Source organism: Oncorhynchus keta, chromosome 8 (assembly GCF_023373465.1).
Source record: "Oncorhynchus keta strain PuntledgeMale-10-30-2019 chromosome 8, Oket_V2, whole genome shotgun sequence".
Lineage (NCBI taxonomy): Eukaryota > Metazoa > Chordata > Actinopteri > Salmoniformes > Salmonidae > Oncorhynchus > Oncorhynchus keta.
In genome coordinates this window covers 20,366,798-20,489,855 of record NC_068428.1, presented here as the reverse complement: position 1 = coordinate 20,489,855, position 123,058 = coordinate 20,366,798, and the positions used below count along the sequence as shown (strand labels likewise).

Below are 123,058 nucleotides of genomic sequence, written 5' to 3'. Positions count from 1 at the left end.
ACGTTAGCTAGTTAAGTTGCTCACATAATAACGGAAATGTATCATTTGCCACATTCATACCTTAGCAACTTGTTCTCGAACAATTGTAATATGTTAGGTAGTAGCCATCAAAGTTGTTGTTGGTTTTGAATTTAACCGCCCTCCCTTGAGCATGCGCAGACGGATCAACGTCTTCAAACTGTCTGGTTTGTGTGGATACAAATGTTATACTGCGACCTCCTGGACGTCAATAAATCTTCATCCACTTTTACAACAAAAGCTGTATAAGCGTGGTTTGACTCCACTTGTTATTTTAGCCCTACGTATATGAAGGTAAAATAATGTAATAAGTGTATAAGCATGTAAAGTATGATTTGCACCAGTGGCGGTCAATGCCATTTAGGATGAGGGAGGACTGTCATTCATATTTCATTCACCCAGTTCAATGTAATAGGTTTAGGCTACAACATGATACTAACATTTTCCCTATACCCATAATGAGGTTGCTACAACCTAGCCTATGAATGAAAGTTTACAACGTAGGTGCACACAGGTCGAGAGACATGTTCGAGAGACATGTTTCAGGTGACAGACAGTGACGTTTGTTTATCTATGTTTGTTCACATTACAAGTCCACTTTACTTAATGCATATCCGAGGCTGACAGGTGCCAATTTCTCTGGAGAGTTCTGTGAACATCAACAGTCATGAACATGTCATTCTGAACAGCACCATCTTCCGAATTGATAACTTTGACATAATATGAAATCTGATGGGCCCCTTAACCTCCATAAAGTCAGTCAAACATGTTGCAACAATGTTTTGAAGCGATTATTGACAAAAGGGAATATTAATCATGAATTTAGAGAACGTTGTTCCATGTACAATAGATTGAGGAGTGTTCATTAGAAAAGTGGTGTTGGATTTCATGTGGATGATTGTCATGGATAATGATAGATGTTAGACATCCTAGAGAATCGTTATTATTGAAATGTAGTCCACTCCAGCTCAGTTAAACATTCCCATTTACAAAATACGTCTGAACAACTCCAACAACACTCACTGTTCTTGTTAATGACTATTGTCTCACATGAATCAGGACAGCCCTGATCAACAGTCACAAAGTGCTTTACAGATGCTCAGCCTAAAACCCCAAAGAGCAAGCAATGCAGAAGCACGGTGACTACCTGGGTGAGCTTGATTAGCATGGGTCCGGGACAAAGTAGCAGGGGTCCACAGCTGCAGTCGGAACTCCAGGAGGGGATACACAGAGAGAATGGGGATTAGTGAAGGCATGCCTACAATCACACAGGGCCCATATTCACAAAGCATCCAAGAGTAGGAGTGCTGATCTTGGGTCAGGTCCCATCAGTCCATATCATTTGATTCATTATGATCTAAAAGGCTAAACTGATCCTAGACAGGGCCATCATGGAAGAAGCCTACCCAACAGAAGCAGAGTTGTGTTTGTGTGGCAGATCTGAGAGGCACAACATTATTTGAATGAGAATTCAGTCCACTTGACAATTCAGCAGAATTCTGGATTCTTCATGCTTTATACAACTTAAGACATATAGCATTACAGTACAAAAAGATGAAAACATAATCATAATTAATACAGATAGGTGTTGTCAAGTAATAATGTTACTGCAGATGGCTTGCTCTGTCCATGCTTTTCCTAGAAAAAAGTCAATCTGATATTATAGCATGGTCCTGCTTTGGTCCTCCATGGTCCTCCTCGCTGGTCTGCAGATGCATGGTCATGATGTTGTGGCTGTAATATTTAATAGACATAATTTTATTTTACTAGGCAAGTCAGTTAAGAACAAATTCTTATTTTCAATGACGGCCTAGGAACAGTGGGTTAACTGCCTGTTCAGGGGCAGAACGGCAGATTTGTACCTTGTCAGCTCGGGGATTTGAACTTGCAACCTTTCGGTTACTAGTCCAAAGCTCTAACCACTAGGCTACCCTGCCACCCCATTACACCAGAACAACTAGCTAGCTATATCAGATATACATTTTCATGAAAAGCAGCTCATAGCAAGCCAATAAAATGTATATTATTGCATTGTTTCGGCATTGATATCTAGTTATCTAACTAAGATAAAAGGTGAAATCTCAGATTTGATCTCTGTAACAGTTTGCTGTCATCTCATCTGGGTACTGCAACAACCCAATTGAAGCACCTGCACATCTAATCTTTTCCCCATCCCCTCTTGATTCTACAGGGAGCTAGCCTATTCTCCCTAAAACATCACTAGCAAGCTAGTCATTTTACCCCTCACTACATTCATAAATTACCTCGACTAACCTGTACCCCAGTACATTGACTTGATACCGGTACCCCCTGTATATAACCTCGTTATTGTTGTTGTATTGGGTGCCTTTTTACATTAGTTTATTTAGTAAATATTTTCTTAACTCTATTTCTTGAACGGTTAAGGGCTTGTAAGTAAACATTTCACAGTAAGGTCTACACCTATTGTATTCGGCGCATGTGACAAATATAATTTTATTTTGGTTTGAGTTAACGTTAGCCAATTTGAACAGAGATCTCAGCTTGCTAACTAGCAAAGCCAACCAACTACACACCAAATATTAGGGATGACCCCATTTAGTCGACTGGTAGATTGTTTGGTTGATAGGCTGTTGGTCGAGTGAGAATTTTTTGTCAATCAGTTGCTCGGGTGGTTGTTGTCTTTGATGATCATTTTGGCCTTCGGGTGCTGTAGGTGTCCTGGAGGGCAGGTAGTTTGCTCCCGGTGATGCCTTGAGCAGACCGCACCACCCCCTGGAGAGCTCTGTGGTTAAGGGCAGTGCAGTTGCCGTACCAGGCGGTGATACAGCCCGACTGGATGCTCTCAACTGTGCATCTCTAAAAGTTTGTGAGGGTTTTTGGGGCCAAGACAAATTTCTTCCACCAAAACTCATGGACCAGGCAAGGAGGTCATTAATCAGAGAGGCAACAAAGAGACCAAAGATAACCCTGAAGGAGCTGCAAAGCTCCACAGCGGAGATTGGAGTATCTGTCCATATGACCACTTTAAGCCGTACACAACACAGAGCAGGGCTTCATAGAAGAGTGGCCAGAAAAAGCCTTTGCTTAACCTAAGGATCTTCCAGTGAAACTGGAGGGCGCAATTCAAATAAATAATCATAAATATTATGGATTTTAAACATTTAGTTACAGTGCCTTGCGAAAGTATTCAGCCCCCTTGAACTTTGCGACCTTTTGCCACATTTCAGGCTTCAAACATAAAGATGTAAAACTGTATTTTTTTTGTGAAGAATCAACAACAAGTGGGACACAATCATGAAGTGGAACGACATTTATTGGATTTTTCAAACTTTTTTAACAAATCAAAAACTGAAAAATTGGGCGTGCAAAATTATTCAGTCCCTGGAAGGAGTATCAGACCACTGCAAATCTACCAAGACCTGGCCGTCCCTCTAAACTTTCAGCTCATACAAGGAGAAGACTGATCAGAGATGCAGCCAAGAGGCCCATGATCACTCTGGATGAACTGCAGAGATCTACAGCTGAGGTGGGAGACTCTGTCCATAGGACAACAATCAGTCGTATATTGCACAAATCTGGCCTTTATGGAAGAGTGGTAAGAAGAAAGCCATTTCTTAAAGATATCCATAAAAAGTGTTTTTTAAAGTTTGCCACAAGCCACCTGGGAGACACACCAAACATGTGGAAGAAGGTGCTCTGATCAGATGAAACCAAAATTGAACTTTTTGGCAACAATGCAAAACGTTATGTTTGGCGTAAAAGCAACACAGTTCATCACCCTGAACACACCATCCCCACTGTCAAACATGGTGGTGGCAGCATCACGGTTTGGGCCTGCTTTTCTTCAGCAGGGACAGGGAAGATGGTTAAAATTGATGGGAAGATGGAGCCAAATACAGGACCATTCTGGAAGAAAACCTGATGGAGTCTGCAAAAGACCTGAGACTGGGATGGAGATTTGTCTTCCAACAAGACAATGATCCAAAACATAAAGCAAAATCTACAATGAAATGGTTCAAAAATAAACATATCCAGGTGTTAGAATGGCCAAGTCAAAGTCCAGACCTGAATCCAATCGAGAATCTGTGGAAAGAACTGAAAACTGCTGTTCACAAATGCTCTCCATCCAACCTCACTCAGCTCGAGCTGTTTTGCAAGGAGGAATGGGAAAAAATGTCAGTCTCTCGATGTGCAAAACTGATAGAGACATACCCCAAGCGACTTACAGCTGTAATCGCAGCAAAAGGTGGCGCTACAAAGTATTAACTTAAGGGGGCTGAATAATTTTGCACGCCCAATTTTTCAGTTTTTGATTTGTTCAAAAAGTTTGAAATATCCAATAAATGTCGTTCCACTTCATGATTGTGTCCCACTTGTTGATTCTTCACACAAAAATACAGTTTTATATCTTTATGTTTGAAGCCTGAAATGTGGCAAAAGGTCGCAAAGTTCAAGGGGGGCGAATACTTTCGCAAGGCACTGTACATATAAGTGTCTTATATCGGCTGAAAGCTTAACTTCGTATTAATCTAAATGCACTGTCTGATTTACAGTAGCTATTACAGCACAAACATGCTATGCGATTGTTTGAGGACGGCGCCCCACATCAAAATATTTTTCCACTGGCACAGGTTTCATACATTCACATATAACGATTAAATATTCACTTACTTTTTGAAAATCATCCTCTGATTTGTCTTCCAAAGGGTCCCAACTATAACACGTTCTGTCGTTTTGTTCGGTAAAATCTTTCTTCATATCCCAAAAAGTCTGTTTAGTTGGTGCCATCGACTTGAGTAATCCACTCGTTCAACTTGCAGAGAAAGAATCCAAACATCTACCCCTAAACTTTGTTTCAACAAGTCAAAATAGGTTTCTATTTACTCCTCAGATACCCCAAAATGTAATAAAACTATAATATTTATTTAGGAAAGAAGTACGTTCAATATGAAACGGATTTTAGCAGGTGCGTAATGTCTATATGGCGCGTGCAAACATGAATTTTCAAGACAGTGTCCTTTTACTAAAACTATTATTTCTTATTCCTTTTTGAAGTTACAAGCCTGAAACCTTGAACATAGACTGCTGACACCCTGTGGAAGCCACATGAATTGCATCCAGGGAGCTAATTTTCAATATGACTTTTCTCTTGCATTTCTAAGAGGATGGTCTCTCAAAACACCCAATTTCCAGTTGGTTTTTCTTTGGATTTTCTCTTACCATATCTATTGTGTTATATTGTGTTATATTATTATATGCATATTCTGGCTTCAGGCCTGAGCTACAGGCAGTTTACTTTGGGCACGTCATTCAGGCAGGAAGTGGAGAAAAAAGGGGCCTAGCCCTAAGAAGATTTCTTAAAGAAAACAATAAGCAAACACGTTTGGTGTTCACCAAAAGGCGTGTGGGAGACTCCCCAAACATATGGAAGAAGGTACACTGGTCAGATGAGACTAAAATGTTGCTTTTTGTCCATCAAAGAAAATGTCTGGTGCAAACCCAACACCTCTCCATCACCCCGAGAACACCATCCTTACAGTGAAGCATGGTGCTGGCAGCATCATGCTGTGGGGATGTTTTTCCATTGGCAGGCACAGGGAAACTGGTCAGAATAGAAGGAATGATGGATGGTGCTAAATACAGGGAAATTATTGTGGGAAATTTGAATTTATGTATTGTTTTTAATTCTTCATACAGTGGTTGGCAGGATAATATTTATGAATAATTTAAAACAAACTTCATTAATTTTGTTAATAGGTAGGTACACTACCGTTCAAACGTTTGGGGTCACTTAGAAATGTCCTTGTTTTTGAAAGAAAAGCAAACATTTTTACCATTAAAATAACATCAAATGTATCAGAAATACAGTGTAGACATTGTTACTTTTGTAAATGACTATTGTAGCTGGAAATTGCTGATTTAAAAAAAAATGGAATATCTACATAGGCGTACAGAGGCCCATTATCAGCAACCATCACTCCTGTGTTGCAATGGCACGTTGTGTTTGCTAATCCAAGTTTATCATTTTAAAAGGCCAATTGATCATTAGAAAACCATTTTGCAATTATGTTAGCACAGCTGAAAACTGTTGTCCTGATTTAAAGAAGCAATAAATCAAGTTGAGTATCTGGAGCATCAGCATTTGTGGGTTCGATTACAGGCTCAAAATGGCCAGAAACAAACATCTTTCTTCTGAAACTTGTCAGTCTATTCTTGTTCTGGGAAATGAAGGCTATTCCATGTGAGAAATTGCCAAGAAACCGAAGATCTTTTACAATACTGTGTACTACTCCCTTCACAGAACAGCTCAAACTGTCTCTAATCAGAATAGAAAGAGTGTGAGGCCCCGGTGTACAACTGAGCAAGAGGACAAGTACATTAGAGTGTCTCATTTGAGAAACAGACGCCTCACAAGTCCGCAACTGGCAGCTTCGTTAAATAGTACTCGCAAAACACCAGTCTCAACGTGAAGAGGCGACTCCGGAATGCTCACCTTCGAGGTAGAGTTCCTCTGTCCAGTGTCTGTCTTCTTTTGCCATCTTAATCTTTTATTTTTATTGCCCAGTCTGAGATATATATTTTTCTTTGCAACTCTGCGTAGAAGGCCAGCATCCCGGAGTCACCTCTTCACTGTTGACTTTGAGACTGGTGTTTGTGGGTACTATTTAATGAAACTGCCAGTTGAGGTGTCTGTTTGTCAAACTCGACACTCTTGCTCAGTTGTGCACCGGGGCCTCCCACTCTTTCTATTCTGGTTAGAGCCAGTTTTCACTGTTCTGTGAAGGGAGTAGTACACAGCGTTATACGAGATCTTCAGTTTCACACAATCTTTGACAGCCATGAGCTCACATTTATGAATGTTAAGACATGGACCAGCTGCTTTGGGAAAGTAAATCACAAATCACTTCGCATTGAAGCAGTGTGTCCCATGTCGGAATCACTGATGTAAAAAGAAAAGAAGGCTTTTACGTAATTTCCTGTGTTGATGTAACGTGATACGGAAGTGACGTTACCAACATTTTCAAATCGTCTGGCGCCTTCATTGAGCTAGCTGTAACAGAACGGGCGCTTTCAAAAGTAAGTTTCTCTGTTTTTATTATTGAGTACAATATACGGGAAGAAAGCTTTGTTTTATTGCTGCATTAATCATATATGTCAGAATATTACCCATTCAGTGTTTTATTCTGTGGGTGTGGAGGTGTACATTTGAGTTGAATAGCTACGTCTTTCCCTGCTGATAGTTCTGGAGCTGGGATACTCTTCTCACGCCACTTCGATACAGCTACGGCCGGAAAGGATTTTCATAGCAGTTTAGGAGAGCATTTTCGTTAACCCTTTTACAAACCTTAATCTATTTCTCGTAACTTTCTACGTTAATTATCCTAATCTGTTACGAAAGTTACTTCCGGTCGTAACTGTATTGAAGTGGCGTTAATGTATATGTTGGAGTTCATAGCCAGTCACTAGCCAGCTGTTGGCTTGTTGTGTAATTTGGATATTTATTGCTAAATGTTACCATTTCGTTGCAACACAGTTTGATGGCATCGAAAATTCCTAGATGCGGACAGAGTAAGTGTAAGTTATTTCCCCTTCAGTTTCTACATTCACACAACTCGCCTCCACCGCAAGCCTCCGGGATAGCAGTGTTTTCGGTGTTTGTCTTGTCATTCAACAAAAAATGCAACTAGTAAGCATCTTGGCTCATAGCCTGGAAACCCGATATTAAATTCTAGGTCGGGCAGAAAGCCTTTGGCTCAGGACAATTCCCCTCACAAACCTCCACAAGCCAGAATGTTGACTTAAATTATATTTTAACTTTACCTGTTGTCCGTGCAGTTTGTCCATTTGCAGATAGGAATGTGAGGCATATCCACATGAAAGTATAATTACATTTTGTTCAATGCTCTGGTAGTGCATTCAGATTTCCATAACCTGCAGTCGGCGCAATGAACATAAATGTTGTGCACTGTTTACACGGTTAAGTTGAATTTAATTATACTTTCATGTGGATAGGTCTCCCGTTCCTACTTTCAAAAGTACCAATCGCAAGTACTGGTAAATTTAAAATGTAATTTTAGGCAACATTCTGGCTTGTACATGTCTTGAGAAAGAAACTTTCCTGATCAAAATGCTCATTTATTGCTCACGTTGAATACAATGAAATTCAACATCTGTCTCCGGGCTACTTGTCTAATCTTAATTTTGCATTTTGTTCTTTACCTATATAAGGTGTGCAACCTGCTGGCAGTGCTGCAGAAATGAAGAGGGCGGCCAATAAATACGTTTTCAAAGAGACTGCTGTACCGTCAGACTTCAATTTCTTTCCAAAAACTGCTATTTTCAAGCCTCTCAATGAGAATGTACCAAGGTGACTAACTTTCAATTTACAATGGGAAGATAGCCTTTGTTATGTATGGGCAAGATGTTAAGACTATCTACATTCTCTTTTCTTTCCAGAAAGAATGTTGTAGCCAAAGTGCATAAAGGGTAAGATACCCCTTTTTTTATAATTTGGGAGAAATACATTTGACAATTACATTCTCATAGCATTGTCTTTGTTTTAATAGACCTCCCACCAGATATGGGCAGCAGTCAGAACTCAAGAGCCATAATCAACTTTTACTGGAAGCCAATGAAGAACTGCAGAAAAGCCTTACAGAAACACAGGCAAGTTCGTTAAAGGGATGATTCACTATGTTCCAAATGTCGGCTATTATGTGAACAAAATGCACTAGGGTTTTTCAATGGGCTATTGAATGGAAGGTCTTAGGAAGGCGAATAGTCAATGTTCTCTGTTTGGTCCAGTGCTATATTGTGCACTCTTTCACTGTTGTCAGTTTATAAAGTACAAGTGTTTAATTTTGCAGCAAAAAGTTGCCCAGTTGGAACAACGATGCAGTGACCTCCAAGGAACCAATGCAGATGTCCAGAAACAACTGAAGGACTGCCATGTGCTACTAGTTGCTGGAAATATTGATCCAGGTAATCATTAGATGACAGGAATTGGTTCCCCGTTACAGGTTCAGAGTGTTTTTTTTTGACAGTTTGTTGAGCTTTCTAAAGATTGCTTTAACCTTTCTTCTGACTTTATTTCTCAGTTTTGGGAGAGAAAATTGGAAAAACTGCACAGCAAAATGAGGATCAACAAAGAGAGGTGGTGGTAAGGTCTTTTTTTGTCGGCCATATGGTTGAACTCCAGTCTGATTATTTAGACTCAAATGTTACTCAGGTCCTTGTTTGCAGGAATCTGGCTTTGTAATTGTGTTTAGTGATTTCTTTCAAATGGATCTCTCCCAACAATGCAGAATGTATCCCAAGATCTGTTACGTGAACTGCAGACATTTGGTGACATGGCAACAGAACAAAGTGCACAACTAACAGTAAGTTCCATATGTTTGATTGACATGAAAGCAGAATTGCCAGTATGCCAGTCTGTCTAGAGCTTGTTTGCAATTAATTTCCAGGAAGTTCAAAAGACCATGAAGGCTCTCACCGATTCTCGGGAGCATCTGGTGCAGGAGAGGGAGAATTTCTCCTTGGAAGTTGAAGAAATGGATAAGGCTCTTGAGGAAGCAGAGCAGCTCTTGTTGGAGTAGATATTGTGTGTGTGTGTGTCTTTGATTTTAGTGTAAATGTAAGTATAAATATTTGTTTATTTCAACTAACTTTGATAAGTCATTTTGATCATTACTACCTGCAAAAGTTGTTTTCACTTAGTCATATTTTATTCATCTAGAAGACTGCACAATTTAAGTGATTGACCTGTCAGTGTTTTGCTTGACACAAATGCATCGATTTCTTTCTTGTATATTAAAATTTTAAATGTAGCCCATGGCAATTCGGGTCCGTTTCTCTTGTAAAGAGGGGGGTGGGGGGGGATTTCTTAGTCCACGTTTTTACACAACTTTTATTTTGAAATTGGTTAAACGAAAGCTGCCTACCGGAAGTTAGACGCAAGTCTGCACACACTGCTCGCAGATTGACTACACTAACCAAGAACACGTTTTTTTTTGTCGGGATAGACTGAAGTAAGAAACCATAGCTACATGCGTTCTTTTGTATCTTAAATACCTGTGTTGAATGACGGCATAACTCGCAGTTTACTGGCTTGAACTAGATTACCTTGCTAGCCTAGCTTGCCGTTGGGCATTTCTAGCTATGTGAAGTTAATTGTAAAAAAAATATCTGAATCTGTTGCACATAGGCTGCAATTTTTTGTTTATTAGTCACGTGCACAGGGTCGCACAAATAATTACAGTGTACAGTGAAATGTTATGTTCCCAACAGTGCAGGTAACAAAAGTTAGTGCTAATCTGCACATTTTCAACTAGCGATGATAAATGTCCATTGGGCGTGTACAATGTCCATAGGGGAGAAGTGAATGAACTAATATACATATTTACAGCTGTAACACTGTCTGAGTGATGGTCGCGGGGAGAACAGACCGTCGCTCGGGTGGCTGAGATCTTCTTGGCCTTCCTGCGACACTTGTTGTGATGTAGGTGTCCTGGATTGATGGCAGTGAGGACACAGTTAAGGTGCATTCGGCAGAGCGTACCACCCCTGCCCTGTAGAGTTGCCGCTGGTGGAGTGGCCGTAACGCAACCTAACAGCTGCGGTTTAACTCCCTACCTGGGATGTGTTATGTTAGGGAGGTTGGCGAGAACGCACTTCTGCTATCTTGGTTATTCATATGCGGTGCCATTCCGACAACATAAAACATGGATTCTGTCAAAGGACAATTGACTTTCAAATAAACGTATTCGTAAAGCTCAGGCATTTAAACAGGTGGAACCAAACAGGGACATTTTGAGCCTAAATTAGCTATAGCACTGATTGCGCAAGATTTAGCTAGCATAATGGTGAACACTTGAACAGGATTTTAACTTATCTATCAAACAACGATTAATTAAAAAAGCCTAACGGGGTGGACATTTGAGTGGGACATAGACTGACAGGTAGATACAACTGTGTTTTATAATAGTTTTCCCACCAAATAAATTATGACACTTCCTGAATGTGGTGTCATTGTAGGAAGGGGTTTTCTTAAATGGAGAATTACTACAAACTAAGAAGGTGCAAAGTGATATTTGGGACATACAGAATCTTATAATACAATTTTGATTGATAATGCTACCTATAAAATAGATGTTCAACATTTATTGGCTTCTATTTCTTTTGGCACTTGATAAATAGCTCCTGGGGAAAACCACCTACATCCTCTGAGACAGATGGGTTTAAAATTCCCCTTTTCAGGGTCCATATTTGGTGTTAAGGTGGACACCTGACCTTATTTAAAGCATTTTGTAATCCATATTTTACACCAAATAACTGATATTTCCTTGGGACAGAAAAGGCACTTCCTAGTAGGAATGATCCAGTTATCTAAGCCAGGGTAAAATTGTAGAGGCAAAGATGACTAGCTCGTTAACACTTTTCATCTGGTAGAGGGAATCTTTACTTTAATGAATTTAGCTTGTTAATTTTAAGTCAAGGCCACCATCCAAATGCAACTTTGCCTATATTGTGTGGCTTGCATTGCTATCTTAGTTTGCTTACTAGCTATCCACTTTCATGGGTGAAATGGCTATAGTGTATTGCATTTGCCAAATGTAGACTTGGCTAAGCTAGAAATGTCAGACATGCCAGTAAATCAATTGTGGATGAAACTTATGTGCCAATGTCTATTTTGTAAAATTATATGCTGGTTTTTGGCAGGAAACATGCTATGGAAATACCATATAATCACTTACCCAATTTATAGCCTATGCCAATGTCAAACTTTTTTCAGTTGTATGTGTTTTTCTCGTGTCTTCAATGGGGTTTCTCATTTGCCACTGCATTTGGAAAGTACTCATACAGCCTTATTCTAAAGTGGATAAAGTTAATGTTTTTCCTCATCAATCTATACCCCATAATGACAAAACAAAAACAGGTTTCTATTCTCTCATTTATTGCAAATAAAAAAACATGCCTTATTTCCGTAAGTATTCCGGCTCTTTGTGACGAGACTCAAAATTGAGCTCCAGTGCATCCTATTTCCGTTTATTGTCCTTGAGATGGTTCTACAACTTGATTGGAGTCCACCTGAGGGAAATTCAATTGATTGGACATGATTTTTAAAGGCACACACCTTTCTATATAAGCTCCCACAGTTGACAGTACATGTCAGAGCAAATCCAAACCATAAGGTCAAAGGAATTGTCCGTAGAGGGCTGAGATAGGATTGTGTCAAGGCACAGGTCTGGGGAAGGGGGACCTTCAATGCTGCAGAAATGGTTTGATACCAAGAACACAGTGGCCTCCATCATTCTTAAATGGAAGAAGTTTGGACCCAACAAGACTCTTCCTAGAGCTGGCCACACTGAGCAATTGGGGGAGAAGGGCCTTGGTCAGGGAAGTGACCAAGACCCAATGGTCACTGACAGAGTTCCTCTGTGGAGATGGGAGAACCTTCCAGAAGGACAACCATCTTTGCAGCACTCCACCAATCAGGCCTTCTATGGTAGAGTGGCCAGACTGAAGCCACTCCTCTGTAAAAGGCAAAATGGCCTGCTTGGAGTTTGCCAAAAGGCACCTAAACACTCAGATCATACAAAACTATGTTCTCTGGTCTGATGAAACCAAGTGGGAACTCTTTGGCATGAATGTCAAGTGTCACGTCTGGAAGAAACTTGGCACCATTCCTACGGTGAAGCATGGTGATGGCAGCATCATGCTGTGGGTATGTTTTTCAGCGGCAGGGACTGAGAGACTCGTCAGGATCAAGGGAAAGATGAATGGAGCAAAGTACAGAGATCCTTGAAGATAACCTGCTCAGGACCTCAGACTGGGGTGACGTTTCACCTTCCAACAGGACAATGACACAAAGACAAAGGACTGGCTTTGGTACAAGTTCCTGAATGGCCCAGCCAGAGCCTGGCTTGAACCCGATCGAACATCCCTGGAGAAACCTGAAAATAGCTGTACAGTGACGCTCCCCATCCAACCTTACAGAGCTTGAGAGGAGAAGAATATGAGAAACTTCCCAAATACAGTTGTTGCATGCTTGTAGCGTCATACCCAAGAAGACTTGAGGCTGTAATCGCTGCCAAAGGGGCTCCAACAAAGTACTGAGCAAAGGGTCTGAATATTTATTAAAATAATTCTATGTTTTTGGTGTGTGTGTGGGGGGGCAATTTAATACATTTTAGAATACGTCTGTAATGTAACAAAGTCAAGGGGTCTGAATAATGTCCAAATGCATTGTACCCCTTTGAACCTGCTCTTTTCACATTATCATAAAGCAGTGACATCCCTTTCTCTCTACAGCCATTTGTTTTTGACAGCTACATGTAGGGTCTGAAAGGGGAAGAAGTTTTAATGTCCATTCACCCGCAAACTTGGCTTGGAGTCATTATTCTTGTTCCCTGTTGGTTTCCTACATTCCCCATACATTGTCCCTTGCTTTCAATTCTTTTGCATTACAAAAATTTGAAGAGAGCGCTAATTTTCACGGCACCACCCAATGCCTCCAAAATGACCTTTCTTCACCCTAATGAGAGTGCGAGAAGGAAGGGTGAAACTTGATTTAATGTAATGCTGCCTCATCCTGCTTTCTGACAAACAACATGAATCACACAAGAATGGCTCTGGTGGTGTGGGTCAGCTCTGGTATGTCTAAGTTATATGTGGCTGTGCTAGTAGAAAACACAGCTTGGCCATTCTAATTGTGGGGCACTGTTAGTTGGTGGAAGTGTTTCTCTTATTAATCCAGTTCTCATGCCTACTTTACATCATATGAATGTGACGAACAGCTCCCTAGCTAAGAGTGTTTGCTGTTCTGTGTGGGAAATAAGGCCTAATGGTTGAGCGATTGGGTCAGAGAAAAAAAGTAATAAAGCATAATTATCACACAACACATATTTTTCTGAGCTCTTTCACAAATATGACTAGGGCTGGGAATTGCCAGAGGCCTCATGATACGCTATTACCACGATACTATGGTGTTTATACGATATCTATTGCAATTTGATGTTCCAAACATATTGCTCGCCATATATCAGCTGCAGAGAGACGAGAAAGAGCCATGAGAGAAATTAGTTTTAATCAGTCATAGATGTAAAGTGCTAAAAACTAGTTGGCTAACTGGAAGAACTAACTGGAGAACAAGCTATGAAGGAAAAATACTTGGTGCAGGTTCAGCCCACTAGTGCAAAAATAATATTCCGATATGTAACTGTATCAATGTTATCCCCATCACAAAATAATCTCCAGGTATAAGATGCTCTTCAATAACATTGAAACTGGGTTTCTATTTTGGGAAAAGTCTTTGTTATTCTAAACTCAGGTATGTATGAATACGAATCTAACTTTGTAAAGAACCAGTGAGAAGGAACACATGTTTTTGTTGATGCAGACATTGAGACATGAGCCTTGCTCTATGGCCTCTTTCCCCTTAGGGCCTAGGGTAGAGGAATGGTTCTAGTACAGCCATGTGGCTTCTCTTCGCTCCCCGCATCATTAAAAGAGAATCCCTGAGTCTGAGGCCCAGGAAGCCCCAGTCAGTCTGTTTGCCCATGCACAGACGCCTCAGGATTTACTATGGGAGTAAATTATACAGTCTCTCCTGGGGTTGCACACTATCCAGTTCCCGACACTGTTGCTGGATGACCCCATTTTTCACCCCCTCTAGATAAAGATGTTAGGATGAGAATGGCCAGCTTATTTCATCACAGACCAATAGTTGAGAAAACAGAATGGGGTAGGCCTAATTTTAGATCCTGCTCTCTGAACATAATTCTGAAAACTAGATATTTGGGCATGGGTAGGCTTACTTTTGTCTCCACTTCAGTCTCTGAAAGAGCTGGAAAGGAAACAACCAGCATCAGCTGAGAAACAAAACGAGTGGATTCTGCATGCAACTCAATGGAGGAAGTGGTTTAGTTTCTTAAATGGTCAACATTGAATTCTTATATACATCTAATGTGAAACGGTAGTGATAATGGTTAGAATGCTTTACATAAAGTGTTGTTTTTGCAGTTGAACTTAGGCTATATCGGCTTAAATATGTGACTTAAGAGGAATGCTGATCCCTTCTTTTCTTCTAGAGATGTTCCCTTATTTGCTCATGTCACTGAAATATGTATTGTACAGTATTTTTGTTATATAGCCTAGCCTTCCAACCAAGGTTGGAGAACGCGGTTCTCCACAGAGAATCCAAGAATACTCCACTGATTAGAACTCTACTTTGTCAATGTCATGTTTTTATCAGGGATTCAGGAAGCCAATGGACTGAGATCATATGCTGTCAGAATTGGAGGCCAGAGCCCGGAGATTAGGCTACATTCTGACATGGTCTGAGAATTCCCAGTAAGTACCTTTTAATAAGTTAGACACTCCCCCTTGCATGTTTCACATTAATACACACAAGCCAGTCATGACCTAATAGAGGTCCTAAGTTAGGCTGAACATGTTTTTCATTCAAAACGATAGACCTCTGGAATGGTCTCAGGTGATGGAATCCACACAGAATTGAGCAGTTTTCAACAATTCCCACATGGGGGTGCTCAAATGCTAACTAAACAAAATAGAGTGTGTGAGAAGCTATGATAGAAGGGAAAACACTGCTATGATTTCATATTTCTGGTTGGGGGGGAGAATAAATAATTTGCCAAGTTTTGCCAATATTTTTGGCAGTTGCATCCGCAACCAATGCATTTGTATTTTTCTTACTTGTTCTTTATGAACATCAAGTTAACTGAATCAACAAAATAAAAATGCGGACAGAAAAAACAGATGTGTTCAGCCCTGAGTATTTTATGGAGAAAGGGACTCAAAAAAAATCTATCTGCAAAAGGCATAAACTCAGAGATATACTCATGACTGGCTGTAGGGACTGTGAGGGACTTAAGTGAGAGGAGGGGAGCCCATCCTGGCTGGTGGATAGGATAGGGGGGGTTAAAGTTTTCCACACTCAGATACTGGAGGTGGTCCTCAGGGAACTGTGACCTGTTTACTGCCCCAGGCCTTAAAATGCTGCATCCAGGCCACTGAGGCCTGAGTGTCCAGGTGCTCTGAAGAAAATGTCACCCAAAGGATGAAGTATGTCAAAGGATAGTTAGTTTTTTTACATGTTGGAAGATGGATTGTGTCTTATTGTGGAATGTCAAACATTAAAATGCCTGTAGCATAATCAATAAATGCATGTTTCAATTATCAGAGGGAGAGTAAATCACCACCAGAGCCACTTATTTAGAAGATTTGTTAGACCAAAAGTTTTGTTTTGAATCTGCTTATCTATTTAATCTGTCAGTAGATGTTTTATGAATAACTAATATATCCCGGTGAAACTCTTATGGTTAAATTGAGCAGGTCAGGGCTTTGGAATGGCTCATCCTTATAAAAGACAACTGCAGCTTTGTTGACTGCTGTGTGGACTGTGACCTTGACTGTAAATTCCTGTTGAGTTTAGCATGCTTGGCCAGCTCCAGCTCAGAACACATATAGACTGTTACTGTTTCTCTGTCTGGACTATCTGAGTGCTGTCCTGTCCTATAGGAGGAGCATCTCGGAAGGGTCTCTTTCCAATCCCTGTTCCACCCCTGCCATCCTCGGACAACTGGGCTGGACACCTGCTGTTGGCCTCATTTGTTTTTTTTTACTGCTGCGTGAATATGCACCAGTGGCGATCTGGAGCTATCAGCATTCTCAGAAACCTAAGAATGTTCTCTTACTGTATGTGCTGAATGTGCTCTTACTGTAATTTGAAATATAAGAAAAGGCTCTGGTGGGTGCCTCTGTCATTTTCAGTAGCCCCCCCATTGAAGTTAGGTTTAACATCTTCCATCTAGTGGTGACATGGGTAAAACGGACTGGTTGGTTCCACTAAAGGCTTGACTACACTCTTACCATCTATAACGCATCATTGGCTCTTACATTTAGATGAGAGAGAGACGGGTGAATCCAATCCCTGCTCCCACTTGAATCCTACACATTGCCTTGTCTAATCTCCCTGTAGAGACGTCAAACTGAAACAGTGCTTGTATTAACCGCTTAGTCATTGCCAGCCCAATGCTGTTGAAGTAAAGGTCATAGAGTCATGTAGAGTTCAGTCTTTTGTGTAGTAGAACTGATTGGAATAACTACTGAAATATCCCTTGGTTATTGGAAATACCAAGAATGAGTAAGATTGCATGACTTCATCTGTCAGATGGGACTGCGATTGGAGTAGTTCAATTGTATATAGGCCTTAGTCAAGTCGTCCTGAAGTTCCCCTGTAAGTTCATGACCCTTCAACTTCAAACCAGTGGCTCTGGAGGCAAAGCCTACTCTTAGTGATACTTTGACCTCAGCAAAGTAGCTATTGACTGCATGACAAATACATGCAAAGTAAGTTGAACGGAAGTCTTAAGTCTGAGTCATTTCACCATTCTTTGTAGAGGCTCTTGGCCTGTGCTTAAATACGGGTTTGAAGTTAGTGGAACTGGATTGATACATTTTCTAACTGATCGTATTATATTCAACTGTCACTCTTTAGAGCTGTTTTCCTGTCCTAAATGTGGAAGAATTCCACAGTCCCTTTAACTGCTTTCACATCTACTTGTCTTTAACCTTTAGTTACAGTTTAATGAATCCCTCCATCAAATCTAGTCTGAAGTTTACGATATTCATTTCTAGACGCTATTCTCATTACTGAGAGAGAGAGAGCACCATCTTGTCACCTCACTAACCCATAAACCTGTCCTAGCTTGACGATCTCTATTAAACTTCCCTTAGCATTCACCTGGTACGATGGCATGTGTGTCATCAGCAGGCATGCCGGTGGATGGGATGGATCCTGGCATCTACCAGGCTGTACATCACACCAGCTCTATCACTGGGCTTTATGGAGCCCATAATTGAAGCCAGGCTGCTGATAGGGCTGCTTCTCTGAATCTCCGATTAGATCGGAGAAATCGATAGTGCGTGCTGTTCCTTCAAAAGCCACATGTTAAATATTACTGACTTAACCATTACACTCTGTTTTCAGCTATTTGACCGGGGCCCACAAGATAAAGCAGAGAGAACAACGCATGGCTCTGTCTTTCTCATTGCCCGGTTCTGCTATCTCAGTCTGCGGCGCAGCTGTCACTGTTTGCATATTTGATATACTGGGGATGCTGAAAAGGAACAGGTGTTGAGTATTAGTTCCATTATTTTATTTCCCCAAAAATGTGGACTGGAGTCAATAGAGTTGTCAGAGCACATTATTGTAATATATGGCAATCTGACGTTTAAATTGACCATTGCTGCAAACCATCACCCTCCCCTTTTCTCCAGGAAAAAAAGCAGGGGAAAAAAATAATGCAGTTCAGGTGGACTGACCTCAAAGAGAGATCAGAAAGATGCAACTTTCTTTGAACCATTTTTTAATGCTTTCAATACGTTTTACATTGATTCCCCGCATGAAATATTCTACCTAAAACTCCGGTAGCAGATATTCTGCTATTTACATTCTTTCAAAGTTTTTGCAAACATATTGGATATGCAGTAGGTTATTGTTCCAGTATGGAAAGAGCTCTAAAACTGATTTGTCATACTTTACTTGTAACATCTTAATAGGATCATTGACCTCAATGACCTGTGGTAACACACACACACACACACACACACACACACACACACACACACACACACACACACACACACACACACACACACACACACACACACACACACACACACACACACACACACACACACACACACACACACACACACACACACACACACACACACCAGCAAACTTTGAAAAGGTGCTCTGTGAGAGCCCATTAGTGAGGAAAGGTCAGGTCCCCATAGGAATCAGTGGAAGCCATGCTGAGTAATGGCATGCCTATGGAATATGTAACTCACTAAAGAGGCACTCTCAGCACCTTGCATCTGATTTCCAAGTGACTTCAGGATGCAGGGGTCTTACCTCTTTTTACAAACTTAAAATGAAATGTACTTAAGTTTAGAAGTGATTGTGTTTTGCCTCTATTTTCAGAGGAAGTTTATTTCCTGAAGGTTTCAACATTTCACGCTTATGGTTCTATATTTCTTTGTAGTCATATTTTGTAAACATTTTTTAATACTTTGTTTTTATTGAGGAACACAAAGAAAATACAAATAAAGTAAAGTACAAGAACAAAAAAGATCTGTAAGTTACAGCGCACACCATACATTCATCATATTAGTTACATTGACATAATCTTTGAATTAGACCTTTTTCAAGTACGAAACCCATTTTCCCAGTATTCCCGGCCTCTCTTCTCTTGAGTTCATAAAGCAAAGGTCATACGCTCACATGGTGTATTTCTTTTACAATATCTATCCATTGGGTCACGGTGGGAGGGTCTTTTTGTAGCCATTTCTTAGTCATTCTTTAAAAGTAACTTTCTCACCATTTTAGATAAGCATGTTCCGTTCAAAAAATGCAGAACTAAGAACAGATACAGCCCTTGGTTCACTCCAGACCTGACTGCCCTCGACCAGCACAAAAACATCCTGTGGCAGACTGCAATAGCATCGAATAGTCCCCGCGATATGCAACTGTTCAGGGAAGTCAGGAACCAATACACGCAGTCAGTCAGGAAAGCTAAGGCCAGCTTCTTCAGGCAGAAGTTTGCATCCTGTAGCTCCAACTCCAAAAAGTTCTGGGACACTGTGAAGTCCATGGAGAACAAGAGCACCTCCTCTGAGCTGCCCACTGCACTGAGGCTAGGTAACACGGTCACCACCGATAAATCCATGATTATCGAAAACTTCAATAAGCATTTCTCAACGGCTGGCCATGCCTTTCGCTTGGCTACTCCAACCTCGGCAAACAGCTCCGCCCCCCCCGCAGCTCCTCGCCCAAGCCTCTCCAGGTTCTCCTTTACCCAAATCCAGATAGCAGATGTTCTGAAAGAGCTGCAAAACCTGGACCCGTACAAATCAGCTGGGCTTGACAATCTGGACCCTCTATTTCTGAAACTATCCGCCGCCATTGTCGCAACCCCTATTACCAGCCTGTTCAACCTCTCTTTCATATCGTCTGAGATCCCCAAGGATTGGAAAGCTGCCGCAGTCATCCCCCTCTTCAAAGGGGGAGACACCCTGGACCCAAACTGTTACAGACCTATATCCATCCTGCCCTGCCTATCTAAGGTCTTCGAAAGCCAAGTCAACAAACAGGTCACTGACCATCTCGAATCCCATCGTACCTTCTCCGCTGTGCAATCTGGTTTCCGAGCCGGTCACGGGTGCACCTCAGCCACACTCAAGGTACTAAACGATATCATAACCGCCATCGATAAAAGACAGTACTGTGCAGCCGTCTTCATCGACCTTGCCAAGGCTTTCGACTCTGTCAATCACCATATTCTTATCGGCAGACTCAGTAGCCTCGGTTTTTCGGATGACTGCCTTGCCTGGTTCACCAATTACTTTGCAGACAGAGTTCAGTGTGTCAAATCGGAGGGCATGCTGTCCTGTCCTCTGGCAGTCTCTATGGGGGTGCCACAGGGTTCAATTCTCGGGCCGACTCTTTTCTCTGTATATATCAATGATGCCTCCTTCACTCACGCCGCCAAGCTTACCCTCGTAAAACTGACTATCCTACCGATCCTCGACTTCGGCGATGTCATCTACAAAATGGCTTCCAACACTCTACTCAGCAAACTGGATGCAGTTTATCACAGTGCCATCCGTTTTGTCACTAAAGCACCTTATACCACCCACCACTGCGACTTGTATGCTCTAGTCGGCTGGCCCTCGCTACATATTCGTCGCCAGACCCACTGGCTCCAGGTCATCTACAAGTCCATGCTAGGTAAAGCTCCGCCTTATCTCAGTTCACTGGTCACGATGGCAACACCCATCCGTAGCACACGCTCCAGCAGGTGTATCTCACTGATCATCCCTAAAGCCAACACCTCATTTGGCCGCCTTTCGTTCCAGTACCCTGCTGCCTGTGACTGGAACGAATTGCAAAAATCGCTGAAGTTGGAGACTTTTATCTCCTTCACCAACTTCAAACATCAGCTATCTGAGCAGCTAACCAATCGCTGCAGCTGTACATAGTCTATTGGTAAATAGCCCACCCATTTTCACCTACCTCATCCTCAAACTGTTTTTATTTATTTACTTTTCTGCTCTTTTACACACCAATATCTCTACCTGTACATGACCATCTGATCATTTATCACTCCAGTGTTAATCTGCAAAATTGTAATTATTCGCCTACCTCCTCATGCCTTTTGCACACATTGTATATAAACTCCCCTTTTTTTCTACTGTGTTATTGATTTGTTAATTGTTTACTCCATGTGTAACTCTGTGTTGTCTGTTCACACTGCTATGCTTTATCTTGGCCAGGTCGCAGTTGCAAATGAGAACTTGTTCTCAACTAGCCTACCTGGTTAAATAAAGGTGAAAAAAAAAAAAAAAACAGGCTGCCAGTAGGACAATCAAGAGGTACTTTTCTCTATTGTGTAAGTTATCAGGTATTTCACCCAAGTACAAAAAAATGAATGTTTGTTCTATGTCAAATCCCATTATTTTTCCAATGTTCGATCTTATTTCTCCCCAGTAAGTTTTGATTGTGGAGCAGGACCAGAAGATATGAGAGTGATCCACCCTTGATAGCCCACATTCTCTCCAAGAAGGGTGTAGTGAGCCAGTCTGTTTTGATTTCAGTTTAGGTGTTATGAAGAAACGTATAACATTCTTCCAACAGAATTCTCTCCATGACCTTGAGTTGGTGGAGCTTTGTTGAGTCTCTAATATGTTCAACCATGTTTCATCAGTTATTTCAATGTTAAGTTCCTCCTCCCATTGGTTTTTAATACAGTTTGTAGAATGTTTCTTTGGTGATTGAATACCCAAGTGAGATTTGAAGTAGTTTTTTTGTTACTCCCCAAGTTGTATGCGTTACTGAATACTTGGATTCATTTGAGGTGCTCGAGGGTCAGTCACTTTTATCTCCCCTAAGAAATAGTGTCAAACTTGTAGGTATCTGTAAAAATCTTGTTTATCCAAGCCATGTTTTTTTTAAACTTAGGTCCTGGAAGTTATCTAGGTTCCCATTCCTTATAATTGTACTGAATGATGTGATGCCTTTCTGCGTCCACTGTTTAAATCTGCTGTCCTGAGTTGCAGGACTGAGCTAGGTTCGTATGCGGGCCAACTCAGCAGTTGGACCGCTTTGTCTAAATTATTTTGCTTAACTACCCTAAATCATGTCTTAAGAGCGAAATTAATCCATTGATTTTGTCTATTGTATATTTCTATTACCATGTCCTTGTTACCCATACAGTCAGTTTTGGGAATCTCCATGTCTTTCCATTTGGATTCATATTGTGAATTGCACAAACACACCAGAGGTCTCAATTGGAGGTCACAAAATCATCTTTTAGGTTTGGTAAGGCCATACCCCCACAGTTGTTTGGTCATTGTAATGTTGTATATCTTGTTCTTGGTCTCTTACTGTTCCAGATAAACCTTGATATCCGTTTATCCCATTCCCTAAACTGTTTAGGCGGGATTTCTATGGGCAGTGATTGGAACAAATACAGTAACCTTGGCAGGATGTTCATTTTGATTGTTTCAATTCTACTACTAAGATCTAAGGGAAGTGAATTCCACCTGTCCAGGTCATCATATATTTTCTTGTTGATGTGATCGTAATACACGTCATAAAGTTTGGGTGTATCTTTTGGTAAATTTACTCCCAGATATTTAATGGATGAGGAGGTCCAGGTGAAGTTATACCTGCTATACTAGGGCTTGGGTCTTGTGTATGTAAAGCACATACCCTGAATGTATTCCAAATGTTTGTAAAACATCCATTGATCTAGGTACACTTGAGCCTGGGTCTTTAAGGAATAACAGAACGTCATCAGCATACATGCATATCTTGTGTTTACTGCCTCTTATTGTTATTCCCTTTAAGGTTGGGTCCTGTCTTATTGCCTGTCCTAATGGTTCGAGGTACAAGGAGATTTTATCGTTCGTGTCGAATGTCCATTTATCTTTATTCTAGCAGTCGGACATGAATACAGTGTTTTGATGCACTGTATCACTTCTTTGTTGAAACAAAATCTTTCCATAACTTGGAATAGGTAATCCCATCCCACTGAATCAAATGATTTTTCACTTCTTCTCTATAAATCTGGTAAATGACCTGTTTTACCTTTTGAATCTCTCGTAATATAAGAGGGTCTTTGTATTGACTATGAGATCGTTCTAAGTTTCTTAATGTTTCCTGTAATTTCAGTTTTTGGGCTTTAATCTTTTTCTTGAGAGATGTGGCTATGATCTTTCCTCTAATAACTGCCATAGCTGCATCCCACAATGTAGCAGGAGATACTTCACCGTTATCATTATTCTCCAGATAGATGTTAAATTCTGTCTTTATTAATTCCTTGAATGCTGGATCATTCAACATGCTTGTATTAAGTCTCCATATATCAAATCAAATGTATTTATATAGCCCTTCTTATATCTGCTGATATCTCAAAGTGCTGTACAGAAACACAGCCTAAAACCCCAAACAGCAAGCAATGCAAGTGTAGAAGCATGGTGGCTAGGAAAAACTCCCTAGAAAGGCCAAAATCTAGGAAGAAACCTAGAGAGGAACCAGACTATGAGGGGTGGCCAGTCCTCTTCAAATCAAATCAAATTTTATTTGTCACATACACATGGTTAGCAGATGTTAAATGCGAGTGTAGCGAAATGCTTGTGCTTCTAGTTCCGACAATGCAGTGATAACCAACAAGTAATCTAACTAACAATTCCAAAACTACTGTCTTATACACAGTGTAAGGGGATAAGGAATATGTACATAAGGATATATGAATGAGTGATGGTACAGAGCAGCATACAGTAGATGGTATCGAGTACAGTATATACATATGAGATGAGTGTGTAGACAAAGTAAACAAAGTGGCATAGTTAAAGTGGCTAGTGATACATGTGTTACATAAGGATGCAGTCGATGATGTAGAGTACAGTATATACATATGCATATGAGATGAATAATGTAGGGTAAGTAACATTATATAAGGTAGCATTGTTTAAAGTGGCTAGTGATATATTTACATAATTCCCATCAATTCCCATTATTAAAATGGCTGGAGTTGGGTCAGTGTCAATGACAGTGTGTTGGCAGCAGCCACTCACACTGTTAGTGGTGGCTGTTTAACAGTCTGATGGCCTTGAGATAGAAGCTGTTTTCAGTCTCTCGGTCCCAGCTTTGATGCACCTGTACTGACCTCGCCTTCTGGATGATAGCGGGGTGAACAGGCAGTGGTTCGGGTGGTTGATGTCCTTGATGATCTTTATGGCCTTCCTGTAACAACGGGTGGTGTAGGTGTCCTGGAGGGCAGGTAGTTTGCCCCGGTGATGCGTTGTGCAGTCCTCACTACCCTCTGGAGAGCCTTACGGTTGAGGCGGAGCAGTTGCCGTACCAGGCGGTGATACAGCCCGCCAGGATGCTCTCGATTGTGCATCTGTAGAAGTTTGTGAGTGCTTTTGGTGACAAGCCGAATTTCTTCAGCCTCCTGAGGTTGAATAGGCGCTGCTGCGCCTTCTTCACGCGCTGTCAGTGTGAGTGGACCAATTCAGTTTGTCTGTGATGTGTATGCCGAGGAACTTAAAACTAGCTACCCTCTCCACTACTGTTCCATCGATGTGGATAGGGGGTGTTCCCTCTGCTGTTTCCTGAAGTCCACAATCATCTCCTTAGTTTTGTTGACGTTGAGTGTGAGGTTATTTTCCTGACACCACACTCCGAGGGCCCTCACCTCCTCCCTGTAGGCCGTCTCGTCGTTGTTGGTAATCAAGCCTACCACTGTTGTGTCGTCCGCAAACTTGATGATTGAGTTGGAGCGTGCGTGGCCACGCAGTCGTGGGTGAACAGGGAGTACAGGAGAGGGCTCAGAACGCACCCTTGTGGGGCCCCGTGTTGAGGATCAGCGGGGAGGAGATGTTGTTGCCTACCCTCACCACCTGGGGGCGGCCCGTCAGGAAGTCCAGTACCCAGTTGCACAGGCGGGGTCGAGACCCAGGGTCTCGAGCTTGATGACGAGCTTGGAGGGTACTATGGTGTTGAATGCCGAGCTGTAGTCGATGAACAGCATTCTCACATAGGTATTCCTCTTGTCCAGGTGGGTTAGGGCAGTGTGCAGTGTGGTTGAGATTGCATCGTCTGTGGACCTATTTGGGCGGTAAGCAAATTGGAGTGGGTCTAGGGTGTCAGGTAGGGTGGAGGTGATATGGTCCTTGACTAGTCTCTCAAAGCACTTCATGATGACGGAAGTGAGTGCACGGGGGCGGTAGTCGTTTAGCTCAGTTACCTTAGCTTTCTTGGGAACAGGAACAATGGTGGCCCTCTTGAAGCATGTGGGAACAGCAGACTGGTATAGGGATTGATTGAATATGTCCGTAAACACACCGGCCAGCTGGTCTGCGCATGCTCTGAGGGCGCGGCTGGGGATGCCGTCTGGGCCTGCAGCCTTGCGAGGGTTAACACGTTTAAATGTCTTACTCACCTCGGCTGCAGTGAAGGAGAGACCGCATGTTTCCGTTGCAGGCCGTGTCAGTGGCACTGTATTGTCCTCAAAGCGGGCAAAAAAGTTATTTAGTCTGCCTGGGAGCAAGACATCCTGGTCCGTGACTGGGCTGGATTTCATCTTGTAGTCCGTGATTGACTGTAGACCCTGCCACATGCCTCTTGTGTCTGAGCCGTTGAATTGAGATTCCACTTTGTCTCTGTACTGACGCTTAGCTTCTGGCTGTGCCGGGTGGAGATTATAACAGAACATGGCCAAGATGTTCAAATGTTCATAAATGACCAGCATGGTCAAGTAATAATAATCACAGCGAGGGTGCAACAGGGCAGCACCTCAGGAGCAAATGTCAGTTGGCTTTTCATAGCCGATCATTCAGAGTATCTCTACCGCTCCTGCTGTCTCTAGAGAGTTTAAAACAGCAGGTCTGGGACAGGTAGCATGTCCGGTGAACAGGTCAGGGTTCCATAGCCGCAGGCAGAACAGTTGAAACTGGAGCAGCAGCACGGCCAGGTGGACTGGGGACAGCAAGGAGTCGTCATGCCAGGTAGTCATGAGGAATGGTCCTAGGGCTCAGGTCCTCAGAGACAAAGAGAGAATTCGAGGGAGAATACTTCAATTGACACAGGACACCGGATAAGACAGGAGAAACACTTCAGATATAACAGACTGACCTTAGCCCCTGACACATAAACTACTGCATTATAAATACTGGAGGCTGAGACAGGAGGGGTCAGGAGACACTGTGGCCCCATCCTATGATACCCCCGGACAGGGCCAAACAGGCCTATAACCCCACCCACTTTGCCAAAGCACAGCCCCCACACCAATAGAGGGACATCTTCAACCACCAATTTACCATCCTGAGACAAGGCCGAATGTAGCCCACAAAGATCTCCGCCACGGCACAACCCAAGGGGGGGGGGACAGGAAGACCATGTCAGTGACTCAACCCACTCAAGTGACACACCCCTCCTAGGGACGGCATGGAAGAGCACCAGTAAGCCTCAGCCCCTGTAATAGGGTTGGAGGCAGAGAATCCCAGTGGAGAGAGGGGAACCGGCCAGGCAGAGGCCTCAAGGGCGGTTCGTTGCTCCAGTGCCTTTCCATTCAACTTCACACTCCTGGGCCAGACTACACTCAATCATAAGACCTACTGAAGAGATGAGTCTTCAATATCGACTTAAAGGTCGAGACCGAGTCTGCGTCTCTCACATGGATAGGCAGACTATTCCATAAAAATTGAGCTCTGTAGGAGGAAGCCCTGCCTCCAGCTGTTTGCTTAGAAATTCTAGGGACAATTAGGAGGCCTGTGTCTTGTGACCGTAGCATACGTGTATGTATGTACGGCAGGACCAAATTGGAAAGATCGGTAGGAGCAAGCCCATGTAATGCTTTGTAGGTTAGCAGTAAAACCTTGAAAACAGCCCTTGCACTGAAGCCAGTGTAGGGAGGCTAGCACTGGAGTAATATGATCAAATGTTTGGGTTCTCGTCAGGATTCTAGCAGCCGTATTAGGCACTAACTAAAGTTTATTTGGTGCTTTTCCGGGTAGCTGGAAAGTAGAGAACTGCACTAGTCTAACCGAAAAAGTGACAAAAGCATGGATACATTTTTCTGCATCATTTTTGGGCAGAACATTTTTGATTTTTGCAATGTTATGTAGATGTAAAAAAGCTGTCCTTGAAACAGTCTTGATATGTTCGTCAAAAGAGAGATCAGGGTCCAGAGTAACGCCGAGGTCCTTCACAGTTTTATTTGAGATGATATAGTATTTATTGGTTTGCTATCAAGGTGTAGAGTTAGGTAAACTCCATTATGACCTGCTAAATTACCCGATCCTACAATCCTTAAGCTGTGTCTATCTGCATTGTACATGAAAAAGTAGTCTAACCTGGAGTATTCAGTGTGGCGGGATGAGTAAAAAGTAATAATATAATAATAACAATAATATATGCCATTTAGCGGACGCTTTTATCCAAAGCGACTTACAGTCATGTGTGCATACATTCTACGTATGGGTGGTCCCGGGAATCGAACCCACTACCCTGGCGTTACAAGCGCCATGCTCTACCAACTGAGCTACAGAAGGACCACACAAGTATATTCCTTATCGGTCTTATTGGTGTCACGCCATACATCGAGCAGTCCTAGATCCTGCAGTATCCTATTGATCTTTTTAGCAACTAGACTCATTTTCCTATTTTGATTTGTGTTGTCAAATTTTGAGTTTAAAATCGTGTTAAAATCTCCTCCACAGATAAGAGTGCCAGAGGTTTCTGTGGCAATTAAATCAAACACCTTCCTGTAGAAGACCATGTCACTCCCTGGGGATGTGTATACATTAAATAATGTAACTTCCTGTAGAAGACCATGTCACTCCCTGGGGGCACGTTTACATAAAATAATGTAACTTCCTTGTTATCCAGTTTATATTTAACAAGTATAAACCTACCCTCCTTTTCTTTAATTTCTACATAAACTCTAAATTAACTGAATTTGGGATCAAGATTGCAACTCCTCTTCTTCCCATTTTGTAAGAAGAAAAAAAAGTATTCCTATATCCAATTTTCTTGAGTTTCTCGTGTTCAGGTGTGGTTAAGTGCGTTTCCTGTCAGAATAGTATGTCACCTCTCTCCCGTTTCATCTTTGCTATTACCTTACTTCTCTTGATGTCACTCCCCAGTGTTTACATTGAGACTTATGACCTTACTTCTCTTGATGTCACTCCCCAGTCCGTTTACATTGAGACTTATGACCTTACTTCTCTTGATGTCACTCCCCAGTCCGTTTACATTGAGACTTGTGACCTTACTTCTCTTGATGTCACTCCCCAGTCCGTTTACATTGAGACTTATGACCTTATATTCCCGATGATGCATTGATATAAATAAAAACCCTGTGCACCATATCTGCCTGCTTTATCATGAACCTAAAATTTAACGAAAAATCAAGAACGATAATAAAGTAAACCAAAGTAGGGAAATACTTTGGTATTTGGACTCCCATGTCAGAGGACTGTCTCTTGCCTCTGGGGTTTGAGGGGATGAGCCTGTCCGCAGGATGGGCCCCTCGCTCAGATATGAAAATGCGTGACGTAGTCACAAACAAGACCTGTTGGAACCGAAAATAATAAGGGCGCCTATTCAATAAACTTGAGGTTGATCGGTCAGTAGGTTGAGTTCAAAAACCTGCCCTGAGGCTGAGAGCCCTCCATCCTCCTCCCCTTGCGGGAAGCATGTTTGCAACAGGTGTTTGGTGACAGGGTCAAGGATGCATTTTCTGATTACTGTCGCTGGTTTCTCTGCCAAAACAGTTGGGTCTATGTGGGTATATGGAGGACGCTAGAGAGCCTGCTGGCCCCAGCAGTTAAAGCATGGAGACATATGCCCAACGTCTGTTCTCACTCCCTGTGTGCCGGAGTCAAACGGCAGCATCACATGCAGACTTTCAAAATAGCAATTAGCTTGAGTATAGATCATCATGAGATGGCCTCAGTTTGGGGAAACTAATGATGAAGTTACATAGGCTTTTTCAAATAATTTCATTAACCTCTTGGTCCTACCTGGCACGCAGGCGTCCCATCTAGACATCTGGAAATGCAAATGCGCCACGCTAAATGCTAATAGTACTAGTTAAAACTCAAACGTTCATTAAAATACACATGCAGGGTATTGAATTAAAGCTACACTCGTTGTGAATCCAGGCAACAAGTCAGATTTTTAAAATGCTTTTCGGCGAAAGCATGAGAAGCTATTATCTGATAGCATGTAACACCCCAAAAGACCCGCAGGGGACGTAAACAAAATAATTAGCATAGTCGCCGCTACACAAACCGCACAAATAAAATATAAAACATTCATTACCTTTGACCATCTTCTTTGTTGGCACTCCTAGATGTCCCATAATCACTATTGGGTCTTTTTTTCGATTAAATCGGTCCATATATAGCCTAGATATCGATCTATGAAGACTGTGTGATAAACAGAAAAAAATAGCGTCTTGTAACGTCATTTTTTTAAATTAAAAAAGTTGACGATAAACTTTCACAAAACACTTCGAAATACTTTTGTAAAGCAACTTTAGGTATTATTAAACGTTAATAAGCGATCAAATTGATCACGAGGCGAAGTATATTCTTTAGCTGTCCGTCTGGAAAAAATGTCCGGGTAATTCTCAACCAAAATATCCGGTCGGAGACCGGAGGAAATGCGTTGCCTTGCGTCTGTTTGACCAAGAAACAAAGCCTAGGCAAATGACAAGACTCTAGACAACGTGTGGAAGCTGTAGGTATTGCAACCTCAGCCCCATTAAATGTGGTTCACCTTTATCAATGGGTTCAAGTCGCGCATGGATATATATTTCCATTTTCAGTGATCAGATTTTCCTGCGCTTTTCGATGAAACGCACGTTCTGTTATAGTCACAGCCGTGACTTAACCAGTTTTATAAACGTCTGAGTGTTTTCTATCCACACATACTAATCATATGCATATACTATATTCCTGGCATGAGTAGCAGGGCGCTGAAATGTTGCGCGATTTTTAACAGAATGTTCGAAAAAGTAGGGGGTAGGATTAACAGGTTAATAGATCATCTGGTAGTCCCAAAATGGCGGAACTCTCAATGAATATCCAACTATTTTTGGTTTTTAAGATATTTTCAGAAAATGTCTGTTCCCAGCAGTGGAATTTCAATGGAATTTCTGCACTATACCTGCGTTGTTTGACTGAACCCTCATTCGTTGGTTCTTTTTGGCATCCGGGCTGCCCCAGTAATACCTTGGAGACCAATTAGAATATGCCTAGTGATATAATTCAGAAACTGTGTTGATGGAAACATGGTCCTAATGATCATGTCAGAGACCCAACCAAAGCAGAGGCCTCTTCTGCTGTTGCTCTTATCGTGGCCAGACGGGGCCCTAACCTGTTTGCCCTCTCCATTGCTGATTCATAGCCTGAAACTTCTCTTTCATAACCAGGCTCCCATCATTCATCATGTCTGAGCTGAAACCTTTAAGAAAACGTCAGTGCTTTAGTCCTCTACGTTTTCTACTGAAAGGCGTCCAAGAGTCTGAACTCTTAATTCAATAAGAGATAAATTGAAAAAAATTGCAAATGTAAGCCGTATTCGCTGGCCAGAACCTAGGAGTGGGATTTTATTCCCCCTCGCTCTCTGTGCTGTAAATCTTCCCAGAGTTCCATGTTCTTGGCTCCAAACAATTAAGAAACTGTTCATTAGACTGACACAAACCAGAGAGAACCATGAGGGTGGGAAGTGGCTCTCTGTATGCAAGAGTCTTGGACAGGGCCCAAAGTCCCCCTGAGGGCCTGCTGATTTGGTCACCATACAGAAGGTGGGACTGGGATGGGAAGGCTTTGGGTTCAACTTAATCCATTTATTTTGTTTCAGTCAACAGAGACCTTTGTAAAGTCTGAGCCTATCCATATATTGAGTTAAAAGGCACAGCGACTGCCAAACAAATGATTTAGCTTGCGTTCCATCCCCTCAGAGGAATACTGGTTTTGATTGCAGTAGCCAATATTTTCATTCAACTGAAGTATTTAATTTAATTGTGGTTTGAAACTGTGTGTTTCATTTCACTACTGTGAGCTGACTGTTTGGTAGAGTTTGATTGATGGACAACCAGAAATGTTTATATATCAACCGATGGAATTCAAATATTTTTGGATGTGTTTTAGCGATTGATTAAAAAGCACATTCAGCAGACAGGTTCCAATAAAAGGCAACATTTTGGGGGGAAATGGTAGCCCGTAAGAGTAACAGTCAGAACTTCAAAGGTCTTCTCTCTTCTTTTAGTACTGCGTTAAACTGATGCTGATTTTGTTTTGGATTCCTGGTGGAATGGCAGCTCAGCCTCGCTCAGTAAAGTGGATGACATGACATTGCCCAGCTCCCGGCTTTGGGGTTATTTTTTTCGTTAAAGAGGGAGCTCTGGGTAAGCCACAGTCAAGACCTTGTGTCAGTGTTTACTAAATGGGATTCTCTGGAGCACTGGCAGCTCTTCAATCCCCATTAAATGCTCTGTCTGGACCCTGATTGTGTAGTGTAGTGTAGTGGAGGAGCTGCTTGCTTTCTCCCAGCCCTGAGCTCCAGAGATGGCCAGGTCGTTACTGGAAAAAAAGAATGTGTTCTCAATGTGGTACCCTGTTAAATGAAGGCAATATTAATCTCATTCCTCCTACTACTCCTCTTCCTCCTCCAGATATCAGAGTTTGGAGTGAACAGTAAAGGGAAATAGTAGTTTAATGGTAACCTTTTGGCCTTGACTTTAGATTGACTTTATTTCCTCTCTTTCTCTCGTCAGTCCACCCATGTCTACGTAAGTGATAACAGAGAAGAACGGCTGATTTCCTCATAGGTGAGGGTAAACGCTGACGGACTGTTCCCTGTTAGTGCCCTTGACGTGGGCTCCTTTAGGTTATCACACCCCGCCTTTGGCACTGCATCTGTTCTCATTAGACTGTTGTGGAACCTCGTAGCCATCTGCAGAGGTTCCTACAGCAGGCCAGGCCACCCTCTTTTTCTCTGTAGACCTGGCGTGCTACCAAGCGTTAGAACGGGAGACGGGCCTTTGTGATTTGTCTGCTTGTACCCAGGCCTGAGTTATGCCATCCCTCCTGTACCGTAAACACAGGGATTGGATGGACCCCTGGAGACCAACTGGATCACCTCTTCTTTTATTATCTCACAGCGAATCCACTGGTTGCCATTAGCTTGGAAATATGTGCTTCATCTCCAGGGTCAATCACATTCTTATTCATGGCAGTTGTGACTTTTTTATTGATCATCCGGTTGAAGACAATGATGGAGTAGGCCTATGTGTTTAAATAATTTTAGTTCAACTTTGTTTTTAGAGCTCACTTCTTAAAGTAATATGTTCCTATTTTACTCTGTCATTTTTGTTAATATAGAGCAGGTCATTTTGTTTGACAAGAAACTTCTCAAAGGTCACTGGTCAAAATCGCTGGTTAATCAATTCAAAACCCTTCTGGTTCATTATATCTGTTGTTTTGAGTGTGGAAACATGAGCTTCCTGTTATTTTTGGAGAAAAAAAATCTTAAGAATATTATAAAACGTCTCTCCCCATTTTTACTATGGTGGCTTCAAACAATGGGTGTTATTTTCATAACCATGCTTTGAATTTCATCCCCCAGGGTTGCCTCTTTCCCTCCCTCTCTCCGTCCAGAAACAGAACCAGCTTTGTTTTTGTAATGATCACTTAAATGACACTTCCAAAGCTCAAGGTCAGAGCGACTTCCCCTTTCGGTTTGATTTAAGTGGCACCTAGCCACGCTACTGTAGCTAATCAAAAGGATTTATGGAGTGCATCACTTTGGCCTGGAATAAGGGGTGTTTGTTGACACCCTCCTCCAGGTGTTTTGGATGTTTTTTTACTCACTATTATTGTAGCTGATGGAAGGCAGCTGGGGAGACCTTCCACTTGTTTGGTTTTAAAGGGTTTGGCAGAACGTGCAAACCTCTCCTCCCGCTTATCCGGAAAGTCTGTGTGTAAGCTTCCATAATTACATTGATCTTGAGAGGGTTTTACGACCTGCTGACGCAGTCTATCACATTTCAACATGGCTCTTGTTAATGGCCGCAGTGTTTTGCATATTCCAAGTTCACGTACAACCACGTGTGCTTCTCGGGTTTCCTGGTAATTGGGATTTTTCACATGATCCTGAAGTAGAGGACCAGAAGTAGGGAGGATGGGACATACAGGCAGACGAGGGGTGGGCCTCAGAGCATTGCCAAATGGTTCCTCTCCTTGATTGAGTCAGAGAGACTGTCAGGCCAGAGGCGTGGACTACGAAAACCAGATGTTGACTTCCACTCTACATCTCCATAACCATAAAAATGGATTGCAGTATAGTCCTAGTATTAGAAGCCTCGATAAAACGCTGTTTCGCAGCATTGTGTAGTGTGCTTTTGTGTTTTTTTTTTCTTTAAATGCAGGATGCCAGGAAGTCATTATTAGGCCCCCTTATCCAAGGAAATGTATCGTGCCCCTGAGTTTCCACCCAATCTCATCTTTTGGTCTGGTTTGAGTGAACACAACAGCCTGGGACAAAACCCTCCAAGCGCCCTAAATCTATCTTAGGCACTTATTTGGAATTTATGTGTGATTACTTACCATTAAGTGCCTAATAAGTGCCTTAGAAGGGTAACAGGAGGAGGATTTATGTCACAATAGAATGGCCGACAGGGGTACGACGTCTTAGGCCAACTTAAGATGGACGACCACAGTAAATGAAAGTGAGCAGTGAAGGATGGGTTGGATTGAGAACCTTTAGTCAAACACTGCCTCTGGCTGAGCTTCGCAGCCCCCTGAGTCCCTAGAGGCAGCAGGTCATTGTTGTGTTCAAATATCCTGACCTTTAGTAATGAGAAGGCAGGTTAGAGGACGACCTGGAAGCGCTTTGTCTGCATCTCCTGGGAACACAAACACCATCAGTATGCACAGGAACAGCTGCAGGGTGCTCCATGTCAATGAACACGTTGTGACACCTATTTGAATTTCACTGCAAAGAAATTTGGGAACCCTTTTATGGGAGCCTTGCTGTGTGAGAAAAACAGATAGCTAAGTGTATGTGTTGTGGGAGCGGATAACTGGTAAATCAGTCACTCAAATGTTTTATATTAAACTTGAATCGAACAGTACACATAAACCTAGGCCATGACCTAACATTGGCTTCCCAATAGTACATGTGTCATGGTTTGTTGATTGTTTCTGGACGTGGTGGAAAAAATGAACGCTGGGGCGGTTAAGCTGATAAGTCGTTTGCTTTTTGATGAGAGCTCCGGGTTTGGCAGAGATGTAGATTTGAATGCCCTTCCTTCAAAATTCCTGTTAAAATGATGTTATGTCACCTGATAATGATATAGGCTAGTAGGCATTGTGAGACAAGAATGGGTCCCAGACCCAATATTTGCTTGTCTGGTAACTCTATTCATCTCTTTATCTTTACAGATAATCCATAGGCAACTTTGCTAATAGCTGTTCCGCCCACTAAAGAATGAAGGTGTGTGTGTGTGTGTGTGTGTGTGTGTGTGTGTGTGTGTGTGTGTGTGTGTGTGTGTGTGTGTGTGTGTGTGTGTGTGTGTGTGTGTGTGTGTGTGTGTGTGTGTGTGTGTGTGTGTGTGTGTGTGTGTGTGTGTGTTGGTCTCAAGGTATTTTAGTAGTTCACAGATTCAATACTGGGGATTTAGTTTTAGGGCTGATTTTACTCCAAAGGGTGTCCGCTACTCCCCCTTTTCATCCTGCCATTATTTGATTTGTTTAGAGGATTACTCAGTCTACTTTGGCTTTGGTGTTGCCTCTCCCCACTGTGCTTTCATCACTGCAGATTTCCCATGTTGATAGCCCCATGTCATCCGATCCTATTTCTTCCTGTCCTAAAACCTAGTCCCATACGGTGTACAGTGTGAGTTTCAGAAGCAATTTACGTATCTAGCGTGAAATTGAACAGCTGAAATAAGGCGCAGAGCAGAGATGTTTCTTGGCAGCTCTCCAGGAAGGGCTGCGGTTGCTAATCTGCTTTCTGGGCTTTGCTTTTCCCCCTGTCTTTGGTTGTTAAGCACTTTAGGAAAATGCATCTTAAGTGCTCTTTCATGTGTTTTTGTTATACTTATTGAGTTTAGCTTGCATGTAAATTCGCAGCATAGCATGCTCAGAGCAAAAGTCAGCGAATTGAGGGGAGGAAGAGCAGTGCTTCTTGGCATAGATCCTGGGAGATGTTCTCGTAAGGCTGCCTGCCTGGGTTTTTGCTCAGTATAGTTGATCCTGTAGCAGAGGTTGCTTTGGCTTTTGGAGTTTTCTTGAAAGAAAAAACATTTTAACTTTGATCCAATACAATTGAGAGAGACGTCCATGTTGAATAGAATAAGACAGTAAGCCAGCAGGAATCCAAATGTCTATGACTCATTATTCAAATGTAAAACAAAAATGAGGAAAAAGATCTTTGAAAGCAAAAAGGGGATGAATTTTTCCTCAATGGTAGTCCGTGTTTTCCACAAAAGCTTTCAGGAGTTGATATAGGCCTACCTTTACTCAGTGGTGGAGGAGACCAAATACTGCGGCGTCTTCGAACTAAAAACAAGAAGAGTTTTGGAATCTATTCATGCCATTGGAAACTCCAATGTAAACCACGCTTATGATTTTGAAGTGAACAGTTTTCTCATGTCATTACTTGTTTTGAACCCCCAACCACCTTCATTCTCCTTCAGCAGACTGGGTGATTTGTTATTTTTCTATATTCTTCTGTCCTCCCGGGGTTTTGTTGCCAAGGCAATGGTTGACAAATGCGGCTCTGGGATTTGTGCGGGTATGTATCTGCAAAATGCCTGTGTTAAACACGACCAGAGGATCCGATCAGACCCTGAGGCGCGGGAATAAGGGAGACACACTGGTGTCTGAGGATGCCCTTCACTCAAAGGAAATGAGCCTGTGATAAAAGGTTGTTGCCCGAATTCCTCCCCATGTGTTGTCATCGCAAAAGTAAATACTCTGGGTGATGGTTTTGTGGTCTAAATCAACAGGCTTTCTTGCTCAGCTCAAGAGGATCATTTCCCCGAATTGAGCTCAAATGTAAAGAACACTCGTTTTTTCCGAAACATCCATTTACATCAAACTAAAATGACATCAAACTTCTCAGAAGGGGATTCGTACACAGGACTCAGTGATTCCATAGTTTTGAACTTGCCCAGTGAATTGGAGTGACTCCTTTGGAAATGAGTGCTGACTGTGACTCAAGCCAAGCCTCATTGAAGTAATTGGCTTGCACCATGCTGGGACTGTGCCGTTCAGTGACCAGGCAGGGGGAGATGGAAATAATTTGTGAGCAGGATGTATGTGAATTAATTGGGCCTGTGTTTAGGACTTCATCTAAATTAGTATGGAAGTGTTTTACCCTCAAAGATCTTACAGACACATTTTTGTACCAAAACAGCAGAGACCAACTTAGTTTTGCCGCAGGAAACAACTGATGCTATACTGGAATTGTAAAGAAAATTTAGCCGACATAGAGCATTGTCTCTCTTTACTAAATTGTTCAGCAAACTAGTGCATATGTTGGTACCTTGGCTTGTCTTCTTGTGATGTAATAAATAAAGCCAGATGTTTTCCTTGTCAAATGCTAATGATGTTCCTTTCCCCTCCTAATATAGACCACATGGTCTATGTTGTAAATAGTAACATGCATAGAACATGCAGGCTACATATCTGGGAGACAGAAAAAAGCATGGAATGTAGAAGTGGTTTCCATAAAAAGTCAGGTTGAACAACTTAAAGATGCACTTTGCAGAAATCGCTCCACTATTTCCTAATTGCTAAAATTCGAATTGTTCGCCTAATTTTAGTTTGTGACAAAACAAGCAAGTATAGTGTAGAGCAGGTATTCCTTGGGGGTACGCGCAATGCCGTCGGGGGCACACCAAATAAAAATGTGATTCACATTTTTTTAAACTTTTTTTTTATCTTCACATTTTATCTTCACATTTTCAAACAGGTGAGGTTTTTTTCTCACCTGAGTAGCCTCGTTTCACTGCCAAACATTTAACTTAACCATGTTCAGCGAAATAACAATACAATGTCAAATACAGGTAGCCTAGTCAAATAATTTACATCCAATCACATTAACCGTTAATCTCTCGCGGGAATTCCACTAACGGTTCGTATGTAGCCAAACGTAGCTGCTGATCAGTTTGGTATCTGTACTGATGGCGTAAAAGCCATGACAGGGAGACATAGTGGAGTGGTAACGAGCGTGCAAGCAGTTGCTCCCGACGCGACTTGGGTACACTGCAGCATCCACCGAGAGGCTCTTGCTGCCAAGGGAATGCCTGACAACTTGAAATACGTTTTTGACACTACAGTGAAAATGGTTAACTTTGTTAAAGCAAGGCCACTGAACTCTCTTGTATTTTCTGCTCTATGCAATGATAAGGGCAACGACCATGTAACGCTTTTACAACATACAGAAGTGCGCTGGTTATCAAAGGGCAAAGTATGGCACGTTTTTTTGTATTGAGAGACAAGACTGGTGTTTTAAGGGAACTATTTAATGAAGCTGCCAGTTGAGGACTTGTGAGGTGTCTGTTTCTCAAACTAGACACTCTAATATACTTGTCCTCTTACTCAGTTGTGCACCGGGGCCTCACACTCCTTTTTCTATTCTGTTTAGAGACTGTTTGCGCTGTTCTGTGAAGGGAGTAGTACACAGCTTTGTACGAGATCTTCAGTTTCTTGGCATTTTCGCGCATGGAATAGCCTTAATTTCAGAAGAAAGTTATTTGTTTCTGGCCATTTTGAGCCTATAATCGAACCCACAAATGCTGATGCTCCAGATACTCAACTAGTCTAAAGAAGGACAGTTGTATTGCTTCTTTAATCAGCACAATGGTTTTCAGCTGTGCTAACATAATTGCAAACAGGTTTTCTAATCATCAATTAGCCTTTTAAAATGATAAAACTTGGATTAGCTAACACAACGTGCCATTTGAACACAGGAGTGATGTTTGCTGATAATGGGCCTATCTAGATATTCCATCAAAAATCAGCTGTTTCCAGCTACAGTAGTCATTTACAACGTTAACAATGTCTACACTGTATTTCGGATCAATTTGATGTTGTTTTAATGGACAAAAAGTGCTTTTCTTTCAAAAACAAGGACATTTCTTAGTGACCTCAACATTTTTTGGGGTACACTCAACATTGTAACCAAGATGGCATAGCAGTTCAGACGTCTTTTGTCCTCGTCTTGTCGTGTCCTGTATATATATATATTTACAACTTTTTTCACATACATTTTATTTTTATTTTCCATCAACTCATCTTCAAAACACTCTCCTGCAACCCGCCACACCAATTTATATTTATAAAAAAGTATTATTTACCTCAAATCTGTAATCCTCCAAGAAGCTAGCCAGAAATTCCAAGAAGCTAGCCAGAAACTAGCCAGAAGCTAGCCAGGAGCTAGCCAGAAGCTAGCCCAGACGCTAATCCAGAAGCTAATCAGAAGCTAGTTTAGAAGCTAGTTAGCTTCTTTACTAGCAAATCGTTAGTATTCAGCTAACCACGGTTTGTGGTCATCAGCTATCCTTCAGCTCGAAAATCTATCGGCAGTTTTGTACGGCGCAGCGCGGCTCGGAACGGAACATACCGGACCAATTTTTCTCTCCATGTCCCTGGATTTCAACTGCTCTCTGGACATTCATACCCGGATCTCACAGCTAGCTAGCTGCTATCCGTGTGACTATCGGCTTTCGTCGATTCCTGAGCAAACATCAATCATTCCGGAGCTAGCCAGCTCCGTCAATCATTCCTGAGTTCCATCAATCACTCCGGGGCTGCAGTCACCTATCTGGACCCGTTTTACTGCCTACGCGAGCCCCACCGGGCCTTCACAACTGGACTGCCGACGTTATCTACCCGAAGGAGATCCGGCTGGCTCCTCCGTCGCGACGTTACCTGAACGCCCATCTGCGGCCTGCTAACCGTTAGCTGTCTTACCGGCTGCTATCTGAATAGACAATCGGACAATTTATTTATTTTTTATTATTATTATGTTTTCTTATTGGGCTTCTATAACTATATCTATTGTTTTTATTTTTGTTGTTGTTGTGTGATTTGGATTAATCCCCTCTACCACACGGAACCCCACTAATCTACTGACGGAACGCAAGAGGTGGCTAACAACAGACCTCCATCCTATGCTAGCTTGCTACCAATGGCCTGGCTAGCTGTCTAAATCGCCGTGACCCCCAACCAACCTCTCCACTCACTGGACCCTTTTGATCACTCAACTAAGCATGCCTCTCCTTAATGTCATTATGTCTTGTCCATTGCTGTTCTGGTTAGTGTTTATTTGCTTGTTTCATTGTAGAGCCTCTAGCCTCTAATCCACCCACACATGCAATGACATCTCCTGGTTTCAATGATGTTTTAGAGACAATATCTCTCTCTTCATCACTCAATACCTAGGTTTACCTCCACTGTATTCACATCCTACCATACCTTTGTCTGTACATTATACCTTGATGCTATTTTATCGCCCCCAGAAACCTCCTTTTACTCTCTGTTCCAGACGTTCTAGACGACCAATTCTTATTGCTTTCAGCCGCACCCTTATTCTACTCCTCCTATGTTCCTCTGGCGATGTAGAGGTGAATCCAGGCCCTGCAGTGCCTAGCTCCACTCCTATTCCCCAGGCGCTCTCTTTTGACGACTTCTGTAACCGTAATAGCCTTGGTTTCATGCATGTTAACATTAGAAGCCTCCTCCCTAAGTTTGTTCTATTCACTGCTTTAGCACACTCTGCCAACCCGGATGTTCTAGCTGTGTCTGAATCCTGGCTTAGGAAGACCACCAAAAACTCAGAAATCCAAACTACAACATTTTCAGACAAGATAGAACTGCCAAAGGGGGCGGTGTTGCAATTTACTGCAAAGATAGCCTGCAGAGTTCTGTCCTACTATCCAGGTCTGTACCCAAACAATTTGAACTTCTACTTTTAAAAATCCACCTCTCTAAAAACAAGTCTCTCACCGTTGCCGCCTGCTATAGACCACCCTCTGCCCCCAGCTGTGCTCTGGACACCATATGTGAACTGATTGCTCCCCATCTATCTTCAGAGCTCGTGCTGCTAGGCGACCTAAACTGGAACATGCTTAACACCCCAGCCATCCTACAATCTAAACTTGATGCCCTCAATCTCACACAAATGATCAATGAACCTACCAGGTACCTTCCCAAAGCCTTAAATACAAGCACCCTCATAGATATCATCCTAACCAACTTCCCCTCTAAATACACCTCTGCTGTCTTCAACCAAGATCTCAGCGATCACTGCCTCATTGCCTGCATCCGTAATGGGTCAGCGGTCAAACGACCTCCACTCATCACTGTAAAACGCTCCCTGAAACACTTCAGCGAGCAGGCCTTTCTAATCGACCTGGCCGGGGTATCCTGGAAGGATATTGATCTCATCCCGTCAGTAGAGGATGCCTGGATATTTTTTTAAATGTCTTCCTAACCATCTTAAATAAACATGCCCCATTCAAGAAATTTAGAACCAGGAATAGATATAGCCCTTGGTTCTCCCCAGACCTGACTGCCCTTAACCAACACAAAAACATCCTATGGCGTTCTGCATTAGCATCGAACAGCCCCCGTGATATGCAGCTGTTCAGGGAAGCTAGAAACCATTATACACAGGCAGTTAGAAAAGCCAAGGCTAGCATTTTCAAGCAGAAATTTGCTTCCTGCAACACTAACTCAAAAAAGTTCTGGGACACTGTAAAGTCCATGGAGAATAAGAACACCTCCTCCCAGCTGCCCACTGCACTGTCACCACTGATAAATCCACCATAATTTAGAATTTCAATAAGCATTTTTCTACAGTTGGCCATGCTTTCCACCTGGCTACTCCTACCCCGGTCAACAGCACTGCATCCCCAACAGCAACTCGCCCAAGCCTTCCCCATTTCTCCTTCTCCCAAATCCATTCAGCTGATGTTCTGAAAGAGCTGCAAAATCTGGACCCCTACAAATCAGCCGGGCTAGACAATCTGGACCCTTTCTTTCTAAAATGATCTGCCGAAATTGTTGCCACCCCTATTACTAGCCTGTTCAACCTCTCTTTCGTGTCGTCTGAGATTCCCAAAGATTGGAAAGCAGCTGTGGTCATCCCCCTCTTCAAAGGGGGACACACTCTTGACCCAAACTGCTACAGACCTATATCTATCCTACCATGCCTTTCTAAGGTCTTCGAAAGCCAAGTCAACAAACAGATTACCGACCATTTCGAATCTCACCATACCTTCTCTGCTATGCAATCTGGTTTCAGAGCTGGTCATGGGTGCACCTCAGCCATGTTCAAGGTCCTCAACGATATCTTAACCGCCATCGATAAGAAACATTACTGTGCAGCCGTATTCATTGATCTGTCCAAGGCTTTCGACTCTGTCAATCACCACATCCTCATCGGCAGACTCGACAGCCTTGGTTTCTCAAATGATTGCCTCGCCTGGTTCACCAACTACTTCTCTGATAGAGTTCAGTGTGTCAAATCGGAGGGTCTGCTGTCCGGACCTCTGGCAGTCTCTATGGGGGTGCCACAGTGTTCAATTCTTGGACAGACTCTCTTCTCTGTATACATCAATGAGGTCGCTCTTGCTGCTGGTGAGTCTCTGATCCACCTCTACGCAGATGACACCATTCTGTATACTTCCGGCCCTTCTTTGGACACTGTGTTAACAACCCTCCAGGCAAGCTTCAATGCCATAGAACTCTCCTTCCGTGGCCTCCAATTGCTCTTAAATACAAGTAAAACTAAATGCATGCTCTTCAACCGATCGCTACCTGCACCTACCCGCCTGTCCAACATCACTACTCTGGACGGCTCTGACTTAGAATACGTGGACAACTACAAATATTTGGTGTCTGGCTAAACTGTACACTCTCCTTCCAGACCCATATCAAACATCTCCAATCCAAAGTTAAATGTAGAATTGGCTTCCTATTTCGCAACAAAGCATCCTTCACTCATGCTGCCAAACATACCCTTGTAAAACTGACCATCCTACCAATCCTCGACTTTGGCGATGTCATTTACAAAATAGCCTCCAATACCCTACTCAACAAATTGGATGCAGTCTATCACAGTGCAATCCGTTTTGTCACCAAAGCCCCATATACTACCCACCATTGCGACCTGTACGCTCTCGTTGGCTGGCCCTCGCTTCATACTCGTCGCCAAACCCACTGGCTCCATGTCATCTACAAGACCCTGCTAGGTAAAGTCCCCCCTTTTCTCAGCTCGCTGGTCACCATAGCATCTCCCACCTGTAGCACACGCTCCAGCAGGTATATCTCTCTAGTCACCCCCAAAACCAATTCTTTCTTTGGCCGCCTCTCCTTCCAGTTCTCTGCTGCCAATGACTGGAACGAACTACAAACATCTCTGAAACTGGAAACACTTATCTCCCTCACTAGCTTCAAGCACCAACTGTCAGAGCAGCTCACAGATTACTGCACCTGTACATATCCCACCTATAACTTAGCCCAATCAACTACCTCTCTCCCAACTGTATTTAATTAATTTATTTATTTTGCTCCTTTGCACCCCATTATTTTTATTTCTACTTTGCACATTCTTCCACTGCAAAACTACCATTCCAGTGTTTTACTTGCTATATTGTATTTACTTTGCCACCATGGCCTTTTTTGCCTTTACCTCCCTTCTCACCTCATTTGCTCACATTGTATATAGACTTGTTTATACTGTATTATTGACTCTATGTTTGTTTTACTCCATGTGTAACTCTGTGTCGTTGTATCTGTCGAACTGCTTTGCTTTATCTTGGCCAGGTCGCAATTGTAAATGAGAACTTGTTCTCAACTTGCCTACCTGGTTAAATAAAGGTGAAATAATAATATTTAATTTTTTTTAACAGTAGTGTATGTAGGTGAGAGTGGATTCTCGGGCCTCACTAGCATGAACACTAAATAAAGGCACAGACTGTGTGTGGAAAATAATTTATGCCTGAGACTCTCTCCAATACAAACCAACATTACAGAAGTCTGTGCATCCTTTCAAGCACACCCTTCTCATTAACCTCTGGTGATTTTTTAACAATTTTCGATTAAAAAACAAGGTTTTATATGTAAGATGGTTAAATAAAGAGCAAAATTATAGATTATTATTTGTGCCCTGGTCCTATAAGAGCTCTTTGTCACTTACCTGGAGCCGGGTTGTGACAAAAACTCTCACTCATTCTTATGTTTAATAAATGTATCATATAGTGTGTGTGTGGCAGGCTTACAATGATGGCAAAAAAACAACATTTGAGAGTGCGCTGACCCTGTGCTAGAGAGGGGTACGCAGCTGGAAGTTGAATATTTGAAGGGGTACGGGACTATGAAAAGTTTGTGAACCACTGGTGTAGAGAATCATTGTACCATCTAAACCACTGTAAAAGACGCAAAAATGGAACTTGACAATGGGAAGCATAGAAATAGAGCACATAGCCTTGTTTTAAATGAGAATGACAGATCTATAACACACTTTTCTATGTGAATTTGGTCAGGTTACCCCAAAAAGTGACATATTGAAGCTTTGATTGATGTAGAATTGTGGTGAATGTAGACCTAGGCCTATGTCAGAGAGAAGTTCAGGTTTTGAACTGTTAGGTCTACTGTGTGAATGAAGTTGTTTAGAAAATGAGTCAAGTCATTAAGATCTTGAATTTATATTGAAGGAATGTCAAACAATTTGTGGATCTTGAAGACTGCACATTTATGTCCATTATGGTAATGTCCCTGTGACCTAAAATTTTTACACCAATTTACCCCAAAAAACTAATCTGTCCACATTTCCCTTCTTCACTTGCTACAGTTCTCTTGATCTTCTTGTGGCTATCTCAGCACACCTTGGTAATTGGTGATGTGGACCACATGTTGGCTTTCAATAGCCCTCTGTTCAGTCAGTGGCACCAGGACCTCTGGCACCAGGACCTCTCTTTCCCAGGCACATAGTTGTTGGCATCATCGTTAAGGGAGGGAGGGGGAGGAATAGCTTCCTCTCCTCCCCCTTCCTCCCTCCAAACCCCTCTTGGTAGAGCGTTGGTTGGATGGAAAGCTGGCCAGTGGGCAGGCTGTTTTGAAAGAGGCTCACAGCCCTGCTGCTGCCAGTGTCTATAATCTTCACGTGACCTCCGTGACCTTATTAACGGGGCGAGAGTGGCAGGACTGCTGTTACCCCTCCTCTTGGGGGTCAAGGTGGTTGAGGCGGGGAGCAGCTATTAGCTTGAGAGCGTCCTGAGGAGAGGCTCTTTTGAAATCCCCAGGAAACATGTCACGTTCTCCTTTCCCTTTCTCCTCCAATTAAAGTGATTTTCCTCACTGGTGGTTTTTCAGGCCTGCGAGTTGGGAGTTGTTTTGAATCAGTATTTTTTGGGATGTTTTGTTGGGAGTTTTCTTTTTCTGTTGAGTAGGTAGGCTGTGTGAGGTCGATTTAAAATGTTTCTATCACAATTCTTTGGAATTGTCGAGGTAGGATGTTTTTTTGTTTGTTGGAAAGGTATTTTATATGGGACTGATGAAGTTCATGCATGCTTACTGGTTGTTCTTCTTTGTAAAGTCTGCTGCATACACTGGCTCAGCTCAGTGTTGGCTTTGTTTGGGGAGCCATAAAACATGCTGTGCCATCAAGTTTTAAAAGGAAGAAGTACAGTATATCACCATTGAGAGCCAGTTACTCCATCATGATGAGATTCCCAGAGTGAAACTTCCATTAAGTTTTGCTTAGAGACCCTCACATTTCCCAACGGAAGAAAAAACTGTTCTGTGGGGGTTAATTTGGTCTTTTTGTCTCTCTTACAGCTTACCCATTGTGAAGCTCTTTCCAATCTGAATTCATGAACAACATCACTAGGTTGGACAAGATCTTTCCCCTGGTAGGGTATTTTACTACATCTTTCTCTTTCCTCTTATACATGAAGCAAAACTTTTGCCTTTGCAACACTATGCATGTTTGACTGATAAAAACAGATATAGGTCTAAATCCTCGGAATCAAGTACATACGCAGTATTTTCTTTCTTGACATTTCAGTTACTTTTAAAAGTGACCAATCCATTAGTTAAATAAACAAACTTGCGTTAACTACTTTGTCTTCAAAGAGCTGTTGGATAATAACGATTCCAACTTTAATGTAATCAGACACTTGAGTATGTTTTTCACAGTGAATACACTCTGCTTTCCATTGTACCCTCTCCCCCTTTCCCATTCCTCTCTGTCTGGCGTGCCCAGACAAGCTGTCAGTAAAAGTCAAACAAAGTTTGTTTTTTTCCTGCTCTTGCTACAATTGGGTCAGTGAGAAGCGCAAGGTGAACATGTTTACCTGCAGCTCATGCAGGCAGCCCTGCTGAACCACTGAACCACCTCCAGAGCCATGTCAAAAAGCCCACAACTGTTACATTTTGCGAGAGGGTTTCCCAAGTTCATGTTGAAGACCAGACTGACCACTTTCCTTCTCTTTGACTGTCGCTTTGATTCATAAAAGTCTATCAGACGAGTAAACAGGTGGGTCTGTATGTTTTTGTGTGCGGGCCAGTGTTGCGGTCCAATATCTGTGCGTGTATGAAAGGTGGAGAGGAGCAGAATGGAACAGCTGGGTCTGCTAAGTGTGCTTGTTTTGAACATGTCAGAGTCTGGTGTTGATTCAGAGCAAAGCTGCATGCTCTACACCTTTCCTGCACAGCTGCAATGATTCTGCTCTTAATAAGGCCCACTTATGTACCCAAGACAAAGCTGGAGGGAATGGGATGGGGGTTAAGGGGTTGGAGGTGGGGGGGTGTACGTAGGTGGGGGTTGCAGTGCAGCTAGCTAAGTAAAAATATGGCTGCTGCCTGCGAGGGAACCTAGCAGCTGTGTTGACCGTCTCGTCTGACTGCGAAGAAAGGCACTGATTATAAAGTGCAACATTCTGGCACGGCCGCAGTCACAGCAAGGAGCAGCTTTGATCATTTAGCATTGTAAACTGCTCCATCATCTAAGGCCTCAGGTAATACCCTGGTTTATTAGCTTGTGAAGGGGTTGAAATCTTTATCTACAGTACTGGGCCCTCAAGCACTTTTGATGCCAGCGCTGAAGTATCTTTTTCGTAACGAGCTCAGTGTTTTCCTTATATTCAATTAACAGCGGCGGGCCGCCACTGCTAAATCGCTGCCGCCACTCAATTTTTTTTTTTTTTCCTATGTTTTTTATTTTATATTTCATTTTATGAGAATAATTTCTGTGATGGTAAAACGTTTTCAGTGTAAACTTAAATGACTAAACCAGATGTAAACTATGTAAAAAGTTAAGGGAGCCTATATATATTTTTTTATAAGATAATCTTTGAGAACTAACAATCACTAAAATAGAAACTAGACAGTCAAGGAGAATCTGTAAATTCCCAAAATGTCATGATTTTGTTATAGTGTTTGATTCACTCAGATAGCATAAGAATCCAGCATAATCCTTTGCAAAATGTGTAGAATTGCAGAGAATTTGCTTTAAAACAGTGAACTCCAAGGGGAAACACTGGAACGTTTGAGCAGTTTGTTTGTGCCCATTTGTGGCAGCTTGGAAGGAAGATATACTAGGCTGCTTAAAGTTTTGATTATCTGTTGATTTTGATACACAATTGGCACCTATCTCAATGCGCTTGTTGATGAATGTATTGAGAAAGTATGAGATAGTTGCCAATTGTTAGTCGGCAAGATGACTTTGAGTAAATTGAGTCATGTGTGACCTTCATGAAGGGCCTTGGATGTTTCAGACAAATGGAGCCCTGAGGTAAACTGATAGTCTAGATACCAGATGGCCCACAACATGCTGCCAGAGCTGCTCCTCTCTGCTTTGACATGTTCAAACCCACAAAGCATACAACCCGCTTCATGAATGATTCAACCCTCGCAGGAGATTTTTCACCTAATGCTCAGTCACAGCTTATTTCTGGCAGTGATCCCATCTGTGTTGGACACCTCACCGCTGACTCCAGCATAGGCGGTGTAGTGAGTATATTTGTTCAGTAACGGATGCCCGAACTCTGAAACTCCCGGTCGGTCACTCTGATTGGAGTTTTCTTTTCCCTTATTGGGTTCCTTGCCGTCCTAGAGGTTTCATCAAAGGGCAGATGTAGGCTATTCATAGCTAGGGCAGCACTCTTCCCTATAATTCATTTTGGCTGTTGTTTTGTCTCATCTTTGGTCTATTGTGTTGGCAGTTCTGCTGGTGGTCCCATATAAACAACCCTGAAAGGGGTTCCCTCTCTCTCTCTCTCTCTCTCTCTCTCTGTGTCTGTCTCTCTCTCTCTCTCTCTCTCTCTCTCTCTCTCTCTCTGTGTCTGTCTCTCTCTGTGTCTCTCTCTCTCTCTCTCTCTCTCTCTCTCTCTCTCTCTCTCTCTCTCTCTCTCTCTCTCTCTCTCTCTCTCTCTCTCTCTCTCTCTCTCTCTCTCTCTCTCTCTCTCTCTGTCTGTCTGTCTGTCTGTCTGTCTCTCTCTGTCTGTCAGAGAGCCTGTGCCTCTGGTTTTAATGGGGTAATTGAAGTTAGAGGATGCCTGGTTCTGGTGTTGGGTGCCAGGAAGGACCAGCTCTGTGTCTCTGACCCTTCCAGTACAAAGGGACCTTCTCATCCTCCTCTCTGAAAGCTGGGAAAAGTAAATATTTAGCAGGCTGCACAACAATGGCTGGCCCAGAGAGAGAATGAGACTTTCACCAGAACTCATGGCAGAGGGGGGGACAAGTTGGCTATTTCTGGAGGAGGGTTTTTTGGGGGAAAGGAATCTCTCAAGCAGAAGTCTCATTTATAGGGCGAGGTTTTCACCAGAACCCACAGCAGCCACTAAGGGGACTTTCTGTCTAAATATATATTTAAGATCTTTCACACTGTTTGAGCGATCAGACATCCTTTCTGTCAGCGCTCTCTCTCCTCTGTTTGGAAAACTCCATTATGGCACATCTTTCTTTCTTCTGTTCTTTTACCCCCCTCTTTGACATTCTAACACTGACACAATTGTGTGTGTGTCTGTGTCTCTCTGTGTGTGTTTGTATTTATCTTTTTAAAAAGTAAAAGTTACCAGCCTTTCATTAGACACACTCTGGATTAGAGGTCAACCGATTAATCTGAATTTTTACAGCTTTATTTATCCTTTATTTAACTAGGCAAGTCAGTTAAGAACACATTCTTATTTTCAATGACTGCCTAGGAACGGTGGGTTAACTGCCTTGTTCTGGGGCAGAATGACAGATTTTTACCTTGTCAGCTCGGGGATTCAATCTTGCAACCTTACAGTTAACTAGTCCAACGCTCTAACCACCTGATTACATTGCACTCCACGAGGAGACTGCCTGTTACGCGAATGCAGTAAGAAGCCAAGGTAAGTTGCTAGCATTAAACTTATCTTATAAAAAACAATCAATCAATCATAGTCACTAGTTAACCACACATGGTTGATATTACTGGTTTATCTAGCGTGTCCTGCGTTGCATATAATTGTTGTGGTGCGTATTCGCGAAAAAGGACTGTCTTGCTCCAATGTGTATCTAACCATAAATACCAATGCCTTTCTTAAAATCAATACACAAGTATATTTTTTTTAACCTGGCTCGTTGGGAACTCTGTGAAGACTATTTCTTCCTAACAAACACAGCCAACTTTGCCAAAGGGGGATGATTTAACAAAAGCGCATTTGCGAAATAAGCACAATCGTTGCACGACTGTACCTAACCATAATCATCAATGCCTTTTTAAAAATCAATACACAGAAGTAACCTGCATATTTTGCTAAAATAAATCCATGTTAGGAGGCAATTTTAACCAGGTGAAATTGTGTCACTTCTTTTGCGTTCATTGCACGCAGAGTCAGGGTATATGCAACAGTTTGGGCCGCCTAATTTGCCAGAATTTCACTTAATTATGACATAACATTGAAGGTTGTGCAATGTAACAGGAATATTTATACTTATGGATGCCACCTGTTAGATAAAATACGGAACGGTTCCGTATTTCACTGAACGAATAAATGTCTTGTTTTCGAGATGATAGTTTCCGGATTTGACCATATTCATGACCTAAGGCTCGTATTTCTGTGTGTTATTGTGTTATAATTAAGTCTATGATTTGATAGAGCAGTCTGACTGAGCGATGGTAGGCACCAGCAGGCTCGTAAGCATTCATTCAAACAGCACTTTAGTGCGTTTTTGCCAGCAGCTCGTCCCTGTGCTTCAAGCATTGAGCTGTTTATGACTTCAAGCCTATCAACTCCCGAGATTAGGCTGGTGTAACCGATGTGAAATCGCTAGCTAGTTAGCGGGGTGCGCGCTAATAACGTGTCAAACGTCACTCGCTCTGAGACTTGTGGAGCGATGGGTAACGTTGCTTCGAGGGTGGCTGTTGTCGATGTGTTCCTGGTTCGAATCCAGGTAGGGGCGAGGTGAGGGACGGAAGCTATACTGTTACACTGGCAATACGAAAAGTGCCTATAAGAACATCCAATAGTCAAAGGTATATGAAATACAAATCGTATAGAGAGAGTAGTCCTATAATTCCTATAATAACTACAACCTAAAACTTCTTACTTGGGAATATTGGAGACTAAAAGGAACCACCAGCTTTCATATGTTCTCATGTTCTGAGCAAGGAACTTAAACGTTAGCTTTTTTACATGGCACATATTGCACTTTTACTTTCTTCTCCAACACTTTGTTTTTGCATTATTTAAACCAAATTGAACATGTTTCATTTTATTTGAGGCTAAATTGATTTTATTGATGTATTATATTAAGTTAAAATAAGTGTTTATTCAGTATTGTTGTAATTGTAAACTTACAAATACTTTTTTTTTTTAAATCGGCCGGTATCGGCTATTTTTGGTCCCCCAATAATCGGTATCGGCGTTGGAAAATAATAATCGGTCGACCTCTACTCTGGATGTCCCCCCTCTCCTATGTTAGATTAGTTGTTAAGTTGTAAACACTTGTACACTAGGCCTACATCACAATTAATGCTAACAATGAAAATGGGGGTTCCGCTGTCTTTAGGCTTCAGCCGGGTTCCATTGGAAAGGCCTTAAAGCAGGTCTTTGTCTACCGTGCGCCATCAGTGTGACTGACATGAACAGCCCAGAAGACTGCGGGCGGCGCAGTACTTAGTGTGCGAAGGTTGTACCCTGGCCAGGAGGAGAGGGAGCAAGCATGGGGCCCTATAATTGTGATTTACTGTAACTCCTAAATCCTCATAATTTACTGCCATTATTACTCCTCCAAAGGTGTGAAGTTCTTCAACAAAACGCATTGTGCCGGGGTGAATGGGCCTGACCCCTCATTCCAACCGTTTCCACTCCGGGAATCATTCTGGCTGGCACTGTTACGGCTTAGCGCTCACTGGCTGCCACTGCAGAAAGAGGTAGAGAAAGCCCAGTCCAGGGTCACTGAGCCTCTCAACACTGGGACAGCTTACTTCTACGACTGACACAGAGTGGAGGAAAAGTAGAAGGGACATTTTGCCATGGTGTAGATGGCAGTAAAAAGAAACTCTAGCAACAATTAAGAACACCCCCCACCCCACCCCCACAGGGATGCTGGCCCATGTTGACTGCAAAGCTTCCCACAGTTGTGTTAAATTGGCTGGATGTCCTTTGGGTGGTGGACCATTCTTGATACACACAGGGAATCTGTTGAGCATGAAAAACCCTGCAGCGCTGTAGTTCTTGACACAAACCAGGGCGCCTGGCACCTACCACCATAACCCTGTTCAATCTTTTGTCTTGCCCATTCACCCTCTGAATGGCACTCATACATAATCCATTTCTCAAGGCTTAAAAAGCCTTCTTTAAACTGTCTCCTCCATTTCGATTACACTGATTGAAGTGGATTTAACAAGTGACATCAATAAGAGATCATAGCTTTCACCTGGATTCACCTGGTCAGTCTATGTCGTGGAAAGAGCAGGTGTTCTTAATGTTTGTACACTCAGTGTATATAATTGCATCACTGAACGTTAATGTTAGGTTGTTAATGATGGATTGCATCATGGAACAGAGGACAAAGACCAGTCATCACTGGCTAGAGTCCTCCAACACTCCTCTCCAAACAAGCAATTTCTTTGTTAGAATTCATAAGCATGAGTAGGAATCAACACTTCAAAGGGAAACGAATGGAACAAACAAACAGACAGGATGAATATGAAAAATAACAGGCTGGCAATCTGTCTCTGTGTAGGGTTTTTAATTGGTGTGTTGTAATTAGTCCAGTTAAAGCTGTGTTGTTGGTCATGCTGCTCTAGCAGACTAATGGGCTGAGCATGGAGCTAAGTGGGTGCATGTCCACGGCTGTGCCAGCCAGCCAGCCAGTGGTTTATGAGCCACTCTCATTCACTTGTTCCTTAACACTCTCCCTGCTTGATTATGGATGTGTAGCCTTGGTGTGTGTGTGAGTATGTACGTACATGTGACACAAACCCGGAGAGGGGGGGTATTGCATTTGTGTTTATTAAAGGAAAAAAAAACATTTCCAATGCCTTTTGGGGGAGGAATGTTGACCCAAAGCATGATGTAATTCAAAATCCTGTCACTATAATTTTCCCACTTCTTTTAATGGGCAGGAGTTTAATCCAGGTTCTGTAGTAGGGCCCCATAATTTTCTCTGGGCGAGGAGTTTTTCCTGCTCCATCCATTTTACTGTCATATTTCACTGTTTATAAATATTTATGCACCTAACAGCTAATAAAGTCAGGTCTGACTAGGAACTGGACGGCTTTCCAGTTTTAATTTGGAAGATATTCTATATTGTTGGTGGAGACGCCAAAAAGCTGTATCCACCCTTTTAATAATAATAATAACAGCTTGTTTTCTCATGTAAAATGAAAATGACAAACAGACCTTCACCCCTATAAGTATGCATATACATACACAAACATACCCTCATATGTCCATGTCTGCTCTGTACCCTGATGCTGTGAAGTGGGTGGATGGATGGGCCGGGTCATTCTATACAAACACAGGGAGTTGTGAGGAGACACCTGTAGCTCTCAAGCCTCTTTCTCCTCGGCTCCTGGTACAGTATCAGTGTCCTTTTGATGTACGATTTGTTATTGGTTTTGGGGCCCGAGGCAGCAACGTTTCAAATGTGTTAAGTGGATCGGCTGTCAGAAAGTTCCACAGCCATTCTTTGTGAGTGATTCTTTTCGTATTATTTGTTTTTACTTTACGGATAGGGACTTTGAGATTAGCCCCCCCTTTCCCCACACTGCCCCTCTTCCCCCAGTGCACCTCTTCTATCACAGTGAAAAGACACACACACCCCATCCTCCACACCCGCAGTATCAGGGCCACATGTGAATGTGACAGACAGGAGTACACACATGTGAGTATTTACAGTCTACATTTGTCAAAGCGCACATTTATCATGTGGCCCACTGGTGTCAGTGCCGCGTTCCCATGTCTCTCTCCCTCTGCTGGTACTCAGCGCGACACCCAGCACCTGCACACCTGATACACACACACACACACACCTGATACACACACACACACACACACACACACACACACACACACACACACACACACACACACACACACACACACACACACACACACACACACACACACACACACACACATTTAGCCTTACATTGATAAATGCACCCCTCACTACAGAAATCACTCTCAGAACTCACAATCTATCCAGTCTGGTACAGGAGAACTCGACGGGCCTAACTTTTCTACAGTCATTTTGTTGTTTGGTCTTAAGATTGTAAGGGGAAGAATTTGAAAGGTTTGCTCCATCCAACTTGCGTCCCTAGCCATTCTCTACATATGGCAGGGATAAGCCTTAAAGAGAGAGAAGTGTTGTGCCTACAGGGCTGAAGTGATTTTTATTTGGAACCACTTAATAAGATGTGTATTTTTTTATTTAACTAGTCACTTAAGAACAAATTCTTATTTACAATGACGGCCTACCCCGGCCAAACCCAGACGATGCTGGGCCAATTGTGCACCGCCCTTTGGGACTCCCAATCACAGCTGAATGTGATGCAGCCTGGATTCGATCCAGGGACTGTTGCACTGAGATGCTGTGCCTTAGACCGCTGTGCCACTCGGGAGCCCTGAAATAGCTTATTTTGGCAAGAATGGTAAATAACCTCTTGTGCCTTTTAACCAATCATAAAGTGCACAGAACTGTCTTAGAATGCCCGTACATTACACCAGTCCAAGACCAGCTTTTTACATTGGCTGTCATTCTTTACTAAACCCTCATAACAACGTATAGCTGGTTAGCTGCCAATAGCTTGCTGAATGCCATTACTCAGTCATTCTGGGAAAGGTTAATGCACTGTTCTGTACTGGTCTTGAGGTGTATAGAATAGTATTACTTAGCTGTGAACAGATCTAATAACTGGGCCTGCACTTACCATGTAAAAACCAAAAAGAGAATGAGGTGGGAAAGGAAGAGAGATGTGAAAATCTTATTGTGTTAAAATGTCATCACTTTTCAGTTTTTTTTTCTCTTCTGGAGGAGCAGCTGCAGAGGCCTAAGCCCCGTCTCAGTGGTTTACCCCCTCCGTAGGGAGCATGACAGAGTCCAAATGCCAACTCTGCCCCAACCCTCCTAAAAAGAGAGAGACCCATTAATAAGGCTAATACACATACACACACATTCTAGCCCTCCCAAACCAGAGTCTCATTAGTGAGGCGAATTCACCCCAAACGCGTCAGAAAGTCTGCTTGTCCTTGGGCCGCTGAGTGAGATGACACAGGATGAAGTCATTCCATTTATGTTGGCACAGAGACCGGCCTGATGCCATGCCTGCCAAGAGTTCTTGGACACGTCTCACGATGGTGAGAGGGACAGGAACCAAGAGGTTTGTGTCGCAGTACGTTGGACCCACGTCCAGCATTGCCTTTGTAATGCCTGTGTTGAAAACCCCACTGAAATAAGTCAGGTGGTGACATTGAAGAATGCATGTCGGTGAGAGTTGGGAGAGGTTCCTGTTCATGTCTCCTCTCCAAAAGCAACTTTTTTTACATTATTATTTTTGGATAATGTGTTTATTATCCATAATTCCATTCATTTTGTGCTCTCTCAGTATTTCTGAATGACAGTATAATGTCAGTGGTGTGTGATCTCACACCTAGACTGTTTTGCCACAGAAAATGTAGCGTCATGATTTTACCTCTCTCTGTCCGGCACTGTGTGACATACCAACCGTGGAATCAGAGGGTCCCAGAGATATTTGACATCCCCATCCCAAAAGGTAGCCATCGGAGGCTGGATTTTGACAGACATCCCCCCACCCCCCTTCCTTCCCATTAGAGGCCGGAGAGGAGAGGAGCTGCCCTGTCCTGTGTTTGTAGAGCAGGGGCTAGGGGGAAGTTTGACTCTGGAAAGCTTTGGCTGTGTTTGGGCAATTCATCAAAGGCTCAGCCGACCTGATGAACAAACGCTAAATTTGGGCTCCTCAAAGAGTCTCTTTCCATTACCCCCACAGGCCAACACCAGCCTCCTCCTTTTCCTTCCCCGTCGGCTCGGCTGGACTGCCCTGTCTGTCTCAGCCCTTCGTTAGCATCTCAGCAAGCCCAAGGTCAAACAACTACTCTTTCCTTCCACTGTCACTCTCTTCTAGTGTCTGTAGTGCCAGCCTCAGTTTGTTAGTGCTCTGAGCCCTTCTCTGAGAGGCTAGACAGGGATTGAAACTGTCATTGACCAGAGGAGGAACTATACCACAGTGTCTCTTCTGGCACAAAACGTGTTTTTATGGATCAAAAAGGTGCTTAGGTGGTGGGCGTGGCAATGAGCGTTTGCATTTTAAGCCAATTTTCTGCAATACTACAAATTTCTCCACGGAGCTGAGATGTATTGTTTTCAGTTTTAAATCTAATTTCCTGCAATTCTACACATTTTGTCATGCAGCTGAGAGAAAATGTTGCAGTTTTAAAGCTAATTTCCTGCGATTCTGTATATTCTTTTTGGTTTATATATATATATATATATATATTTTTTTTTTTTTTTTTTTTTTTTATTATTTTTTTTTTTTATTGAATATCTGAAACATACAATATACTTGCAGTATATATGACACCATACCAGTCATCCAACAGATTCCCATTCAGTGACACACAGGAGCATCCAGGGTCAATGCCCTGCTCAAGGGCACGTTGACAGATCTCCCACCAGGCAAAAAAACGTGAACCCGAATCCCCCAAGATCCCCCCCCACAGTTCCCCAATACCTGTCCATCAATCATTCGAGACCCCTCCCACAGTCCCCCCCTCACAAGAAGAAACATTTAAATAAAAAATACAATTAATTCCATTCCCCACCCCCAAGAACCCCCCAATGCACCAACAACCAAGATAATTAACTAAAGAGAAAAAATATAAAGACAGAAGAAAACAGCAAACAGCAAGGCAATAAAAGAAAGAAAAATAATACATTTAAAACAAAGCACATCAAGGACAACTAAAATCATAACAGCAATGCCAACTGTATATGTTTGTGTGCATGTCTGGCACTATTACATGTATGTGTGTGTGTTCTTGTATGCGTTTATTTGACTGAGAGTGTGTGTATATGCATGTCTATAAACACCTGCACGGCATCAGCCTCAGGCAAACCTACATTAGCGGTAAAAACACTGCCCCTCAGTGTCATTTACATTTACATTTAAGTCATTTAGCAGACGCTCTTATCCAGAGCGACTTACAAATTGGTGCATTCACCTTATGACATCCAGTAGAATAGTCACTTTACAATAGTAGTCATTCAAACGTACTATTTATTAAGTTTTATTTTGACTTTATTTTTGACTTTTATCTTATTCTATCTCCCGCACAGCAACTCCACTCCCACTTGTCTCCAATTCCACATCCCAACCCTCAGCCCATCCCACCTATGTCTGCTGGCCACCCTCTTTGGATTTCTACGCAACATATACAGTGGGGCAAAAAAGTATTTAGTCAGCCACCAATTGTGCAAGTTCTCCCACTTAAAAAGATGAGAGAGGCCTGTAATTTTCATCATATGTACACTTAAACTATGACAGACAAAATTAGAAAAAAAACTAGAAAATCACATTGTAGGATTTTTAATGAATTTATTTGCAAATTATGGTGGAAAATAAGTATTTGGTCAATAACAAAAGTTTATCTCAATACTTTGTTATATACCCTTTGTTGGCAATGACAGAGGTCAAACTTTTCTGTAAGTCTTCACAAGGTTTTCACACACTGTTGCTGGTATTTTGGCCCATTCCTCAATGCAGATCTCCTCTAGAGCAGTGATGTTTTGGGGCTGTTGCTGGGCAACACGGACTTTCAACTCCCTCCAAAGATTTTCTATGGGGTTGAGATCTGGAGACTGGCTAGGCCACTCCAGGACCTTGAAATGCTTCTTAGTAAGCCACTCCTTTGTTGCCCGGGCGGTGTGTTTGGGATCATTGTCATGCAGAAAGAACCAGCCATGTTTCATCTTCAATGCCCTTGCTGATGGAAGGAGGTTTTCACTCAAAATCTCGCGATACATGGCCCCATTCATTCTTTCCTTTACACGGATCAATCTTCCTGGTCCCTTTGCAGAAAAACAGCCCCAAAACATGATGTTTCCACCCCCATGCTTCACAGTAGGTATGGTGTTCTTTGGATGCAACTCAGCATTCTTTGTCCTCCAAACACGACGAGTTGAGTTTTTACCAAAAAGTTCCATTTTGGTTTCATTTGACCATATGACATTCTCCCAATCTTCTTCTGGATCATCCAAATGCTCTCAAGCTAACCTTCAGACGGGCCTGGACGGACATGTACTGGCTTAAGCAGGGGGACACTTCTGGCACTGCAGGATTTGAGTCCCTGGTGGCGTAGTGTGTTACTGATGGTAGGCTTTGTTACTTTGGTCCCAGCTCTCTGCAGGTCATTCACTAGGTCCCCCCGTGTGGTTCTGGGACTTTTGCTCACCATTCTTGTGATCATTTTGACCCCACGGGGTGAGATCTTGCGTGGAGCCCCAGATCGAGGGAGATTATCAGTGGTCTTGTATGTCTTCCAATTCCTAATAATTGCTCCCACAGTTGATTTCTTCAAACCAAGCTGCTTACCTATTGCAGATTCAGTCTTCCCAGCCTGGTGCAGGTCTACAATTTTGTTTCTGGTGTCCTTTGACAGCTCTTTGGTCTTGGCCATAGTGGCGTTTGGAGTGTGACTGTTTGAGGTTGTGGACAGGTGTCTTTTATACTGACAACAAGTTCAAACAGGTGGCATTAATACAGATAATGAGTGGAGGACAGAGGAGCCTCTTAAAGAAGAAGTTACAGGTCTGTGAGAGCCAGAAATCTTGCTTGTTTGTAGGTGACCAAATACTTATTTTCCACCATAATTTGCAAATAAATTCATTAAAAATCCTACAATGTGATTTTCTGGATTTTTTCCCCTCATTTTGTCTGTCATAGTTGAAGTGTACCTATGATGAAAATTACAGGCCTCTCTCATATTTTTAAGTGGGAGAACTTGCACAATTGGTGGCTGACAAAATACCTTTTTGCCCCACTGTATCTTTCAACTATGCTGTGATGGTTAACGTACCATTTCAATCTATCTAATCGAGTAGAATCCACAGATTGTGAGTTGAAGATAAATACTTTTACTAAAAGTATTAGTATATTAGTAATTGACTGACCCGGTCTCTCCAGATCTCCTAACAGTACTATTTATAGGGTCAATTTTAGATCAATGCTATGCATTTTCAGCCATTCCTGAGACCAGAAACAGTCTACCTAAGGGCAATACCAAAATAAATGGTCTATTGATTCTGTATCCTCACAACAAAATTTGCAGAGCTTCAATGATTTTATGCCCCAAATATTAAATGTTTTGTTGGTGGCAAGAATTCTATATAATAATTTTAGCTTAAAAGCATGAAGTCTTGCGTTGTTTTATATATCATCTCATACACCCTGTACCATGGAATCGGTACATCAAAAATCTCTTCCCAACTATTTTGCAATCTGTATGGCACAGTTGTCAACATCCTGGTCCTCAAATTAAACTGGTATACTTTCCTATTTATGCTATTTTGTTCCTCCACCAGTTTGAATCCTTTATATTGGGCAGACAGACCAGTTCCCCACCTCCTCCCGCTGCCACCTGCCTCATACATTTTTGGGGTAATTCTGTAATCAATTGGTTGTACTCTTGGATTCAGCAGACCTTTCCGTACAATTCTGATAACTCCATGAAGGACATAACTCTACCATGCCAATTTACAATATATTTTAAGAACAAAATACCCTTTTCAAACATATTTCCCATAAATACAGGTATTTTATCAACCAGCACATTTGAGTTCAGCCATAATATTTGCTGTAATATTTGTTCTAGCTCTGCAATGCTTGTTTGAAAAAGAGAGACACTTTGAAAAAAGTATCATTTTTAATGAGACATGGCAATCTGCACAATGGATGAGCTTTTCTTAGTAATCTACTTGAGAACCATTTAAGGTTCAAGTAAAACTTTTGAATAAGTGAAGCTTTTAGAGAGAGAGGTTTAGTGCTTTTATATTTAATAATCTCAACCCACCCAATTCATATTCATTATACAGATAGGCACGTTTTATTTTGTCTGCTTTAGCATCCCAGATAAATCCAAATATTTTTTGCTCATATGATTTGAAAAACGAATCATCAGGAATAGGCAGCGCCATAAGTAAGTGAGTAAACTGAGATATGACTAAGGAGTTAATCAGGGCAATACTTCCATAAATAGACAGGTATTTACCTCTCCATGGTTGCAGGATCTTGTCTATTTTTACAAGTTTTCTATTGAAATTCATTGTGGAGAGCTTATTTATATATTTTGTGATATGAATACAGAGTATGTCTACTTCACCATCAGCCCATTTTATAGGTAAACTGCAGGGTAATGTAAAAGTTTTTTAAAGATCCAATACGTAATATTGTACAATTATCATAATTAGGTTTTAGTCCAGAGAGTACGGAAAAGTTATCTAGATCTTCAATGAGATATTGCAGGGATCTATCTTGCAGACTTAATATAAAACTTGATTAATTGGCATACATAGACACCTTTGTTTTTAAGCCTTGGCTTTCTAATCCTCTAATGTCCATATTCTGCCATAGAGCTGAGATTTTTAATTTTTAATTTAAAGCAAGTTTCCTGGAATTCTATGCATTTTTGCCAAGGATAATGCTGTTTTGCTCAAACATAATATCAAAATGGATACTGCTAAATTGATTGTTTTGGGAGTTTTCAATTCTCCCTGACTGTCTAGCTGAATATTATTATAATAGGTTTTTTTACACAACGCTTAGGTGGCCCGCCCAAGAATTACAATGGCAGAAAAATCCCTGCACTTGAGGAGAAGAGGAAGAAAGGGGATAGAGGTGGAGAGAGAGAGAGAAAGCAGAGGGTGCACTGCCGCTCTATGTGAAAGGAGGACAAAGGTCCAGTCCAAAGCCCTGACACCATGTGAAATCCTTTGTAAAAACAACTGTAATTAGAGGGCAGAGCCTGCTTTTGTGCCAAAGGGCTTTGTGAGGGTGGTACTGGTGGGGTGGGAGGTTACTTCCCAGTCCAAGGCTGGAGCGAGGCTGAAGAACAACCCTCTGTTAATTGGGTTCTAAGAATCCTTTCCCCTTGTCTTCTGAAACATACACATCTAGTTTTCTCTTTTTTTTGGTGTGTGTTCTGGGATTGTCAAAGATATGGCCGAGCAATTCATTGTGACCAAAAATAAGTGCGTTCTTGATCATCCCGATAATAGGCCTATTCCATCCTTAGAGGACTTGAAAGGAAAGGACAAACCATTTATCAGCAAATGACAAAAATGTCACTCTTCTATCAGTCTGTCAAAATGAGTATAGAACAGGTGCTTGTGATCTCATTTACACCTCCAAGCTGCCCATCAACACCTATAAGAGGAATGTAGATTAGCATTACGGCCATCCAGCTACACCACCCCGGTATCTCTTTAATTTCAAGGTTTCTCCAGCCTATTTTCATGTTTATCTTCTCTTCTGGGACATGAAGCAGGTCACATGGCTACAGCATGTAGCTGGTTGTGGTTGCACTTTCTCCTGCTACTCCAGCAACTCCTTGCACTTGTTCTTTGGTCCCTTGAATCTCCAGCAGACAATGAGGATAATTCAGCACAAAGGCTATTCTTCTAACTGTCTGTGGTCATAGGGAGAGGTGAAGCCTCAGTTAGTGTGTATAAAGTCTAGTGTACTTTAATAAACGTACAGATTTAGGCCCAAACGAGAGTGTTCTCTTTAGGCCTTGTCTAACTCTGGCAGTAAGTCCTGGCCATCCCTGCGGACTTGGGGAGTGTTAATCGGGTGGGAGATGTCCGTCCTCACTCTGGGGGTGTCAGAGCTATTTGGTTTCCCTGGGTTTCCGAAACTTAGACTCACAGAAGCCACAGAGCAATGTCAGCAATGCTGCAAGATGAGAGTGATACTGCCCCCCCCCCCCCATTACCACATGCAGGGGTAACTGCAATGCACAATGGGGTTGTAACATCATCTGACGGATGGTTCCTGCCTGATTTCAGCTTTCACGATTGCCTATTAGGTCACCGTAAATGTGCTTCCAAATCAAAACTAGTTGGATCATGTTTAATTTATAGCAGGAAACCTTTGTGCACTGCATGTTTTTTTCCTCTCAGCTGTTTGAAGTTTATGTCCTTGGAATGTGCAAGAGGGAGCGGCTTTGGCTCTTTACTTTGGACATTTGTGCTGCATTTTGTTTAAGCGTAGGCCTAAATTTATTCTGCATCTGTGCAAACCTGAACGTGTATCTTTTGTAAGGGATCCTTCAGTTGTCCTACAGTATTTTACTAGTACTAGTCACCCTAGTACTTTCAATATTGCTTCGACCCTTGCATTTAGGAAGTACAAGCTCCAATAGAGCAGGCTATTGCAAAACCTTATCACATTTCCATTGGTGCTCCAAATTATAACAGGGAACATGAAACAGAAAACCCGTTCCTACAACTGTCTTACTCCAGGTCCATTCCTGGAAGTGTTTAGAAATGTCTCTCTCCTTCTTTTTTTTCTCTTTCATTTTTGGCGGAGCCCGTCAGTTTGAACTGTGGGTGATCAGTGCTGGGACCAGTATGCTTTGATTACAGCTTCATCCCGTTACTGTGCCCTTTGATGTGGTTTCCCTGCAGTCGAGGGCCGCAGTGGCCACCAGCCAGCCTCTTGTTATTTCAAAGGGGGCATCCTCACTGGACTCGGATGGCCTGGGCTGACCAGGCAGATGACCACCACCACAGGCATGGCTGGATACTGATACACCAGGCTTTAGTGTGATAATCCTAGCCACTCATGAGGTTTAATGGGGCTATAGGCTCTGCACTTCAACCATAAAGCCGTTTATTCACACTGAGCTAACTAGCCCCGTAATGCAGTGGTTCCTAAAATGTTTTACTCGGCCCCCCTTCCAGCATTGGCGACCCCCCCTGCGCACAGCACTGTTCATGACACAAACTGTTCACACCCCTTGTTGATGGAGAGAATTTAGCAGGTTGAAAGCTTATTTTCTGTAACTCTACACATTTTTTCATGGGGTGCAAAGAACATTTAGCAGTTTTAAAGCAAATTTTCATGCAATTTTATACAGTTTTCCATGTCTAATGTATATTCATGTGATATTTGAGTGACTAAAAAATTACAACAATATCTATGGGCAAAAAAAAAAAAACGTTACCTGACATGGGCTCGTTGATCTGGATATTTCTGACAGGTTATAAACAGCTCTCTAAGATCCAATGACTGACATGACAAGAGGAAACTGATAATGCACTACCCAATTTCAAAATGACACCTTGTGCATTCTACTATTACAACGTTCAAGAGTAAGTTTAAAGCCGGACTGAGGTCCCCCTGCGCCCTACAGTTTGGGAACCACTGCTGTAATATACACTCTATTGTATATGAATAGGTAATAATCATGTTTGGTCACACGCACAGGCTTTGTCGTTGAGTGAGACTTTATTGGTTCTATGTTATGTAATTTATTCAAATGGATTATTATTTTCTTTGTGTATACGGTAGCCTACATAATGTAGTGTAGGCCTACTGTATTTTTGCTTTGTAAGTAGGCCTACATTAGGCTATATTGTTTTTGTTGGCCAGTAATCACTTAAACAGGGTGAGTGTTTATCGAAAGATTTGTGTTGGATGTTCTGCTAGGTTAACATTAGTATTGCTCATTGAAACTACAGATGTACACAACAAACCACAATGTAGGCCTATACAGCAGTTAGGACTCAATGAAACCTGAAAGATTGCTGCTGGTAAACGATGCTAAACACAACTGTTCTAAGCAAAAGAAATCCTAGGTACTTTCCTTGGAGCCAGCACCCTACTGCAGTGCATATTATGGTGTGCTATATGAACTGTGTCCTGATACTGGCAGACAGCTGAAATTAAAGCCAGGTATAGCCTCTCCCTTTCCATGATTCCATGTGAGGAAGAACCCCCCCCCTGCTGAGCAGAATGCTCTGAGCACAGGAAGTGTCCAAAGATTTTTCCAACAGTCCGGAAGACGAGCTCTTTCTGTTTTTCATCTTTTCAATGTGGGAAAGATTGGGATATTGCATGGTGGTGTAATGGAGACATGCAACATGGGAACAAAATGTTCTTGAAATAGTCCAAAGGATATGGTAAACATTTTATTGTGTGGCGGAGGCCCAACTGTTGGTTGGGTATGGTTTTATCAGAAAGTCCACAGTGTGTTTTGAATCAAACCACAGTTATTTCAAGGGAACGGGCAGGGCAGAGAGGTCTGACCTAAAGGGAGGTCTGAGCTAAAGGGGAGTATATTTTAGGGAGTTATTACATTATAGAACCCAGCCAAAGGACGGAACACAGCTGGACTGTAATCTTGAATGTGGTGTAGGCCATGACGTGGGTGGGGTCATAATGAAGTGGTTTGAGGTAAAACAAAAAGGTGTATTGATACCAAAACCGTGATTATTTCACAACTTAACTTGACAGCTGATTTTTTTGATCAGTTTCATTTGTAAACTTGGTGTTAGGTCATTATTCTCTCTTACACATCCCTCTGGCTGGAAATCCGCGTTATCATGCGCTTGACATTTAAAATAATAATTTCCAATTGAGCCGACATACAGTATGCAGCGTTTATCTTGAATGCAGATAGGCGGCAAAGCGCGATCGGATTGAATCCTGGCCTTAGAAACCTCTCAATAATAGTCAGTGATTGTCTGAATAACATCCTAAAATAAGCAGGTCAGAAGATTTTAATTTTCCTGTTGTGATTATGAAATAAATCAGACTCATAATACATTGTTTCTAGTCTAGTTTGTTTGGCTGTTTACTAGCTAGTAGCCTCGTCGAAAAACTACGTGATTTTGAAGGTATGGCAACGCGAGACACATGCCGCGTTCAAAATAACTGAGAACTCGGAAATGAGAACTGGGAAATCTCCGACTTCCTACTTCAGTGCATTTGAAATAACTGGGAACTCGGGAAAAAAGGAGCTGAGACTGAGAAAAATCGATTATAACGGTAATCAAACTCGGAGTTTCAACTCGGGCATCTTTCTAGAGCTCCGACTTTCCGACCTGAAAATCATTGACGTCATGATTTGACCTCATATTTTTCCGAGTCCCCAGTTGTTTTGAACGCGGCATAACTTGCTCGTGAGGGTAATACTATTACTGATGATGATGAGGATGATGATGGACCTCCGTTCCTCCAGCTGCTGTGTCCTGCAGAGGCCTTGATTGGGTTAAAAGTCGACAAGCATCATCATGAACATCCTATCAGTGGGCTAGTGCGCAGTCCCACACCCAGACCACCGCCTGCGTTTACGGAGACAGGGTGCATGTATGTGTCATTCCGGCAGACCGCTTCTCAGTGAGAAACGACCTTCTTTCGCCGCGACGTGTTCCTCTCTTTCTGAGTGTTTTGTTAAACTAGTGGTGGATACTGTAAACGTAATCCGTTTTCGGTTAATACATTCAATTTAGGCGAGCACGAACGAAACGCAAGCATCCAGAGCTTTTGAACACTTCGATAAGGTACCGTATCAGAAATCCATTAAATGTCTGCTGTGCATTGATCCTCTGAAAAATACTGTTTTAAAACCCATAATTTTAATGGTTTATAAATGTATATTTGTGTCTGTTGTTCCAACTGTTTTGGCTACTAAAGTGGGAGTTTAGGATACGATGTAGATAGCGGGTTCCTTCTCCGCTGTTACAAGGTACTGGAACGAAATCATGGAAAGTGATGTTTTCGCTGAATGGGATGCACCGGTCTTTTGCTGAACGCTGGTGTAGATTCCTATAGGAATGTTTTTAGCCTCATCATGTAATCTATATAACTTTAGTTGATCAACATTATATTTGGTAGGCTAATATGGACATACTTCGACAAAACAGAGAAACTTCTTCAGTGTGACAGCAGCTTAGTTAGAACGTTAGTGGTCACTCAGCCTACCTTTAAAGTTGAAACAAAACTACATTTTACTCAAATTATTTAATATGGTTTCATATCTCATAGTGAAGCAACATTATAGTTTATTTTCTTATTTAATCATAATGCTCTCTCTGGAGCAATGCATTGTAATACATTATCGCTAATGTATAAAATAGAAGAAAAAAATATATGCTGCTTCTCTTCATTTCAGCTTCACATTGATTGGTCAAGGCATGATGACTGTATGACACCAAACCAGCTTATTTGCCTATTTAACTCTATACAATGCAGTATCCTTGAGCGAGAACGCCATATAGGTATGTAAAACCTAGCTGTGGAACTGGGCCAAAGTTTCAGGCTTGTCATAAGCTTCTCAGACTATTAGAATATGAATGTCAAAGTCCTCATAGTCCTCTCGGGCATGTACACGTAGTTTCCAGGATAAATTCTGTTATGAGGCGGAAGTTATTAACTGTCTTGACTGAGTCCTCTTATTAATGATTGTCCTATTAGCTTTAAATAAAGGAATGAGGTACTTTGCCTCCTGCTGCGTACCTCGTAGTTGCACAGATTCACCCCAAATTAATCACAAACTCAACATGAATGCAGAAAAATGCATCCGTTATTCTAAATCTTTGCAGTTTCCACAAACCTCATTGTGTCGGTTGTTAGCATAGTGTGACCGTCAATTCTTAAAACCAAAATGTGTAACATACCAGTGTTTGCAGATACACACAAAAAAATATATATATAAATAGTTTATTAATTAAATAATTGTTAAGGACATGTCCTCAGTGTTCTTTTTTTAGGACAGTCGTTCCACACTGTAATCTGTCCGTTGTTTCCCGAGGGCCACAGACCCCTGTTTGTGTCAGACTACAGACTGGCCTAGATGTCTCACCTGGATTTCAGCGCTCAGTATTGGAGCCCACACAGCCATCTAAATTCCTGTGGCCGTGGAGCAATGTTGAAGGAAGATGTGTACAGGTAGAGGGATGCAACTGATTTTTTAGCCAAGCATAGTCATGTTTTTCATATCACAGTTCATATCACAAAGATCCAGACTACTCTCTTAAGTCTCTTTTTCATACTTAATAATTTCATTGCCACCTTTCAGCTTTTCTATCATTGTTGGTAAACTAGAAACGTAACCTTCATTTCCCCTGCACTGCCTGCTATTCGGAGCCCTTCAGACAGAGCGAGATTGAAGTCCCCCCCCCCATTCCCACAGCTCTGACCTGACTGGGCTGTCAGTCTCATGTTACCCCCTACCTTATTCATGTTGAGGCATCGCAGAACACAGTCATTCACATTCACTGCATCATGGCTGTTTCCCTGCATGGAGAAAAGGTTTTCCTAGAAGGCTATATTGTATATCTTAATGGGTGTCGGTTAGTTTGGCGTCAATATATTTGATGTAGCCAACGATAGTGTGTATGTACTGTGTTCATATGCGATCACATGGAGCCAAGCCAAACTTGGAGGAATGGGACCGTAGTGAGTTTGAGGGAACAGCAAGAAGCTGTGTCATGTGTAAAGTTTGTCTTGACAGATGTGAATATTTTTAAATGCAAAATCTCTACAAGGTTCGGTAAAGAAAGTAGCCCTTAAAAAAGTTGCATAGTTTATCAAATCGGAAAATAAAGAAGAATAGAAGCCACATTCAGTAGATTTGTTTTTTAAGGCAATATTTATGCGTTATGATATGGTAGTAATAATGTGTTGTGATGTACAGGGGGATTTTCTGCACTGCAGTACATTTCCATCTAGTGCAGTTCCATATCTATCTCTCGGTCCTAGGCGTGATGTGGATGAAGTAGACCGTAATGTATGGGAACTAGTGAGAAGTATTTTTTTTCTCCCCACCTCAGCCATTAGTTATTGTAGGGAGATGAGGTTCTCTCAGGACTCCCAATCACATTAGACTGAGAGAGATTTATTTATCTGGGTTCACGTCAAATCTGTTTCAGCGGGGTTTGGTGTTTTGCAACCTTACCAACTTATCAACCAACCACAACCGTGCATTACCTGTGAAAGGAAATTCACTACTTTTTTTATGTGTGTCAAGCCATATCATGGCAAAAACATATTTTTTATTTTTTATTTTATCTTACTCCAAAATGTCCCAACTGAAGTCATTTTATATTACACATAGCCTGAAAGTATTATTTAATAAGAGTCATAGGGGCTGAAATGCTAGCAACATGAACACTTGAAGACCTCTGTTTAATCTTATTCTGTTGGAAATATTTTCTACTTTTCATAATGTAGAAATAGCCTCTCATACTCCCTGAACAGAGGCTGCCAATTCATACCCTATCGTATCGTATTCATACATTATAAATCACACTATTTAGACAAAAATGGCAGTGAGGAAGGTAGAGAAATATGGTAAAGTGACTGACTAATATTTCACATTTAGCTTTAATTCAGAAAATCAATGAGGATTGATCACTAATTAACTTTGTGTTGCATGTATCTGTTCCCAGTCTCCTGGTCTTGAAAGAACAAGTTAATTATCTGTTTTCCTGACTGGTCATTGCATTCTGTTTTGATCTGAGTTTTGAGTGTGAACCCTTGCACTGTTTACTGTCTCATTCTCTCCCCTTCGCCCACGCTACTCCCTGGCTCCAGGCCTCCTTTCCTCTCGTTGCCCCCTTCAGCTCAGCTCACCAGCTCTGTGTGAATAGAGTCAATGTTCATCTGAATGTCAACATGACTAGCTACAGTTAAGAGCTAACTATTGGCCTGTCTGCTTTACCTCCCCTTTTCCGTTTATGTTCTGCAGAGGAGTGGCAAACCCTGCGCCAGGCCAGAAGGAGGAGGACGATGGCCCTGAGTGACGCCAATGGTGACCTCCTGCTCCTCAGCAATGGCAGCCTGTCACCCAGCGTCACAGAGGCCAGTGCGAGCCTCAGCAGCACGGAAAGAAGGGACGTCAGCGTTGTATCCACACCCAGAACACAGCGGAGGCAGAGGCACCAACCAAGGCCAACACCACCGCACAAGGAGCTGCAGCAGAGATCCAGAGTGAGTCAGAATGGAAGCATCATCAAGCAGAACGGTTCCCTAAGGGCCCCTTCCTCTTCCTCCACCTCATCACACCTCACAGACTCTCAAAGGTTGTCCAAGCTCCTGCCCTCCACAACCTCCTTCCCCTCTACTCCTCCGCTGTCTCCACCTCCCCCGTGCTGCCACCGCTGCCCATTCCATCCCCCCCTGTGCTGCCACGGCAACCAGCAGGAGTGCCACATCTTCCAGACCCATGCCCCTGCCCTGCCCCTTCACCCGGGCTCCTGCTGCCTGCAGGCCTCTCCTCCATCCCTTTGTTTACACCACCGCTGGCAGGAGCACCTCCAGAACCAGCCCACTGTGGCTGGCCTCAGGTACGTGTGTGATGACTGTGTGTTTCTGTGTGTACGCCGGTTCGTGCTTCACTCTGCAACGGGGTGGCCTTAGGCATATCTCTATTACCCTGCCTCTCCAACAGAAGCCCTTTCATTGCGTTTCCTTGCCAAATGGCTGCTGACTGAATGCTTACTAACATATCACAGTATTTAGGGATAATGTTAGGGGTGCTATGTAGTACCATTATATACATGGTTGTTTAAGAATATGTACATGCATGTAACTGTAGCCTTGCCTTTTCCCCCAGTTATGCCTCAGAGGAATGTTTTTTGAGTCTGTTTATGTAAGGTAGGTTTTAAGTTCTGATAGTGTGATATCTGAAACATTTTCGACATTTTACATGGTTAAATAGTACTTTTGCATTACACCATGTCAGTCATGTAACTGCTTGCATGCTACAGAATTGGACCCTGTATTGAGAAATCATAGTTAGAACTGCCCTTTTCTCCTAACACATATCTAAATTCAGCTCTATAATCCCTCTGCCTGCCTGTTGACTCATTCCTGATTGTTCTGCTGTGTGGAGGTCAAGGTGATTTCCTAGGGAGATAACCTGTGGTCCCAGGGGTGCCAACCCAGCAGATGCAGGGAGGAGAAGGGGTCAGCCAGCCAGGCACCCAGGTAGCACAATATCAGCCCCAGAGCCACCCCCTCTGCACCCCCAACCCCAATAAAAGAGAGCTTTGAGAGCCCCAGGGGCTGCAGGGCTGCTGTCCCTCCTCAGGCCCCAGCCTGTCCCGTCAATCCACAGGGACTGTCCCCCTGGCCTCTCCCAAGCCTCCCCTCGCTCATCAGCATTGAGGCTCTTCTAGGACAGGTGCTGATGGTTTCATGGTCTGGCTGTCCTCTTTCCCAGGCAAACACAATGCAGACAGTACCAACACACAGCTCAGCCAGATGAGATAATCTCTACAAGTATGTCTGGCCGGGGAGTGAGGTTTCCTCCGTGTGGCTTCTCACTGATGTCATAACTCAAATCATTTTGCGTATCTGCCATTTCCTGCAATCTAGAACACAAAAATAGCCATTAGGGTGTGGTGTCTGGCCTTAAATTATAACAAATAAAGTTTTAAAATATACATATACACATACACTACTGTTCAAAAGTTTGGGGTCACTTAGAAATGGCCTTGTTTTTGAAAGAGAAGCACATTTTATGTCCATTAAAATAACATCAAATGAATCAGAAATGCAGTGCAGACATTCATGTTGTAAATGACTATTGTAGCTAGAAACGGCAGATTTTTAAAAATGGAATATCTGCATAAGTGTACAGAGGCCCATTATCAGCAACCATCACTCCTGTGTTCCAATGGCATGTTGTGTTAGCTAATCCAAATTTATCATTTTAAAAGGCTAGTTGATCATTAGAAAACCCTTTTGCAATTATGTTAGCACAGCTGAAAACTTTTGTTCTGATTAAAGAAGTAATAAAACTGGCCTTTAGACTAGTTGAGTATCTGGAGCATCAGCATTTGTGGGTTCGATTACAGACCCAAAATGGTCAGAAACAAATAACTTTCTTCTGGAACTTGTCAGTCTATTCTTGTTCTGAGAAATGAATGCTATTCCATGCGAGAAAATGCCCCCAAAAATCGAAGATCTTGTACAACGCTGTGTACTACTCCCTTCACAAAACAGCTGAAATTTGCTCTAACCAGAATAGAAAGAGGAGTGGGAGGCCCCGGTGCACAACTGAGTAAGAGGACAAGTACATTAGAGTGTCTAGTCTGAGAAACAGACGCCTCACAAGTCCTCAACTGGCAGCTTCATTAAATAGTACCCACAAAACACCAGTCTCAATGTCAACAGTGAAGAGGCGACTCCGGGATGTTGAGTTCCTCTGTCCAGTGTCTTGTGTTCTTTTGCCCATCTGAATCTTTTCTTTGTATTGGCCAGTCTGAGACATTTATTTTTCTTTGCAACTCTGCCTAGAAGGCCAGCATCCCGGAGTCGCCTCTTCACTTTTGATGTTGAAACTGGTGTTTGGCGTGCATTCGAAAAGTATTCAGACCCTTGACTTCAGATTTTGTTACATTTCAGCCTAAATCTAAATTGCATTAAATTGTTCCCCCCCTCATCAATCTACACACAATACACCATAATGACAAAGCGAAAACAGGTTTTTAGAATTTTTAACAAATATAAAAAAAATACAAAACTGAAATATCACATTTACATAAGTTTCAGACCCTTTCATCAGTACTTTGTTGAAGCACCTCTGGCAGTGATTACAGCCTCGAGTCTTCTTGGGTGTAAAACTACAAGCTTGCTAGACCTATATTTGGTGAGTTTCTCCCATTCTTCTCTTCAGATCCTCTCAAGCTCTGTCAGGTTGGATGGGGAGCGTCGCCTCAGTCTGTCCTGAGCACTTTGGAGCCTGTCTAGTCTCCCAGTCCCTGCCGCTGAAAACATCCCCACCGCATGATGCTGCCACCACCATGCTTCACCGTAGCGATGGTGCCAGGTTTCCTCCAGACGTGACGCTTGGCATTCAGGGCAAAGAGTTCATTCTTGGTTTCATCAGACCAGAGAATCTTGTCCCTCATGGCCTTTAGGTGCTTTTTGGCAAACTCCAAGTGGGCTGTCATGTGCCTGATTGGTGGAGTGCTGCAGAGATGGTTGTCCCATCTCCACAGAGGAACTCTGAAGCTCTGTCAGAGTGACCATCCGGTTCTTGGTTACCTCCCTGACCAGGCTCTTCCTCCCCGATTGCTCAGTTTGGCCGTGCAGCTAGCTCTAGGAAGAGTCTTCCATTTAAGAATTATAAAGGCCACTGTGTTCTTGGGGACAGACAATGCTGCAGAAATGTTTTGGTACCCTTCCCCAGATCTGAGCCTTGACACAATTTTGTCTCGGAGCTCTATGGACAATTCCTTTGTCCTCGTGGCTTGGTTTTTGCTCTGACATGAACTGTCAACTGTGGTATGGGACCTTATATAGACAGGTGTGTGCCTTTCCAAATCATGTCCAATCAATACAATTTTCCACAGGTGGACTCTAATCAATTTGTAAAAACATCTCAAGGATGATCAATGGAAACAGGATGCACCTGAGCTCAATTTCGAGTCTCATAGCAAATGAGAATTTGGTTTGGTCCCCCCAAAAAGTGCCATATTGCAGCTTTAATTGTACGTAGTGGCCAGTCCACAAGGTGGTGCAGCACCGCTCTTACATTGTTTGGGGGAGAACTCTGCCACGTTTGTTGTCACACATTTTATTAAGCGAGACGCATTTAGCAAGTCGTTTTCCCCGCCTTCCTGCAAACCACAGACTGAAATATATTTTACACTGGAGCCATTTAATGCTTTCCTTAATCATTTACTTACTTTGTATTTTGTTATTTATCTCAAACTCCACAGCATACAAAATAAAAGTAAATCTTGCAGTCAGCTCCTCTTTATGGTAGCAAGTAGTTATGGAGAGGTTCATTTGTGTAAAACTATATTTTTGCTTACATCTTTTCGCATGGAAATTTCCTACCGAATTGATTTAGATCCCTGTAACTTCATTAGAGAAATGTCTTCTGTGGCTGTGAGAGATTAGGTATATACTCGTATCAGGTGTCGGTGTGCGCACAGCAAGCTCCATCCACGCACATTAGGCAGTTGGGTGGGCAAGGTGTGGCAAAGGATATCAGTGCAGCCATTTGGATGCATTCGCTGGCATCTGTGGCTTTCTTTAAAAAATGATATATTCTGTGTCTGAATAAAGAGCTGATGTTCCTCAGCCGCTGTATTTAGTAAATAGGTCCCTCTTGTTCTGTGATGACAGGTTTGAATTACAGGCTCGACGTTGAGTTGCTCTCAGTTCCAATCCCCTGTACAGTAGTATTGTGTCTCCAGAGAGATTGGAGATGGAAAGATAAGAGGGAAGGATAAGCCTGGCTGTCTGGTACACAGTCTCTGAGTCCCTGACTGGCCCCAGACGTTCAGGGCTCTGGGCCTCTCCTTTTACCCTCGTGTTGGAGCACAGTGCGCCACAGAATCCCTCCTCGCATGGAGGGAGAGGCTTTTTAATGCCTCCGTAATTTGAGGGTACGCAGTCAGACAAGATCGTGTCAAATATCAATTTGATCTCAAAGGCTGTGATCCGTGAGATTAGGCAGGGGATTACATGTATGATTACAGCACTTGGCTGTTACGCCCTGCTTTATAGAGGCCCCTTCCTCCTCCCCCTCCCGATAAGGTTGCACTGGAGTTTCTTCCTCAGGCAATTCAGGCCTTTGTGTGTTTGTCCAAGAACTATACATTTAGGAACTACAGTATATAACTCCTCTTGAGAATACATGGAAAGTATTAATCCACCCATTGTAAGATTATAATCTCTCTTTCTGTGTGTAAGTGTTTTACTCTGAGAAGTAAATTGACTTATCCTTGAATGTCATGACCAAAATCCACTATTAAGGAGAAGGCCAGCTCAGCAGATCTGTTGAGGAGATGAAGGATCTCTCTGTCTGGGTCTGGGAAATGCATTAAGATTGGCAGTGTCTGAATGGTAAGATTATCCTTCATGGTGACTTTGTTTTTTTATGATTTGAGGATCAGGGGGAAACAGTCAGAGCAGAGGATGAGTCTGAGTCTGTGAACTTGAAGTCATCTCAATAGGTTTTCAGGCGTTGGTTTCTTCCAAGCCTGTAATTGTCTTGATAGAACACTCTCAAGGCACCTTTCAGCTCCTGCTGGTCTCCCAGAGAGAGAGTGAGAGAGCTGCGTCAACCTGTGCTGCCGAGACTGGCTTGACCTTCCAAGGCTGAACAACCCCCAAAGAGCCTGCTGACACTGAACTATTCAGGGTCATGTCATGTTTGTAACCTCTTCCTTCACACTCCACTCACCCGGGGAGGGGTTTTGCCCGTGCGTTGCTTCCTGCTACAGTACATTCATGGTATTGTAGCGGCCACAAGTTTGGATTGGTTTCATACTTTCTCAGATAGCCAGCATATTTCTATTATCTCACGCGTGTTTGATTTTGTACCAAGTACCATTTTTTTTGTTTCCATGGTGTGCAGAAGAACATATAAAACATGACACCTCATCCAGCTGGAATGTTTCATCATATTGGATGAATTAAAACATTTATATCAGTTGAATATGTGATTATGACTAGGGGCCATATATGGAAACATGCAGAAAAGCCTTGATATGAATGCATAGACCCTCTTTAAAAAATCATGCCTCGGATAACTTTCACCCAGTGAGAGATCATTTTTGGAGACATTAACTAATATGCCAAGCTGTCTGACAGCTGCAAGTCCTGACCAGCCAGGCGGCCTGAAATTGATCTTTGTGCTATGGATTTCAGGGTGTCAGTTTGACAAGGCTTTGCACATTATAAAGAATAACAACTGTTTGCTATGCCTGCTGCGGTCTGAGGGAGCCTGGAGTCCTGGACCTGATGTGAACCCCTGTGAAGTAGCGGCAGGGCTCTTCACGCTACCGTTTTATCCATTTGGCCCATTAACCACTGTACAGAGACATCCATCACGCCCAGCCTCAGCCTTGACTTATGAAGAAGCACCCTGGTGTCTCTGGGGAGATCAGGGGAAAGGAGAGATGAGCACTGCCTTCCCCAGAAAGATGAGGGAAGGAGGGAGGGAACCACCCAGTTTGCTTCCAGAGCCTTCCATTGGCTTCTTAGAACAGGTCTGCATCTATGTGGGGTGAGTTAAGCCCACAGATAGGTCAACACTACCCTGTTTCTGCCCTCAGGGTTGCTATGTTGTACATAGTGTTTTTACCTCATGCATACAGTGGGGCAAAAAAGTATTTAGTCAGCCACCAATTGTGCAAGTTCTCCTACTAATCACAGCTCTTTGGTCTTGGCCATAGTGGAGTTTGGAGTGTGACTGTTTGAGGTTGTGGACAGGTGTCTTTTAAACTGATAACAAGTTCAAACAGGTGCCATTAATACAGGTAACGAGTGGAGGTTAGAGGAGCCTCTTAAAGAAGAAGTTACAGGTCTGTGAGAGCCAGAAATCTTGCCTGTTTGTAGGTGACCAAATACTTATTTTCCACCATAATTTGCAAATAAATTCTTTAAAAATCCTACAATGTGATTTTCTGAAATGTTTTTCTTCTCAATTTGTCTGTCATAGTTGAAGTGTACCTATGATGACAATTACAGGCCTCTCTCATCTGTTTAAGTGGGAGAACTTGCACAATTGGTGGCTGACTAAATACTTTTTTGCCCCACTGTACCTTTACCCAGGATCAACCGAATTGGGCCAAAAAGCCCCCCGCTTTTGTTGGTTTTAGACATTTTCACCTAAATAAACCAAACTTAATGCTCTCATCCATGGGTGGGGGTGGGAGGGGGGGCAGCTGACTCCCGTACCTGCACGTACGAAAAAATAACAGGAGGGGTGAGCTCCCAGTGCCCCTGCTCCAGACTGTTCGTTCATTCAGTCCATGCTCTATACTGTATGGTCCCTGAGCATGGGGCAAAGCAAAGCCCATAAAGGTACCCACCCAAGCCATACTATCCTATAAACCAGGATCAAAGCTGCATCTAAACAGCACTCTGTCATAACTTCAAATTTGGTTGCTCTTTTTTCTTTCTTCTTCTGGTAGAGAGAGCAGTTAGTGAGGCTTCGTTACTGGTCCTCCCACGGCTGACTCGGCTCCCTGGGGGATTAGGCCTAATGGAAGATTTGATAACTTTTGTAATGCTTTATAAATAGTTACTAGCATGTAATATGATCCCGAAAAATGCCCTTTTAACAGCCTGTCCAAATGGTATTTAAGTTGAAGGCACAATCCCTCAATCATGTATATGCAGAATTGCATTGTATATTTAGTTTATAATGGACCTTCATCTATGGTTCCAATAGTGACTCCCCTATATTTGTTCTCATAGTTTTTCAAAAACAGTCTTGAGAATACACTGTATTATTCTTCCTGGATTCAATTAATATTCAAACATTTAACATAACAATGCATGCAGCTTGGTGTACTAACGTCATTCTGATATACTGTAGATGTGAAGGTTCTTATGAATCACTTAGTTTTTTTTCTCTTAGTTTCTTCAGCCTCTGCGCACTTGGTGAACATAGCTAATGGTTGGAATTTTCCAGCTCGGCCACCACCCCCATCCTCACACTCACTCTCTCAGCTCAGGGAGGACAGGTCAGACTTCATTACTGGCCTTAACTGACGCTCAGCCCCAACAGCCGCTGGCCCTGGTCTGCAACTCACCAGACGGCTGTGTCACCAGACACTTCCAAGATGTCACAGCGCCGTCTCGCCAAACCCTCTTTGTCAAGAGTTGCGGTTAGAGCTGGAGAGCCTTCAGACACTGTGGCCTTAGATGGCCCGGAGAGAGCAGAGAACATGGATAGAATAGTATAAAGAGGAGGTGGGAGGGATGAACATGTATCTCTTTACACAAAAGATACCCTGATATCTCTGTGAGATCAGTCCCAGGACAACAAACGGGCATGCTGGATCAAAGAGACCCAGGCAGGAGCTAGAGGCACTGCTGTGCTTGAAACTGGATATTGTAGGTAAACAAAGAGGATTATGTGGTGCTTGGGCTTTTTACATGAGTTTACCTTTCTGTCTAGACATGTATGCACCAGATCACGTATCAAGTCTTAATGGAGGGCATATCTTGAAATTGGGCCAAATGATGAGTAAATAAGAATTTGCTTAGTTCAATAAAGGTTATATAAAAAAATATATAGAAAAACGAGGGGGAGGTTTACTCTCAAAATGGCCACCATTACAGGCAGGGAACTCTAGCCTGGTTACCATTCTGTTTAACTGCTCTAGCCAGCATGACAACTGCAACAGAGTTGGCTAAAGCAGCAACAGTGTGTCAACTAGGGGTGGGCAGCTCATGTCAATCATGAGAAACTCCCAGATCTCCTTATCAAGCAGCTTCCAGGCCTTAATAAGTTGTTGGACATCTTCATAAAGGCACTGGGAGAGGACTTGATGGGTCAGCACAGCTGCTTGCCGTTGGCTTCACTCCTTGACTTTATGCAGTAGAGGAATCTCGGTCATGCAAGAAGCAAATGGTAACACAGCCTCCCGTCTTGCAGAAGCCCGGTCCTCAAGGTCTGAATGCGGATGTTGGATGTGATGGGTTGGGGCTGGTTGGGCTGGCAGCTGAAAGCCATTGGTTCCACTGCTGGAGGTCTTGTGCAGCCGCTTGTACCGAATGTGATCAGCAATAGAGACTTTGACTACAGGAATAGGCCAACATACAACACACTCATCTAGTACTGCCTCCTGTTGGATCTGTGTCAAGACTGACATGAAGTCCATCATCATGACTATGAAATTAAAGGTGTTGATATTGGTGGTATATTGTAGGAATTATTGCTTAAACCGGTTAAACTGCTCATCGTGGATCTAGTCTATTGAGCAAATAACTTATGAACACCATAAGCCACAACATTAATAATTCATGACATGGACATAGTTATTGCCATAATGACTTATCGGTATCGGTAATCCGCCCTGCTCGGCCTAGTTGACAATGTCTGTTGGTTAGCTCAGTGCAGTGTTGGTGAAAGCATGTGCAATACCCATACATTCTTTGGGGTTGGTTCTGAAGCCCCTGGACTCATGGGGGTTAAGCTGGTTGCTATAAAGGGAGCGAGGCCACAGGATGATAAAGACATCTCTTGGACAGCTTGTAACTATTGGCTACAGTGTTGAAATCTGGCCTGTATGTCTGGAATTTGTACACTCCCATATTTCAATCCCAAGAATGTGGAGATGGCAGCTGTGACCTCCAGACCCGATGCACTGGCTGATGTGGCTGTTCCGTTTCCCTTCTACAAACACACAAACAAACTGCATAGACTTATTATACAGCAATAACCTCTTATTCAGACTCACATTTTCTCATACACGCTTGCATCCAGAGGCCTTGTTCTCTCCCCAAAATAACTATCAGAGTCCTGTGCTGTGTAGATAGCTTGTAAATACAGTTTTACGAGCTTGTAAGAATGAATACTGTACCTCATAAATCTATTTAAGGTGTACAATGGAAGTTGATGAGCCCTGACTTTGGTGGCTACTCCCTGATGGTCAATACTTTTTCAAACTCAGCATTTCACTGCTCTATGTTATGCCTATGATATCGTGCTGATATTTGTATTTCACCCTCAAGCAACTCTTACAATTCCATAACTTGAACAAGACTCTAATTGTGTGCAGTGTTCCAGTGAGTTTTAATCACAGGAGCAAATAATTGAGAGTTGACAGTAATTGGGCTGACTTGAGCACTTCATGCAGTCCCTTATTACAGAATATATGCTGTGTCTGTTAGCAGTTTTCCCTCCTCAGCTCTGTAACCCCTGACCCCTCTCTCTCCTCCCTTCACTCCACCACACGTCAACATGGACACCGCGGCCTGACCTGGCTGCTGCTCCCAAGTAACTTTATTAATTAACCCTGTGATCCATAAACATTCCCCTTTCGGGTAAATAGAATAACATTTAGGAAGGGTAGCTGTTGTAAGTTTGTGGAAGAATTGTGGGAGTTTGTTTGAAGGGGACTGGGATCAGAGGAGGGGAGGAAACCTGACTCTGTGGGTTGTCATCCTGCTGGATTTAGAGCCTGTGATCATCAGTCAACGGATTTCTCCTCCCCACCCCAGCACCTCCTCTCTTCTCCTTTAGAGGGTGTTTTTCCAAGGACATTAGTCTGCATTTTTTCACATTACTACTCCCATTGACAGATTGGAAAAAAGAGAATTGAGACACAAAGCTGATATTTTTAATGCCAACTTCAATTCATATTCTAGGCTTATACTTTTTTTTTTTTTTAAGTGAAAAAATATTTAAAAGTTTGCTTCATGCAAAAAACATGCTGAAATAGAATCTGAGGATTCGGATGTCTGTCGTAAATCCAAAGTATAGGTCTACCTCTGTTTTAGACATCTTCTTATTCGTCTGAAATGTGGTCAGGGTTCGGAAAGTTTCAAATAGATCCAAAACAGATTGCGCAAATAAATAGGCAGCAGTGCTTTTTTTGATGGCTCCACGACTAAAGATGCTTTATGAATCCAGTTCAACCATTTACAATAACTCTCCTTCGTTCTGGGCCATATCTCTGTCCCGAATTCCGCTGTTCGAAGCCCGTACATGGAAACTAACAGATGGCATAGAATAAATGAAGTTACAGATTTTTCCTTGGCAAACAATGCTAACTTAAGGTAGGGGGAATGTGTTTTTCATTTGGCATTGTTAGTATCAGGCTCTCGTATTTTAAAAGGTTAAATCCTTGTCTACTTGAATGCAACAAAAAAATAGCAAAGAGCTCCACTCCAGGTTGGTAATGTTAATGGGACTCAACTTGTGTCTACAATATGATGATTGTTCAAAGCCTGTGCCATACAACATCTGGTTGTCATATTAACATGTCCAGCTAACTTTAAAGTGGATTTACTGCCTCCCCAGAAGTTACCCTGTGGTGAAAAATTCCTGCCAATAGCTTTTGTTCATCTGTGCTTCACAGTGCCATGGCAACCACTAATTATAGCATTCCATGGATTCCCTTTTAAAGGGGAGAATGAGGAAAAATACAGCCACCTCCTGGCACCTGTGTGCGTGCACTGGGATTGACTAATGCAGAGAATCGTCTGAGCTCACTTCCCTGTTTGGGATACTGATTTCCTTGTTTACGTTTCTTGTGTAATCTTACCTTGTCCATGATGTGGGCTGTGAGGCCTGTGCCAAATTGTGACCGTGGTAGTGCAATACTCATGCAGGTTGCAGTGAATAGAAGATGAGAATGAGGATGAACATGTCACGGTTACAGTGTAAAGTAATAATGTCTATCGTCCCTAGGACATAATGTTAGGACAGTCTGTCCACAGTTCTAAAGACTTCATAGCCACCAGCCTGTGTGTATGTGATCATGTGAATCTGTCACTGCCATTCGCTGTCAGTTTGACCAGTCAGAGTATACACTGAGTGTACATAACATTAGGAACACCTCCCTAATATTGTGACTCACCCCCTTTTGCCTTCCAACAGCCTCAATCCATCGGGGCATGGATTCTACAAGGTGTCGAAAGTGTTCCACAGGGAGGCTGGCCCATGTTGACTCCAATGCTTCCCACAGTTGTGTCAAGTTGGCTGGGAAACTGTTGAGTATGAAAAGCCCACACTCAAATTGGTGTGACTGGCACCTACTACCATACCCCGTTCAAAGGCACTTAAATCTTTTGTCTTGCCCATTCACCCTCTGAATGGCACACACACCCAAACCATGTCTCAATTGCCTCAAGGCTTAAAAATCCTTCTTTCACCTGTCTCCTCCCCTTCAGCTACACTGATTGAAGTGGATTTAACAATTGACATCAATAAGGGATCATAGCTTTCACCTACATTCACCTGGTCATGTTTCTAATGTTTTGTACACTCGTTTTTATGGCATATGAAGACATCTCCACCTAGGGCTGGGCGGTATACTGTATTTTACGATATACCGGTATTGATGCACGGACCGGTTTGGGTTTTTACTTTACTTTCTATAACCGTATTTGAATGTTTGATTTGTTAAATGTGATACGCCATATGTAATGTCAATTTTTGTAGTTTACTTTCGCTACTTGAGTCATCTCTCTCCATGCCGCTTTCTACACAGTCCTAGCACCGCCCCATCATTCAAGGAACAGACTTGTTGTTCCTCGATCACAAGACACTTGCATTAAGTCATTTACATTTACATTTACATTTAAGTCATTTAGCAGACGCTCTTATCCAGAGCGACTTACAAATTGGTCAATGCAGCGATTGCAACAATGTTGATGACAACGATGCAGTTTTCACTATGCTTCTTAATTTAAATTCACTAGCGTTCTATAATTACACTATTAGTTTGTGTTTCTTACATCTGCAAACAGCTAGTTTGTATTTTCTTAGCAAGTTGGGCCTAAATCTTGTTAGCCACTAATTGTAGCCACTAATGCTAATCGCTAGCTAATAAATGTACAGAGTCAGAGCAAACGGAATTAGCTGTACAGCCTGATAATACCAATGATGGTGTAGACCTAAATCAGCATGTTGTTTGTGCAACAGTATCTTTAAAATCAAAGAGGAATATGCGACGCTACATGATGTAGCTAAGACAAAACAGTCAATGTAGCCAAAGATTATAGGATCCCTAGGAAACACTTGTCAACACTTTGGTTCCTACCCTGTCACAATAACTCCTCTCTGGCATTTTCATTCGTTGTCATTTCTAACACTGTATTCAAAGTGCCCACTATTATACAGTGCCTTCAGAAAATATTCACATCCCTTAACTTTTTCCACATTTTGTAATGTTACAGCCTTATTCTAAAATTGAATAAATTGTTTTTTATTCCTCAATATACACACAGTACCCCATAATGACAAAGGAAAAACATTTTTGAGAATTTCTAATAAAACAAACTCTGAAATATTACATTTACATAAGTATTCAGACCCTTTACTCAGTACTTTGTTGAAGCACCTTTAGCAGCGACTACAGGCTTCAGCCTTGAGTCTTCTTAGGTCTTCTCTGCAGAACCTCTCAAGCTCTGTCAGGTTAGATGGGGAGCGTTGCTGCAAAGCTATTTTCAGGTCTCTCCAGAGATGTTCGATCTGGTTCAAGTTCAGGGTCTGGTTGGGCCACTCAAGGAAATTCTGAGACTTGTCCCGAAGCCACTCCTGCGTTGTCTTGGCTGTGTGCTTAGGGTTGTTGTTCTGTTGGAAGGTGAATCTTGGCACACAGTCTGATGTTCCGAGCACTCTGGAGCAAGTTTTCATCATGGATCTCTCAGTACTTTGCTCTGTTCATCTTTCCCTTGATCCTGACTAGTCTCCCAGTCCGAGCCTCGGAAAAACAGCCCCACATTATGATGCTTCCACCACCATGCTTCACCGTAGGGATGGTGCCAGGTTTCCTCCAAACATGACGCTTGGCATTCAGGCCGAAGAGTTCAAACTTGGTTTCATCAGACCAGAGAATCTTGTTTGCCTTTTGGCAAACTCCGAGCAGGCTGTCATGTGCCTTTTTTACTGAGGAGTGGCTTCCGTCTGGCCACTCTACCATAAAGACCTGATTGGTGGAGTGCTGCAGAGATGGTTGTCCCATCTCCACGGAGGAATTCTGGAGCTCTATCAGAGTGTCCATCGGGCTCTTGGTAACCTCTGTGACCAAGGCCCTTCTCCCACGATTGTTCAGTTTAGCTGGGCAGCCAACGTTAGGTTCCAAACTTATTCCATTTAAGAATGCTAGAGGGAACTGTGTTCTTGGTGACCTTCAATCCTGCATAATTGTTTTGTTACCCTTCCCCATATCTGTGCCTCAACACAATTCATAATCCTCTACGGACAATTCCTACGACTTGGTTTTTACTGTGACATGCACGGTCAACTCGGGTGACCTTTTTATAGACAGTTGTGTGCCTTTCCAAATCATGTCCAATCAATTGAATTTACCACAGGTGGACTCCAATCAAGTTGTAGAAACATCTCAAGGATTATCAATGGAAACAGGATGCACCTAAGCTACATTTCGAGTCTCATAGCAAAGGGTATGAATACTTATATAAATAAGGTTTTCTAGGTTTAATACGTTTGGTAACATTTCTAAAAACCAGTTTTCGCTTTGTCGTTATCTGGTATTGTGTGTAGATTGCTGAGGATTTTTTAATTTATTTTATCCATTTTAGAATAACGTAAGAAAATGTGGGCACTGTATTCTAACTATAGAATAAGAATAATTGTTTTATTTATTGTTATTTGTTATGGTTATTTATGGTTTTATTTATTATGATAAAATTGCGCCAGAAGAAATCAGTATCCCAATGTGCTATTATGTGGGTTTTTTTCGCATTATTTGTAACTTATTTTGTACATAATGTTTCTGCAACTGTATCTTACGACAAAAAAGAGCTTCTGGATATCAGGACAGCGATCACTCACCTCGGATTAGAGAGTTTTTTTCTACAACAAAGACGACACACAAGACATTCTCCAAACACCCCACAGGACCGACATCCCCGTTATTTGCAAGAGGAAACGACGCAGGTACAGAACACAAAGAGCCGGATGCCTGGTCAGGACCCTGAGAAGGCGACTGGGAAAGTTGCCGTTACCGTCAATACTACTCGCCAACTTGGAATCATTGGACAATAAATTAGACGCGGTACTGAGGTCCTACCAACGGGACATCAAAAACTGTAATATCCTATGTTTCACCGAATCATGGCTGAATGACGACATCGATATTCAGCTAGCGGGATATACGCTGCACCGGCAAGATAGAACAGCACAGGGGGGTTGTGCATATTTGTAAACAAAATAAGGAAATAAGCAAACAGGAAACCACTCACCCAGAATCGGCGCTCCTAGTGGCCAGAGACTTTAATGCAGGGAAACTTAAATTAGTTCTACTAAATATCTATCAACATGTTAAATGTGCAACCAGAGGGGAAAAAATTATAGATCACCTGTACTCCACAGAGACGCGTACAAAGCTCTCCCTCGCCCTCCATTTGGTATGATCCGACAACAACTCTATCCTCCTGATTCCTGCTTACAAGCAAAAATTAAAGCAGGAAGCACCAGTGACTCGGTCTATAAAAAATTGGACAGATGAAGCAGATGCTAAACTTCAGGACTGTTTTGCTAGCACAGCATGGAACATGTTCCGGGATTCTTCCGATGGCATTGAGGAGTACACCACATCAGTCACTGGCTTCATCAATAAGTGCATCTAGGACGTCGTCCCCACAGTGACTGTACGTACATACCCCAACCAGAAGCCATGGATTACAGGCAACATTCGCACTGAGCTTAAGGGTAAATCTGCCGCTTTCAAGGTGCGGGACTCTAACCTGGAAGTTTAAAAGAAATCCTGCTATGCCCTCCGACAAACCATCAAACAGGCAAATTGTCAATATAGGGCTAAGATTGAATCATACTAAAGCGTCGGAGCCGGTGGTCTTATGTGGCAGGGCTTGCAAACTATTACAGACTACAAAGGGAAGCACAGTTGCGAGCTGCCCAGTGACACGAGCCTACCAGACGAGCTAAATCAATTCTATGCTCGCTTGGAGGCAAGCAACACAGCGGCATGCATGAGAGCATCAGCTGTTCCGGATGACTGTGTGATCACACTCTCCGTAGCCGACGTGAGTAAGACCTTTAAACAGGTCAACATACACAAGGCTGCGGGGCCAGACGGATTACCAGGACGTGTGCTCTGGGCATGTGCTGACCAACTGGCAGGTGTCTTCACTGATATTTTCAACATGTCCCTGATTGAGTCTGTAATACCAACATGTTTCAAGCAGACCACCATAGTCCCTGTGCCCAAGATCACAAAGGCAACCTGCCTAAATGACTACAGACCCGTAGCACTCACGTCCGTAGCACTCACGTCCGTAGCACTCACGTCCGTAGCCATGCAGTCCCCTCCTATACTCCCTGTTCACCCACGACCGCATGGCCAGGCACGACTCCAACACCATCATTAAGTTTGCAGACGACACAACAGTGTTAGGCCTGATCACCGACAACGACGAGACAGTCTAAAGGGAGGAGGTCAGAGACCTGGCAGTGTGGTGCCAGAATAACAACCTATCCCTCAACGTAACCAAGACTAAGGAGATTATTGTGGACTACAGGAAAAGGAGGACCGAGCACGCCCCCATTCTTATCGACGGGGCTATAGTGGAGCAGGTTGAGAGCTTCAAGTTCCTCGGTGTCCACATCAACAACAAACTAGAATGGTCCAAACACACCAAGACAGTTGTGAAGAGGGCACGACAAAGCCTATTCCCCCTCAGGAAACTTAAAAGATTTGGCATGGGTCCTGAGATCCTCAAAAGGTTCTACAGCTGCAACATCGAGAGCATCCTGGTTGCATCACTGCCTGGTATGGCAATTGCTCGGCCTCTGACCGCAAGGCACTACAGAGGGTAGTCCGTACGGCCCAGTACATCACTGGAGCTAAGCTGCCTGCCATCCAGGACCTCTACACCAGGCGGTGTCAGAGAAAGGCCCTAAAAATTGTCAAAGACGCCAGCCACCCTAGTCATAGACTTTTCTCTCTACTAGTGGTACCGGAGTGCCAAGTCTAGGACAAAAAGGCTTCTCAACAGTTTTTACCCCCAAGCCATAAGACCTCTGAACAGGTAATGAAATGGCTACCCGGACAATTTGCATTGTGTTTGCATTGTGCCCCCCCCAAACCCTCTTTTTACGCTGCTGCTACACTCTGTTTATCTTATATGCAAAGTCACTTTAACTATACATTCATGTACATACTACCTCATTTGGGCCGACCAACTAGTGCTCCCGCACATTGGCTAACCGGGCTATCTGCATTGTGTCGCGTCACCCGCCAACCCCTCTTTTAAGCTATTGCTACTCTCTGTTCATCATATATGCATAGTCACTTTAACCATGTCTACATGTACATACTGCCTCAATCAGCCTGACTAACTGGTGTATTTACAATATTCGGCGCACATAACAAATTAACTTTGATTTGATTACATTTATTTCCATGATTCCAAAAGTGTCAAATAGCATTTGCAACATTTGGTTAAAAATTAGGCCGAGATTGTTTGTCCATATCGTGTATCCGTACGTGGCAGTGTGTAAATGATCTCAAATGAGTACAGCAAATACAGAAATGTATGAAAATGCTTGAAATTATTTTTGGATAAAGTTGAATTGAACAGTATAAAACAATCAGAATGGAGAAAGACCCATTGAAATCACTTAGAATGTACGTGTTGCCACCCTGGGATCATTCACCACTCATAAAGCAAATGTACAACTTTTATTATTCAAAAACATAAAAAATATAGTCAAATACCGCCATACTATCCAATTCTTTTAAAATACCGTGACATGATATTTGGCTATATCGCCCAGCCCTATCTCCTCCCCAACTCTATCCTCCCTCCCTCCTCTCCCCATATCCTCACCCTCCTGGCCTTGCTCTTATCTGTCCTGGGCCCTGTGTGATCCGGTGGCCGTATCTGATTCCCCCTGACTCGTGCTTGCACTCTGCAGTCTGTAGGCTTCCCACTGATCTGGGAAGGTGCTGATGGGAAGTCCAGACACATCCAGAGCCGCTGAAAGCTTCTTTTGGCAACGGGGAAGCCCAGTGCTGATCCTCTCTGTCTGTGTTTATGGCACAAGAGAGATCACACTAATGGGACTCTAGTCCTCTAAAACTATTACCTTTACTGGTTCTTCATGCACTGCAGCACTGTGTGGGGCTTTGTAAGTTAGAAACAGAAAGCAGACCTAAAAGAGATTTATATTGATGTTACTCTTGTCTAAACCGGTTAGTGTCAGAGATTCTTCAGGCACTATTTTTGTGTGTGGTTTTTGAATACATTATTATTATTTAATGAAAACCAAAAGTTCACCAAAAAGAGGTTGCTGTCCCCTAGTTGTTCCACACAAGGTGTGTGCTGCATTGCTGCTCAAAAACCTTTCATGAAGAAACATATTCCCCCTGCACGGATACAGAGGCAAATCTGGTTCTGATTGGATTTTGCTTTGACTTCTAAATGTAAATCTGATTTATCTCTCTTTTGTTTTTCAGCCCTCCAAGGCCTTTTCGGTTCCCAAAAAGGTAAGATCTGCCAAAAATAATTGTCTTTTTAAAATTTATTACGAAAGCTCTTCTCTCGCTCTCCTTGAGTCCATCAAAACCCTGCCGAGCTGTCATTCCTGTGTAGTGAATCATCACAGTTATCGATGTGGAAAGGGCTCTCTGTGCCTGGAACCTGCTAACCACCTCACATGTTCCTCTACAAGACATGCCTTCCACTGAGTTTCCCTCAAGTCAGAACACTGAATATACTTAAATATCTACATGACGTTTCAATGAGCACCTTATACTCTTTTGGATATTCTACTAGTGTACCCTTCTCTTTTCTGTTTGGTTATCAGTACATATAATATTCGTATAGTTATAAAGCCATCAGCTTTGTGTTAAATCAATACCTGACCTTCATCTCCAGCTATGCAGAGCTGATTGCTGATTGGCCAGTGGTGGTGCTGGGGGTGTGTACAGTCCTCATCGTGGTGTGTGCCCTGGTGGGTATTCTGGTGCCAGACCTGCCAGACTTCTCAGACCCCTTACTGGTGAGTAGGCCATGCCAATCGAAGGAAGGCACAAAACTTTCTCCATAGAAAATACTGGTCTTTATTTTGATAAGATTGAAAACCTAGTGTTTCTGACACACCAAAATCATTATATTGAGTGCATGTGAAGAGTCCAATATGTCGAAGGTCAATTTCCTGGTGAACTAATAAATAGATGTCCTCTGTTTGTCTGTTTCTTCAGGGATTTGAGCCACGAGGCACGGCCATAGGCCAGCGATTAGTCACATGGAATAACATGGTGAAAAACACAGGGTACAAAGCAACCCTAGCTAACTACCCATTCAAGTATGCCGACGAGCAGGCGAAAAGGTAACAAAGCCGAACTCACAGATCCTGTCCATTTAATGTCATCCATCTAACCCTTTAGTGACACATGTATTGATTCAACATCCCTGATGAAGGGGACTGGTCAGGATCAGTATCCTGCTGACAGACAGAAACAGACAAGCACACACACTAAATCTCAATCCCATCCTGCAAGAGGATTGGTGGGGGAGATTGTTCAAACCTCGGCCCATCTCCATTACTCATCTTGATCACTGGGGAGGGGGAGCCTCCAGGGTCAGGCCTGTCAACAGGACTCTCTGCATCATTCTGCCATGGCCTCAGTCTCCTCTGACAGACTCCTGATTAAAGGAAGAATGTCTCTTTCAGATGATGTGTCCCTGAAACCTCTGCTCATCACAATGATCTGGCTATTATAATGATTAGAAAAATAAAGATTGCAATCTGATAGTGATCACTTCACCGATTATGATATAATCACTGGCTTTGTAATCGCTTAAATGGGTCGGTCTAAACCCGTTTCCTTAGTTTGTTTTAAGAATGACCTTTCAGTACTCTTTGGTTACCATGTGCAAAGCTCTGCTGTGTGTTTGCTTTAAGCGGATTCAGTCTCGTTCTGTCATGTGGATCTTCAGAATTGATAGGAAACTTCATTGTAATGTATGAAGTGTTAACAGTGCAATCACACCATTACTTTTGTATTCCAGTCACCAAGAGGACAGGTGGGCTGAAGATCACTTTGACAGAGATAAAAGACAAGCTGACTGGGACTTCAGTAAAGACAGTTTCTTCTGTGATGTCCCAGGTACAAACTCATCATGCTTCTCCCGTTTCAAGTGTTTGTCTCGTAAGTGTTTGACTGACTGAATGTTTGACTACGATGAAATGCTAACCGGATGCTCTTAATGTATGTGCAGGTGACAGATACTCCAGATTAGTATTCACATCTGCAGAGGGGAAGAACCTTTGGAATATACAAGCAATTAAATCCATGTGCAATTTGGACAATACACGGGTAAGTGGAACAGCACTGTTGATGATGTGCCTCAGCGTTTGCTCATGTCAAATTGTGCCATGTTAATGATTTTTAAATGCCTGAACTAAGCCCCATCATATTAGAAATTGTATGTTGGGAGTCTATGCTGCCTCAGGCTGGAACTAACCCAACTGATATATTGGCTTTGTCTCCTGTTATGGTCTCCTTGGGTCAATAGTTATGTTCTAGTCGTACTCTGTTCTTATATCTTGTTGTATTGTGTTGTCCCCAGGTGCGCTCCCATCCCCAGTACTGGAGCCTGTGCCAGCGCACCACCGACGCCTCCTGCTGCCCCAGCTGGACCCTGGGTAACTACGTAGCCATCCTCACCAACAAGTCCTCCTGCCAGAAGATCACAGAGCGCGACGTGTCACACACCCTCAAGATCCTGCGCTCCTGCGCTAAATACTACCACAACGGAACACTGGGCCCCGACTGCTGGGACATGACCACGCGCAGGAAGGACCAGTCCAAGTGCACCATCGTCCCCCGCAAGTGCACCAAGTACAACGCCGTTTACCAGATCTTCCACTTCCTGGTGGACAAAGACTTCATGAGCCCAAAGAACACCGACTACCTTATCCCTGTCCTGAAACATGGCATGCTGTTCTCCCCCACAGAGAAAGGGGAGACCATGATGAACATTTACCTGGACAACTTTGAGAACTGGAACTGCTCGGACGGCATCACCACCATCACGGGGATTGAGTTCGGTATCAAACACAATCTGTTCCAGGACTACCTACTGACGGATACCGTGTATCCGGCCATAGCCATAGTGATTGTGCTGTTTGTCATGTGTGTGTACACCCGATCTGTGTTCATCACCCTGATGACCATGATCGCCATCATCAGCTCCCTGATCGTGTCCTACTTCCTGTACCGCATGGTGTTCGACTTTGAATTCTTCCCCTTCATGAACCTCACAGCCCTCATCATCCTGGTGGGCATCGGGGCGGATGACGCCTTTGTCCTCTGTGACGTGTGGAACTACACCAAGTTCGACAAGCCCAACGCTGAGCTGTCGGAGACAGTGAGCATCACTCTGCAGCACGCCGCCCTCTCCATGTTCGTCACCAGCTTTACCACGGCTGCCGCCTTCTACGCCAACTATGTTAGCAACATCACCGCAATCCGTTGTTTTGGCGTTTACGCCGGCACGGCCATCTTGGTTAACTACATACTGATGGTGACCTGGCTGCCGGCCGTGGTGGTGCTCCATGAGCGTTACCTGCCCAACATCTTCACCTGCTTTCAACCTCCCCCACAGCAGAGTGGGTTCTGCACTCTCTGGGCCAACCTGTGCCAGAAGGCCAGCAAGTGCCTGTTCACCATCTCCGAGGCCTCCCGAATCTTCTTTGAGAAGGTGCTGCCCTGCATCGTGATCAAGTTGCGCTACCTCTGGCTCTTCTGGTTCCTGGCCTTCACAGTGGGAGGGGCGTACGTGGTGTGTGTCAACCCCAAGATGAAGCTGCCCTCCCTGGAGCTCTCAGAGTTCAAGGTGTTCCGCTCCTCTCACCCCTTTGAGCGCTACGACGCAGAGTACAAGAAACTGTTCATGTTTGAGAGAGTCCACCATGGGGAGGACCTGCACATGCCCATCACCATCATCTGGGGGGTCACCCCCGTGGACAATGGGGACCCCCTCAACCCTAAGAACAAAGGCAAACTTATGCTGGACAACACCTTCAACATCGCCAGCCCAGCCTCCCAGCTGTGGATCCTCAACTTCTGCCAGAGGCTAAGGAACCAGAGCTTTGTGTTCCAGTCGGAGGAGCAGGACTTCACCAGCTGCTTCATTGAGACCTTTAAACAGTGGATGGAGAACCGGGACTGTGAAGAGGCCTCGGTCTACCCTTGCTGCAGCCAGTCAACATTCCCCTACAAGCAGGAAATCTTTGAGCTGTGCATCAAGAGGGCCATCATGGAGCTGGACCGCAGCACCAGCTTCCACCTGGACAGTAAGACCCCCGGGCCTCGCTTCGACATCAACGACACCATCCGGGCCATCGTCCTGGAGTTCCAGAGCACCTACCTGTTCACACTGGCCTACGAGAAGATGCACCAGTTCTACCATGAGGTGGACACCTGGATCCAGGAGGAGCTGAAGAGCGCCCCGGCCGGACTGAATTACGGCTGGTTCGTCAGCAACCTGGAGTTCTACGACCTGCAGGACAGCCTATCGGATGGCACTCTTATCGCCATGGCATTGTCCGTGGTTGTGGCCTTCGTGGTCATGCTCCTCACCACCTGGAACATCATCATTAGCCTCTACGCCATCCTCTCCATCGCGGGCACCATCTTCGTCACGGTGGGCTCGCTGGTTCTATTGGGCTGGGAACTCAACGTGCTGGAGTCAGTCACCATCTCAGTGGCGGTGGGTCTGTCGGTGGACTTTGCGGTGCACTATGGAGTCGCTTATCGCCTCGCCCCTGACCCCGACCGTGAGGGGAAAGTCGTCTTCTCCCTCGGCCGGATGGGTTCCGCTATTGCCATGGCGGCGCTCACCACGTTTGTCGCCGGGGCGATGATGATGCCATCCACGGTGCTGGCCTACACCCAGCTGGGCACCTTCATGATGCTTATCATGTGCATCAGTTGGGCCTTCGCCACCTTCTTCTTCCAGTGCATGTGCCGTTGCCTGGGCCCCCAGGGCACCTGTGGACAGATCCCCCTGCCCAAGAGGTTTCAGTGTCAGGCTTTCAAAGAGGGCACCACCAACGTCCCCTCGCCCCAGGGCAAGCATGGCACCAAGTACCAACTGGACAGTCGAGGAGGAGAGGTGGAGCATGAGCATTACGAGCTGGAACCATTAGCTTCAAACCCTAGGAATGAGGATAAACCTGCAGAGGAACAGGAGACGTGCACCCAGCTCTATAATGGAATAGCCCCCCACTCTGCCCCCTGCACACACATCCCCTTTAAGAGCAAGGCAGAGCCCGGCAGAGGGCCCTGCTCTGAAAAGGGACTGGGCACACTGGCTAATAAACCCAGATCCAAATGCCAGTACACTCATAACCCAACCTGCGCATGTGGGGACCCCCCTCCTCCTCAGCAGTCTATGGGTATGCAGTGGACTCCCCACCCATGCACTCAAACAACCCAGGACTCCCCATGCCCCACTCCTCAGTTCCCCCTCACAGGCAGCCATGCCAACAAAGGCCAGAACTTCCTATCCACTCTGGACGCCGTCTACAAACCCATAGATTGCCGTATGAACTATGTACACTGTCCCCCATCCCACTTCCACCACTGCACCCCGGGCAGGATGCCCAGACAGGGCCCTCACAGCTGCCACCTCAGAAGCTACTGTGTTCACACTGTCCCCGTCCTGGGTGGCCTCCCCAGGGACCAGAGCTCTGCCCCAGACCCATCTGGGCTGGAGGATTCACACCGGACTGGAGGGTCCTCTGGCCCTGGTGACAGTCCTAACACCCCAGCTCAGACTCAAGGTCCTCCTGCCTCTCCTCTGGGCTGCACGTTAGCCCACACACACCAAGGCTGCTGCAGGGCCAACCATGGAACGGTAAACGCTCCAAGCGTGGATAATCATGTGTCCACCACAACGCAAAAAGGCGCTTGTCATAAGATGCCCAGCAACCAGGAGAAGCTCGAAACTAGTAGTACTCCCATCACACAGGAAGCAAGTGTTGAAAAGTGCAAACAGAAGCCCAAAAAGGAGAGGGCATCCTCAGCCTCTCCTAAGAAACTCTACTGTTTTAACAGAACTTTGAAAGTAAAGTGCAATTCTGTCGAGTTTAATGTGCCAAAAGCTGAAGCCAATGTGCCTGCTCTTGCAATAAATTCAAAACCCTTATCTGAAAGTTTATGTTGACAGCAAATAAACTTATAAGATCATTCTGAAAGACTATATCTAAAGAGTAAACGTTTGTCATATCAAGCAATAATGTGCAGTGTCCCTGTGCAATTAAAGTGCTTGGTATATTTCATAGACCAAGTGCCTCATGTCTTTCATCTAAAAGTATGGTCCTATATGTTCTGTGATTACTGTATCTACTGTGCAGATAAAATTGGTTTGATCAGTCATATGTACTGTTTTTGAGTACACAGTAAATATGTGGTGTGTTTATGGAGCTCTAACATGTCTAAGGACAGGTGAACCATTATACTTTATTCTCTAGGAACCACAGGCCTTCTTAGTTAGACGTCTGTTTCACGTTGCCAGATGCCTCTCGGTCCAATATGAAAGATGCACTGTATGATTATAAAGTCATTTGAACCCAATTGTCTGTTTTTTTCCCACAGCTCTATAGTATGAAATGAAAGTATCTCAAGGTTTTGTTCAAAGGGCATGGTTTGGAATAACAAATGGCACACCTGTTTCATTGTCTCACTCCCGCTGGCGCCTTGTGAAGATTTGCTCTGTCTGGCCTGAGGCCACAGTGCTGTGCTGGGCTCTCATACATCACACAGACGTTTAATTTCTAATCTCCACTCCTCAAGAGCCTGCATCATATTCCAAGCTGGTCATACACTGTAAGTCTATGAGAAATGCTGACCTCCTACAGCAGGGATCCTCAACTAGATAAAAAATTAAATATTGAGCGGATGGTCAGGGGACCGGAACATAATTACAAATTATTTGTAGACTGCAGATTGACCGCAAGGAGCCCAAACAGATATATATTTGACTAAAACACAATCATTTGAAACCTTGCTTACATTTGCATATAATCACATCTCTCCATTATGCGTTGGAATACTTGGCAACAGATTTCCAAAAATAAAATCACTTGGAGCTGATTTTCTGGTGTGGGCGGGGGGATAAAACCATCCGCATGCCAAATTCCCAGTTAGGGAACCCTGTTATAGACCATCCGCACCCCTCATCCACAGAGTCATTTTCTAACAGTGGCCAAGGACGTATGTGAAAAGGGCATGAATTTCAAAGATAAACTCTGAAACCCAACAATGGTATAACACATATGGGTCCCATCATTTGATCTTGTAACATATCAATGACATGCTATTTTATTACCTTTCTCAGAATCTTTGGCTGCCCTTTGTTAACTCCGTCCAATAAAAAGTAAAGTATCCTATTCATTTACGAATTCCATTCATTCACGAATCCTGTGTTTTATTTGCTCTTCTGGCTCCTGCCATCCATCCCCCCTTCTTACAGGTTTCCCTGGTGGTCCAAGATCCTGGCCAAACCTTCTGCTACAGAGCAAACATATACATTAGACCGGGCTCTGCAGGCAGTATGACTCACTACAGCACGGCATACAGATTTCTAATTACACTTTCAGTCTTGAATTAGTGTCAGATGCGCAGCTCTGAACTTGTACTGTAGGCTACCAGACGCCTGTAATTATCTGTGAGAGAGACACCAAGCTAGCACTGTAGTCCATCTCCCCTTAGTCTCTGACACCATCACCCTCTCAAAAACAAAGATCAGCAGCAACTCTTAACTTTGATCAGGGGTACAATAAAACTATGACATATTGTGAGCGAGGAGAAATTCCTCTAGCGACTGCTAAGTCCTCTCTAATTACTCCCTTCACACTCGCAGGCAAGGGTCATACAGGAACTAGGCATGGACATTTCTTAGCTCTTGTTCCAGTTAATACATATCCCTATCCCTGTTCAGCCTTGCCAATTAGTGAGGGCTACGGATGGGATTTTAGGTCAATCATAGGTGTGACTGTTCGAACCTCTCACCTCGCGCTACCTGGAAGCTTTTCAAAATGACATATCTCCTGTGTAAGATTGCCCTTGTTTAACTAGCCCCAATGTTTCTGCAGCCCTGACCCCTGCCCTGAGGAATGGCACAGATACATCAGTACGTGCCTTTGACTGGGGAGGAGTGGCTAGCCACTTCACTGCAAGGAGACAACTACAAGAAAGATGCACTGTTATACAAAAGTATGTGGATACCCCTTCAAAGGAGTAGATTTGGCTATTTCAGCCACACCTGTTGCTGACAGGTGTATACAATCAAGTACATGAAATGTGTTTCCATGACCGAGCAGCCGCACACAAGCCAAAGATCACCATGTGCAATACCAAGCGTTGGCTGGAGTGGTGTAAAGCTCGCTGCCATTAAACTCTGGAGCAGTGGAAACCCGTTCTCTGGATTGATGAATCATGCTTCATCATCTGGCAGTCCAACGGACTAATCTGTATTTGGCAGATGCGAGGAGAACGCTACCTGCCCCAATGCATAGTGCCAACTGTGAAGTTTGATGGAGGAGGAATAATGGTCTGGGGCTGTTTTTCATGGTTTGGCCCTTAGTTCCAGGGAAATCTTAACGCTACAGCATACAATTACATTCTAGACAATTCTGTTCGTCCAACTTTGTGGTAAAAGTTTGGGGAAGGCCCTTTCCTGTTTCAGCATGGCAATGTCCTTGTGCACAAAGCAAGGTCCATACAGAAATGGTTTGTAGAGATTGGTATGGAAGAACTTGACTGGCATGCACAGGACTCTGACCTCAATCCCATCAAACACCTTTGAGATGAATTGGAACACCAACTGCAAGTCAGGTCTAATCGTCCAACATCAGTGCCCGATCTCACTAATTCTCTTGTGGCTGAATGGAAGCAAGTCCCCGCAGCAATGTTACAATATCTAGTGGAAAGCCTTCCCATAAGAGTGGAGGCTGTTATAGCAGCAAAGGGGGGACCGACTCCATATTAATGCCCATAATTTTGGAATGAGATGTTCAACGAGCAGATGTCCACATACGTTTTGTCATGTAGTGTAGATGGTACAAATTGAAACACTTGTCTCAGAAAGTTAACTGAAGAACTCAAGTCAGGGACAACATTTTGGAGAAGTATAGATCAGGGTTGGGTTATAAAAATAAATGTAACTTTGAATATCCCATGGAGCGCCATTAAATCCGTTATAAAAAAATATGGAAACAATATGGCACCACAACAAACCTGCCAAGAGAGGGCTGCCCACCAAAACTCATGGACCAGGCAGGGAGGGCATCAGAGGCAACAAAAACACCAAAGATAACTCTGAAGGAGCTGCAAAGCAGACTCCCCAAACATATGAAAGAATGTACTCTGGTCAGATGAGACTAAAATTGAGCTTTTAGGCCATCAGGGAAAACGCTGTCTGGCGCAAACCCAACACCTCTCATCACCCGGAGAACACCATCCACACAGTGAAGCATGGTGGTGGCAGCATCATGCAGTGGGGATGTTTTTCATCCGCAGGGACTGGGAAACTGGTCAGAATTGAAGGAATGATGGATGGTGCTAAATACAGGGAAATTCTTGAGGGAAACCTGTTTCAGTCTTCCAGAGATTTGAGACTGGGACGGAGGTTCACTTTCCAGCATGACAATGACCCTAAGCATACTGTTAAAGCAACACTCGAGTGATTTAAGGGGAAACATTTAATGTCTTGGAATGGCCTAGTCAAAGCCAGACCTTAATCCAATTGAAAATCTGTGGTATGACTTAAATATTGCTGTACACCAGCAGAACTTGAAGGAGCTGGAGCAGTTTTTCCTTGAAGAATTTGCAAACATCCCAGTGGCTAGATGTGCCACGCTTATAGAGACATACCCCAAGAGACTAGCAGCTGTAACTGCTGGTGGCTCTATAAAGTATTAACTTTGGGGGGGTGAATAGTTACGCATGCTCAAGTTTTCAGTTTTTTTGTCTTATTTCAAGTTTGTTTTACAATAAAACATATTTTGCATCTACAAAGTGGTAGGCATGATGTGTAAATCAAATGATACAACCCCCCCCCCAAAAAAAAAAATCTATTTTAATTCCAGGTTGAAAGGCAACAAAATAAGAAAAATGCCAAGGGGGATGAAGACTTTAGCAAGCCACTGTAACCTATGTAAGGTGAACTTCAGGGTACAGCTGTGCATCAAGAACTCTTGATCTTTGCTGATGCTGTGCACAATGAAATACCAGGTTAAATCAACCCAAGTCATGGCAATATACAGGTAACTGCCAAAATAAAGGAAACCCCAACATAGTGTTTTAGTAGGGCGTGGGGCCATAACGAGACAGAATAGCTTCAATGCACCTTGGCATAGATTCTACAAGTGTCTGGAACTCTATTCGAGAGATGCGACAGCATTCTTCCACAAGGAATTCCATAATTTGGTGTTTTGTTGATGATGGTGGAAAACACTGTCACTGTACTTGCTTGTTTTGTCAAAAACTGAAATTAGGCAAACTATTAGCAAATGGCGGAGCACATTCTGCATAATGCATCTTTAATTAACTCAGGAACCACACCTGTGTAGAATAACCTGCTTTCAATATATTGTGTATCCCTCATTTACTCAAGTGTTTCCATTATTTTGGTACTTACCTGTAGGTTTATCACACATCATTCTCTGCCTAATATTCGGAGTATACAGAGGAATGGCTAGCCCTTCATGATATAGACTGAGTAGTCTGAAGGTCTTCTTCCTGAGTAATGAGGTGTCAACCCCCGGTTACAGTGTAACCATTTATCAGGCAAAGTTCATCAGAGTTCTTTTGTTTGGAGAGCTCCTTGGTCTTCATGGTGCCGCTTGCTTGGTGGTGCCCCTTGCTTAGTGGTGTTGCAGACTCTGGGGCCTTTCAGAACAGGTATATATATACTAAGATCGTGTGACACTTACATTGCACACAGGTGGACTTTATTTATCTAATTATTTGACTTCTGAAGGTAATTGGTTGCAACAGATCTTATTTAGGGGCTTCATAGCAAAGGGGGTGAATACATATGCACACACCACTTTCTGTTTTTGTTTTTTTCATTTTTTCATTTCACTTCACCAATTTGGACTATTATGTGTATGTCCGTTACATGAAATCCAAGTAAAAATACATTTAAATTACAGGTTGTAATGCAACAAAATAGGAAAAAACGCCAAGGGGGATGAATACTTTTGCAAGGCATTGTATATAAACTTCCTGGTATCAAAAATGCACTTATTTTCATAAAGTTGTCTGCTCTTGCAGTCTCGTATAATGTAGAACTTTAAACTGTAGGTGAGATATAGCTAGAAAAACAGGTGACGGAGGCATGAATAATATCCTAATCCTTTATCCCTCTGCTCTCTCTTTCTCCTCACGCTGGCAAGGCTACACCAGTGTTTCAAGTGCAGAAAACACCTGTTTCCGAAGGGTCAATTGGGAAATAGGTCCTCTCCCCTTCCCTGCCTTTCCTTTCCTTTCTGGAATGTGAAGGCTGATCCTCTGGCGGAAACATAAGATACGTCCCTGTACCAAACACTTACAGCCGGAGCCCCAGGGGTAGATGGGAAAGCAGTTATGCTCTATTAAAACTCCATGCTCTTGATGGCCACTCAGGCCCGTCTTTCTCTCCGAGGACAGACAGCACTCAGATAAGTTGACTGTAGATGCTCCATCAACTCCTTTACTACAACAGGGCCTCTAACCTGGGTTGGGTAGGCTACCAGTGCCTAAATGTTTCTGCAGTCAGCAAGTACAGAAAAGTGGAAGAAACAGGCCTCTATGGATTTAAATGGAAATGTTTCAATATTATTTTCCCTTATCCCCTTCTGAAATAGAGATACAAATCAAAGGTACCACTGTACGTCACTACTGACCTCTGTTTTGATATGGGCAATTCCATGGTAACAGAATTACACTGATTCTTAACTTGGCATACATTTTAAAGTAAAATATCCGAGTCTCAGCGTAATTCCGTTCTCGTGGAATTGCCCCTATGTATCTGCCCACCCACCCCCGCCCTCCCAAATCCCATACACACAAACACCATACAAACCTACAAGCAAACCCTTAAAAACACATTGCGTAAGTTTAACCACCAAGGGGGAAAGTGAGGCGTTAGAGGGATTCGCATGAGAGCTCCTGTTATACTGAACTGATGGGCTTCATACGACACAGACTGGATGTTCTGTTTTCCCTGGTCTTAGGTCTCCACCATGGGTGCCTTCATACACCAGGGCAGCTCACTGTAGATTGGCCACTCCGGTCAATGGATTTCACTTCAGCTTGCACGGAAGGTATATTATATTTGTTTTAACAGAGGCCAAATATTGGCTATGGTTAGGGGGCAGTGTTTATTACATTTTCTTGTGAGGGTAATCTGACTGGCGTGCGCCTGTGTTCCACAAATACTACGTATCACTGAAATAACTTGAAAGGGGAGACCTGCAGTTTATTTACTTGGTAAATATTTGCTAATCTTTTTACATTGAGTTCTAGGGTCCTTGAAAATAGAGGTCTAAACATGTGTGGTGTTAATTGCCACAGGTCAGGAGAGGTTTCTGTACGCAAATCCCAAACACTGTGACTGCTGAGAGAGGATGAGTTGATTCTCAGCTCCTCCTTACTTGGATCCCAGATAGAGTTGCTGCTGCATCAGCAACAGCTAATGGGGATCTGAATTAAAATTGTAAAAATTACTTACAGGAGGAAGTTTCTCTGTCCAGTGGCATCCTGTTTTCACACATACACTCTATATTGAGGAAATAGGGAGGAGATAGGGTGACTGAACAAGTGAAAGAATGCATACAGTACAAAAGTTCACAGAATGATTCAAATTTATAAGAGTAGTGCTGTTGAAGTGTTAATGGTTTTAATTAAAAGTAACACAATTCTTACAATAATTATATTACAATGTGTACATGTATAATAGGAGAGAATTGCAACGTACACACTATAAAACACACTAAACAGGTCATATTTCACAGGACCAAGATTGGTGAATACAGGTTGAGACTACCATCTAGTGGTAAAAAAATGAGCTATGCCAAAATACAGAGGACCCTCTCCATTCAAATGCAATTTAAATTGGTCACATACACGTGTTTAGCAGATGTTATTGCGGGTGTAGCGAAAATGCTTGTGTTTTGACTGTAATCAATATGGTAACAATGATTTATGTTGTACAGTCAAAAAATGATGTAGTATTTCAAAATACAGTTCACAATACAGTGAAGGGGCTCCCGAGTGGCGCAGAGGTCTAAAGCACTGCATTTCAGTGCTTGAGGTGTCACTACAGACACCCTGGTTTGAATCCAGGCTGTATCACAACTGGCTGTGCTTGGGAGTCCCATAGTTCAAATTGGCATTTGGCCCAGCGTTGGTTTCCATGTGTTTCTAGCCATTCCATTTGCTTCGTTCTGGACATTATTATGAGCCGTTCTCCCCTCAGCAGCCTTCTGTGTTTGTAACATATAGTAAGAATTGGATTTGTAATATATGATAGGAATTGCAACAACAAAAAATGTGAGCACCACTTTCAAAACTGCTGCCTGAAATTATACAAAAGTTGGAGAGTGCATCTTTAAGTTCCAACTGCTTGCATATTTACAAGTGTGATATCACCATTGTTATCTTTGGCTGTGTCCTTTTTGATCTTCCTGTCGTTAAGAATCTTGGACATAAGCTTCTCATAAAACCATTCTATGTCCTGTGTGTCCTCCGGCCGCTGTAGATACTCCCTCTTCTGGAGAAAGGTCCTAATGGCTTCGCATTTCATCAGTCCGTAATGGGGGACTTTCCCCACGATCACCATGATGAGAAAATCTCTGAGCTCCTCCAGCATCCTGCTCGGAGCCAGGGCAAAGGCCTCCAGGCACCAGCCGTCCTTAAGGAACTCGTTAGATACGATACACACAGTCTTCCTGCTCCCCCATATGGAGTCCCTGATGTTGGACAGGTGATCTTCACCTGGGATGAAGTCTCTGGCCTCGAAGCAGCAGTGGAGGATGTTGCACTCCGCCAACTGAAAGTCAAGCTTCTTCAACAGGGCAGTTTCTACCCACTTGTATTCGTTGTTGCTGAAGCATAAGTAAGCGTCCTACTGGGGCCCGTCAGCAGGATGATCCTTCCTAGGGCCCTCCAGGATCCTGGCGATCACCTTTTTGTAAACGTCGAAGACGTATCCACGGAGAGAGGGCTAAAACGATCGTTCCGATGGTGATCAGGGCTGAGCAGACGAAGAGCGAGAGCCTCAGCTCCTGAACCAGCCCCTCGTCATTCTACTCACACGATATGACTGATGTAATTCAACAGGCTGATGCCATGGAGATTTGAGGAAAAATCACAGCTGAATTCATCCATGCCAGGGTCTGGAAAAGGCACGTTAGTCCTGTTCAGCCACGTCAGAAAGTCCTCCAGGCCGCAGTCACAGTGGAATCGATTCCTATACAGGTTGATCCAGCTGAGAGAATGGAAAGCCGCTGGGTCAGGAGAGGCCAGGAATTGTAAGAGAGGTGAAGTGTTTTGAGAGTCTCTGGGAAAATGTCTGGTTGGAGGTATGTGAGGAAGTTGAAGTGGAGATCTCATCTCTTCCAGAGAGATCAGGCCTTTAAATATACCATCTGGGAGAGCCTGCAGGGAGTTCAAGCTTAAATCCAGACTAAAAAGGTTGCCAAGATTTTCAAAAACATGCAAACACTCTCCCCGTGCCCATATCACCTGCAGAGCGATGTTCCTTAGCTCAAGCAGCTTTAAATAGTTCACAGCTGGCACTGAAATATTATTGTAAACGGTGCACCACTTTTTGAAGTTGTTACCATACCAGAGAAGCTTAATGTGCATTAATTTAGCTAAAACAATGTATATATACATCCCCTAAATGAGTTAACCTGTTGTTTTGAATATTAAGTATGATCGTACTATCAGCAAAGCCAGCGAGGCCTTCTAAGGATGTGATCTTATTATCAGTCAAACAAAGAAGTTGGATGTTTGGGAGTGGTGCAAGGTAACCATTTGTACCTAGATCACGAATAAAGTGTTCTGTAATATCAAGGACTTGCAGGTGTGGAAGTCCTGTAAATGCCTGATATCCCAATGCACCAATATGGTTGTAAGATAAGTCTAGTTCTAAAATACTGGGTAGATTTTCAAATGTTTAAGAATAGATTTCCACTATAAGATTGTGAGACAGGTTCAGCCATTGTAGAAGGCCAAAAAACTCAATCTTGTTCATTTTGTTTTGGGCTATTGTTTTGGGTCATACTATTCAGTTGGATGCTGCTCAAGTCAAGTAGCTGAAAGTGTTTGCCTTGAAAGCCAAGCAAATCAACTTCACATAAGCTTTTAATCCTGTTTAGGGCAACATTTAGCTTTTGGAAATCTGTCATGTTCACAAAGAACAGTGCAGGTTGAATTCCTTTCATCTGGTTACCATACAGATCTAGTGATACCAAGGAGACCAGTGGTCTGAGATAGTCACCTTGTAACACAGATTCAGTCAGGTCACAATTATTTAGAGAGAGAGTTCAGGTTCGACAGTCCCACAAACACATTTGGTTCAATCTGTAAACCTGAGCTATGTCCTAAATAGAGCTTTGCCAAGTTTGCCAGCCTTTGAAAAGTGTTAGTTCTTACAATAAGCCAATTTACTCGTTGCCAACTGAGGTCCAGTTCCTTTAATCCTTCAAGCCCAGAGAAGGATGTCTCATTGATCTCACTGTAGTTTCCACTCATATACACAATGGTAATGTCTGGAGGCAGCAGAGGGACCTGATGTAGAGACTGGCTGGTGCAAGCTGCTATAGAGCCATATAGTGGGCATGTTGGGGTGTTACCACCTGCAGATAGACTCCAAAGATAGCCAGCATTATAAGGTTCTTCATCATCCCCCTGACAGAAGTAGAAAATAATGCAAATTATTACAAAATAATTTAAATGATTGTTATGATATTACAGGGCTACAGTCCACAAATTAATTTGTTGGCTGTATCAGTCTTAGAGTATCCTCTTCAGATGAGACATCCTTGGCTATAGCGAATTCACATTTAACTGTCTCTTTGAAATATCCATAGTCCACAGTTTCTGTCCCAATCTGATAATGATAAGACTTTGTTTGTGTGCTGGGTACACAGCCTTACTCTTGTCAGGTGTCACAAGAGAGTGCCTCGGGCAATATAACTATGGCCTCGTTTTGATGTGGCTGAACGATAATCATGAGACCTATTATGTGGCCAGTACAATTGTTTTAAAGGGGCAATCTGAGATTCAAAAACTGGCAAACAACTGAGGGATGGGGCTGGAGAAATGTAACCACTCTCAAATAGAGGGTACTATGAATGCAAGGACTGACCATCAATGACATTGTAATTACAGTTTTAACCATGTTTTGAAGCTATTTATTTTGGGTGATGGGGTAAGGGGTAAGACAACTAAGCTTGTGAGTAATTTCTAAAATACAGTATGTTCTTCAAGAATAAAAAAATGGATGTAGGCCTACCAATCCCGGTTTCCCCCTTTAAATGTACTTAATGAGGCTACAATTATTTGACATTTAATAAAGTTGTCATCTAAAGAACTGTGAGGTCTTAATATGACAGCAAATGTTGCAGACTGGTGCATCAATGAGTAAAGTTGTCTTTGGGCAATGTAACCATTCAAGTAGGCATAGGCCTATAATCTAATTGAAGTGAACTACGACCCCCAAAACAATGTTCTCTGATATCTATCAACAAATACACACAATTATGCATTAAGAGTAAACAGTAAGCTAAAGGTAATAGTTGTGGCTTACCTAAATATGCTTTGAGCCTGTGAGCCTGTTTATCGGATAGGCTACTCCCGACGCAGATACTGTAACTCAAAGCTCCGTTTTTCATTAACTCCTCCCCTGAAAATGACTGAAATGTTCTTATGCAACCGTGTTTGAGAGTTAATTACACAATAATGTGACTGACTTCAAATTCAGTTTTTATAGTCCAGTGGTCTTACAAGTTCAAACCGTCCTCTTGAAACACAAAGGGAAAAAATGTTTTCCCTCTGTGTCAACATGTTGTCAATTTCCCAAATAACGGCAACATTTGTGCTTTACAGACCACCAATGAGCTGACATTGCAAAGTTGTAGAAGTTCATCATGTCCAATCGAAATTCTGTAGCTTTCAATGCATTACATTGCTATTACACATTATGCTAATTAAATGTGTAGAACTAGGGGAACTTGTCTCAAAACTCAATAGTAGTATACAATCCAATAACCTGGGCTACTTAAAGACCCACTCCCATACATTTGGAATTAGAATACTAGAATGGCCGTGGACCATTCTGATAATGGTCAGCCATCTTGGTCAGGGAGTCAGTTAACCATGGTTTGCCAGTGCTGTGATAAGATATGGCGGTGTTCGCCTTAGCAATCTCACTAGGATAAAGACCTCCTCCATTCCTGTCATTATTGAAAGAGATTGTGATACCTCACATCTCAAAATAGGGCTACTTAATGTTAGATTCCATACTTCAAAGGCAATTATAGTCAATGAACTAATCACTGATCATAATCTTGATGTGTTTGGCCTGATTAATTTATTGTGTTAAACCATCTCCTGGTTACACTAGTGACCATATCCCCCGTGCATCCCGCAAAGGCGGAGGTGTTGCTAACATTTACGATAGCAAATTTCAATTTACAACAAAAGAAATGACTTTTTCGTCTTTTGAGCTTCTTGTCATGAAATCTATGCAGCCTACTCAATATAGCTACTGTTTACAGGCCTCCTGGGCCATATACAGCGTTCCTCATTGAGTTACCTGAATTCCTATCAGACCTTGTTGTCATAGCAGATAATATTCAAATTTTTGGTGACTTTAATATTCACATGGAAAAGTCCACAGACCCACTCTAAAAGGCTTTCGGAGCCATCATCGACTCAGTGGGTTTTGTCCAACCTGTCTCTGGACCTACTCACTGTCACAGTCATACGCTGGACCGAGTTTTGTCCCATGGAATAAATGTTGTGGATCTTAATGTTTTTCCTCATAATCCTGGACTATCGGACCACCATTTTATTATGTTTGCAATTGCAACAAATCATCTGCTCAAACTCAAACTAAGGAGCATCAAAAGTTGTGCTGTAAATTCACAGACAACACAAAGATTAATTGATGCCCTTCCAGACTCCCTCTGCCTACCCAAGGACTTCAGAGGACAAAAATCAGTTAACCAACCACCTAACTGCGCAATACCCTAGATGCAGTTGCACCCCTAAAAACTAAAAACATTTCTCATAACAAACTAGCTCCCTGGTATACAGAAAATACCCAAGCTCTGAAGCAAGCTTCCAGAAAATTGGAACGGAAATGGCGCCACACCAAACTGGAAGTCTTCTGACTAGCTTGGAAAGACAGTACCGTACAGTATCGAAGAGCCCCTACTGCTGCTTGATCATCCTATTTTTCCAACTTAATTGAGGAAAATAAGAACAATCCAAAATTCCTTTTTGATACTGTCGCAAAGCTAACTAAAAAGCAGCATTCCCCAAGTGAGGATGGCTTTCACTTCAGCAGTAATAAATTCATGAACTTCTTTGAGGGAAAGATCATGATTATTAGAAAGCAAATTACGGACTTCTCTTTAAATCTGTGTATTCCTTCAAAGCTCAGTTGTCCTGAGTCTGCAGAACTCTGCCAGGACCTAGGATCAAGAGAGACACTCAAGTGTTTTAGTACTATATCTCTTGACACAATGATGAAAATAATCATGGCCTCTATAAACCTTCAAGCTTACTCGTTATTTCCCTTTTCTAAGGACCCGGAAAAGGGAGGCAGTGGGAGAACCTATTCAAGTACTTACATATATTTTTGAAAATGATAGCTACAGGAACTATGTGTGCAGGCTAATTCAAATGACCTAACATTACATACCGTATAGCTAACGTAAACCCGTACATCGCCTTGGTCCGTACAATTGCCCTTATTTTATTGACCCAAAACGTAATACTTCCAGATCATCTGTAATGTCAATACCATTGTAAAGCACAATTTCTCCCCTTTCCAACAGAATCAATTACATGACCTAAACGCTGCCTGTTTCTGCATAATTCAAGCAGGCAATGAGCCCCGTCGGGTCTTTAAAAAAAATGGCGGGCAGGGAAGCGAAACTAATGCGTGATAGTGAGAAGGAGAGATGTTGTGTGGGAAAATAGCTTTTTTTCACTCGACCTGTCCAACTTATCATCTTATCGCCTCTAAAATGTAAATAAAACACTATAAAGAGTTTATATAATGTGTCATTACATACCTATTTGAAGGTTTGTGTCGAATTGAATCGGGTTTTTAGGGCGGTGCTAAAGTGATCTTAGAAGTAAACAGCGGCTTTGAGAATGATGACCGCATGTGATGAAGACGCAAAAAATGACTCGGTATCCCCCCCTTACCCCATCACTGTCCATTTCTTGTTTTTAAAGGATGAGAGAAGTGCTACACCTGGTGGAGAGAGATTGTAAGACAGAAATAGTTTTTTTTATGCGTGCTGTTCTTTACGACATGACACGTCTAGATGTAACGGAGGGTCCATTTTTTCAACTTTTCTCCAATACTATAGAGCCATTACCATGTCGATCACACTTGAATAGAAACCGAGTTCACACCACCGATTTTGACCTCAACACAGTCGTTACAGTCCCATTCGTTTTCTTTGTAGCCTCGTTTGAATGTTGCGGTTGCGCACATTTGTACGGAATGGGGTGAGTTTACATTAGCCAAAATAATTAAATATTGCTAGCTAGATAACTTCATGTTAGGCTAGTTAGCTTGCTATCTTGATGTATTTATCGTTGTAAATCAAAATGCATTTATAGCTAACGTAGGTAGGTAGCTAACAGCCATGGGAGAGGATGAAAGGATTAGCTAGAGGTTCCAGCTGCCAGAGAAGGGAGAGTAGGCTACTCTGGAGCAGGTACCTTTGTGGGAGGACGTTATGAAATATTCTACAGTTTCAGTCCCTAGAGTGGATAATTGAGGAAAAAGAGATATAGTAACATAATATTCAGTGCTGTCTAATTTGAGTATAATGCTGCCTGTTTCTTTGTGATGTTTTCTGTCCTTGGATACAGAGAGCCGTGATACCCTGTCTGCAGACGAAGAGGTCCCAATAAATGTCCTGAATCCGATCGTGTCCAGGTCCTAAATTCGGTCAGATATAATTTTCTTGAGTATGTGCAATTAACCCTGGCCTAGGCTACTATTGATTAGTTAGATGGAATAGTTTTTGTTATTTAGGTAAGACAAAAGTTTGAGGACAAAGAGTATAGTGAAAAGAAGCCGACAAGGGGAATGTCTTTTGGGACAAGTGTTTTTAGTGGACAAAGAACGTTGGCGCGGCCAAATGGACTGTGTGAGGTTTGATGCAATTTTCTATCTTTCATGTATTTATTTTTGTATTTATTGTCAATTGTTTAGTCATATTACTATTGTAAATCATCATTTTTATTATGTTTAGTATTATTGTAGGAACATTTAATCATTTATATAACCTATGCAAAAGGTGTTTTGTTTCATTTTGTTGAGAAAGTTTAATGGGCTAAATTACGTTCTTTATTTAATTTAGTGTTTATTTAATTTTGCTCCATATTTAGTTTAAGGTTAAAAGTAAAAATGTTGTAAAAATAAATAGCATTAGCCAATTGCTGTCATTTGTTGGGTATGCCTTTGTTGGTAATGAATTTAATGCTGAAATATAATACCCTGTTCGTATTTTCCCGATAAACACTGACTTAACTTTATTAGGGTAATATCAAAAGTAAGCAACTTTTGTGAAAGTTTGGTGTGGTATGGATATTATTAGGCTTACAGTACCTACAGCAGGGCTATGAAGGCAGTACACACCTGCACTCTAACTGACTCCGACAGTTGAACTTGATGTGAGGAAGAATGTTTTAGGACTACCAGAGTTAGCCTACTCCCTTAATCTAACAATATAATGCTTATCTTTTATAAAATATATTCTATATTCGAAAATTAACGAATTAGCCTCCGTCTGTACGCCTATATGTATCTGTATAGCAGTAGTAGCCTATCTGACAATAAAGAAATCCATGTTAATGTCGGGAACATGGCGCAGGCATATCTCTATCTTTCTCTCGGTCTCTCCAGGGCTAGGCCTAAACTTGTCTCCTTTAATATGTTTTTATTTTATTTTTAAATATGAATATTATACGTTGGACTCCTAGGCCTATATGCATGCCATGCCTTGATACATTTATTGCTCAAATCTCCGGCAGCTGAACCGTGAGGTAGACAACTATTGTTTTAGTTGGAGGTTTCTTTATCTCTCTTACTCTCGGATCTGAACGGGTCTCTCGGATCCGAACCAGCACGGGTCTGTTTGGGTCTGTTTTCCACAGTCCTTTTCGGAACGGGTCTGACTGTCTTCAGGTCCATTCGGAATGGGTCTCCTTCTTTAAAAAAATGATTTATGCATATTGGATCTGAAGACATCTACTATGGATTATATGTGTACCTATAACCATGTTTTTATGCGAGTAAAGTCCTACCTTATAAAACAAATACAAATCAAGACAGCTGTAATGAAAACAGGAAGTTTTGGTACAATTTTATAAATGCGGACAGATCATTTGTTCGTTCCATATGTGTGTTAACTTTTTGTCAGTAAAATTAATTACATGAGAAATAGCAGTGCAAACATTGTGTGTGCAAATATTGATATAATAACCCATATCAGCAGGAAGTAGGGGTCCTGAGGGTGCTAAAGCACCCCCTAAAAAATCGGAATAAATAAAAAATAGTAATACATATGTTTTTTTTTACAAAAGTAGTGCACTGGGCCTTTAATAGTCCTGCATTACTGGACCAATGTAGCCATCTGTAGTAAAAATAATAATTCTGCACCGTTCATTAAGTGACAAGTTGAATCAGGTGTACTTGTCCTGGGCTACAATAAAACTGTGTACTGCTGTGCTTACTCGAGGACTGGAGTGATGGCATTAGCCTTAAAGGCTCTGCATGGTCAATCCAACATCTGCTGTGGCTGTACAGCATTTACTGTGATGCAGCCACAGCAGAAGTCTGTAGTGACGCCTCTAGCACTGAGATCAAATCACTACAGACCCTGGTTCGATTCCAGGCTGTATTACAACCGGCCGTGATTGGGAGTCCCATAGGGCGGCTTACAATTGGCCAGGCAAGTGAATTTATATAGCCCTTCTTACATCAGCTGATATCTCAAAGTGCTGTACAGAAACCCAGCCTAAAACCCCAAACAGTAAGCAATGCAGGCGGTAAAATACCATTAGTGGGAAAATGCAGATATTTTCCTTATGCAGATTCTAGAATATTCACACGAAAATCTGTTGCCAATTGATTGGAAACTCTGCTATAGTCAAAGAAAAAGGGCTGACTATTAAGCGATAAGGATAAATAAGCGTCATCAGAAAGCAACCTCTTTCAGAGTCCACAAGGGGTCACACTTCACAAAAGATTGGGTATTGTGGTGAGAACGTAAAAGACCTACAAATAATGACAATTTAATATACACTACCGTTCAAAAGTTTGGTGTCTACACTGTATTTCTGATCAATTTTATGTTATTTTAATGGACAAAACATGTGCTTTTCTTTCAAAAACAAGGACATTTCTAAGTGACCTCAAACTTTTGAACGGTAGTGTATATATGAAAGAAGAAATTATCATTTGCAAGTTATAGGCCTACTTTGTATTGGTTACTTCGACAGGTCTGCATTTTCAGTAATGAGATGCTTATGGAGCCATTACATTTATGATAGGTTTACTACAACTGTATGAAATAAAAAATATAAAACATTCAAACATCTGATTCTCCTTTGCAGACGTGTAAAAAGGTCATGACAATGAAAATGACAAAGTTATCCAACAAAATATTGATTGTCCTATATCTACTGTCTGTCAAATGATAATGTTTTGTACTTATCCATTGTGACTTGTTGCAAATCGTGATTACCAAAATCTTGGCTTTCGAAAGCAATGTCTAAATTACCTCGACGTTTTAGTATCAGGTGAATAAGTACAACCATCACTAAAATAACAATGACAATGCATACTATAATTCCAAGAAGACCCCCAGCCTTTACAGTGGAAGGGCGCTCAGTTGGATGCTTAACAAATGGTGTAAATGGTATGGTAAAACCTGAAACATTTGACGGTTCTCTCTCAACACAATCATTTAAACCAACCAAGTCGAATCCCTCATCACAAGAACACAGGTAACCTCCATACGTATTTGTACAATTATGATGGCACTCATCCATCTCACATTCATCTATGTCAACACAAATTGACTTCCCATTTTTGTCATCGAGTATGTAACCATTTGGACAGTTGCAATGATGTGGTTTACTTGGGTCACATTCTGGGGAACACTCGGCTAAACAAACAAATTGGCACCGGTTGGTGTCTTCGGCCATTCTTATGAATCCATCCCAACAGGAGCAATTGTAACTGCCTATTGTGTTTCTGCATTCGTGGTCACATGGACCCATGAAGCATTCATCTTCATCGACGCATTTGTCATTTTCAAACACATATCCCTTATGGCATTCGCATTTAAATCCACCAACAGTATTGACACACTTAATGTTATGTCCAGGGCACTGTCTGTTATCGATACAATCATCAATGTCTTTGCACTCCTTCCCATCTTCTGCCAGTGCATACCCATGCTGACACATGCAAGTGTAGCTGTCATCTTTTCTTTGGCAGAGATGTGCGCATCCTGAGTCAAGGCAGGGGTCATTTTGCGCATCTTCACATGTGACGTTATTGTCCTGGAGAGTTTTTCCAAGTGGGCAGGTGCATACAGGTTTAGTATTAACTGAGGAACAGTCATGCGCACAGCCACCTTTGAATACCTCGCAACTCCACGGTGCTTGTAGCCACTGTTCAGATAGACAGATATACTTCGACCCGATGGATTTGAGCGTTGCAGTGGTTCCGAGGGGTAATGTCAGTAGGTTCTCTCCCTTGAATCCCAACGGAGTCTCATACAGAACTGATTCGTCCCCTTTTACAATTACATGTTGGCAGGGACTGTCAAGTTTATATTCACAAATATATCCATCTACTTTACTTTCGCATGGTTGTTCCTTCCACACAAAGTCGTATTTTGATACCGAAATACATTTTGAAGAACAGACATCTTCAAAGCGCCCCCAGTTCTGGAATTTGGTTTCATTATCTCCAGTTATCCACCTGTACCCTCGTAAAAACGATGCTTGTTCGGGGCATTGCCCGCTTGCTAAATGTAAACCAATCCAATAATCTCCTGTATGAATACCAAGTAATATTAAAAGGATGCTATGTGATATCAAAGATCGAACTGTCATTAAATATCCATTATTATTTTCCTCACAACGTTTTTGAGCAGTTCCAAAGTTAGCTTGGTCCTGGAAAACGGCAAAGCACTGCTTCCCCATGCAGTATCCGACGAGGGGGGCTTCCCCGTTCACTCTCAAAAGGAACGCCAGGGCAACGAGTATTGCTACTGTATCCCCCATTTCTTTTTAAACAATCTCCTACGCCTCAAACTAAATATAAAAATCGCATATAATTTAGATGTAGGCTACTCGTCTATTAGGCATGGCTTGAGTTGCAGAATGAACGTTAAGACTGCCGATAACTCCCATTTATATAAGCCTCCCTCCATGTCTTCGATTGATCAAGGAAGGAAGTTCCTTTCTGGATGGCGTAGTTGCTGACCAAGAACAAACAAGTTCTCTCTGAACCTGCCTATCATGCTAAACAACTAGCCACTGGGTAACAGCTGGGTGAATCAACATTGTTTCCATCTCATTTCAACCCCAAATATCAATGTGTTGAGGTTGAATCAACGTGGAAAACTAATTAGATTTGCAAAAAGTAACATTTTCACCCAACCATTAACTAAGTCTAACATGGCGATTTTTTTTCATGTTGAATTCACGTTAGTTGACAACTCAACCAAATGTAAATCAAACCTAGACATTGAACTGACACGTGCACACACAACACACACACAAAATGTATATTTATAGTAAGCTATAGTCAAATTACGCACATATGGCAAAACCAGCATTTAAATAAGAAACACATTGAAAACACATCAATGACATCAAAAACGTAGATAACATCTTTCAGTGATATGCAGCCTAATTTGCTCAGTTCTCTCCTTGTGTTTACATGGTTCTCTCTCATGAGAATGCCTATTGGGCAGCCAAATGGCACATTCTGAGGACACGAGGACAAACACATTCTTCATGGGGTGATTTAAACACGTTTTAGGTTATATTTGAATACATTAATTTGGAATAATATCTTATGCTTGATATTCAACAAGTCAGTTTGTCAAATTTCTGCCCTGCTAGAGCTGCCCTGGTCAACTGTAAGTGCTGTTATTGAAGTGGAAACTTCTAGGAGCATCAATGGTTCAGCCTCAAAGTGGTAAGCTTCACAAGCTCACAGAATGTGACCACTGAGTGCTGAAACATTTAGCGCATAAAAATAGTCTGTCCTCAGTTGCAACACTCACTACCGATTTTCCAAAGCAATGTCAACACAAGAACTGTTCGTTGTGAGTTTCAGGAAATGGGTTTCCATTGCCAAACATCTGCACACAAGCCTAAGATCATCATGCGCAATGCCAAGTGTCGACTGGAAAGGTATAAAGTTCGCTGCCGTTGGACTCTGGAGCAGTGAAAATGCGTTCTCTGGAGTGATGAATCACGCTTCACCATTTGGCAGTCCGACGGACGAATTTGGGTTTGGCGGATACCAGGAGAATGCTACCTGCCCCGATGCATAGTGCCAAATGTAAAGTTTGGTGGTGGAGGGATAATGGTCTGGGGTTGTTTTTCGTTGTTCATGGTAGGCCTACGATGCATACAATGACATTCTAGGCGACAACAGTTTGGGGGAAAACCCTTTCCTGTTTCAGCATGACAATGACCATGTGCACAAAGCGAGGTCCATACAGAAATTATTTGTTGAGATCGGTGTGGAAGAACTTGACTGGTCTGCACAGAGCCCTGACCTCATCTCCATCGAACACCTTTGTGATGAATTGGAACACCAACTGCGAACCAGGACTAATCGCCCAACATCAATGCCCGAACTCACTAACATGCTGAACACACCACCTGCGTTACGTGCATGAGCATTGCAAAATAAATGTACACATACATGTTATTCAATCATTTCATCCAAACTGCTCGCTCGCGTCAACTAGCGTTTGCGTTGCCAGGCGCTAAAATAGAACGTGGTTCTATTTTTGACGCTTAACGCATGGCAAGTCCCGCCTCTCCCATCTCCTCATTGGTTTTTAGGAGCATATACCCACATGGGTGATTGCAAGATGAACTGAGGTCCACAGTCCAGTCCAGTTGGTGGTGGTAATGCACCTTAAAGATGTTTAAACAAGTTTTCATGTACAACTGTGTCCTGGCCAAGATAAAGCATAGCAGTGTGAACAGACAGCAACACAGAGTTACACATGGAGTAAACAATAAACAAGTCAATAACACAGTATAATTTTTTTTAATTAAAAAAAGAGTCTATATACATTGTGTGCAAAAGGCATGAGGAGGTAGGCGAATAATTACAATTTAGCAGATTAACACTGGAGTGATAAATGATCAGATGGTCATGTGCAGGTAGAGATACTGATGTGCAAAAGAGCAGAAAAGTAAATAAATAAAAACAGTATGGGGATGAGGTAGGTAAATTGGGTGGGCTATTTACCGATGGACTATGTACAGCTGCAGCGATTGGTTAGCTGCTCAGATAGCAGATATTTAAAGTTGGTGAGGGAGATAAAAGTCTCCAATTTCAACGATTTTTGCAAATCGTTCCAGTCACAGGCAGCAGAGAACTAGAAGGAAAGGCGGCCAAATGAGGTGTTGGCTTTAGGGATGATCAGTGAGATACACCTGCTGGAGTGCGTGCTACGGGTGGGTGTTGCCATCGTGACCAGTGAACTGACATAAGGCGGAGATTTACCTAGCATGGACTTGTAGATGACCTGGGGCCAGTGGGTCTGGCGACGAATATGTAGCGAGGGCCAGCCGACTAGAGCATACAGGTCGCAGTGGTGGGTGATATAAGGTGCTTTAGTAACAAAGCGGATGGCACTGTGATAAACTGCATCCAGTTTGCTGAGTAGAGTATTGGAAGCCATTTTGTAGATGACATCGCCAAAGTCGAGGATCGGTAGGATAGTCAGTTTTACTAGGGTAAGTTTGGCGGCGTGAGTGAAGGAGGCTTTGTTGCGAAATAGAAAGCCGATTCTAGATTTGATTTTGGATTGGAGATGTTTGATATGAGTCTGGAAGGAGAGTTTACAGTCTAGCCAGACACCTAGGTACTTATAGATGTCCACATCGGAACCATCCAGGGTGGTGATGCTAGTCGGGCGTGCGGGTGCAGGCAGCGAACGGTTGAAAAGCATGCATTTGGTTTTACTAGCTTTTTTGCATGTACCTGGTCTAGTCAGCATGTTATGCTCTTGTGGCTGAATGGTAGCAAGTCCCCGCAGCAATGTTCCAATATCTAGTGGAAAGCATTCCCAGAAGAATGGAGGCTGTTATAGCAGCAAATGGGGGACCAACTCGTGATTTTGGAATAAAATGTTCGATGAGCATGTAGTGATTCTAGGTCTCTCTGTTTGTCTGGGAGGAGTAGGAACATAATCACTCGCGGGAGGGACCCTTCCCAGGGGGAGAGTGTGAGTCATGAGTGACACATTGTGCTACAGGATGTGGAAGGTGGGCTCACTTCCTCTAAGGCCACCCCACAATCCACGGTAGCAGTTGATAGAAACGGCATGCTATTTCAGTGTCTCTGTATTTCCTTTGATAAAAATGGATGAAGTGAGAGAAATGGAGAATGGGGTGGAAGTGAGGTGGCTTTGGCATTCGGGGAAGCAATCTTTTGTTGATGCAATGGAAACAAAATCTGTCTAACCCTCTCATTTGATTAGGCCTACTGTGGTCTTCATGACGAAGAGGTCGTCACGATGAAGACCATTACGGACATTGTATGATAAGTAGTGGCGTTTGTGAATTATTGATGGCTTCTTGATATGCCTGGGAAAATGTTTTCTCTGTTTTGCATATCTATTTGATTAAACTTACTAGTGAAAACTTCAAGATGTGTCTGCAGCAAAATGTTTATTTTGGGAAAATCAAAGATATCCAGAACGGAAGAAACAGGGCCTGTTCTTTCCAACACTTACTTGGCTTGTGTTTGCATAGCCACATTCTGACACAGCCAGTTCTGTCGTTGCTGGTGCCACCAATAACACATCTGAAGCATATCATTGAGTAAGCAGTACCTCAAAAGGGACCAGTTCTTTGTGGCCACAGGGTACAACAGTGTTTTATCTAGATGTAGGCTACTCGTAATGGAGGAAATGGGAGGTCTTCCCCTGCAGGGTGTAGTTGAGCATGAGGAGAAAGGGAGGAGGTCTGTACCGATAACCTTCTCTGTGCCACACACCCTCCCGGGAGTGATTTCTCTCTGAGTAAGCATTGTCAGAAAATAATATATCATGGGTGAGATGAGATGGCTACCAACTCTACATTGATGATAACCTTTATGGAAATGGTCGAAATGACCTTGAAAAAGATTCCCTCATGTTGTTGTCAATGGAAAACTATAGATTGTGGAGGATGAAAGAAGACATTTATATATTTATTAAAGAATATGTAGACATGCCATATTAAAAACATGAAACTTTACATTTTTGTCTTAACATTTAGGAGCAGCAATTTGCAATCTTCTCATAACTTGCAGTTATGTAATTTGACACAAATTTGACACAGAAATGTACCATGTGTAATGAATACATGAAAAGTCTTACTCACTCACGTTTATGTTGGGATTGTCCAACCCTGAAACCACGTAATATGATTCTAGTGAAATTATTCTCAAAATTATTTGGCATGCCTCATGCTATTGCTAGTGGACTCAACCCAGCCAGTCATATTTTGGTATTCTGTCTGCCACAGTCTAAGCTTACCTTGCTTTGCTTTGTTGACCCTCTCTGACCCTCTTTGACCCTCTGCTTCAAGGAACTCACTGTGAGGATATTGTATTTCGCTGCCTGAAAGGCACAGATAATAATTGTAGTGTAAATCATGTCCTGTGTTAGAACGGGAGGAAAGGTAGATCCACCGACTCAATGGCAGGAAATGGCCTCACGGGACTCTTAGATCACATCACTCCTCCACAGCTCACTTAAGTTTAAACAAGAAAAATTCCATGCGTCTTCATCGACCCCCCCCACCTGGCAACTGTCCCAGAACTGGTCAATATACTGAGGTAGGTGTAATGTGAAAATATGAGCAAATATTTAATCTATTATATGGTGTAATAGTTAATCTTGACAATGGTGTTTTGAAAGCAATATTTACGGTCATGACAAGTTTGCAAGTTTATATTATAGTAATCCTGTATGATTAGCCGAAGTTTAGCAAAAAGTTTAGTAAGTGTGAAAACCTTGTTAGCAACAGAGCTTGCTCAGCATGAAGATATGTTCATCAGAGATGATGAAGTGATTTCAAAAGAAACCAGGACTGACTGCAAGGGTGTCAAACGTGAGCTTAAGTCTGGAGCAGGGTTATAATAATTTTACCCTATGGTCCGGAGCCTTCTGGTTTTCTGTTCTACCTGATAATTAATTGCTCACTTGTGTCCCAGGTCTAAATCAGTCCCTGGTTAGAGGGGAACAATTTAAAAAATGCAGTGGAACTGGCTTTGAGGTCAAGAGTTGAGTTGGAAGGGCTTAGAGATTAGTTTTCAGGTCTCAGGCAATGTTAATCATCAAGTGAGTGAACTTCACCTAACTTAAACCCATGGCGGCATTCATACAAATGTTTATTAGTTCCAAATACACAACCTAGACTCAAGCAAAAATGAGTTTTGAAAAACTGTGGTTAATGGACAACAAATTCCATCTCTTGGGTAGGCTGAGTTCAAATTTTATTCCTGGGGGTTTGAGTCTCAGAATCCGGTCATTATTAATCTTTTCCTAGATCTCAGAGTGAGACTGTTGATTGGAAGGAGATGGACGGGGAGACAGTGGATGTCTCAGTTAGAACATATCCTGTGGTGGAATGTGTTTTCAGAGACAGCCAGCCCTAAGTTTGTAAAATAGGGCTTCTCCAATAGGAAATCACACAGAGGCTCTAGTTTTTGACAGATTTCATTTACTACTGAGAAAATAACTGAGAGGTTTGGTGTACAACAGGATGGTTTATTGACCTATGTATAAACACATTGGAATGTGTTTCCAGCAATTGTTTTGTGTCACTCGGTACATGCAAAAAGAAGGGATATTTAAATCAGGCTGATAGAACTCTAGGGACAGGAAAACAAACCCTGACATGTCCTAGCCTTTGCCTTCATCCTACCTACACAGACTACTGGTAGTTTTTATTGATCTGGTACTGTTACTTCCTGTATGTAGCTCCAATCCTTGTGTATTTTATTCCTCGTGTTACTATTTTACTTTTAAACTCTGCATTGTTGGGAAGAGCTGGTAAGCAAGAACTTCATGGTGAAGTCAATACCAGTTGTATTCGGTGCATGTGACAAATAAAATGTGATTTTGTTTGGTTTGCATTTACTTGTTTACAAACATTTGAGTAAAACAAGCATATATTTTGGATTCTGATGGGGTATGACAGTTGAACTAGGCGCAGGAGGCATTTATAAATGAGATACTTCAAGAATCAAGGGGTATAAATCATTCATTTAAACGTTTAAAAAAAATGATGTGCCAATTCCAGCTTTCCCCTGGTATGTTTACTAGCCTCTTCAAAGGACTTTAACTTGCAACCTTAAATCAATGCTTACTAGAGCCAAGCAGTGTCACACCACGTTCAGGTTTCTCTTGCATTAGACATGACTAAACCCTGAGATTTTCCCGACCACATAAACTGAACAGGAATTGCCTATAACTAGGTCCCTAACAATGTTTTTCCTGGGCAGGCAATTCTTTCCCCATAGACATTAATTTCCCTGGACATTACTTAGTCATCATTAATGAGAATTATTCTCCTCAGCCTTCCTTGCTGTACACCGTTCCCATCCGCCCTGAGCCTTGCGCACAAGGGACAGGAATACACCTACTGTAAAAAAAAATATGCCTTCCTCAGGGCTGGCCAGTCTGGCGTGGTGACAGGAATATTATTAACTTGTATATACAAAAGTATGTTGACACCCCTTCAAATTGGTGGATTTGGCTATTTCAGCCACACCCATTGCTGACAGGTATATAGAAATTGAGCACACAGCCATGCAATCTCCATAGACATACATTGTCAGTAGAATGGCCTTAGTGAAGAGCTCAATGACTTTGAAAGCGGTACCGCCATAGGATGCCACCTTTCCAACAAGTCAGTTCGTCCTGCTAGAGCTGCCCCAGTCAACCGTGAGTGCTGTTATTGTGAAGTGGAAACATCTAGGAGCAATAACTGCTCAACCGCGAAATGGTAGGCCACACAAGCTCACAGAATGGGACCGCTGAGTGCTGAAGTGCGCTGCACATAAAAATCATCTGTCCTCAGTTGCAACACTCATTACTGCCTCTGCCAAACTGCCTCTGGAAGCAACATCTGCATAAGAACTGTTCGTCGGGAGTTTCATGAAATGTGTTTCCATGGGAGAGAGACCACACACAAGCCTAATATCACCATACGCATGCCAAGCGTCGGCTGGAGTGATGGTAAGCTTCCGCCATTGGACTCTGGAGTAGTGGAAATGCGTTCTCTGGAGTGATGAATCACGCTTAACCATCTCACAGTCCAATGGACGAATCTGTGTTTGGTGGATGCCAGTGCCAACTAAAGTTTGGTGGAGGAGGAATAATGGTCTGGGCCTGGCCCCTTAGTTGCAGTGAAAGGAAATCTTAATGCTACAGCATGCAATGAAATTCTAGATGACTCGGTGTGGAAGAACTTGACTGGCCTGCACAGAGCCCTGACCTCAACCCCATCGAACACCTTTGGGATGAATTGGAATGCCAACTGCGAGCCAGGCCTAATCGCCCAAAATCACTGCCTGATATCATTACTGATCTTGTGGCTGAATGGAAGAAAGTCTCTGCAGCAATGTTCCAACATCTAGTGGAAAGCCTTCCCAGAAGAGTGGATGTAGGCATCACATGGGGGACCAACTCCATATTAAGGCCCTTGATTTTGGAATGAGATGTTCCAAAAGTGTGTAGTGTATGACTGGACCTCAGCTGGACCCTGCACAACACTTCAACTCAAAAGTAGGAGATGAGGGGCACTCATAGTCCAAAAACACATCATTTCAGTCCGTGCAGTCATGAGTGAACAGGGAGTACAGGAGGGGACTCAACACACACCCCTGAGGGGTCTCAGTTTTGAGGATCAGCGTAGTGGGTGTGTTACCTACCCTTACCACCTGGGGCGGCCCGTCAGGATGTCCAGGATCCAGTTTGTCCAGGTGAGAAAGGGCAGTGTGGAGTGCAATAGAGATTACATCCTCTGTGGGTCGGTATGTGAATTGAAGTGGGTCTAGGGTTTCTGGGATAATGGAGTTAATGTGAGCAATGACCAGCCTTTCAAAGCACTACATGGATATAGACGTGAGTGCTACGGGTCTGTAGTCGTTTAGGCAGGTGAGCTTAGTGTTCTTGGGCACAGGGACTATGGTGGTCTGCTTGAAACATGTTGGTATTACAGACTCAGTCAGGGACAGGTTGAAAATGTCAGTGAAGACACTTGCCAGTTGGTCAGCTCATGCTAGGAGTGCATGTCCTGATAATCCGTTTGGCCTTCTGAATGTTGACCTGTTTAATGTTCTTACTCACATCGGCTGCGGAGAGCGTGATCACACAGTTGTCCAGAAAAGCTGATGCGCTCATGCATGTTTCAGTGCCTTGAAGCAAGCATAGAAATAATTTCGCTCGTCTGCTAGGCTCGTGTCACTGGGCAGCTCTCGGCTGTGCTTGCCTTTTTGTAGTCTGTACTAGTTTGCAAGCCAATCCACATCAACAAGCGTCGGAGCCGGTGTAGTACGATTCAATCTTAGTTCTGTATTGATGCTTTGCCTGTTTGATGGTTTGTCGGAGGGCACAGTGGAATTTGTTATAAGCTTCCAGGTTAGAGTCCCGCTCCTTGAAAGCGGCAGCTCTACCCTTTAGCTCAGTGCGGATGTTGCCTGTAATCCATGGCTTCTGGTTGGGGTATGTACGCACAGTCACTGTGGAGACGGCGTCATCGAAGCACTTGCTGAGGAAGCCAGTGACTGATGTGGTGTACTCCTCAATGCCATCAGAAGAATCCCGGGAACATATTCCAGTCTGTGCTAGCAAAACAGTCCTGTAGCTTAGCATCTGCTTCATCTGACTACTTTTTAATTGATCTAGTCACTTGTGCTTCCTGCTTTAATTTTTGCTTGTAAACCGGAATCAGAAGGATAGAATTATGGTAAGATTTGCCAAATGGAGTGCGAGGGAGTTTTGTACGTATCTCTGTGTATGGAGTAAAGGTGGTCTAGAGTTTTTTCCCCTTCTGGTTGCACATTTAACATTGCCGGTCTACTAGCCATCGCCGATCCACTTTTCATTTTCCATTTGTTTTGTCTTTGTTTCTACTGTTTTTCATTCCCCTAATTATTGTTGATGTATTTAACCCTCTGTTTCCCCCATTGTCACATCCTTCAAAAGGAGCGGACCAAGGCGTATTGCGCGTCTGAGCGTCTGCTAAATGACTTAAATGTAAATGTAAATGTAGAGTTCCACATACTTTATTACTAAGTGAAACTTAACAAAAAACAACAAAGAATCAACGAACGTACAGTACAGAGCACACTAAGACACTAACTGAAAACAAAACAATATCCCACAAACGCAGGTGGGAAAAGGACCAGATTAAGTATGATATCCAATTAGAGGCAACGATAATCAGCTGCCTCCAATTGGGAACCATACTCACACCAACATAGAAATATAGTACTTGGACACCCCCTAGTCACACTCTGACCTACTGCACCATAGAGAACCCCAAGGGCGTGACACCCATGGTGTTGTGCGGGATTGTTATTGTCATGTTTGGTAATGTTGGTGACTGGTTATTTCGACGAGTGCTGTTTTTTGCCCGTGCGTAAAAAGAGATGTTTGTGTGTTTGTGTTTGGGCAAGTGTAGTGTTGTACCTTGCACCATTCATTATTCTGAGTGAAGTTACGTTGCTCCCAATTCTCTGCTCTCCTGCGCCTGACTGCATACACCAGCTACACCCACCATTATGACAGACGGTGATTTGGGCCCATTCCCGGGAAAGCAGTATATCCTTTACGTCGGACTTGTTAATGGAAAAAGATTCTTCCAGTTCCTGGTAAGTAATCGCTGTTCTGATGTCCAGAAGTTATTTTTGGTCACAAGAGACGGTAGCAGCAACATCATGTACAAAATGAGTTAAATAATAAGTTACGAACAACGCAAAAATACAAACAAAATAAAACAGTTTAAACAACTGTTTTATTATTATTATATTTTTTAAGCACGTAAACCTCAGCCATACTCTCCGGCGCCATTCTACTATAGAGTCGACTATTGTGAAGGCAACGTTACAGTTACCTTCAGACAATAAACTGAAGTCTTAAAAATGTCTATGTTTGATGGCAATATTCCATAAATGAAGACATTCTGGAAATGGTCCATAGGCTTGTTACGGGGAATGTTGTGGTTATCTGTAAGAATTGTTGTAAGCATTGTTGTCATCAGCATGCTTTTTCACCGTGCTTTTACACCTGCATTGTTTGCTGTTTGGGGTTTTAGGCTGGGTTTCTGTACAGCACTTTGAGATATCAGCTGATGTACGAAGGGCTATATAAATCAATTTGATTTGATTTGATTTGATCGGGGATTTCTTCTGTCTGCCATGCATCATCTTGCTGTGTGCCAGTGGGCACATTTCGGCTGATCGTGTCTGATCAGGAGCAGTGAGTAAATAGTGATTATGTATCTGATGATGTCACAGACGAGGAAAACCCACAGATTGCATGTGTTACCAGCCTATACACACAGTATTATGACATCTTTGAGACGTCACAATGTGGATAAATCATTCACGAAATGATCATCATCATCAGAATTTGGCAAGTACAGCCATGCCTATTCTCCTACTTTCTCACTACAGCATATGTCACAATGCCCTTTGCCACAATGTTCTTTTCCACTCTGCTGGCGATCTTGTAAATTTATGTCACACAAGACTCATAGTAAGATTAAGATAGTAACAACAAGAAGTTTGTGGTCCAACTGTGGCCAAACGACTCCTCTCACAGACCAATCGTTGGTTACAAGGGATTGACATTTCAACATTAATCCAATCTTTTAGACTTAGGGATCTACACCATCTCACATTTGGCCCAAAAACATGACTGAATAATTACGTAATTTTCGTCTGCATTTGGGTTGGTCAGTGATTCAGTATTGCTTTGGGCACTAGGAGGAAAATGGTTTAGGTACAGTATATATGTTTGGTGTGCCTTAGATTTAATATATTATTACACTCAAAGTTTGTGACAGAAGAGCGTTGTATATTCACTTAACCTCAAATGACACAACAGGTTTGGTTTGTCTTTTTAATCATAACATATGGTATTGTCTTGTCTCACAAATATCATGATATACAATAACGACAGAACGAACCGATTTATTTTCCATCACTGTGGCTTGTCCAAATCCAACATATACCACATATACATACATACAGACTCATTCGTCTTATGACTATAAGGTGATATGGCTACACTGCTATGAAAAACATACTGTATATTGTCAGCATCACAGATGATTAAGAATGAAATGATAAGTTTGTATTTACACTTTCTGTGGGTTGCTAAAGCCTTTTTTGTGAAAGAGTGCTTCATTTGAGTGTTAATGGCTTTCATACTGAAGAGTTTTTATTTTTAATTTTTTAAGTGTCACAACATATCATGGAAGACGTCAGGCCTACTACCTCCACTACGCGATACTTCTCATTTGCGATTGACCTATCAGTAAAACAACAACAAGTGCTTCATTGAAGACTGACATTAGGCAATGTTATCCAAATTACACAACTTGCTTAAATGTCATAACGTTGCAGATTATTAGAACACAGTTGATTGATTTAATTTCGAAACTGATGTTTTCAGAAGAATGGATCCTGCAACCTATAGTAACTTTGTCGATTACAAAAGCAATGGTGGCTATCCCGTGGGCTTGATCAAGGATGACATTTTTTTTTCTTCAGAAAAAGGCCATTCATTTTGTTGTAGAAGGTGAGGCGAGACTTACAAGTACACTTTATCTGTTGATTATTCTGTTATTAATTGGTCTGAAACTATCAAACCGTTATCTTATCTACCATCATGACTATAATATTTATTATATCGTCTTATAGCAATTCGAAACCGTTACGACACCAGGCCAAGTCTAGTCATTTAAACCCTACCGTATGCCCTCAATCTTCCTCAGAGATCAGCCTTTTAGTAGCAAATCTTGTCTCAATTCGATGTTGTTGTGTTAATTTGTAGTTTACAAAACTGTTTTGTGATATCAAGGTAAGATCTACTTGTGTTAAACTGCCATCATTTAGTTTAACATTGGGATTAATCATTCATCTGTGCATATGACTATCAAATCCAAACGGATGAGTGATTTTTCTGATGTCATAGTTTCATAGATTATCCTTTTATCAAAATATTGTCACGAGCGTCGTCTTGAAAATGACCGGACCAAGGTGCAGCGTTGTGAGCGTACATTTTCCTTTATTTTTTAAAATGTCGCCAACAAAACAATAAACAACAAAAACTAACGTGAAGCTCCGTAAGGCTATACATGCATTAAACGAAGACAACAACCCACAAATGAGAAAAGGAAAAAAGGCTGCCTAAGTATGATTCCCAATCAGAGACAACGATAGACAGCTGTCCCTGATTGAGAATCATACCCGGCCAAAAACAAAGAACCAGAAAGCATAGACTTTCCCACCCGAGTCACACCCATACCAAACAAACATAGAGAATAAAAGGATCTCTACGGTCAGGGCGTGACAAATATAGTAGTATGGCTCAGGTTTTCAGACGGTGGCTGAAAACTTGGCCGTTTTGTCTTAGAATCAACAGTAGACGTTTGAAGTAAGTAGGCCAACTTGTTGAATATTGTAGTCTTACTATATCAAACTTTTAATACAATTAATGAGTGGAACAAATTACATTTTGCTCAATTGTTCCAGGTATTCTTAATGAACACTTTTATCATGTTTAATAATGTATCCACTGAATACTTTTGTGTTTACCTCACAGCTGGAGAGCTATACCACAGCAGGTACAAAGACACCTCCCGTGCCTTTCGGACAAAGGTAGTCTGGTGTGCTGAGGAGGCCAACATCTTTGTTGAGTTCCATGCACCAGCATTGGGACTCCTTGTGGACAAAAAACCAAGAGATGCAATCTCAAAAATATTTTATTGGCCAGGGATGTCCGCTGACATAGATTTAGAATTACCTGTTTGTCTAACTTCCTCTTATCTAAATGAAACTGGCTATTCTATTCGGATACTTCTTGTGAAATAATATGCAGATGTTTTTGCGTTTGTTTTAATAGTTGGCAATTGCTATTGAGAACTATTGAAACATGTTTGAAAACTATAGCGCTATCAGTCCAAATATTTTTCCTCCTTCAATCAGGTGTCACAATGTGTACCTTGCCTGGCCAGCATGACATCTATAAAACAGGAGGTGGAGTACACTCTAATAGTGGTATGTGCATTTACAAAATGTCATATATTTATTTTGAGAATATAAAGTCATAATGTTAACATTTTACATTTATTGTACATTTGTTACTATGTTATTACATAACTTTAGCTTACCTGTCAAAACAACATTGCAGTTACTCAGGAACAG

General features: G+C 42.6%; 3 protein-coding genes, 1 long non-coding RNA gene and 1 pseudogene across 9 annotated transcripts; 2 read left to right on the top strand and 3 right to left on the bottom strand.

Moving 5' to 3' along the window:
• The first annotated feature begins 6,963 nt into the window (after positions 1-6,963).
• Positions 6,964-9,827, top strand: LOC118386973 (uncharacterized). Of its 3 annotated transcripts, none has more exons than XM_035775031.2 (9): positions 6,967-7,077; positions 7,535-7,575; positions 8,230-8,368; positions 8,458-8,487; positions 8,568-8,667; positions 8,868-8,982; positions 9,099-9,160; positions 9,306-9,380; positions 9,465-9,827. In XM_035775031.2, exons 2-9 carry the CDS (start codon positions 7,539-7,541, stop codon positions 9,594-9,596), a joined length of 690 nt encoding a protein of 229 aa, XP_035630924.1. In that variant the 5' UTR covers positions 6,967-7,077; positions 7,535-7,538; the 3' UTR covers positions 9,597-9,827. The 3 variants fall into 3 exon arrangements, with proteins under 3 accessions (XP_035630926.1, XP_035630924.1, XP_035630925.1); XM_035775032.2 differs by having other exon boundaries at positions 6,973-7,077; positions 7,535-7,569; XM_035775033.2 differs by lacking the exon at positions 7,535-7,575 and having other exon boundaries at positions 6,964-7,077.
• Positions 9,828-9,907: 80 nt separating this feature from the next.
• Positions 9,908-92,492, top strand: LOC118386972 (protein dispatched homolog 1-like). Of its 4 annotated transcripts, XM_035775029.2 has the most exons (10): positions 9,908-10,028; positions 15,254-15,351; positions 44,959-45,032; positions 67,368-67,965; positions 85,549-85,578; positions 85,970-86,093; positions 86,296-86,423; positions 87,107-87,204; positions 87,317-87,414; positions 87,668-92,492. In XM_035775029.2, exons 4-10 carry the CDS (start codon positions 67,409-67,411, stop codon positions 91,268-91,270), a joined length of 4,638 nt encoding a protein of 1,545 aa, XP_035630922.1. In that variant the 5' UTR covers positions 9,908-10,028; positions 15,254-15,351; positions 44,959-45,032; positions 67,368-67,408; the 3' UTR covers positions 91,271-92,492. The 4 variants fall into 4 exon arrangements, with proteins under 4 accessions (XP_035630922.1, XP_035630923.1, XP_035630919.1 ...); XM_035775030.2 differs by lacking the exon at positions 44,959-45,032; XM_035775026.2 differs by lacking the exons at positions 9,908-10,028; positions 15,254-15,351; positions 44,959-45,032 and adding exons at positions 63,805-64,179; positions 65,438-65,566.
• LOC127931361 (uncharacterized) lies at positions 67,976-82,241 on the bottom strand. Its single transcript, XR_008140810.1, has 3 exons — positions 81,903-82,241; positions 78,961-79,090; positions 67,976-68,994 (listed from the first exon to the last, which is right to left on the bottom strand). It is a non-coding gene; the product is annotated as an uncharacterized LOC127931361 (long non-coding RNA).
• Positions 92,493-98,701: 6,209 nt separating the features above from the next.
• LOC118386610 (toll-like receptor 5) lies at positions 98,702-101,000 on the bottom strand (annotated as a pseudogene).
• A 5,819-nt stretch (positions 101,001-106,819) lies between these two features.
• LOC118386971 (thrombomodulin-like) lies at positions 106,820-109,824 on the bottom strand. Its single transcript, XM_035775025.1, has one exon. It carries the CDS (start codon positions 109,651-109,653, stop codon positions 108,037-108,039), a length of 1,617 nt encoding a protein of 538 aa, XP_035630918.1. The 5' UTR covers positions 109,654-109,824; the 3' UTR covers positions 106,820-108,036.
• Between the last annotated feature and the right edge of the window lie 13,234 nt (positions 109,825-123,058).

Bases quoted from the DNA above. Each gene is read 5' to 3' on its own strand.
- LOC118386971 (XM_035775025.1), bottom strand. From the start codon at position 109,653: ATGGGGGATACAGTAGCAATACTCGTTGCCCTGGCGTTCCTTTTGAGA.
- LOC118386972 (XM_035775026.2), top strand. The intron at 86,094-86,295 runs GTGAGTAGGCCA...CTGTTTCTTCAG, and splicing joins ACTTCTCAGACCCCTTACTG to GGATTTGAGCCACGAGGCAC. The intron at 86,424-87,106 runs GTAACAAAGCCG...TTTGTATTCCAG, and splicing joins GCCGACGAGCAGGCGAAAAG to TCACCAAGAGGACAGGTGGG.
- LOC118386973 (XM_035775031.2), top strand. From the start codon at position 7,539: ATGGCATCGAAAATTCCTAGATGCGGACAGAGTAAGT. The intron at 8,369-8,457 runs GTGACTAACTTT...TTTTCTTTCCAG, and splicing joins CTCAATGAGAATGTACCAAG to AAAGAATGTTGTAGCCAAAG. The intron at 8,983-9,098 runs GTAATCATTAGA...TTTATTTCTCAG, and splicing joins TGCTGGAAATATTGATCCAG to TTTTGGGAGAGAAAATTGGA.